General features: G+C 42.6%; 5 protein-coding genes across 7 annotated transcripts; 1 reads left to right on the top strand and 4 right to left on the bottom strand.

The window, feature by feature from the left end:
- Positions 1–8242: 8242 nt before the first annotated feature.
- Positions 8243–26372, bottom strand: cUnh5orf15 (chromosome Un C5orf15 homolog). Its single transcript, XM_084170962.1, has 3 exons — positions 26233–26372; positions 14362–15263; positions 8243–9868 (listed from the first exon to the last, which is right to left on the bottom strand). The coding sequence occupies exons 1-3, from the start codon at positions 26348–26350 to the stop codon at positions 9734–9736; spliced, it is 1155 nt and encodes a 384-aa protein (XP_084027088.1). The 5' UTR covers positions 26351–26372; the 3' UTR covers positions 8243–9733.
- Positions 26373–26974: 602 nt separating this feature from the next.
- LOC311136411 (non-selective voltage-gated ion channel VDAC1-like) lies at positions 26975–38261 on the bottom strand. The gene is made up of 9 exons (XM_084170528.1): positions 38166–38261; positions 34546–34615; positions 32019–32068; positions 30805–30957; positions 30404–30456; positions 29946–30173; positions 28485–28635; positions 28252–28309; positions 26975–28027 (listed from the first exon to the last, which is right to left on the bottom strand). Exons 2-9 carry the CDS (start codon positions 34610–34612, stop codon positions 27936–27938), a joined length of 852 nt encoding a protein of 283 aa, XP_084026654.1. The 5' UTR covers positions 34613–34615; positions 38166–38261; the 3' UTR covers positions 26975–27935.
- Positions 38262–57915: 19654 nt separating this feature from the next.
- On the top strand, positions 57916–116393 carry tcf7 (transcription factor 7). 2 transcript variants are annotated; one of them, XM_084170243.1, is made up of 11 exons: positions 57916–58346; positions 58504–58573; positions 59376–59479; positions 93945–94068; positions 99791–99878; positions 106255–106374; positions 106821–106983; positions 108803–108910; positions 109666–109713; positions 112671–112719; positions 114524–116393. In XM_084170243.1, exons 1-11 carry the CDS (start codon positions 58164–58166, stop codon positions 114544–114546), a joined length of 1080 nt encoding a protein of 359 aa, XP_084026369.1. In that variant the 5' UTR covers positions 57916–58163; the 3' UTR covers positions 114547–116393. The 2 variants fall into 2 exon arrangements, with proteins under 2 accessions (XP_084026369.1, XP_084026370.1); XM_084170244.1 differs by lacking the exon at positions 109666–109713 and having other exon boundaries at positions 114524–116391.
- Positions 116394–116452: 59 nt separating this feature from the next.
- Positions 116453–123489, bottom strand: LOC311136596 (S-phase kinase-associated protein 1). The gene is made up of 6 exons (XM_084170784.1): positions 122949–123489; positions 122027–122123; positions 119651–119724; positions 118279–118422; positions 117373–117513; positions 116453–117144 (listed from the first exon to the last, which is right to left on the bottom strand). Exons 2-6 carry the CDS (start codon positions 122121–122123, stop codon positions 117109–117111), a joined length of 492 nt encoding a protein of 163 aa, XP_084026910.1. The 5' UTR covers positions 122949–123489; the 3' UTR covers positions 116453–117108.
- Positions 123490–124232: 743 nt separating this feature from the next.
- On the bottom strand, positions 124233–143296 carry LOC311136559 (serine/threonine-protein phosphatase 2A catalytic subunit alpha isoform-like). 2 transcript variants are annotated; one of them, XR_014613880.1, is made up of 7 exons: positions 142757–143059; positions 131791–132000; positions 131278–131451; positions 127917–128006; positions 127482–127686; positions 127201–127319; positions 124233–124973 (listed from the first exon to the last, which is right to left on the bottom strand). XR_014613880.1 is itself a non-coding variant. In XM_084170742.1 (7 exons), the coding sequence occupies exons 1-7, from the start codon at positions 142856–142858 to the stop codon at positions 124901–124903; spliced, it is 930 nt and encodes a 309-aa protein (XP_084026868.1). In that variant the 5' UTR covers positions 142859–143296; the 3' UTR covers positions 124233–124900. The 2 variants fall into 2 exon arrangements, 1 of the variants encoding a protein (XP_084026868.1); XM_084170742.1 differs by having other exon boundaries at positions 127525–127686; positions 142757–143296.
- Positions 143297–144179: the final 883 nt, after the last annotated feature.

Raw genomic sequence — 144179 nt, 5'->3', positions numbered from 1 at the left:
CAGACATGTGGTCCTCTGTAGCTCAGCTGGTAGAGCACGGCGCTTGTAACGCCAAGGTAGTGGGTTCAATCCCCGGGACCACCCATACACAAAAATGTATGCACGCATGACTGTAAGTCGCTTTGGATAAAAGCGTCTGCTAAATGGCATATTATTATTATTATTATTACATTGGTAGAGAGAGTAGCACAGATTTTGAATAGCCCATACAGAGTTGACAGATAGCGTAGACAAACTTACTCCTACAAGAGAGAAAGAGAAGAGGATATATAAGACAAACAACAAGAGCTAATACACTATTCTGAGAGGACGGAAGGAGAAAAGTAAATCGGGGAGATGCTGACAATGAAGTTAAGGCATGAATCATGAAGCAGCTAACATAGTAGGTCTGACAGAACCAAGCAGCCAGACACTGTATGGATTAGCATGGGATAGTAGGTGGAGGCAAGGGAGAAGCACACACACACACACACACACACACAAACACACACACAGATATGTATTCGATTCTGGCCATTACAATGAGCCCGTCCTCCTATAGCTACTCCTACCAGCCTCCTCTGGCCTCCACCAACCATCCCAAGCTAAGCCATACATCAGGGATCATCAACTAGTTTCAGCCACAGGCCGATTTTTTCTTGAGTGGGGAGAAGCACACACACACACACAATGGATGCTTAACAGCAATCAGCTGAGAGCAGAACTGGAGGCAGCCGGACCAACATGCTAATTGTGACTACGAAGGGGGAGTTACTGAAGAGTTACTGAAGAAGACAGGAGGTTACATGTGACAGGTTTTTAACAGATGATAACCATTTCATAATCTTAAATCAACAAACCAATGACAGCCTCTGAGCTAACAGTTTGTTAGAGAAGGAGGAGGAGGGTTTTAAGGAAGGGAGGTGCTTTGATGGTGAGTGAGTAATGAAGGGGAGGATGACAACATAATGAGACGCGAGGGAGGCCCCAGAGGAACGGGCCCCTCAGAGAAGACGGTAGGCAGTCTTCATTACAGCAAAGAAGACATGGTGTGGTGTTTATAAACAAGAGGTAATGCAAGAGTCAACAGTGTACACTCTGTAGGCTTTCCCCAGACAGAAACTCAAGACAGTAAAGCTATAGTCAATATTAAAATAACCCACCCAGATAAAACAGGGCAAACAGGACTAGACAGTCTAGACCAGGGATCATCAACTAGATACCGCCGCAGGCTGATTCTTTCATGAGTGGATGGTCAGGGGGCCGGAACATAATTACAAATAATTTGTAGACTGCAAATTGACCGCAAGAAGCCCAAACAGATATAATATTTGACTAAAACATAATCATTTCAAACCTTGCTTACATTTATACAACGGGTGGGTCTAATCCTGAATGCTGATTGGTTAAAACCGCATTCCAGCAGGTGTCTATTCCACAAGTCACAACCGGCTAAATATATGACGTTAAAATACCTATTCACTCTGTTCCATCTGCCTGCGCAATCCACTGTCACATCAGCCCAGCCAAACAATTAATAAACTTGATCTCCACTATAAAAAGCGTCTAGACATTATCTCACATTTCTTTTAGACTAACATTTCGTTTTCAACAGCGGAGATTTGTATAAACCTTGTTTCAATATTCAAATTTGATCTCCAGCTGACCCATAGTAACGGGAATTGGGACGAGACAGACAGGCAGGCAACGTTTCTCAACCAGTCGAAATCCTGAATCAGTTGGAATAATTTTTATGGATACACAGTACCAGTCAACAGTTTGGACACCTACTCATTCCAGGGTTTTTCTTTATTTTTACTATTTTCTACATTGTAAAATAAGAGTGAAGACATCAAAACTATTAAATAACACATATGGAATCATGTAGTAACCAAAAAAGTGTTAAACAAATCAAAATATATTTTATAATTGAGGTTCTTCAAATAGCCACCCTTTGCCTTGATGACGAAATGAAGTGCAGCTAGTTTTCCCTCTTTCCAGCTTCAGTTTGAAGTGATTGTGTTAGCTGTGTTGTTGTCTAGCTCCTCTGAACAACAGTGCCCTGACGAGTGAGCACATTTGCTATGCCAGGCGAAATCGCGCCTCATTAGCTCATTGTTATGATATATCCAAATAAATGTCTCTATAAATCAGCTTAAACAAATGCAAATGCAGCTACTTTGCTGTTATTCTGACGTGACTGTAAGTTAGCCGTAGTTGGCTAGCTAGCAAGCAAGGGATAAGAACGTTGCTTGGGTAACAACCCTAGATTTGTGTCGGGACTATATCTTGTGGAAGGATGAAATAGTGTGAATAGATTTATCAAAATAATTTTTTATGAAAATATGTTGAATATGTTGGTAACCCATTGTATAAAAGGGATAATGCCCTCGAAGCCGGTGTTTGGAGGATATATTGGTATGGTTTGCCGGCCATAATGACAAAGCAAAAAACATGTATTCAGACCCATTACTCAGTACTTTGTTGAAGCACCTTAGGCAGCGCTTACAGCCTCGAGTCTTCTTGGGTATGACGCAACAAGTTTCTCCCATTCTTCTCTGCAGATCCTCTCAGGCTCGGTCAGGTTGGATGGGGAGCCTCGCTGCACAGCTATTTTCAGGTCTCTCCAGAAATGTTAAATCAGGTTCAAGTCCGGGCTCTGGCTAGGCCACTCAAGGACTTCCAGAGACTTGTCCCAAATCCACTTTTGCGTTGTCTTGGCTGTGTGCTTAGGGTCGTTGTCCTGTTGGAAGGTGAACCTTCACCCCAGTCTGAGGTCCTGAGCGCTCTGGAGCAGGTTTTCATCAAGGATCTCTCTGTACTTTGCTCCGTTCATTTTTCCCTCGATGCTGACTAGTCTCCCAGTCCCTGCCGCTGAAAAACATCCATATAGCATGATGCTGCCACCACCATGCTTCACCGTAGGGATGGTGCCAGGTTTCCTCCAGACATGACGTATGGCAGTCAGGCCAAAGAGTTCAATCTTAGCTTCATCAGACCAGAGAATCTTGTTTCTCATGGTCTGAGAGTCCTTTAGCTGCCTTTTGGCAAACTCCAAGCGGGCTGTCATGTGCCTTTTACTGAGGAGTGGCTTCCGTCCGTCCACACTACCATAATGCCCTGATTGGTGGAGTGCAGCAGAGATGAATGTCCTTCTGGAAGGTTCTCCCATCTCCACAAAGGAACTCTGGAGCTCTGTCATAGTGACCATGTGATTCTTGGTCACCTCCCTGACCAAGGCCCTTCTCCCCCGATTGTTTAGTTTGGCCGGGCGGCCAGCTCCAGGAAGAGTCTTGGTGGTTCCAAACTTCTTCCATTTAAGAATGATGGAGGCCACTTTGGTCTTTGGGACCTTCAGTGCTGCAGAAATGTTTTGGTACCCTTCCCCAGATCTGTGCCTCGACACAATCCTGTCTCGGAGCTCTACGGACAATTCCTTCGACCTCATGGCTTGGTTTTTGTTCTGACATGCACTGTCAACTGTGGGACTTTATATAGACAGGTGTGTGCCTTTCCAAATCATGTCCAATCAATTACATTTAGCACAGGTGGACTTCAATCAAGTTGTAGAAACATCTCAAGGATGATCCATGGAAACAGGATGCAGCTGAGCTCAATTTCGAGTCTCATAGCAAAGGGTCTGAATACTTATGTAAATAAGGTATTTCTGTTTTAAATTTTTTATAAATTTGCTACAATTTCTAAAAACCTATTTTAATTTTGTCATTATGGGGTATTGTTTGTAGCTTGATGAGAAAAATCTATTTTAGAATAAGGCTGTAACGAAACAAAATGTGGAAAAACGGAAGGGGTCTGACTACTTTCCGAATGCACTGTATATGCCGTCCAGGTGATTTTTAGTTTGAAAGCAACAGGGACAGGAAATGTAAAGTCTCAGTGAAGTAATTAGAGAGGGTAGAGGAGATCAGAGATATTCATCTTACTGCATACTACTGACAATTGTCACATTTTGTGGTAGGGCTACTTGGTTAAATTTCTAAAATGGGGTAAGTTAATTTCTAAAATGAAGGTAAACGCCACTTCCTGTGGAGCATCAACCACGTTTACATTTCACATTTTAGTCATTTAGCAGAAGCTCTTATCCAGAGTGACTTACCGTAGTGAGTGCATAAATGTTCATACGTTTTTTCGTACTGGTCCCCCGTCGGACACTGTCTCATACAATATGAAAATCCATTAATGAAGAATTTTTATAAAAAATAAGAATCCATAGAGGACACGGAGCTCTGTGAACTAAAACAGCATTTTGAGGACATGAAGAAAGAGGACATTTTTCTGCATTAACACATTGCATTCACCCATTCATTCACACATTGGTCCACGAATGTCCTCTTTGAAACATACAGCACCTATGAAAATACCATAAATCCCAACTAAATTATTTCCGTCAACAGCAACCTTTCTCCAACAGGCCCCGACACAGAGCTAGCTTGTCAATGAGCACATCTTGACCTCCCTGTGAAAATAAAGCAACAGCCAGAACATATCAGATATATATGCTTTGATAAGTATTGGCTTTATTCCAGGTGTTTTATCTGCGAAGGAATGCTTGCCCCCCAGTTTTTTTTATGTGGAGTCCCTCCCGACCCGAGTGCAGCTGGGATATGTGTACTATCCTGTCAGAGCTTTTGTCTCCAGGCCTTTGCAATGTCAAAATGTTTGGACCTGTAGAACGTGTCTGCAGACGGAAGAAGCCAAGATGTGGGATGTGTGGGAAAGATCACTTTGACGGTGATTCCGAATGTGTAGCAGAAGAGAATGGCCAGTTGCTAAGGAGCAAAGTGTTGTAACTGTGGTGGAGACCATGGGGCGAAATCCTTGGAATGCCTGAGTAGGGTGAAAGAGACTGAGGTTGCCAAAATCAGGGCAGTTCAGAGTCTCCAATGCAGAGGCTGTCAAAAGGGTAGAGAGATTGAGTATCTCTGAAGGTCCAGTGGTAGTGAATCACCAGCAGGACCCAGAAAATCTTCATGTGAAGAAAGTGGACTTTCGACGATGGTAAACAACACTGCACAAGTTGAAAAGAAGTCAAGAAAGATCGACATCATTGTTTATGCAGCTGAAATATTTCTGTCATTAAAATATTTCACATCTGAGCTAGAGTGGGGAGAACAAGTATTTGATACACTGCCGATTTTGCAGGTTTTCCTACTTACAAAGCATGTAGAGGTCTGTAATTTTTATCATAGGTACACTTCAACTGTGAGAGACGGAATCTAAAACAAAAATCCAGAAAATCACATTGTATGATTTTTAAGTAATTAATTTGCATTTTATTGCATGACATAAGTATTTGATCACCTACCAACCAGTAAGAATTCCGGCTCTCACAGACCTGTTAGTTTTTCTTTAAGAAGCCCTCCTGTTCTCCACTCATTACCTGTATTAACTGCACCTGTTTGAACTCGTTACCTGTATAAAAGACACCTGTCCACACATTCAATCAAACAGACTCCAACCTCTCCACAATGGCCAAGACCAGAGAGCTGTGTAAGGACATCAGGGATACAATTGTAGACCTGCACAAGGCTGGGATGGGCTACAGGACAATAGGCAAGCAATAGGCAAGATCTCACCTCATGGGGCATCAATGATCACGAGGAAGGTGAGGGATCAGCCCAGAACTACACGGCAGGACTTGGTCAATGACCTGAAGAGAGCTGGGACCACAGTCTCAAAGAAAACCATTAGTAACACACCACGCCGTCATGGATTAAAATCCTGCAGTGCACGCAAGTTCCCTCTGCTCAAGCCAGCGCATGTCCAGGCCCGTCTGAATGATCCAGAGGAGGAATGGGAGAAGGTCATGTGGTCTGATGAGACAAAAATAGAGCTTTTTGGTCTAAACTCCACTCGCCATGTTTGAAGGAAGAAGAAGGATGAGTACAACCCCAAGAACACCATCCCAACCGTGAAGCATGGAGGTGGAAACATCATTCTTTGGGGATGCTTTTCTGCAAAGGGGACAGGACGACTGCACCGTATTGAGGGGGGGATGGATGGGGCCATGTATCGCGAGATCTTGGCCAACAACCTCCTTCCCTCAGTAAGAGCATTGAAAATGGGTCGTGGCTGGGTCTTCCAGCATGACAACGACCCGAAACACACAGCCAGGGCAACTAAGGAGTGGCTCCGTAAGAAGCATCTCAAGGTCCTGGAGTGGCCTAGCCAGTCTCCAGACCTGAACCCAATAGAACATCTTTTGAGGGAGCTTAAAGTCCGTATTGCCCAGCGACAGCCCCGAAACCTGAAGGATCTGGAGAAGGTCTGTATGGAGGAGTGGGCCAAAATCCCTGCTGCAGTGTGTGCAAACCTGGTCAAGACCTACAGGAAACGTATGATCTCTGTAATTGCAAACAAAGGTTTCTGTACCAAATATTAAGTTCTGCTTTTCTGATGTATCAAATACTCATGTCATGCAATAAAATGCAAATTAATTACTTAAAAATCATACAATGTGATTTTCTGGATTTTTGTTTTAGATTCCGTCTCTCACAGTTGAAGTGTACCTATGATAAAAAGTATAGACCTCTACATGCTTTGTAAGTAGGAAAACCTGCAAAATCGGCAGTGTATCAAATACTCCCCACTGTATATGGAGTACTGTCTTGTGCAGTCCCACCCTATCAGGCCCTAGAGCCTGAGCAGGGGATTTGAGTAGAAATATTTTTTGGTAGGTTGTGTGGATATATATATTTTTACAAAAAAAATGGGGGGGGGGGGGGGGGGACTATTTGAGGCTGACTCCGAAATGGCTCATTGGCCAAAGCCTATGGGGAAATTAATGGGGATTTTGGATAAACATAAACGCCAAAAATAAGGTCTGTGGTAAACAGGCTTAGGAGATCTTATACGTTTTGTTCTATGAGAATCTTCATCAGCTAAAGTCCCTTTTTGTGAATTTTGAAGCATTTATGTAATTAAAATAAGCCCATAAAATAATAATAATAATATAATATGCCATTTAGCAGACGGTTTTATCCAAAGCATACATTTTTACGTATGGGTGGTCCCGGGGATCGAACCTACTACCCTGGCGTTACAAGCGCCGTGCTCTACCAGCTGAGCTACAGAGGACCACATACAGGCTTCATAACTCTTAAAGGTCATGTTAACTGACTGATATGTCATAGAACAATACATTTAAGATCTCCTAAGCCTGTGTTAACCGCATACATTATTTTCGGTATTTATCCCAAAACCCCATTCTAACCCCATTCTTTCCCCATTCATTTCCCCCATAAAAAAGGCTGAACGAACCAGTTTCATTTCCATTTTTTAGGACTACAAACTGGCGAGCTCTATATGCCCAATATCAGCCTGCATCAACCATCCTGCATAACCTTGACATCCCATTTGTTTTCAATATCACAGATTTGTTAGTCATTTACATTCATATTTACATCATTTAGCAGACGCTCTTATCCAGAGTGACTTACATTTACCAACTATCTTGTGCATTCATGTAGCAATAGAATATTTGGTTTCAATTCAATTGACAGTGCTGGGGGTTCATGAAATCAACCATGTAAATACATAAGTACGTTCTACTTGCTTACACGGTTAATAATTTGCCTACCCTGTGCATGCCAAGTTTTAGGATGATGGAATAACCATTCAAGCTAAAACAGTCTTGTATCTAGCTGGAAGTGCCTTCCTGAATGTTCTCAAGTGTGGTTGAGCTGCTGTTCACTTGTCTGATCACCGCTGACTTGTAGGTCTCTACTGCCATCCAAGGGTGATATGACTAACTGCAGCCTTACCTGTAATCCAGGCCCTTTGGTATGTGCCTCCTTCAAGAACACCCCACAAGACCCATCTCATATCAACCTCTCTTAAGAATACCATCATCAACAGACAGCTTATAATGCAGAACCACCATGCACGTTCAAAATGCTATTGACACTGCTTAGGATTCAGGATTACTCACTGGGGTGCTTGGATGGACCCATGAACAAGGATATGACTTAGAGCTAAGTGTATTGCTGTCATCATCCAAAACAACATTAGCAATGGAATGATTGAGTGGTTAGAGTAGATTCATGTGGTCACGACAGAATCATTTCCAAGGACATGCATTCATAAAAAGCATTCAATACTCATGATGAACAGTTGTTTGATGACTCTTAAAACCTGGTGTGGACGTTATATTAATTTACACTAAACAGACTAAACAGATTTTTCCAAATGTATTTCTTAGAAAATGAAGCATTAGCAAGAGACTAAAAAAAGGGTCCCCAAATACAATTGTACTTTATTGTCAAACGATTGTACAATCTCTACAGTTGATTGCAAAAGCAGTGTCCATCCACCAAAGGCTATATGAAAGCTACACAATATACTTCCTTTTCCATGCATGACAAAACTTCCCTGCCATGCTTTAGCTATTGTCGTGACACCAGAGTGCTCACAACTCCTACCACCTATTTACAATGCTTGAGCCTGGTCCCAGATCTATTTGTGCTCTTGCCAACTCCATTGCTCATTGTCAAGCCAAACATGACAATGAGTGACAAGGAAGTTGCATGATACACAACAGACTGGCACTCAGGTTACAATGCTTTTCCTCTGTCCTGAAAAGACAGCTGGAAAAGTATTGGGGATCGATAAGTGCATGAGAAATGATTGATTCTGGATTCTCGTCACAGGATATGGCATTAGAATTGAAGGCTCGTTAAGGTAATGATGAGTGAGTGACGGTGGTCATCATCGTTTCCTCTAGACTGAGGTGGCATCCCAAATGTTACCATATATATATATATATATATAGTGCACTACTTAATGAATACGCATTCGTCGCCAGATAGAGACCTGTGTTGAAGTAGTGCTTTACATCCACATTAGGCTGAAGAGTGCAAACGTCCTACAGAAAGAGAGTGCTCTGATTCGAAGTCATTGAGAAACTAATTGAGAAATCTCAGTGAGGAATCTTTACCTTCCATCTGTGAGACGTCATCGAAGTCATAAAAACAAATACCAAAAAATGGCCCAGCGCTGGGATTACTGCATAGCACAATCTGGGCAACGTGTTAATAAGAAGAACAGTCAGGGGAATTACTGCCGCCATATCACAATGTGGTGGGCCCTATCGTGTCAAAAGTCCTGACTTGTCTAATGGATTTAGGGTAAGAAATAACCACAAGTTCTGAACATAAATCTATATTGTGTAGTACGCTACATACGTACAATATTAACTTTTACAACTGCAAATGCTTTGTACTGCAAATGCTTTGTGGATTGAGGGCTTTGAGGCTAACCACTACAAATATCCTTCATTCATTGCAGGGCAGATTAGTGACTAGCAAGTAAAGTACAGTATCATTGGATATATTCATCTTGGTATTGATTGACAATATTTACATTCCAATTTTCTGAGTGTGTAATCTGCAATCAGCACAAACAATATTTTAAGTGTAGGACAGTAAGGCTTAAACATGGTGAAAACTTATTTCATATAGACCAGTATAGGCCACCCAAATAAATCAAATACTAAATCATAATAATTCAAAACTAGGACTATGGTTAACAAAACAGAAAATACTATTTCCAGCATACGTGGGCAAACATTGAAAACGTGTATCGATTACAGAGTGGTAGTACCATCAAACTCCCTCTTACCCAGGTTTGTCCTGAAGCAAGAAAAAGTGAGGCAAGCTTGTGGGCAAGTGAGCGTTTCAACAATGCAGCTGGAAACAGGTTTGTTTAGTTCAGTCCTTTTAACTTCCTTCTCTGCTCAGAAGATGTAATCTTGAGTCATCTTGAGGGAAGGCATGGCCTCGTTGACATTTTGGTCCAGCCGATGGTACTCCACATTGTTGCGAGAGCACAGGCCGTCTCTCCAGCGCCGACTCTGGGCTAGGAGGAGGATCTGGAGAGAGGGGACAGTGGATATTCAAGTTGACCTTTACCCTTTTTATTGGTGACCCGAGCCGTCCAGACCCAGTATTCATAAAGCGTCTCAGAGTAGTAGTGCTGATCTAGGATCAGGTCCACACTGTCCATGTAATTCTATTAATCAAGATCTAAAAGGCAAAGCTGATTCTAAATCAGCATTCTTACTCAGACGCTTGATACATACGGACCCAAAAGTAACTAAAATAAGCGTAATCAGGATGATATTCAAAGGAACACAAAAAGGGCAATGAATGGGGATTGCCCACGCTAACAATGTAGCTAGATTACCTATCAGGGAAGTAAATGGTCTCTCAATAGCCTAACTGCAAAAGTTACCCCCAACTCAATATGTATTTCTGTGTATTTAATCAGAATATTTAAGATTACTAAAGTTCATATTTAAGTTAGAGCAGGGATGGGCAACTGTGATGGGGGTGGGGCTCACAAAGATTCTGGCTCGCAGGTCTGTGTACCCACATATTCAGTTAGAGCGGCCCTAGCCTTTTGGGGGCCCTAAGTGAAATGTTGTTTTAAAGTAAGTTTGCTGCAATTACACACATTTTGCCATGGGTGGAGAGAAGATTTTGCAATTTTATAACTAATTTCATGTAATTGTACTAATTTTGCCATGGGGCGGAGATAATTTTTTTCAGTTTTACAGCTAATTTCCTGCAATTGTACACATTTTGCCATAGGGTGGATAGAGAAATGTTTGCAGTTTTTAATATGATATCTGAATGAGTGTGACTAACAAAATCAATGGGGGCCCCCTGGTCTGTAATTTAACCATGCTTACGCTTAAGTGTAGATAGCAGGCTAGACTAACTTAAAAATAAAAATAAATGTTAGCTGGCATGGGCTAATTCAGTGACTGTCAGTGGCTGACATAAGAGAAAAAAATTCAACAAATTTCTAAATTGCACCTTGTGTATTGTCCTATTCTCTCTCTCAACAGTAAGTTGAGACCTTGACCAAGTCCCTCCCACCCCAAAGTATCATTATTTTTGTTGTAAATTGATCTGCGGGCCTACAAAAGGGGGGCCCTGACAGTTGCCCATCCCTGATTTAGTGATCAAAACTATATTTAGCATATTTTGAGTTTCTGTAATACACAAAATGTTCAGTGTTCCATTTGTAACACTCAAGGTGCCGGTTGATGGTCACTAGACTTGTTATGGACTATTCTCATATCTGTTGATAGTGGTTGACGCCAGACTGGATATATAAGGACCAAGGACACACTGATTATTCACTGTTGTATTGATGACATTCTATGAAAACTGTGATTCTGTAGCAGCTGACAAAGACACTGCCTTTTGTTTGGACTTCCTACTAGCCTCTCGGACTGGTGTTTGGAGAACATGTGGTGCAGTCTGATTAGTAGGATATAAAAGGACCTGTCTACAAGAGGCCAGTTAGACATTTTCTCTGCTTCAGTACTGGATGGTGTCTCCCTGTTGCAACTTGTAATAAACCGGATTGATTTCTGATTGACTTTATCTGCGACTGCTCTTCTCTTTTGTTCACCAGGAAATTCCTATTACAGTGTGTGTATACACTGAGTGTACAAAACATTAGGAACACCTGCTCTTTCCATGACAGCCTGACCAGGTGAAAGCTATGAGCCCTTATTGATGTCACCTGTTAAATCCACTTAAATTAGATTAGATGAAGGGGAGGAGACAGGTTAAAGAAGGATTTTTAAGCGTTGAGACAATTGAAACATGGATTGTGCATACATTTTTTGTGTATGGGTGGTCCCGGGGATCGAACCCACTACCCTGGCGTTACAAGCGCCGTGCTCTACCAGCTGAGCTACAGCGGACCACTATTGATGTCACTTGTTAAATCCACTTCAATCAATGTAGATGAAGGGGAGGAGACAGGTTAAAGAGTGATTTTTAAGCCTTGAGACATGGATTGTGTATGTGTGCCATTCAGAGGGTGAATGGGAAAGGCAAAAGATTTAAGTGCCTTTTAACGGGGTATGGTAGTAGGTGCCAGGCGCACCGGTTTGTGTCAAGAACTGCAACGCTGCTGGGTCTTTCACGCTCAACAGTTTCCGTGTGTATCAAGAATGGTCCACCACCCAAAGGACATCCAGCCAACTTGACAACTGTGGGAAGCATTGGAGTCAACATGGGCCAGCATCCCTGTGGAACACTTTCGACACCTTGTAGTCCATGCCTCAATGAATTGAGGCTGTTCTGAGGGCAAAAGGGGGTGCAACAAATTAGTTGTTCTACAAACATTGGGCTATATGTTTTGATTCTTCATACATTGTAAGGCTGCATGATGCGACTAATGATGATTTGAAAAACGTCGCTTGAAAGACATGAGCTCTGCTTTGTTTTTTACGCAGGCTGTACACACTTCATCAGTCTCTCATTCACAATTTGACAAGCACTTGATAATGCCTCGAATTTCACAGTGGCATCCCCTTTGTGTGGCCGTTATACACCCTAAATAAATCCATGCCTTTTGCGGCCAGTGGCCGTTGTGCCCTTGGCCCGGAGTGCTGCGTTGTGCCCTTCTCCCTGAGTGCTGCGCGCTCCGAAGCACCTCTCACTCACATGGCTCTCCATCACGTGATCGGGTCTTTCTCACAGGCTACAAGTGAAGACAGACACATCGTGGAAGCAACTGTGCGCGTCCTTGTCCAATTCCGAGGTGCATATTAAAGATATTGGAAAAAAACTGTCCACATTTTATTTTCGTCAGCCAACAAGACGAGTGGGCCAAACTAATAGCAAAAGCACTAGCCTATGTCAATCTACTATCCCCCATGGTACAAAAGTTGACCTACTCTATTCTGTACGAGAAATAAATATTCCAAACATAGTCTGGGACAGTTGTTGGATGCGACAGATCCCAAATTAATACAACCACTAGCATAAAAAAAACTTTTTTTACACAATGTGGCTGACGCAACAGATCAGAATGTTTAGCTTTAAATGTTGATAAACTATTAGGCTATTTCTTCACATTATAAGCACAGCAATGCGCACATGGCAGTAGGCTATAAGCACGAATGATGCATTAGCGAGAAAACACCATTATCAAAAGTCACCGCAAATGCAATTATGAATGTAATGCTTTTATTATAAAGGTGCATCTTTATGGTGAAAATTATCTTCCCCAAACTTGAAACTCACGTGCTGCTTATGTATGCCAGTTAGGCTCTACACCCCTTGTAAAGCAGATTAATGTGCTTCATTTTAACAAGTTATTTGGCCACTTTAGTTGTGATACAAACCTTATCAAAACATATAGGCCTATGGGCTAGGCTACATGAGGTGTGCGACTATGATTAGAAAAAGTAGCAAAAAAAGGCATTGTTTCTTGCCTTATGCTGGGCATCATTCACAAGTGATAATATATAATTCACAAGTGATAAGCTAATATTGTCACCATCAGACTATTCTTGATTTAATCTTGGCTTTACATATACTAAATAATATATGTGTGAAATTTGTTTTGATTTAGAATGGACCATTATCATGCACCTGTCTCGAAACGGGCAGCGGGAAAAAATACATGTCATCTATGCACTTAAATACCGAATGGAGGACGCTTTTCCTGTGGTTCATTTTCATGCCAGCCAGGTAGGCTATGCTCCTGTTGTAAAGATAAGCAATGTGCTTAATATTAGGAAAGTTGAGAAATAAATATAGTAGGCCTAGCCTATAGAAAGCTGATGGGATCCTCCTCTTTTTAATAGAGGCCATCACTCGGTTTTCTCACCCAATTGCATAGCCTATAGAAATGTTGTGCAACATGAGCTCATGGGCTCTCATGAAGTGTTTGATTAGATTTTCGACGTCATTTGCATTGATGTCAGAGTGATTAGAGGGACAATAGAGTGCTGAGTACCAGGTAGTTAGCAAGTTTGGAGAAGCATCAGAGGTTGGAGAAGCCTAATTACCGTGACTAAACGGCCACGTCACGTGGAATTTGACTGCCTTCATGAACACCGGTATGGGGGCAATACGGTCACCGCAACAGTCCTAGGTGCAACTCAATATTATAGGAACGTGTTCCTAATGTTTTGTACACTCTGTGTATAACCTATGCCTCTAGTTTAAGAGCTAGCGAGAGGGGGAAGAGATCGGTGAGTTGTCAGGGGAGATGCATGAATTACAGTGAAATATCCACCAGAGTTTAGGCTACCCTTTTTCAATAAGTGGTTGCACAGATTTAGATAAAACACTCACATTAAAATGTAGGCCTAGTGTCATCATAACCACCCTTTGCTTCACTAAAATGTATTAACGACTGATAGGCTATAGACAGGTTGCATATATGTTTCTATTTAATGGTTGTAAATTTTATAGCCTAGGCCAGAGTTTCCCAACTCCTCGAGTACCCACAACAGTACACATTGTGTGTGTATATTGAAGGGGTTCGGTACAGCAGAAATCAAAGACTGTCTCGTATGGATTAATAAAGTATTCTTCCTCTGCTTACCTTCCTCTTGTTGTGGTAGGTGATGTATACAATGGCCACCAGGAAGGCCAGGATGACCAGGTGGAAGAAGAAGTGGGAGTCCTCGTCCTGGGTGGTGTAGATGTTGGTGTCCTTCATACGTACGTCTATCTTCCCAACAATCTTTGCGTCCACCATGTCGTCGTCCTTCTCCTCCTTTAATTCTTTGCCGCCAAAGTTCTGGTTCTGGTCCAGAGGGGCCTTAAAAGCTTGCCCCAGGACATAGTCGTCATCATCATCATCAACGTCTTCCTCCTTTTTTCTGTCGTACAGGTCTGTCTGTGTCTGGGCCTCCTGGGTGTTGACAGGCCCTAGATTGTCCTCTTGCTCATCCTCTGTAGGGTCCATGGGGCCGACAAGCTTGGTGTTGGAGGCAGGGCTTGGTTTCTCCAGGGTGGGCTTGGCAGGCTCTGGGACTTTGACTGTGGTGGTGGTGGTGGTGGCTGGAGCTGCAGCCATGGTAGGGGCAGCATCAGCATCTGAATCAGCGGGTTTGGGAGGTAGTTCTTCAGGAGTCAGTCCTGCTTCATTATTCAATTTGGTTTTGTTCTTGTCTGCAGTTATTGCGTACTTACCAACAGTTGTTTCAGTAATAATGGCAGTGGATTCAGCTATAACCTCCACTTTGGTGTCTGGTGCATCATCATGTGCTGTTACAGCATCGATAGGTGTATCCTTGATAGGTGTGGTAGCGCCCTCATAGGATGTAGCAGCAGCGTCCTTTGCGTCTTCTGTTACAGCCTTAATGACTGTTGTATCAGGTGTTGTAGCTTTGTCACTGGTTACGGTGTCTGCTTTGCCGTCTGTTGTACCATTGCTGATGGCTGTTTCTGCATCCTTGCTGGGTGGTGGCAAAGGCAAGGAGGGTTCTGAACCAACAACGTCTGAAAATTAGAGAAGTAGGAATTGAAAACAAACAGTCACCACATTCATTTGAACATATGTTCACATTCCACACTTTGCAAAACAAGCCATGGGGTTTAACCGTTTTGTAGTCTACAGGGGATTTGAAAATAAGCGTGGTGAAATCTTTAGTGGAAAAATTTAGCCAAGTGATATAGCCTAGGCCTAATCATCAAATTGTACATGATACACACATCTTATTCTACATCTGACCTATAAAATCACTTTGAATTTTTTTGTGTTCTATAAAAATTAAATAGTAGGTTCTCTTTGCCCTCTGAATAGGGTGTCCAATCAAAAATGCATATAAATAATATGTTAATTGTGTACCATTAGTCCAAACCTCATGTCTATCATAATCCGTTAACAAGTTACTGGAGTTTTTACCCTTGTAAGATGGCCCAAATTATGGCCAGAGAAAAAAAGTGGTAAAAAAATTAATAAAGATTCCAGAAATGTGCATCCCGTCAGCTAGGCGGGATTCTGTGCAAGAATTAAGGTTACTTGCTACCTGACAGGCTCACTTTCCCGTTGAACTCATCTTTCTTCTCCAATCCGCAGGACATAAAACAATATAGAGGTATGATGGGATATTGATTTTGAGACATGACATGTAGTATTTTCATATTTTAGTATACACTTTTCATATTAAATTGAAATTCCTGTTCTTTTTAGAAGATTTCTCAAAAACAAGCGTATCTCTCTGAAATGTCAACTGAGCATATACCAAGCTTTTTATTTTCAAAGCCTATTGCATTCAATTCAGCTCGTGTCATGCTAATTTAGCTTTTGCGATCCGCAGAAACAACTTTGAAGACGACGAACACAAAATGTAAAAACCTAAAAAGTTGTTATGAGAAACCTACACCGCTATGTCAACAGAGCTCGGTGCTTATTATCGGATGTATTAGGTTACGAAATCGGACTTTTTGGATATAATGTTAATGATATGTTAGAAAAAGACCCCACTGAACGATTCAGAACATGAATAATCATATTTGTCTTAGTAAAATTTATTTTATAACATAAGGAAGTGAAATTTCATCACCAAAGCGCGTTTTCACCCACTCTGGGCAGAGTGGGTGGACACCCTACTCTGAGTTTATCAGCATACACTTCTCACTGTAGAAATGTGCAGTGTACTGTACAGTCAATATCAGCTTAAGTCATATGCATTCTGTAACTGTACAAAATGTTCAGTCAGGCATCCAATGAGAGGGATGTTTGTTCTAGCTCCTTCCATCTCATGCTTTTGGCCGGTCCTCTTAAATCAATGACACGATTCAACCAGAGAGTCAACATGATTTTATACTCATGGGACTTATAGGCGTCGGCCAAGCTGTGGGTTAATATGGGCGGGGAAACTCTGAGGAATTGAGGCCAAGTTAGCAGTCGCCACAAAGAATTGGAGAATTCCTTCCTGGAAGCTACTGCCAGAATCAACATTGAATAAAAAGAGGCATGGCCGTCAGAAGATGTTTACATGTCTGGGCTGCATCATTATCGTGGGTGAAAAGAGCCAATAACATGTTGTGATACCAACGCCTGACTCACGTCTGCGTGAGATGTTTACATGTCTGGGCTGCATCATTATCGTGGGTGAAAAGAGCCAATAACATGTTGTGATACCAACGCCTGACTCACGTCTGCGTGACACCTGCGTCTTAAAAAAATAGAATAGCTATACTGTTAATCTGCAGGCTATTATAATACAGTAAGCCTCTCAACTGCAGGAGGGTGTACTCATACAATTTTGATTAGATTAGATTTATTTTAGGTTCAAAAGAAGCATGTCTTCCTCTTATATGGTAGGCCTACTGCGGGCAACTGTATCTTATATTCCGCAGTTTGTTAAATTTTTGGCACCATTGCGTTTGATGTAAAGACCATGGCAATTACGCACTCCAATAGTAATTATATGCAACATGCATCAATCCACTCTAGGCCTAACAATGCATGTATCATCATCATCATCATCATTCTAGCCTATATATAGTGGGGGAAAAAAGTATTTAGTCAGCCACCAATTGTGCAAGTTCTCCCACTTAAAAAGATGAGAGGCCTGTAATTTTCACCATAGGTACACGTCAACTATGACAGACAAATTGAGAATTTCTTTTCCAGAAAATCACATTGTAGGATTTTTTATGAATTTATTTGCAAATTATGGTGGAAAATAAGTATTTGGTCACCTACAAACAAGCAAGATTTCTGGCTCTCACAGACCTGTAACTTCTTCTTTAAGAGGCTCCTCTGTCCTCCACTCAATACCTGTATTAATGGCACCTGTTTGAACTTGTTATCAGTATAAAAGACAAACAATCATAAATACATTCATTTATATTGACATCCTAAAAAATGGCACTATTCACTGCACTTTTCCCTAACCTTAAAAATCTACCATATTCATTTCACATTAAAACAATCTATTCATTGCACATCATACCTATCATTCAAATAAATACACCTGCCCAGCAGTAGGGGGCACAAAGGGCAGTGGAGTGGTTTCTCTTACTAAGACAACCTTGTCCAAATGAAAACCTTTGCCTGCTTTTTAAAGCTATTTCTACTTTTTCTTTGCTTGATCGCCAAGGGGAGGCTATTCAATAGACAAATGCCTGTATAGAAAAATGTGCTCCTCACAATACTGTTTACGCTTGGGATTTAAAAGGCATAACACTAGCTCTGGTATTGTAACTGTGTTGGTTATAGACCATATCAATGTGTTTTTTCATATAACCTGGGGCACGATCATTTAAGATGTCAAACATATGATTAAGTTTAAGTTGGTCCACTCTGGACTCCAAAGCCAACAAGCCCACCTCCCAGAACTCCTGTACCCCTATGTGGGTCCTAGGGGGGACATTCAGCATATACCTGATAACATTATTTTGCATGACCTGCATTCTCTTTTTCAGCTTTTTTGATAGTCCACTATACCAAGAAGAACAGGCATAATCAAAATGACACTGAATTAAGGTTGAGATAAGCAGTTTCTTAACTTTGATGCTAAAATATCTAGTGTTACAATATAAACATTTCAATTTGTTCACCATTTTAGAAATAATTTTAGCAGCAATCAGGTCTCCAGTAAGGGATTGATCTAGGGACACACCAAGATAAGTTACTTGTTTTAGATTCAATCTCCTTGCCTGCACGGTTTACCTTTATCTTGTCCTAATCAATCTACGTTTTGTTCCAAACAAAATCGATTTTGTTTTTCCCAAATGTAGTGACAATTTGTTGTCAGTCAACCAATCTCTAACTAAATGCAATTCCTTACTCAGGGTCTCCTCTATGTAAACTGTATCCTTCCCTGATCCCAGTATGGCTGAGTCAGCAGCATAAAGCAGGAGTTTGCACTTTACTGTATCTGGCATATCATTAACATGTATAAGAAATAAAAGGCCCTGAAATCTCACTTTCCTGCTTGATGTGGTCAAAAAGGTGGATAAGGCAAGTATCAGTGGAATGAGCTGTTCTAAAGCCAGATTGGAGTTCATAAAGAAGTTTGTGCTTGAGAAGGTATCCTTCAAGCTGATTAAAAACAAATCTCTTAACAACTTTGGATGAGGTGCTGAGGATCGACACAGGCCTGTAGTTTCCCACATTTGTTTTACTGCTCTTCTTGTGGAGCGGAACCACCCGGGCTGTTTTGAGATCATTGGGAAATGTACCACTACTAATAGAAAGGTTTACAATATGCATTATCATTTTAGCAGTGACACAAGCACTATCCTTTATGAATCTTGCAGGAAGGTTATCCAGCCCAGTTGTTGTTTCTGCTCATTAAGCACAGTAGATTGGAAACTTTGTCCTCTGTTACCATGCACAGCTCAAACAAATAATTTGTGATACCTTTGCTATGGTAAAAGTTCGTAATGAAAGACTGGCCATAGTGTCCAGAGCAGGTTGGTAACTTCTTAACCAGAGATGATCTTGGAAGTGATCCATTTCCCTGACCGCTGTTTGATTCGAATTTGTTTAAAAATCGGAACCAGAGAGTCGAGTGCACACAGAAACAGATCTTTAAAAAGATACCAAGCTTGATCAACATCATCACAGTTTAGTACGAGACCAATCCAAAACTCCAAGTACTTCTACAAAACGTTCCTTTGAATATTGTTTCAGACCGTACGTTCATGTAGTTATTACCTGGCTCAAGTAGCATTTTGGATTTCTTACAGGTACAGTAGGTTACCATATGATCACTAAAACCAATACTTAAGACTCCTGACAGACGTTCTCTTGGTCTGATACAATAATCATTTTCAAAGTTGATTTACTGTCAATACACACCCGGGTTGGCTCAACAATCAGTTCTTTAAGTCCAAATAACTGATTAAAGTTATACAGGGCATTTTCTAGTGTACTTTTCTTGGGTGATAACTGCACATTTGTATTATAATCGCCAAGCAGAATATATTCCCTATCAGCAAATACATTGTGATCACAGCAATTCGATTCAAGTAAATCATAGCAATTATTCTGCTTAGGAGGCCAATAGCACACACAAACAAGTACAGGACGACATTTAGTAAGAAGTATATCTACCCATGCAGCCTCAAGACCATCCATTTTCAGATCTGAACGTGGGTTAAAATGCACATAATTCCTAGTAAAAACACACACACGGCCACCGTTTCGGTTTCGGTTGCTATAACCCGGTAGCTCAACCTCATGGTCCTCAATTGACCCATTGGAATATAAGGTATGGGGAATGATAAAGAGCCTGTAGGATTATAGAAAAAGCAGTTGGGAAATGAATGTTTGAGTTTCAAATACTAAATGTTCAGTGAATGTGAGTATATTTAGGTGGTTTAAATTATTAACTTTCCTAATAACCTAAAATTTAACGGTGCCAAAATCTTACAAATCAATTCATTATTTTACTAACTATGAGTGTGAGTCATGTTTTCCATAATGTGCGTTTCATGCACATACAGTACCAGTCAAACGTTTGGACACACCTACTCATTCCAGGGTTTTTCTTTATTTTTACTATTTTCTGCATTGTATAATAATAGTGAAGACATCAAAACTATGAAATAACACATATGGAATCATGTAGTAATCCCAAAAAAATATTTTATACTTGAGATGCCTTGATGACCGCTTTGCACACTCTTGGCATTCTTGTTGGCTGCTTTTCCTTCACTCTGCCGTCCGACTCATCCCAAGCCATCTCAATTGGGTTGAGGTCAGGGGATTGTGGAGGCCAGGTCATCTGTCGCAGCACTCCATCACTCTCCTTCTTGGTAAAATAGCCCTTACACAGCCTGGAGGTGTGTTGGGTCATTGTCTTGTTGAAAAACAAATGATAGTCCCACTAAGCCCAAACCAGACGGGATGGCGTATCGTTGCAGAATGCTGTGGTAGCCATGCTGGTTAAGTGTGCCTTGAATTCTAAATAAATCACAGACAGCGTCACTAGCAAAGCACCCCCACACCATAACACCTCCTCCTCCATGCTTTACGGTGGGAACTACACATGCGGAAATCATCCGTTCACCCACACCACGTCTCACAAAGACACGGCGGTTGGAACCAAAAATCTCATATTTCCACCGGTCTAATGTCCATTGTTCGTGTTTCTTGGCCCAAGCAGGTCTCTTCTTCTTATTGGTGTCCTTTAGTAGTGGTTTCTTTGCAGCAATTCGACCATGAAGGCCTGATTCACACAGTCCCCTCTGAACAGTTGATGTTGAGATGTATCTGTTACTTGAACTCTGTGAAGCATTTATTTGGGCTGCAATTTCTGAGGCTGGTAACTCTAATGAACGTATTCTCTGCAGCAGAGTTAACTCTGGGTCTTCCTTTCCTGTGGCGGTCCTCATGAGAGCCAGTTTCATCATAGCGCTTGATGGTTTTTGCGACTGCATTTGAAGAAACTTTCAAAGTTCTTGAACTTTTCCGGATTGACTGACCTTCATGTCTTAAAGTAATGATGGAATGTCATTTCGCTTTGCTTATTTGAGCTGTTCTTGCCATAATATGGACTTGGTCTTTTACCAAATAGGGCTATCTTCTGTATACCCCCCCTAACTTGTCACAACACAACGGATTGGCTCAAAAGCATTAAGAAGGAAAGAAATTCCACAAATTAACTTTTAAGAAGGCACACCTGTTAATTGAAATGCATTCCAGGTGACTACCTCATGAAGCTGGTTGAGAGAATGCCAAGAGTGTGCAAAGCTGTCATCAAGGCAAAGGCTGGCTATTTGAAGAATCTCAAATATAAAATATATTTTGATTTGTTTAACACTTTTTGGTTACTACATGATTCCATAAGTGTTAATTCATAGTTTTGATTTCTTCACTATTATTCAACAATGTAAAAAATAGTAAAAATAAATAAAAACCCTTGAATGAGTAGGTGTGTCCAAACTTTTGACTGGTACAGTATATATAATGTATCTTTCGTCTCTCTGCGTTTCGTAATTTTCCTGCAATTCGCAAGAGGCTGAATGCATCTCACATGAGAAAGCATCCGAGCAAGCGAAACAGCGCCCCTCTGTCTCTCTACGTGTAGGCCATTATCTGATGCTGTCTGGTCCAAATGAGTATGACATTGTTGCCGCCCGTAGCGTTGAAGGCAAGGGAAGCCAGCGAGCATCTGGCCTCCCTTGACAAGATAAGTATACAAACATTAGCCAATCAGCATTGAGCTAAACTGAGTGAGCTCAACTGTGAATGGTCCTGGCATACCAAAAAAAAGTGTCAAGGGAAGCCAGTTTGGATTTGGCGTCACTCCTATCTAATCCCATTGACAGCATACGTCATTGACATAAAAACTTGAATTGTTGCATCTCGTTGTGTTGTTGTCCTCAGGTGGCTAGCTAGCTAGCTAGCTAGCTAAAGTTGGTCCTTTCCTAAATTAGCCATGGATGGAGATAGGGATTTGGACTTGTGGTTTTACTTAATTCTCCGTACTGGCCAACGATTATAACGGCGATTCTGATCCAACCATAAATTCATACATTGTTGTGGCCCTGGCCTGAGAGGATGGAAGTTCAATATGTAGCTAGATGTAGAAGGCTAATGTTAAGTAGCTAACGTTGCCCATGAATGGAAGTTAGGTTAGTGAGCAAGCATTTTAGCCAGGTAGCCTAGGACAACAAAAAATAAAAGCGTGTACTGTATGACAGAGTGATACACCGTTTCGTCAACATGAAAGAGAGGAGGATGGCATTGGCATTTCTCTACAAGTAGGGTGAGTCAACATGTTTTTCTACTTGCACGAACGCATGCACACGCACGCACACATAAATCAGAGCCATGGACAGCCACATCATATTTAGCTTATGTTGATTGAACTAAATGGTTTTTGATATATTTTAGTTGTCACTGTATTAGACTAAGCAGAGGTGATTTGATGATGTTGAAATGTTGAAGTTGAAATGGTGCTGGAATAGTGGCAGCAGCTCCTGTTTTCTTTGCGACTCGCGGTAACTCTCTGTGGTTCTAAATCAATACTTGTTTAGTGGTCCAAAAATGTCGGAAACATTAACTTACATGACCATTTATCCTGCCACTGTGTCTTCTTATTGTCTCAGCCGTTAGGCCTATATATCACAGTCGCAAGGCATATGAATTAACAGGTTATAGAGCAAACAATGCAATTATCACAACACATAGGTTGTAATATGGGAGGGGGTTTGCTTCCCCAGTGATTTTACCCACGCACCGCTACTGATAATAATGTGGCCAGTCGCTTCACTTTTAAAATGTATTTCCTTTTATGTGTGGCATAAACACAACCAGTCACAAAGTTTTAATCTGATTAGGCTAGTTCAAAAGTCTCCTGTAGGCTACCTGCGCACGTTCTTCCAAAATATACTGAACAAAAATATAAAACGCAACATGTAAAGTGCTGGTCCCATGTTTCATGAGCTGAAATAAAATATCCTAGAAATTTGCCATACGCACAAAAAGCGTATTTCTCTACAATTTTGTGCACAAATGTTTATATCCCTCTTAGTGCGCATTTCTCCTTTGCCAAGATAATCCATCCACCTGACAAGTGTGGCATATCAAGAAGCTGATTAAACAGCATGATCATTACACAGATGCACCTTGTGCTGGGGAAAATAAAAGGCCACTCTAAGATGTGCAGTTGTGTCACACAACACAATGCCACAGATGTCTCAAGTTGAGGGAGCGTGCAATTGGCGTGCTGACTGCAGGAATGTCCACCAGAACTGTTGCCAAAGAACTGAATGTTCAATTCTCTACCATAAGCCGTTTCCAACGTCTTTATAGAGAATTTGACAGTACGTCCAACTGGCCTCACAACCTTAGACCACGTGTAACCACGCAAGCGCAGGATCTCCACATCCGGCTTCTTCACCTGTAGGATCGTCTGAGACCAGCCACCCGGACAGCTGATGAAACTGAGGAGTATTTATGTCTTTAATAAAGCCCTTTTGTGGGGAAAAACTCATTCTGATTGGCTGGGCCTGGCCCCCTAGCGGGTGGGCCTATGCCCTCCCAGGCCGACCCCATGGCTGCGCCCCTGCCCAGTCATGTGAAATCCATAGATTAGGGGCTAATTTATTTATTTCAATTAACTGATTTCCTTATATGAACTGTAACTCAGTAAAATCGTTGAAATTGTTGAATGTTGCGTTTATATTTTTGTTCAGTATATCATTCCAGCATCCAAACTGTGTAGATTGTGCTGTTGAAAACGCAAACCATGTTGAAGCGCCCGAAGTCTGTATGCTTTGCTTATTGGTTATGGTGCATTTGTACAGAAACCTGTTGGTGGAAAATTCGTTGCATATATTTCATATAACTATAAATATTGCATCAAAATGTTGAAAATCAGATTTCCACCTAGCAAGTAATTGTCTGCAGCCGGCTCTTTCGTATTATAGGTCTAATGAAACAGGCAGGGAGAGTTAGCTCATCCGTGGTGGTCTGCGAACCCTCAACCTTCTGGCCCGTAGCCCTGTGTGGCATCGACAGTGCCACAAAAGCATGCTGAAGTGAAAAAGTCAATATCCACGTTTATAAACATAGGGTCACTACAGTTATTGTTATTTGTGGTCTAAAAATGTTGAACTGTCCCTTAGGTGACTTGGTGAGAGGTATCAGTAGTTTCATTAGTTTAAACTTAATTACTGTTCGCAAAACAATGTTCATACAGGCTAGAACACTTTACAATGCAAGAAGATACAAGTAGATTGCAGCTTTGTAGGCTAACTTTCCTTGCTCTGCTAGCTGACAGCTAAAGCAAACATCAATTTGCAAATGTCAGAGAAACAGATTTTCATCCGTAGCCCCACGAAATCAGCCAAAACAAGCTCAATAACTCAATGCATGCACACACTCCTACTGAATATGCATTCACCTGTATTGTGAATAGGCCTAGGCTACATCTTGATTTACCCAGTTTATCAATAGAGCTTTACCATTCAAATAAATTCTTACCGTTATGTCGTTAGATTGGTAAAAACAAAGCGAAATTGATTGTATGATTGATTCATTAATACTAAACATTGCTGTCTCTGAAAGATATTGACGTAAACATTTTCTAATGTAATGATATTGAACTCAAAAGATGCCCAACGATTGAACAGAGCAGTAGCTGAGTTTTTATGTCTGGATCAAGTGTCATTCTGTGCCTTTGGCTAATACGCCTTATTTTGCCGTGGTATCATTTTGGTATCGAGTATTGTGATACTTAACCTGGTATCGAAATACAAATTCTGGTATCGTGGTTCTGGTAACACTAGTACCTACATTGCAAACACTGCTCTCCAAACAGGTTAAACGCAGTAGGATGACACGTCGACAGATGGCCTCTTTCCGTAACTCAAGAAACTATGTGGGCAATCTCAGCAGCCGGCACACAGAAACAGTGAATGGGCTACTGTTGTGGCATCATGCAATGCTCCTAAAAGAGGAACAATGATCCTAAAAGAGGAACTCATAACAGTTCGGCTATAGCACAAAATGGACATGACTGGCATGAGACGATAACGGTAGAGTTGTAGTGTTGTAAAACAAAAATCTGCTCTGGTCTCGAAATATGATCCTTTTCCTCTTGTACTCAAGTCATTTTCAGAAGGCGATAAGGACATTGGAAAAGTATTCCCATGAAGACAAGCTTTATATCAATATCATATACAGCATTGTCAAGTAAAAAATGTTGATATTAAAATCATATACAGGCAGAAACATGTTTTTTATATATGTAGGCTTGTAATAAGGAAATAATTTTGTTGACATTTCCTTAGTTGGCCTCTGCTTAGAGAACAGCGTGTCCATTTCATTGACAGAATGCTTATTATTTCCGATACTTGGTGAGGGACACATGGCCTGACAGTCCCTTTCTCTCAGTCAAACCTGGAATTAGAGTCCAAGACCCCCACATAACTCGCTAACTGTAGTTGGCTTACTACCACCAAAGAGTTAGTATCTATAAAGTAGGTATTCTAACCATAGAGATCCTATTAAATTCCTATTCTAATAAGTAATTATATGATTATAAGACTAAATAATGTGCTACTAGTAAGCTAACGACCAAATTAATATTTTACTTTCACTTTGAAGACAAGCTAGCGAACCCTCTGTGTCTGGGATTGGAAACTGTAACGTTAGTTAGGTGATGATCAATGGGTCACTGATGACAGATTAGACGTTTAGGTCTGTAAAAGCCTAACCCTGACTTCTATTTCTGACAGAGATGGCTGCCATGCTCCCCATGCTCCCCATCTGACACCTTGGCAAGTCATTAGGCGGCAGCAATATACCTCAGTGGGCGGCACAGGAGGAGCTGGTCATTAGCTAGCTAGCTACCGTAACTAGGTGAAAGCTGAACGCAGAGATACTGGTTCAGGTGAAGGCGGGCTAACGTTCTAAACTACGTTAGCTCATCTAGCTGGCACTCAACATAAAACTAACCATAATTAATGGTAACTTCTTGGCGAATATTAAACATACCGTCTTTGCGTCCCAACGAAGCTGAAAAACAGTTGAGAGGAAACAGTTGTAACAAGATAAACACGGAAAATGCAGAGTGAATTTTCCAGCTACGTCTCATCTTCCTGCAAGTCGCCATCTTGTTTGTGAGTGATTATTGAGGGGCGTGGTGAAAAGCTGACGTGGAACAGATGACAACAGAAACTGAATGGTCCTTTGTATTTGACACCTGGGTGGGGACTGTCTGATCAGTTGGAAAGATAGCTTTATGTATACTGAACAAAAATATAAACGCAACATACAACAATTTCAACGATTTTACTGAGTTACAGTTCATATAAGGAAATCAGTCAATTGAAAGAAATTCATTAGGCCCTAATCTATGTCTTTCACGACTGTGCAGGGGGGCAGCCACTGGTGAGCCAGGCCCAGCCAATCAGAATGAGCTTTTCCCCACGAAAGGGCATTATTACAGACAGAAATACTCCTATTTCATCAGCTGTCTGGTCTCAGACCATCCCCCAGGTGAAGAAACCGGATGTGGGTGTCCTTGGCTGACATGGTTACACGTGGTCTGCGGATGTGAGGTCGGTTGGACATACTGCCAAATTCTCTAAAACGACGTTGGAGGCGGCTTATGGTAGAGAAATTAACAGTTATAATCTATGGTATATATGAATATAGGCCTACAGCAAAACCAAGGTCTTTATTTACATTATCATTGCATTAAGATTATGGGTGAAAAAAAAGCACAGAGGCATACTCAAGATGTTGTTCTTTATTTAACAGGGAGTAACAACACTGTCAGGTACACAGTTTGTCTGTTCCAACACCATCATCGGAAGACTACCATTCATTGTAAAAGCATTTGTATTAAGAGGGATGTTGAATAGTGTGCACGACAGGTTACCTTTCTCTTTAGGAACAATTGACAAAGGTTTGCCTTAAACTTCACAGGCGGGTTAAGTATTCAAGAACATTGTTAAAATAATATTTTTGCTATATGTAATAAATGATAATTCACACCAAATGCACAGACAAGTGAGCCAAAAACACTGAGGTTTTATCCCAAATGGCACCCTATTCCCAAAAGGTAGTGCCCTATGTAGTGCCTCAGAGCTAATGCTGCTTAAGTGAAGGACCACTTACCCATCCCATAATAATCTAATATCTTAGACACTTCCCTTCTTTGTCAAAGGGTTTACAATGAGAGAACTCTCCAGTACAGAGGAATATTTCACCTTGGCCAAGGAATGTTGTGTTGTGATCCAGTCCCAGTGATCTGTTTTGTGCAACAGCCCCACCATGTGGACCAAAAGTAAACTGTATGTTTACCAAATCCTGCAAATGCCTGTTGTTGTTTTTTACCTACAATATCTTATTTTCTCTTATCTGCTTTGAAACAAAGATAAATACATTAAAGTGTTTACATGATTGTAGTGAAATACAAATTCATAAGACCTTAACAGACCTTTTCATTTTTACGTTTTGCAGACCTTTAAAACTTCTGTTATAGTTTTATTCTAAACTGGGCCCTGTACCCAAAATATTTTATCTGAAATGGTCCTGTAAAAGTGCCATATCAACTGTAGTGTGATTTGACCACATGTGCCTCCTCACCCTCAACCAAAGCACATCTACTGTAAGGGAAACACGGTTGCGAGGATAGCTATTTTAAAAAATATATTTGGAGGTTTGGGGTTGTTGCTGTGTTCCTTTCCTTCTTATGCCTCAAACTCGAGGCCGAGACCGAGCTTGTGCCCACCGCTGTTAATGTTCTTCCCATCCAGGAGAGCAGAAAGGGTCAGCTTAATGCCTGTAGACAGAGAGACAGAGACAAGACATCAACAAGCGGGAGTGACAAGATCAGGGCTCATTGACTGGCTGAGGAGGTCAAAGACCAAGTGCCAGCTGCTGTTCTGTCATTTCTGCCGTAAATACAGTAGAAAGGTATTTCAACTGCACATTTCATCTACACTGGCATGGAGAAAAATAATATTTCACAGAACATTTTAAATAACACTATTGAACATTACTAACCAGGCTTCAGAGTCTGAGTGTATCCCAGGCCCACAAGGCTAGAGTTGTTCACATTGGCCTGTTGGAGAAATGATGGGATTAAACAAAATAGGACTCAAATGTACTCAACAATAATTCAAGAGATCATATTTTACATATTAGCCTAGTAAGTCCCTCTACTCGTGCCCTGAATGTGACCCCAGGCAGAGGTCACGTCTCAGCCAGTAAGAGGACTAGCTAGAGTGGCCCCTTACCGAGAAAGATGCGTCGGCATCGATCTGGTACTTTGCTGCAATGCCAAAGTGGGTGTTGCTGTTGCCAGCGGTCCAGGCCAGGTTGACTGCTGTCTCCAGCTGGTCGTTCACCTTCTGGTAGATGGAGCCCTTGAACTCGGTGCCGTCATTTCTGTCATGGAAAAAATGGTTGGTCATTACTATGAGAATTATACTTTGAATACACAAGGCTGTGGGAACTAACATGTGTGCAAGTATATTGCAACATTACTATCCATTCCAGTATTCATGTTCATTAAAAAACAAAAACATGAATTGTTACAACTACCTAATATCACATGAATTGCAATCAGATGATCAATATTCACTGTTTAAACTATCAAACTATCAGACCTATACACTGAGTGTACCAAACATTAGGAACACCTTCCTAATATTGAGTTACACCCCTTTTGCCCTTAGAACAGCCTCAATTCGTCGGGGCATGGACTCTACAAGGTGTCGAAAGAGTTCCACAGGGATGCTGGCCCATGTTGACTCCAATGCTTCCCACAGTTTTGTCAAGTTGGCTGGATGTCTTTTGGGTGGTGGACCATTCTTGATACACACGGGAAACTGTTGAGCGTGAAAAACCCAGCAGCGTTGCAGTTCTTGACACCGGTGCGCCTGGCACCTACTACCATACCCCGTTCAAAGGCACTTAAATATTTTGTCTTCCCATTCAACCTCTGAATGGCACACATACACAATCCATGTCTCAAGGCTTAAAAATCCTTCTTTAACCTGTCTCCTCCCCTTCATCTACACTGATTGAAGTGGATTTAACAGGTGACATCAATAAGGGATCATAGCTTTCACCTGGTCAGTCTATGTCATGGAAAGAGTAGCTGTTCCTAATGTTTTGTACACTCAGTGTATATCAAGGATGAGCTGTCAAAGGATTAAATAGCCATGTCTCAGAGCTAATTGACCTCATCAAAACAAGTGATCATGAATGGAAGGCCAGGTCGCAGCAGGAGGCTAGCTTACTATCCTATACTATCCTACCGACAAAGCCCTTTGACAAATCCCATCACTGTGGGATACATTGGTACTAAAATAACTGCCAGTCTGCATCTGAGGGAACCAGAAAGACAGCAAGTGCTTAGAGCTGCTAGTGTCCAGACAACGTCAGCTCTCATAGTTCAGAGCTGGACACAAAATGTTACTGACTAGTGGTTCAAAAGGCTCAGTTGGTTGGAGTATGGCGCTTGCAACAGAGTTGGGGGTATGCCACATTTACAAAATACTGGATAAGTGTCTTAAAGACCATATTTATGGTCCCTATGCCCTATCACTGTATTACTATCATTGTTGTTAAGCCCCATCACTGGCTTACTGTCAGTGTTGTTGAGCACCCTTCTTACGTCCATTGTTTGCTGAAGCGTGGAGCCCAACCTGAACCATATTTATGTATCTATTCATTAAATTCCATCTACTTACACATTTGTGTGGAGCTGGAACTCGTCGGTCTTGTAGCCCACGGCGAAGTTGCTCTGGGTGACCCTGTTCTTCCCGGCCTCGAAAGTCACCTGGTAGCCGGCCAGCCAGCCCTCGTAGCCCACCACCGCCACGCCGTGCACAGCCGTCCCGTTGATGTCATAGTCCACATCACAGCCCAGGTTGATGTGCTCCCTCTTGTAGCCAGTCTTGATCTTACCACTCTTCTTGCTGGAGGTGAGGATAGTGAGGAATGGAAGGAAGGAAAAACGTGTGAGTGTGAGGTAATATAGGAATCACAGTGACAGGATGGCAAATACATCCAATAATCTACATTGAGCTGAGCAGGAAAAATATTTTTCAACATGTATTGTGTGATGACATCATTCATTGCAATGAATTAACATTGAGAAACAATTAAATGCTATCTTCACGGAATGAATTGGATAGCCACTTCTTACCCAGTGTTTGGCGAGAAGGAGGACTCAAACGTCAGTTTAAGCCCTTTGGCCAACTGAAGGGAGAAGATGACAGAAAGATGGAGAGGTTAAGAAAGCATGAATGATTCATTAGTAAAGGAATTTCCGAGACAGATGAGATGCTATGAGCATTTCACCACTTAATAGGGTGGGGGGCCCGTAAGGAACTGAGACTCCCACACGAGGAAGACTAAACATGTAAAGTTATTGAAATATATTGTCTTAAAATATATAATAAATAAATGAAACAAGTCAGTGAGTGCTGGTCTTTTTTATATTTACACTAAGGGATTACTCCTTGGCTTAAAGCACCCTTCTAACAATTGCAGATTGAAGAAAATGGAGTGGAGTACACCCTGATCTAAAGAACACATAGTCCTGACCTGGTCCTCCACAGTGATCGCAGTGCCGAGAGTGTTGTCAGTGTTCCACTTTTCAGTGAAGGTCAGTCCGTGCTCGGCCCACTTGTACTTGGTCTCCAGGGTGCCGGCCACTTTGCTTGTCTCCGTGTTGGCAGAGCCCGTGCTGGTGAACTCCTGGGATTGGGGTCAAAAAGAGGTCAGTGAAGAGATCATGTTATATAGCATCAGACATTATTAGTGAGGATTTGGATGGTTGTGGACCACATTGGCATTTGACACAAGTGACGCGGACAATCCGAGAGGTCTTTCACAGGTGTCAATGAGTCAGATAACTACATTGAAGAAAAATATAAACGCAACATGTTAAGTGTTGGTCCCATGTTTCATGAGCTGAAATAAAAGATCCCAGAAATTTTCCATACGCAAAAAAAGCGTATTTCTCTCAAATGTTGTGCACAAATTTGTTTACATCCCTGTTAGTGAGCATTTCTCATTTGCCAAGATAATCCATCCACCTGACAGGTGTGGCATATCAAGAAGCTGACTAAACAGCATGATCATTACACAGGTGCACCTTGTTCTGGGGACAATAAAAGGCTACTCTAAAATGTGCAGTTTTGTCACTCAACACAATACCACAGATGTCTCAAGTTGAGGGAGCGTGCAATTGGCATGCTGACTGCAGGAATGTCCACCAGAGCTGTTGCCAGATAATTGAATGTTCGTTTCTCTACCATAAGCCGCCTCCAATGTTATTTTAGAGAATCTGGCAGTACATCCAACGGGCCTCACAACCACAGACCATGTTGTGAACAGAGTGCCCCATGGTGGCGGTGGGGTTATGGTATGAGCAGGCATAAGCTACGGACAACAAACACAATTGCATTTTATCGATGGCAATTTGAATGCACAGAGATACCATGACGAGACCCTGAAGCCCATTTGGAGGCCCATTTTTTGTAAGGTATCTTTGACCAACAGATGCATATCTGTATTTCCAGTCATGTGAAATCCATAGATTAGGGCCTAATGAATTTATTTCAATAGACTGATTTCCTCATATCAACTGTAACAGTAAAATCGTTGAAATTGTTACATTTTGCGTTTATATTTTTGTTCTGTATAAGTTTTATGGTGACAGAGGGCTAGATAACTACCTAAATTATTAGTCATATAGCACTCAGTCAAGTGCCTCTTTTGGCTCCAAGGGGTAAACGGACTGCAGTGGAACTTACCAGTCCATTCTCTGACTTTGTTTTCAAGTCCAGCTTGATGAGACCAAAACCTGAGATGCATGGAAGAAAATTAAATCAAACTGTTGTAATTACAATATATTCTAACAGTGCTTTTAAACTGATGATATATTCCTGTTCAGTTCATTATTTTCACTAACATTCCTAGCAATCCATTAATGCGTGGCTTTATCGTTTTCAAAATAAGCATGCGGACTCTTGCAGACTTATTTTATCACCACATAAACACATTACTTTTTCCATATTGTTACATTACAGCCTTATTCTAAAATGGATGAAATTGTTTTTTCCCCCTTATCAAATCTACACACAATACCCCATCACGACAAAGCAAAAACAAGTTTTTAGAAATGTTTGCTAATTTATTTAAAAAAATAAATATATAACATTTACATATTCTGACCGTTTACTCAGTACTTTGTTGAAGCACCTTTGGCAGCAATTACAGCTTAGAGAGTCTTCTTGGGTATAACGCTACAAGTTTGGCACACCTGTATTTGGGGAGTTTCTCACATTCTTCTCTGCAGATCCTCTCAAGCTCTGTCAGGTTGGATGGGGAGCATCGCTGCACAGATATTTTCAGGTCTCACCGGAGATGTTCGATCGGGTTCATGTCCAGGCTCTGGCTGGGCCATTCAAGGACATTCAGAGACTTGTCCCGAAGCCACTCTTGCGTTGTCTTGGCTGTGTGCTTAGGGTCGTTGTCCTGTTGGAAGGTGAACCTTCGCCCCAGTCTGAGGTCCTGAGCACTCTGGAGCAAGTTTTCATCAAGGATCTCTCTCTACTTTGCTCTGTTCATCTTTCCCTCGATCCTGACTAGTCTCCCTGTCCCTGCCGCTGAAAAACATTCCCACAGCATGATGCTTCCACCACCATGCTTCACCGTAGGGATGGTGCCAGGTTTCCTCCAGACGTGACGCTTGGCATTCAGGCCAAAGTGTTCAATCTTGGTTTCATCAGACCAGAGAATATGTTTCTAATGGTCTGAAATCCTTTAGGTGCCTTTTGGCAAACTCCAATCAGGCTGTCATGTGCCTTTTACTGAGGAATGGCTTCCGTCTGGCCAGTCTACCATAAAGGCCTGATTGGTGGAGTGCTGCAGAGATGGTTGTCCTTCTGGAAGGTTCTCCCATCTCCACAGAGGAACTCTGGAGCTCTATCAGAATGACCATCGGCTTCTTGGTCACCTCCCTGACAAAGGCCCTTCTCCCCCGATTGCTCAGTTTGGTCGGGCGGTCAACTCTAGGAAGATTCTTTGTGGTTCCAAACTTCTTCCATTTATGAATGATGGAGGCCACTGTGTTCTTGGGGATCTTCAATGCTGCAGACATTTTTTGGTAACCTACCCCAGATCTATGCCTCAACACAATCCTGTATCGGAGCTCTACGGACAATTCCTTCGAACTCATGGCTTGGTTTTTGCTCTGACATGCACTGTCAACAGATGGACCTTATATAGACAGGTGTGTGCCTTTCCAAATCATGTCCAATCAATTGAATTTACCACAGGTGGACTCCAATGAAGTTGTAGAAACATCAAGGATGATCAATGGAAACAGGATGCACCTGAGCTCAATTTCGAGTCTCATAGCAAAGGGTCTGAATACTTATGTAAATAAGGTATTTCTGTTTTATATGCAAAAACCTGTTTTCGCTTTGTCATTATGGGGTCTTGTGTGTTGATTGATGAGGAAAATGTTTTATTTAATCAATTTTAGAATAAGGCTGTAACGTAACAAAATGCGGAAAAAGTCAAGGGGTCTGAATACTTTCCCAATGCACTGTAAACCACTGTTCAATAAATCCCTCTCTGAGAAATACCAGTCTAGCCTATCACACATCCATTATAACTATTACATAACACTGATAGATTGAGTGAGTTTATTGATTTGATGTGGTTTCTACTAGGGCTGTGACCAGTATCGCAATATTTTTCAATGGCAAAAATGAAAACACAAAGCATGTCAAACTTTTTAAAAACCTGTAAAATAGTGTGCTATTGCTTGGAAAATAAATAAATGTGACTCTGGATGACATAATGATGTTTGTTTCCAACATTAGGGCTGTTTTCCTAAAGTTAAATCTGCTTCGTGTTTTGTTTCCTTCCCATGATACTACGAGTATTGCGATACTGGTATCTTCACGGCCCTAGTTTCCATGCTAGAGTACATCGTCATGTCAGGCATGGTTCACTGCCCCAGATTCCTTCCCATCCCCCTCTGAGAGACTGTGTGCTGGTCCGCTGGTCGTACCACCCTCGCCTGGGGAATTTACCTGGGAATCCCCATAGTAAGGCCTAGGCCTCAATAGCTCTGTGCAGCTGTGTGCCTCGCAGTCAATAAACTGCCCAAGGACAGCCAGTCTAAACTAGAGAGTTCACCAAATGGCTATAACACTAGGCTAGTACGACTAAAGTCCACTCCGGATTCTCTGCAGGACAGGAGCAAAGGCTGAGTTGAAGAATGATCTAGAAAATAGTGGGTAGTAAGTAGTACTGCTCAGTGCTCACCGTATCCCTTGGTAAAGACATCCTTGGCGGACTTGCCAAGGTCAACATAGGTAGGAGGAACGGCCATTATCTGTAAGAAATGTATTAAAAAAAAAAAGAGGAGACAGCCTTGTGTTAGGCTACTGCTTAGCACAAACCTCTGTGAGATAAACCATTGGCAGTGTGCTAGGCCTTCACTAACACACCAACTGAGGAGAGAACATTGCTTGTGGGGGAGGAGGTGGGAGAGGAGAGGAGAGGATTGAGGTCATTGATGGATGGGGTGGGCCGGTGGGGGGAGGGGCAGGCAGACATGCCTCACACATCTGCCTGGACGGACTAACCCGTTTGCTCTGACTCATCAGAAAAAGAGTGATGTGCTTGCCTTGACGGGCTAGAGATTTCACAACAGCAGCCAAACCTGATACACTGGACTGACAGCCAAATTAAAATGCAAAACATAGAAGGGCCAGCTTATGAATCAATAAGTGATTTCTAAATTGAAGGTTAGATGTGTTTTATTATTTGTTAGATGACCTCCACTACTGCTATGAGAGAATGTGTGGGCAGAGATCTAAATGTTGAGTAACATGAAAAAAAACCTGCTTGTTCCAGATTCCAAAAAGGATGCCGGCATTGATCTTGCTTTTAAGTCCAAGACTAGGCTTAAACTGGAACACTTGCCCTCTACCCATGTGTGCACAATGCTAATTCACAAATAGAATAGCCTACAGCCCAAATGCCATATTTTGTACATCAGTGCATGCCACATAGCCTACAGCCTCAATCACCTACTTCAAACACCATTTAATAGAATATTAATGATAATTACTACACCTTTCTCCCTGTAGTACACTGAACAAAAATATAAATGCAACAATTTCAAAGATTTTACTGAGTTATAGTTCATTTAAGGAAATCAGTCAATTGAAATAAATTCATTAGGCCCTAATCTATGGATTTCACATGACTGGGAATAAAGACATGCATCTGTTCGTCACAGATACCTTAAAAGAAAAGGGTAGGGGTGTGGATCAGAAAACCAGTCAGTATCTGGTGTGACCAGCATTTGCCTCATGCAGCGTGACACATCTCCTTTGCATAGAGTTGATCAGGCTGTTGATTGTGCCCTGTGGAATGTTGTCCCATTCCTATTCAACGGCTGTGCGAAGTTGTTGGATATTGGCGGGAACTGGAACACGCTGTCGTACACATCGATCTAGAACATCCCAAACATGCTCAATGGGTGACATGTCTGGGGAGTATGCAAGCCATGGAAGAACTGGGACATTTTCAGCTTCCAGGAATTGTGTACAGATCCTTGCGAAATGGGGCCGTGTATTATAATGCTGAAACATGAGATGATGGCAGCGGATGAATGGCACGACAATGGGCCTCAGGATCTCATCACGGTCTCTCTGTGCATTCAAATTGCCATTGATACAATAATAATAATAATAATAATAATAATAATAATAATATGCCATTTAGCAGACGCTTTTATCCAAAGCGACTTACAGTCATGCGTGCATACATTTTGTGTTTGTTGACCGTAGCTTATGCCTGCCCATACCATAACCCCACCGCCCAACGGCCACTCTGTTCACATTGATATCAGCAAACTGCTCGCCCACACGACGCCATCTGCCCGGTACATTTGAAACCGGGATTCATCCGTGAAGAGTACACTTCTCCAGCGTGCCAGTGGCCATTGAAGGTGAGCATTTGCCCACTGAAGTTGGTTACAACGCCGAACTGCAGTCAGGTCAAGACCCTGGTGAGGATGACAAGCATGCAGATGAGCTCCCCTGAGACACTTTCTGACAGTTTGTGCAGAAATCCCTTGGTTGTGCAAACCTACAGTTTCATGAGCTGTCCGGGTGGCTGGTCTCAGACGATCCCGCAGGTGACGAAGTCGGATGTGGAGGTCCTGGGCTGGCGTGATTACACGTGGCCTGCGGTTGAGGCCGGTTGGACGTACTGCCAAATTCTCTAAAACGACGTTGGAGGTGGCATATGGTAGAGAAATGAACATTTAATTATCTGGCAATAGTATGCTCCCTCAAAACTTGAGACTAACTTACAGTTAGTGAGTGCATACATTTTTTATACTGGCCCCCCGTGGGAAACGAACCCACAACCCTGGCGTTGCAAGCGCCATGCTCTACCAACTGAGCTACAGGGGACCTGTGGCATTGTGTTGTTACAAAACTGCACATTTTAGCGTGCCCTTTTAATGTCCCCTGCACAAGGTGCACCTGTGTAATGATCATGCTGTTAAATCAGCTTCTTGATATGTAACACCTGTCAGGTGGATGGAATATCTTGGCAAAGGAGAAATGCTGATGTAAACAAATTTGTGCACAAAATGAGAAAAATAAATAAAAAAATATATTTTACTTTATATGTTGCGTTTATATTTTTGTTCAGTGTAAATGCATGGTTTAGTGACACCCAAAACCAATTATTACACATCTATAATTTCTACACGCTTTGAAGTTCAGTAATACGAGCCATCTTCAGTGACCAACAGGCACTCGCTCGTAGCTCGAAGGGGACCATGGAGGGGACAGGAAGTGTTAAGCATCAGGCATTCCAGAATACACACACACACATCCCGCTCACACACAGAGCAAACACACACATTACACAAATACACACACAGGAAGGAGCACTGAACCTTTGAGGATCATTATTGGTGGGAAAGGTTAGAATATTAGGCCATACAGAGAATAATGTCAGTGGGGCCTTGAGGAATGTACTAGCTAGTCTACATAACAGGGTCCTCAAGGAAAGTCACGCAAGATGTCCTTCTGGTCCCTCTAGAGATAGAAATACTCTATTGCACAAAGTCAATGCAATTTCATCAGACTATAGCTTTTACTATAGCTAGATTTTTGCGGTATTTAATTTTCAAATAAGCATATCTGAACATAAATATCAAGGGAACACTGACTGATAGGACCTTGGGATAGATTGATCAAGCAGTTAGCCAAATTGAGAACGTTAGCATTGTTGCATCAGACATCAGATCCGTATCAGGCAGGTGGTTTCACTGTCCACATGCACTGGAGATGGAAATTTGATGTCAATGTTTCCCAGATAGTTGTCACAGAATCTGCAACCTGCTGCCTGGTACGAGCAGTTCTTCTGCCTGGCTACCTGATGATGTCCAAGGGGTTATGAAACAAGGTGGCAGAAGCGTCACTGCTTGTGCTTGAACATCTTTTGCTTACTTGCTAACTAAGTAGCAAACTAGCTAGCTGCTGAGGTTAGCAAGTAATTGGTGGACAGCGGGACAAGCGCATACCCTGCACATTATCGCTGGCTATAGCTAGTAATTTAAATCAAATTTGCAGAGAATAGTACCTAAACTCATTAAATCCAAATAATAATGCGTGCAGTCAACTCCAGACGACTGCACACAGGGTATTAACTAGTTACTCGAGAGCATGATGGCTAGCTAGCTGCATGCTGATCAGCATCTCTCCCCCTGGGCTGCTTCTAACGTAACGTTACTGATTGCGTGGTGGATGCGCGTGCCATCTCTTCCCACTCAAGCCAAGAGGTCAATGTCCATCACAAAAGGGATACAATAGTGCCCCATAATAGGCAACAATATTAGCTACATTTCAACATACCTCTGTCAGTGCCTTCCAATCCTGCCTGAGGAGATTCCTGTCAACTGGACAAAAGGGAGGGGTAAGAGGAGGTGCCACAGCGTCACACACTCTAGAAGTCACGCAATTGTTTGAAAAAAGAGCCACGACTCTTGCGTTAACTTTGTGGCGCACGCGCTGTTGATCATTTTACGTCCGCATAGTGCATCATCAGTAGGCTTAAAACCCGCCGCCGTTAACAACCGATCTAGAATCAGGTCGTCCCACCTAATCACAACTCCCCACCATTATGTGCTTATAACAAAACCGTCCCTGGTCAAGGAGTAGCCTAATCGCAGGAATGCAGGAATGTCGCATCAGTGTTGCACAGGAGAAGAGCCAGGATGTGACATTGAGCACTCATCACAGTCGACCTCTGAAGGGCATTATCTGGATCCCCAGCAAATCCTGGCTGTTTGACACAGTTTATATATTCAAAATGTGCATATTGTGAAGGCATTTTTCTATGTAAGCCTATCATGCAGTTGCTATTTTGAACTTTTTTGTCATATACAAATCACCTCAGTGCCAGTTTTCATAATCTGTCCTGTGCTCTTGTGACACCTATGAGTGCAGTGTATGGCATGAGTGCATGGATGCAAAGCTTTTTGTGAAATTGTGTGTAACTTGTTTTCATAGAATAGTGTGGTTGTGTGGAACCCTGCCAAACCCCATGACTTCCTCTGTCATAGTTAGGGTGCAGCTGGCAGCAAAAACCTCCAGGTATTATCTAGTGAAAATAACTACAATGTGATACAATCTATACCAGTTCACTTTCGACGTCAGATTAGTTATATTATGCTCAAAATAACATATTTATATATTTTTTAAATAGAAATTCAATCATAAACTCTATTTATGGGTCATGGGTCACTGGTTGCAGTATGTGTCTTTAGGCACACAGGTGACCCAGGAAGTAGAAATGCACAGCTAGGCCTATGGAGAGCATACAGTACCATGCTCATCTTTGGAACTATGATATGCACCTACGGTAATTATGTCTACCTTTATCGAATTATGTTTTTATCTTTGCTGCTACGAAATAGGCAAAATACCCTACAAATAAAGACGTTTGGAAAGCCGTTTATGAACATTTGCACTCCCACTTGTGCTAGAGTGGCTTCTAGGAAGGTTAGCAGCACTACGATATCTTGAGAGGACAAGGGGACCATGAAACTGCCTAATCAAAGAACCAAAGGATCCGCATACTGAAAGAGGACATGGGAGAAGCTTTGAGCTGTTTTGGCCAGTAGGTGGCAGTGTAAGCAATGTAATGTGACTCCTCTCTGTTTCCAGAAAGCACAGTGAAACAAGTCTCCTCAAATCACAAAAAAAGGCAACTGAGAACTTCACATTTATTTTGTTCTCTGGTGTAAGTTGTCCATCATGACAGAAGTACTAGGCCTACAATTAGTTTTTCACATATTTTGATATCTGAAAATTTGAGGCAATGCTGCTTATGCTATGAAGAATTCGTCCATGTTTGATTCCCTAATAATTTTATATGTTGTGGTATTCAGACACTCTCAAAATCTTCATATAGTATTTTCTTGAAGTTATTTGTTTGATTAGTTACTGTATGAGCTAAAACAATTTGTATTTCTAATTTTTTTCTCTCCAATTTAGTTTAAATGTTAATCATAAGATGAATATACTGATTAAAATAACATATACTGTTGGGTTTTAGCTCAGTTGAAAAGAGTAAGGAACATGTTGTATTTCTCAGACTAATAAACACATTCATATCACATAAAATAGCAACACCTCGAAATTAAATAAAAAGCCTCAGCATTTTGAAATAATTTATGTTAACATTCTCATACTGTAGTCCAGAAAATAACTACTACTATGAAAATGATTGAAGTCTTATTTACCTACATAACTATCTGATGGATTCTTTTAATTTGCCTTAATCTTAATAGCAACATTTCAATTATTATTTTAATTGAAAGTACTTTAAGTGGCATTTATGTTGTTTCATTTGAGCTAATTTTTCAAAGTAAATAGGAGCTGTTTTTGTCATTGAATTTCTGTTATAATTGATTAATTCCAAGATAATATCATGCAGTGTTTATGAGGCAGTGTTTTTGTGATTTTATTTTCCTTAAGATGGCTTAAAGTAAGTCATGTCAGAAAACAATAATTCATTATATTAACAGCAGAGCAGTTACAAGTGAGGGAAAAAAGTATTTGATCCCCTGCTGATTTTGTACGTTTGCCCACTGACAAAGACATGATTAGTCTATAATTTTTATGGTAGGTTTATTTGAACAGTGAGAGACAGAATAACAACAAAAAAATCCAGAAAAACGCATGTCAAAAATGTTATAAATTGATTTGCATTTTAATGAGGGAAATAAGTATTTGACCCCTCTGCAAAACATGACTTAGTACTTGGTGGCAAAACCCTTGTTGGCAATCACAGAGGTCAGACGTTTCTTGTAGTTGGCCACCAGGTTTGCACACATCTCAGGAGGGATTTTGTTCCACTCCTCTTTGCAGATCTTCTCCAAGTCATTAAGGTTTCGAGGCTGACGTTTGGCAACTCGAACCTTCAGCTCCGTCCACAGATTTTCTATGGGATTAAGGTCTGGAGACTGGCTAGGCCACTCCAGGACCTTAATGTGCTTCTTCTTGAGCCACTCCTTTGTTGCCTTGGCCGTGTGTTTTGGGTCATTGTCATGCTGGAATACCCATCCACGACCCATTTTCAATGCCCTGGCTGAGGGAAGGAGGTTCTCACCCAAGATTTGACGGTACATGGCCCCGTCCATCGTCCCTTTGATGCGGTGAAGTTGTCCTGTCCCCTTAGCAGAAAAACACCCCCAAAGCATAATGTTTCCACCTCCATGTTTGACGGTAGGGATGGTGTTCTTGGGGTCATAGGCAGCATTCCTCCTCCTCCAAACACGGCGAGTTGAGTTGATGCCAAAGAGCTCCATTTTGGTCTCATCTGACCACAACACTTTCACCCAGTTCTCCTCTGAATCATTCAGATGTTCATTGGCAAACTTCAGACGGCCCTGTATATGTGCTTTCTTGAGCAGGGGAACCTTGCGTGCGCTGCAGGATTTCAGTCCTTCACGGCGTAGTGTGTTACCAATTGTTTTCTTGGTGACTATGGTCCCAGCTGCCTTGAGATCATTGACAAGATCCTCCCGTGTAGTTCTGGGCTGATTCCTCACCGTTCTCATGATCATTGCAACTCTACAAGGTGAGATCTTGCATGGAGCCCCAGGCCGAGAGAGATTGACAGTTCTTTTGTGTTTCTTCCATTTGCGAATAATCGCACCAACTGTTGTCACCTTCTCACCAAGCTGCTTGGCGATGGTCTTGTAGCCCATTCCAGCCTTGTGTAGGTCTACAATCTTGTCCCTGACATCCTTGGAGAGCTCTTTGGTCTTGGCCATGGTGGAGAGTTTGGAATCTGATTGATTGATTGCTTCTGTGGACAGGTGTCTTTTATACAGGTAACAAGCTGAGATTAGGAGCACTCCCTTTAAGAGTGTGCTCCTAATCTCAGCTCGTTACCTGTATAAAAGTAATCTGGGAGCCAGAAATCTTTCGGATTGAGAGGGGGTCAAATACTTATTTCCCTAATTAAAATGCTAATCAATTTATAACATTTTTGACATGCGTTTTTCTGGATTTCTTTGTTGTTATTCTGTCTCTCAATGTTCAAATGAACCTACCATTAAAATTATAGACTGATAATTTCTTTGTCAGTGGGCAAACGTACAAAATCAGCAGGGGATCAAATACTTTTTTCCCTCACTGTATAAACATCACGATTCATAACTAACAAACAGTCTGTCATAGACGCAGATACACTTATATTTATTTGTTTACCAACAGTGACTGATTGTTTTAATCAATTAAAGTTAAAGCTACAATCCTTAGTTGCTACATCCATTTTTGGACTTCTAAATGAATGATATATACAGTGGGGAGAACAAGTATTTGATACACTGCCGATTTTGCAGGTTTTCCTACTTACAAAGCATGTAGGGGTCTGTAATTTTTATCATAGGTACACTTCAACTGTGAGAGACGGAATCTAAAACAAAAATCCAGAAAATCACATTGTATGATTTTTAAGTAATTAATTTGCATTTTATTGCATGACATAAGTATTTGATCACCTACCAACCAGTAAGAATTCCGGCTCTCACAGACCTGATAGTTTTTCTTTAAGAAGCCTTCCTGTTCTCCACTCATTACCTGTATTAACTGCACCTGTTTGAACTTGTTACCTGTATAAAAGACACCTGTCCACCTCCATACCCAGCGACAGCCCCGAAACCTGAAGGATCTGGAGAAGGTCTGTATGGAGGAGTGGGCCAAAATCCCTGCTGCAGTGTGTGCAAACCTGGTCAAGACCTACAAACAAAGGTTTCTGTACCAAATATTAAGTTCTGCTTTTCTGATGTATCAAATACTTATGTCATGCAATAAAATGCAAATTAATTACTTAAAAATCATACAATGTGATTTTCTGGATTTTTGTTTTAGATTCCGTCTCTCACAGTTGAAGTGTACCTATGATAAAAATTACAGACCTCTACATGCTTTGTAAGTAGGAAAACCTGCAAAATCGGCAGTGTATCAAATACTTGTTCTCCCCACTGTATATATATAACTTATTAATGCCTCATGAACTTAGTTCAACTGTCGTACCACATCAGAACCCAAAATATAATATTGTTTTACTGAAATATTTGTAAACAATGTACATTTAAACAAACACTGTATAGCCTCAAAACATGGTTTAAACTCTAATGTTGATATCATGGATAGTTAGTCCTTGTATCCATAGCTCTGTCTATGAATTTAAGAGTGGTTGCATTTCTCAGTTTTTTTCCAAAACAGAAGCGGGGAGTGGCTTTGTTATTGTTTCAATTAAGGATTCTAGCTTTAAGGTATTTCCTTAAATTCTTGAACTGCTCTTTTGTCTTGAACATGCAAAATTGCATTTTGTTGTTCTTGTGTCATTGTATCCTGAATCACATTTTACCAACAATTTCTCATTTGTCGCCTTTCAGTCGCCTGCAGATGAAGCCAAATTCATTTTTAAATGATCCTCAAGTAATATCTGAATGCTCCTTTCATCCTCACGCATCAAAGCCAACCAATGCACACTTCAAACAGCCATCACCAACTGCCAGTCACGTTTCTAAAGATGACAAACACAACAGAAAATGCTAATCAACCCAGGGCCTGCATCTACAAAGTAAATAAAGAAATTATAAACAGATGCCATAATTTACAACATATGGATAAATAAAGCACTATGTCATCTTTTTCAAAACAGCGGTTCAAGTGAGGTCCAAAACCCTCCAATCCAACCAAGCCTCTCATGAGTCAATGACTTCACTGGAGCCTGATGTATGTTGCCGCTTTTTCCATTCAGCACTGAATGGAAGTCCGCAACCCAGACTCTGGTCATGGTTGTATAAATCATTTTCTTTCCCCCAAGTTCCTACTCAAACAGCCGCTCTCCAAAGACCTTCTACCTTCCATAAACTATGGGCAATGATTGAATATGGTAACTGACGTTTTTGAAGATGGGATGGTTTATTGTCTCCACTTTTCTGAGTAAAACATAATTTATATCAATGATTGGAAATGTTTTTTAGAGAGGGGGTGACACATAATACAAGAAGTAGTTGGTAGGAGATTCACTCAACCTTTTCTGTACTTCTTGACTTTTTGAAATCCCCATCGTCCACTGTTGGCTGCCCTGCCCTGGCACATAAAGTTAGTGATGCCAAAGATGAGCTAAAACAATGTGAAAGGGGTACTTTGAAAGGCTTTGTTTTTTTTCTTCAGTTCAACGTCACAGAAGTTGTTAACGTTATAGGGAAAAAAATATATGTGTGTTTCCTGTCTGAACTTTGGTAGAAGGTACGAGAAATGTCAAGGCTTGACTGTGGTCAAAGCTGTTCTTGCATATGTACACACACACACACACACACACACACACACACACACACGGTTGAGCCTTGAGTCACTCTCGCTATGCCTGCTTGTATTCTTTTGTTTTGTTCTAAGTGTGAGAGACTGAGATCTTTATCCAGCTACCATGCACTGTAGTCCAAGGAATGTAGTAAGATGGGTAACAGACAGTTTCACAGTAGTGGAGAGATCTGTGCTGATAATCGTGTATGCTCAGATGCACTTTTTGCCAGTATAGAACAAGCTTTGTTGTGGGAACTGAAGTATTGCTGCAATCACTCACTTTCTATTTCCCAAATCACCTCGCAGTGTAACACTGTGGTAATAATTCCATAGATATGTTATCAATCTTTCTGGTATACTAAATATGAACATATGAAGGGCCAATGTGTCTAGATTAATATTTTCAACACTAAACTGTGCTTGATCAGTAACAACTGATCATTCAAACAATTATGATATTTTTGCCATTGATAATCACAACACAGGTTTGGCTCAGAGAAGTGAGAGATGTTCAGCATTGAAGCTATTGAACAACCACTATAAAGTTTATCAGAGAGCCCAACACCTCACTGCACCCAACATCAACATGTGTACTGAATATGGGATAATCTAATCAACACATTCTCCATATTCTCCCCCCCCAGGTGTCTGCACATCAAAGGGGCAAAGGATGGAATGGTATCTCTATGCCTGCACTTACTGCTGTGAACAAGCCTGGTTTTAACCCCATAGACATGGCCAAGAAGAAACCTAGGAAATTGAATTTCATTACTCTACCGCTGCCTGGTTGATGTGTTGGGGCCATTTGTAACCTTTAGGTAAGGTTGGACCACAAACGAAACAAAGAACTAAAGCCTTGACAAGATGTAGCACAGAGAAAGGACAATTTAATAAATCACACTCAACCCTTTTTAAATGAACATATTTTCAAACACAGCAAACAGCAACTGAGAGGCCATAATGGATGATAACTTCCAGACTGTTATGCAGTGGAAACAAGCTTTTGGCTTGTTGTGTAACACCTTACTGAGAAATGTGCAGCTCCTTGATCTAAAGTGTAAAGAAATCAGACAACAAAAGGAGATGTCTACTCCAAGGCTTGGCATATGTGCTAGCTTTGAGGAGATAGACAGGAAACCTTAAATGCCAGGCTTGCGTCTCTGAATAACGAACATACAGTACATCCTCAGACCGTCTTGTCACATCCAAGCAACCCTAAATAAAAATACTTCTTATAAACGTACAGCATTGCTTTTCCCCTCAGCATGAGAAATATCAGTCTCAGTCCATCATCTTTTATAGTTCTGAGGAGGAGACGTAGTGTTCCCCAAAGGCCCCAATAGTTCCCCTTTATTAATTCTGGTCCTGGATAACGAATTATATACATTTTTTAACATGATGTATTTTTGTCTTAGTAGTTCTAGTCACTATGGACTGTAAAGCCAACTTTAGTTATGGTGCATCTTTGGCTTGCTCAGTGTGAGAATAACACATTTCCAAAACTCTACATAGTTATCTCTTCCCCCAAAACCGTAGCTGCTCAGCCCTGACAAAAGATTTTAAAAAACTGCAGTATGGAGCAAATACGTGAAAACCAAGAGCCCATAACACCATGCAACAACAATGGTTATTATATCAACCACTGCTCCACCAACCACCATTCAAGACCAATACATCATATCAGTAGTAAAGATAAGAGGTCTATCTAGCCTCAATGAATGTTTTCAGTTGTTCCATTTTAGAAAATCAAGAGAAATAACAACAGTTGATATATGTGTGGTGAATCTTTTGCTGCCATTGCCAGAGCAACCCTGTAATCTAGCCCATCATAAAACCAGAACAGATTTGGTTGTGTAGCGCTTCCAGGGTGCCATCACTTTAAATTGCAGTGAGCCAATCAGAAGGCCTGGGAGAATAATGTTTGTTCCCAAGATTGATTCACAACTAGATGATATACTGTGAGAAGCAGCCCATTCACATCTATTTCTCACACATATGCAGACAAACTCTCACCAAACTCTCACTCTCCCAAATATACAAGTATGGTTTAGGGTTGGGTTTCCCCTGTCATTACAGGGACAAGGTTAGTTGACTATGAATCACACTCTTCAAGGGTCATTGTTTTTTTTCTGCAAGGATATAACTACCACACTATTATCACAACATCATTCTCCAGCTTCCTGTGTAACACAGTCATATATTTGCCTCCTGATATTAGTTCCATGTAATAACATTACCTAGGATTAAAGAAAATCTCAGCTACATGAACCCAACGTCATAAAAATTCAAATAAAGTGTGAGCATTTTAATTTTAGTGAATTAATGAAAGATATATACATTTTTCAGTAGGCATCAGTCTACATTATTTTTTAAATCCCTGTTTGGGTTTAAAAAAAGGCTAAACAGTTCAGCACCAGTTGGGACATCCAATCTCTGTTCTCAGTCTCTGAATCAAGTCAAAACCATCAAAGCCTAAAGTTTAGGACTCTAAAGTCGGTTCAGTCTCAGAACATTTCCCACAGCCTTTCATGGGTTGCCAAACGTTTATTTGTTTTGGATTAGTTTAATTAACCCCGCCTTTCCCAGTGTCACACAGAATAACCCCAGTCACGGCGAAAAGATTACAAGGCCCTCCCTCATAAATCCAGCTCAACAACCGTATTGTACCGTACACAGTGGCAAAATATTTGATATCACTGGATAATATTTTGTTTTTGTTTGACAAGTAAATGGCCCTCTGAGCTGACAGTTCTCATGAGCACAAACCTGTACCCTTGGTGTCACCGTAGCAAAATGTTCATGATATCTTGACTTTACTGTACTTAAAACAATATAATATAAAGTGTAAGGGCACCAAAGAAACTGTTTAGTATTTTTTGTCCCAAAGCATTGAGTAGATTGGGCTGTTCTCGTTGAATGTAAAATAAATTAGAAATTATGAAATTATGAATTATATATATATGTTTTTAGGGGGAAATTTGGAGATGATTCCTATAAGTGTCTTGGTAATAAACATATAATCAACCACCTCAAACGGTTGTCATTACATTATTGTATTGGAAAGTGGTTCACTATTGACGAAAAAGGGAAGACTCATCGACTTGAGGCATAATTCTTCTGGCGTCAATATGTTTTCACATGACAGAAGTCATGATAAAAATGATGTGTGAGTATGTAATATATTAGTGTTCCAACCATAGCTAAATGTCCAATAAATCTAATGGTTTTTCTATTTCAAACTATATCTCCTTCCATGGGTAAAAAATATATATATATCTGTTGCAGGGATCAATCCCAGATGGGACCAAATCATTTTTCAAAATGTGGTAAAATGAATGCTGTGGCTTCTAATATAGCACTATAGCACATGCAAGTTCAGTTTCAGAGAACTTTCCTTAGAATGCTCATGCAGAGACACAGACAAGAACAATAATTAAGACTTTAAAGCACTGATCCTAAGTAATCATATCACACCAAAAAAAGAACAAATCGCATATTTTCTTTGTTGAAAGTTGAAAGTTGGCATTGTGGTCTCTGAGCCTGAGCTGTGTATTTACAGTCATACAAAGGGGCAAAAATCAAGTATTTGTCCATCGATAGACAAGACCAGGTTCGTAATGTAGGCTACTGTACAACCAGTTTCCACTAATTCCCATCTTGTTCCTCAAGGGGTCAGCCTTATTCACTTTGCTGAGTCCTTGGTCCTATCTCACTGACCAGTTCCACACAGTACATTGGTACAATAAAAGTGTTCTGCAGTTCTAAAAGAAGCACTAGAATATTGCTCGTATAAACACATCAATTGGTCGACATGTTGACTACTTTGTGAAATGGTGTAATCCATGTAATTACTCTGTAAATAATATGGAACACAAAATAGCTCTTGTTAGCCTACATGGATTAGCACCATTGATACAGCCATGTACAGTATATGTAGCTACGGTGGTTTAGTTTCATTACACATCTCACCGTCATTTACTTAGCCTTCACACCACTAACTCTGTCCCTGAGTGAGAAGTAAGTCTGATCCTTGGCTTTCACCACTCCTCAGGCAGCCAATTAGCAACAGCTCTCTTAGTATTTTCCCTGTATTTCCATGGCTTTTGCCAGCTTGTTAAAAAATCTGGGATGTTTTCTTTCTTTCTTTTCTGTGCAACGCTCCCCACTTTTGACCTTGGCTTCAGAGAGGATGTTTGGAGCCCAGGCTCTCATAATGCTTGGAAATTAACAAGATCACACAGAGGAGTTTTCACTGTGTTCTTTATGATTCTGTGCTTGTAATAATCTCCCCACACTTTCAATCCATTCACTTGTAAAAAAAAATATCCACCCCTTTATTAATCTTCCTGCTATTGCTCTTTTGTGAATGGCTCGTATCCATTGCTTCTTGTGTTAGACAAAAACTGTGCACAGGGGCCATGTAAAAAGATGTTCTCTATTCCCTTTCATGTTGATTGATACTCATGTATGATCTTTGTAGATGTCTTGTCTTAAAGCAAGACCCTGTGGACAGGAGTCTAATGGGGATGTCCCCCCTGAGGATGGGCATGTGGTCTGCCAAGTCATCTCATTAGCCTAAAGCCGGAATAACAGCACTCAGAACACATGAACAATTGCTTTCTTGCCTCTTGGTATCTTGGCAGGTATCAATTTGTGGCTTCTCTATAGGTCTTGTGAAACATTGGTACCCAGATCATTGGTGTGTGCGCGCATGCCTACATGCATGTGCGTGTGTGAGACTAAGCATGTATCCCCTTGATAGATGTATACATCCTCTACTTAGCCACATCAGTCCACTAACAGCGGAAAAAGTGATCCCGGAATCTGCTGTTAACTGTCAACTCAAAAGTCCAACCCGCCCACTCACCACTAGAAAGCGACCACCGTGAACGCTGAACGCACACATTTAATAGCTGTGCCATAAGTCCTGGTAAAGGACACTCTGATCTTTTTCTATATATGACATTCATTTATTTCACTCTACAAACCAAGAAAAATAAACAATGCAATTGCGGAATTGTAACTGTAATTGTTTTATTCATTGTGATGTATGATGTTGTAGTGAGGTGGCTTATTTAGGTGGCTTTCTAAAGGACGTCATGTTCATCTCTATGCAGTGTCACGCCCTGGCTCTGGGGACTCTTATATGTTGAGCCAGGGTGTGTAGGGTCTATGTTTTGTGTTCTATGTTCAGTTTCTAGTTCATGTGTTTTCTAGGTTGGCCGGGGTGGTTCTCAATCAGAGGCAACGAGAATCAGCTGTTGCTTGTTGTCTCTGATTGGGAACCATACTTAGGCAGCCTGTTGTGCACTTGTGTTTTGTGGGATCTTGTTCCGTGTAGGTTTGTGTTTTGTTAACCGAGGACTTCACGTATTCGTTTGTTGTTTTGTTATTGTATCGTGTTGGAAAAGTACACTATTAAAGAAGATGTACGCATATCACGCTGCGCCTTGGTCTACTCATTATGACGAACGTGACATGCAGTTTCATAAGCTGAAGTAATAACAAAAGTAAATCATCAGTGTGTGGGTGTGCGTGCGCGTGTGTGATTTGTACAATTATATAATAAGCCATTTAACTACATTGTAATAACTATATAGTATAAAAGTGGTCCCATATTTGCTTGTTAGTTGTTCTCACTGTACCGCTGCTGCCACTCCACTAACATGCTGAAGTACACTAATTCCTTTTGTGTTTCCTGACTCCCATTTATTGTCTGACTGGGGCAGGGAGTCAGGAGGGCCTCAGGCATCAGCCTTCAGCTGCCCGCCACTGTGGTCAGAGCCTGCTGCTGGCTCACTGGGGTTATCACGCTAGTCCTCTACCTCTAAAGGGGCGCAAGCCCCAGAGCCCTGGCCACACACACACACACACACAAAGTCATACACACAAGTTGATATATACTGTACATAAACACACACACACATATGACACATGGTCATACATACAGACACACACACACACATACAGATTAAAGTACACACAAATACACATGTAGGAGCTTATGCACACACAAGCATATACAGTTGAAGTCGGAAGTTTACATACACTTAGGTTGGAGTCATTAAAACTTGTTTTTCAACCACTCCACAAATTTCTTTTTAACAAACTATAGTTTTGGCAAGTCGGTTAGAACATCTACTTTGTGCATGACACAAGTCATTTTTCCAACAGTTGTTTACAGACAGATTATTTCACTTATAATTCACTGTATCACAATTCCAGTGGGTCAGAAGTTTACATACACTAAGTTGACTGTACCTTTAAACAGCTTGGAAAATTCCAGAAAATGATGTCATGGCTTTAGAAGCTTCTGATAGGCTAATTGACATCATTTGAGTCAATTGGAGGTGTACCTGTGGATGTATTTCAAGGCCTACCTTCAAACTCAGTGGCTCTTTGCTTGACATCATGGGAATATCAAAATAAATCAAGACCTCATTAAAAAAAGTGTAGACCTCCACAAGTCTGGTTCATCCTTGGGAGCAATTTCCAAATGCCTGAAGGTACCACGTTCATCTGTACAAACAGTAGTACTCAAGTATAAACACCATGGGACCACGCAGCCGTCATACCGCTCAGGAAGGAGATGCGTTCTGTCTCCTAGAGATGAACATACTTTGGTGCAAAACGTGCAAATCAATCCCAGAACAACAGCAAAGGACCTTGTGAAGATGCTGGAGGAAACAGGTACAAAAGTATCTATATCCACAGTAAAACAAGTCCTATATCGACATAACCTGAAAGGCCGCTCAGCAAGGAAGAAGCCACTGCTCCAAAACCGCCATAAAAAAGCCAGACTACGGTTTGCAACTGCACATGGGGACAAAGATCGTACTTTTTGGAGAAATGTCCTCTGGTCTGATGAAACAAACATAGAACTGTTTGGCCATAATGACCATCGTTATGTTTGGAGGAAAAGGGGGTAAGCTTGCAAGCCGAAGAACACCGTTCCCAACCGTGAAGCACGGGGGTGGCAGCATCATGCTGTGGGGTGCTTTGCTGCAGGAGGGACTGGTGCACTTCACAAAATAGATGGCATCATGACGAAGGAAAATTATGTGGATATATTGAAGCAACATCTCAAGAAATCAGTCAGGAAGTTAAAGCTTGGTCGCGAATGGGTCTTCCAAATGGACAATGACCCCAAGCATACTTCCAAAGTTGTAGCAAAATGGCTTAAGGACAACAAAGTCAAGGAATTGGAATGGCCATCACAAAGCCTTGACCTCAATCCTATAGAAAATGTGTGGGCAGAACTGAAAAAGTGTGTGCGAGCAAGGAGGCCTACAAACCTGACTCCGTTACACCAGCTCTGTCTGGAGGAATGGGCCAAAATTCACCCAACTTATTGTGGGAAGCTTGTGGAAGGCTACCCGAAACGTTTGACCCAAGTTAAACAATTTAAAGGCAATGCTATCAAATACTTATTGAGTGTATGTAAACTTCTGACCCACTGTGAATGTGATGAAATAAATAAAAGCTGAAATAAATCATTCTCTCTACTATTATTCTGACATTTCACATTCTTAAAATAAAGTGGTGATCCTAACAGACCCAAGACAGGGAATTTTTACTAGGATTAAATGTCAGGAATTGTGAAAAACTGAGTTTAAATGTATTTGGCTAAGGTGTATGTAAACTTCCGACTTCAACTGTAGAGCACACACACACATTTTCATACACTCATACACAACTGTTTCTTTTCAATGTAAAATGCAACCTAAATCCTGAGGGACAGACTGTAGAGAGAACATATCAAAACCAAATCAGATGTGACTTGATTAGCAATTGAATTACGCTCATCTGAGTCAATGACACTCAAGCAACAATCTGAAGTGTTTATTAGCAGAGACTGAGGAGGTTAAATTTGTGCTTTCATGGTATCTGTGAGAGAGAGACTGTGCCTGAGTAAAAACCTCATCAGAGAGAGAGAGTTATGTAACCACCCACAGCAGACCTTGCTGGACTGTGGTAATAACAAACCGTTAATATCAGTAAAACCGTTAATATCATGTTAGGTACAGAGGCAAGGCAGGGAAGGACTGACTCACACACTTTACCACAAATCCAAGCTACAACTTTGTTAATGAAAATATCTGAAATTGAAGCTCAGCTTTTGCATGTCAATGATCTTAGTGTACTATTGTGAAGTTGTGTGGTGGTGCCAAAAAAGCTGCACTTTTGTTTTAAATAATTGCAACATTGGCATGTCGGTATAAGATCAACAAGCAATGGAATAAATTCAGCGAGGGGAAAAGGTGCTGTAGAAAAAAATATATTTCCACTGAAGCAACATGCTGCTTGTGCCACATCTTTGTACAAACGTACATCGTTGTTTCAATCTAGTGAATCTTTAAATAGCAGTGTGTGCCAAGCGTGTGTGCGTGCGTACGTGTGTATGTGTGAGTGTGCACATATGTGTGTGTGTGTTTGTGAGTATGTGTGTATGTGTGTGTGTGCACGCACGCCTGTGTGTGTGGAAGGAGCGAGGAGTGAATGGCTTGGCTCCACATCAAAGGCCCCTGCAAGACTCTGCATTAACGAGGCCTTTTGTTTCCTGCCTCACAGATTACAACAGGTTTCTCCCTCCACTGCAATGGTTCAGGCTCTGCTAGGGAGGGCACAGTAACCTCAGGACCAAGGCCTTTTCCTCAGTAACAGCCAACTCTACAGCCCTGTAGAGTAGGGGAGGGCGAGGATAGAACAGTCATCACAATACCCCACTCATAGAAATTAATAAGGATCATTGTGATCCAACTACTATCCCAACATCTGGTCCATAGCAGATTCACCCGTCCATAAACTTCCCTATACCTCATTAACTCTATAACAGCAAATGGCTGCTCCTTCAGCAAGTCTTTTGTGATGTGAGACAGTTTGGTTGCATCCCAAGTGACACCCTATTCCCTATATAGCGTACTACTTTTGACCAAAGCCCTATGGGCCCTGGTCAAAGGTAGTGCACTATATAGGGAATATAATGCCATTTGGAATGTAGAGGTATGGTAGGTCCCATCAGAGCGCATTTTTAATGAGCCAGTCCAGCTCTTTTAACTATAACATCTTTAAAAGCACATGAGCCAAAGCAGTCGTGAGACAAGATGGAACCTCTCCAATAATGGTTTTCTGCTTTCTTCTCCTCAAAAAACTCCTTCCTTAACTCAAAACGAGGCAGAAGGTTAGCTTACCTTTTACTTAGCATTTTACCTGCCTTCTTAACCTTTTTGTGAAATTATTGGTCCTTGCAGCATTACAAGTAACATCACTTTATTTAGCCTTTATAGAAACAAGCGCACATTGCGTAATCACTATTACATTCCTTATGGCTCCTTTTATGTGTTAATTATCTTCAGTTTGGCTCGGCCTTACAACGTACTCACAGGGAACATATGAATAATGTAGACTTCGGAGATGTATTCAAATAGTGTTTGTGTAAAAGTCCTAGATATAACATCTAAAAACTGTCCTGCATTCTAGAGGAGATAAACAGACAGAAATGCCATTTTCATCAAACTCCAGTTTAGAAAGGAGAGAGAACTGACCAGGTCACAGAGACAATGTAGTAATCATGTGTGCATCCCAAATGACACCATATTCCCTATATAGTGCACTATATAGGGAATATGGTGTCATTTGGAATGCATACAATTTAAATGAACAATTCACTCATCCAATTCAATTATTGTCATTTACAGGGTTTCACATTCAAGGGTGCTTCATACTTCATACATACTTGTGTTGAAGGGTGGAATATTTCATGGGGGAAAACCTATATAAAATTAGGCTGTCGAAAAGATTTGCTAAGGTTCAGTAGTGCACATTGAATGTTGCTTGAGAGAACATGTTTCTGGTTGGAGGGAAACCAATAAAGCGAACACAAGTGGTTCCAGTTAAGAACTGCTTCCTTCGATGTGGCCTAACCTCAATGAAAGGATGTGATTTAATTAGTTTGCTGCTTTAATGTGCCTGAAGTTTATTTAGAAAGCAGAGTATATCATTTTTTTGTAGGAACTGCAATTTATCCATTGTGCCGTAAAAATCCATGCAAAAGATTATGGTTTCCCTTGCAAATGATTAAGAAATGGAAAAGGGATTACTAAAATCTAAGTTTTCACTTGAAATCATTCCATGATTCCAAATTGTTAGCTTAGCAATATCCGAGAAGGGAAAATGGAAGAACTTTGGATTTTTTGTTGGTATTCCTCTTCTTTGAGGAACCTTTAATTTTCATTATCTAATTTCCCTCTCTGGTCAATGGACTCTATCCATTTCAGCTGATGTTCAAAGCTTCATTCCGACTTAGACAAAAGTATTAAATGAGTGGTTTAAAACATGACTTAAGTTTACAGAAGACTGCTCACACGACCTTTGACTGGAGTGTAGGGTGGGAGGAGTTTGCACTTTTGGGACTATTCCATTGGTTCCATAGTACCAGTCAAGCTAAATCAAGCGCACCTGAAGTATTTGATAAATGTACACTACCGGACAAAAGTTTTAGAACACCTACTCATTCAAGGGTTTTTCTTTATTTTTATTATTTTCCACATTGTAGAATAATAGTGAAGACATCAAAACTATGAAATAGCACATATGGAATCATGTAGTAACCAAAAAAGTGTTAAACATATATTATATATATATTATATTTGAGATTCTTCAAATAGCCACCCTTTGCCTTGATGACAGCTTTGCACACTCTTGGCATTCTCTCAACCAGCTTCACCTGGAATGCTTTTCCAACCATCTTGAAGGAGTTCCCACATAAGCTGAGCACTTGTTGGCTGGTTTTCCTTCACTCTGTGTTCCGACTCATCCCAAACCATCTCAATTTGGTTGTCGGGGGATTGTGGAGGCCAGGTCATCTGATGCAGCACTCTCCTTCTTGGTAAAATAGCCCTTACACAGCCTGGAGGTGTTTTGGGTCATTGTCCTGTTGAAAAACAAATGATAGTCCCACTAAATCCAAACCAGATGGGATGGCGTATCGCTACAGAATGTTGTGGTAGCCATGCTGGTTAAGTGTGCCTTAAATTCTAAATAAATCACAGACAGTGTCACCAGCAAAGCACCCCCACACCGTAACACCTCCTCCTCCATGCTTTACGGTGGGAACTACACATGCGAAGGTCATCCGTTCACCCACACTGCGACTCACAAAGACATTGTGATTGGAACCAAAAATCTCAAATTTGGACACATTGCTCGTGTGTCTTGGCCCAAGCAAGTCTCTTCTTATTATTGGTGTCCTTTAGTAGTGGTTTCTTTGCAGCAATTCGACCATGAAGGCCTGATTCACACAGTCTCCTCTGAACAGTTGATGTTGAGATGTGTCTGTTACTTGAACTCTGTGAAGCATTTATTTGGGCTACAATTTCTGAGGCTGGTAACTCTAATGAACTTATCCTCTGCAGCAGAGTTAACTCTGGGTCTTCCATTCCTGTGGCGGTCCTCATGAGAGCCAGTTTCATCATAGTGCTTGATGGTGTTTGCGACTGCACTTGAAGAAACTTTCAAAGTTCTTGAAATGTTCCGTATTGACTGACATTCATGTCTTAAAGTAATGATGGACTTTTGTTTCTCTTTGCTTATTTGAGCTGTTCTTGCCATAATATGGACTTGGTATTTTACCAAATAGGGCTATCGTCTGTGAACCCCCCCTACCTTGTCACAACACAACTGATTGGCTCAAACGCATTAAGAAGGAAAGAAATTCCACAAATGAACTTTTAAGAAGTTACACCTGTTAATTGAAAGGCATTCCAGGTGACTACCTCATGAAGCTGGTTGAGAGAATGCCAAGAGTGTGCAAAGCTGTCATCAAGGCAAAGGGTGGCTATTTGAAGAATCTCAAATCTCAAATATATTTTGATTTGTTTAACACTTTTTTGGTTACTACACGATTCCATATGTGTTATTTCATAGTTTTGATGTCTTCACTATTATTCTACAATGTAGAAAATAGTAAAAATAAAGAAAAACCTTTGAATGAGTAGGTGTTCTAAAACTTATGACCGGTAGTGTATTTGACTCGTGTCTGTCCTGCTCAATGACTAAATGTAAATAAAATGTCACTTGATATGTCAGTGTTGTTCACAATAGACAACAGCGCACTAGGAGTGACATATAACAAACAGGTTTGACTTATGTGGAACTTGAGAAATGTACGTTGCAGGATTCCACATCATTGTAAAGCCACATAATTACGTTGCTTGTAAAGTGTACAACCTCACCACCACAGACATACTTCTGTCTTACAAACTTGCTCTAAATTTAACCCATAAACATTCAAGTGACTGATTAATATTTGCATTGAGTTTCCGTAAACTGTTGCCTGAAGCAATATTACCAATGGTACATATTTGTCTCTCGACATGAAGTGCTAGTGTCGGCAGCCTGAGATTTTTTTGTCTATTTTCTTTCCTTTTTTGGTGTTTCCTGCCCCTAAGGCAGAGCAGAGAGTAGAAGTTACTGACATCTGACGTCATGTCTGCAATTACCATAGAGGAGATAAGAGATGGGGATACAGAGACTGGTGTGTGAGTGAGTAATGCACACACAAAGACTGATAAGGAATGTTTTGGAGTCCGACAAAGATAGATCTATCATATTAATCAAATCCAAAACTCACACATAGTCAAGTCCAACAAAGGAACAAGCGCATACCCCACCTCAAGGATATGTGAAACCAATGTGAGCACATAGAGACACACACACAAAAAGTGCCAAAGAATCAAGAACTTAAAGTAAGTAAGCCACATAGTGAAACTGCTTCTGTGAAAAACAGCTGTCCATATTTAATCAGAGTGAATAAACAAGGAGTTTAAACAACTCATTTATAATTTAGATTTGCATACATTAAACAGCTCATTTTAATATTTTTATTCATATGCATGGCCGATATTGGATAAATATGCAGCTTTATGCAAATACTAGGCACATTTTCTGTTTGTATTTCATTCTATTTCCCAGTTGTGGTTCATCATTTTCATTCAAGGCAACAGATTAAACCAAATATTAAGTCACAGCATGGGAGCGTATAAATGTTTCTCAATTAAAACTCAGAAGACCATGCTACTGTATCAGTATCAAAAATGCATTGACGTGAAAAAATTGAAAAGACAGATACTTGTTTGACAAGACACCATATTCCTGGTCTACATCTTTGAACTACATTCCCTTTCCCCTCCAAATTGTGTTTTTCCATCAATCAAACAGTTTCATTCTAGACAGTTGCTGTTTTTGGAGATTACAACAAAATCCAAGCGCTGTAGAGACTAGCGAGACATGCCATGCCTCTTTTATTGATGAGCTTGAGTCTTTTTATGATGGTTTACAGGGGATGTCCTACATGTCTCTGATGTTCTCACTATGTCAATACAAATGTCAAATAAATATTTCTACAACTTCACAAATGCTGGGATAACATGGTTTTAGGTTTTGTATCTGTGTGTGTATGTGTGTGTGTGTGTGTGTGTGTGTGTGTGTGTGTATGTATATATAACAATGTATAACAATGTTATAACAATGTTACACATTAGATAACGTTGTGGGAATGATCTATCAATGCTCAATAATCTGAAAGATCGTTTGCTCATACAAAATGTCCCCTTTGTTAAAAACAAGTAACTTTATCCATGATGAAGTGTTAAAAGTCCTGAATGGGCTAATGCCCAGCAGGTTCTTAGGTGATGTCTCTTTAAGAACTGTACCCTCTGCGGAAACAATTGTACAACCCCCAACAAGTCATTGAATCTGTCAATCACCGGTCGGCGCTCTTTGATGTTGGGAGTCCTCGCCTTGTCTTGAGCTCAAATGCGCTATTTGTTGCTGCCTGGCTACATTACATTCAATTTGCAGGGCCGCTCCACAGCAGAGCAACTTTTGTTTAGTTTAATACTTTGGCCGTATCTGAGTGCAACAAACTTGGGTGGTTTAGATTAATAGAAAGTTTCGTTTCTTTTTTTCTGAGGAGTGCACCTCTAATTAGGCTAGGACAGGAATTTTTATTTTCAAAGCAACATGCCTCAGCTCAGTAGTGGCGGAGGAGATGATCTCGGAGCGAACGATGAAATGATATCCTTTAAGGATGAAGGCGATCAAGATGAGAAAATTCAAGAAAACGCTTTCACAGAAAGGGACTTAGCTGACCTCAAGTCGTCTCTGGTGAATGAATCGGAGACAAATCAAAGTCCGAACGCAGCGGTAGGTACAAGAGAGAGAGAGAGTTCTTATGCGCTGTTGGTAAGGTTGAAAGGGGTTGTTGAGGGGTCTTAGTATGAAACTTTTGTCGCCTGGCCTGTTCAAAGTTATTCTCAGGTTACTGATCTATGTTTACTGTCATTGCTTTGGACACTTTCAGGCGGTCAGACGGGGACAGCAAAACGAACACAGAGGTTATCAAGAGAAACACCGGGAGCATCTCGACTGCGGTAAGAACTAACAAACTCAGACAGTAGCTGAAGTAGGCAAATTGTATCGCAGTGAGTGAAATACGTTTCCTGAGATTTCTGACAATATTGTGTGAGGTTGCATTCCCTGGGCTACATAGGTTATGACATGGTAATAATGTTTAAAGTAACTTCATTCTGAAAGACCTAATGAAAACCAAAAGTATATAGTAGGCTTCAGCTTTACATTAGGTTTATTTCTTGCCCCTATATGGTGCCAATTCTGTCAAAAACACAAATTGATTTTTGCCTGTGCTGAACCTCACATTTAAAGGCAGCTAAACGTTATTTAAAATTTATAAATGTGCTCTAGTTCAGTATCAATGTTTGAATATGATAAATCACAAACATTTGTCCACTCATGCAATTACCTTAAAGGGAGTTGAAAACATCCATGTGGATCAATTACCCTCTTTTTGGACAGCCTGTAAAGATGCATCACACATTTTGTTACCATCACACTCTAGACTTTAGAGATCAGTGGCTAGCCCAATGTGGTGAGTAACAAACAACAACAACAACAACAAAAGCAACAACAAGGGATTGGGGTTTGGCTGTTTTTGTGATGCAATGCAAGGTTAGGGCTGTCACTTTGTCACACAAATATGTGACAGTAGTAAAACAAGTCTGTAACCTACAATTTGTCGAAGAACTCTCTATCATTATTTGTTGAAAATACTTTTGCTTATTATACCAGTTTTAACTACAGTAGGCTAAAAAGTTATTTGGAAGGTAAGTGAACAAGAGAAAACATATTATCTCACATCTTTGTCTCACTCCACAGTTTCCAAACATCAAGATGGAGGAATGCATAAAACACTGTATCCAGGGTACCCGTTTCTCATGCTGCCCGACCCATACATCCCCAGCGGATCAGTGTCACCATCTGTAAGTCCACAACACGTTACCTTCCACATCGCAATGTAGAGTTAATCACTCTGTTGGATTATTATAAGACTCAGAATGAATCAATTTGTGATAACGGGTGCATCATCAGTTAAACGTCTATACCTGAAAGTCAAATGCAAGGATAACAAACTGTAAGGAAATTAGAAAGTCTAAAACAACAATGAAAAGTCATGTGTACACCAGTAGATGTTTATTTCTGTACTGCCATGTATTACTCTCTGATATTAAGTATACATCCGCACCCTCATACAAGTTTGAGTATGGTCTGAATCAGTAGCACATCAAAAACAAAGCTTATTTTGAGGTGTGACTAACTGACACTGTGTTGATTCACTCCCTTTGCTCACACTTTTGTAGGTTTTCTGGGTATTGGTAGCTTATAACATAAAACATTAATAAGGAACTATGCATCTTTGATTAGGTGATGCACATTTTGTTAAATCTGTGAAAGCAGCAAACACTCTAATATTAAGCATGGTGTTTTAAAAAGTCTTTTCCAACAGTCTTTCTTTGAAGTGTTCTGAAAGAAACGCTAGCACAATCAGAAGCTCAGGTTAAAATGGGGTTGGATATGAGACCTAGTCATGTTGACACTCAAATGACCTAAAAGTGTCAAGTGTGTGTGTCTGTGTCTGTATGTGTGTGTATGTATGCGAGTGTGTGAGACACAAAAACAATCTTCTGTTTGTATTATTAGGCTCTATGCAGTGGCTACATTTGTCTCCAAATGCATCAGATCATAAAATAATTAACACATTTTATTGAGACATTATAAAGTTGTCATTACAAAGTAAACACAATACTATGAATTATATAATATATAATATTATTTCAGTGTTATGTCCAGAAATGAATGTGTCACTACCTCTTTCTTCTTATAAATGAATTCCCCCGTTTTATCCTTAATTGCCCCGCAGTGCGAAGCACGGAGGTTCTAAAGATTGTTTTGGGAATAAAGAGCACTTTCTTCCTTGTGTGTGTGTGTGTGTGTCTCCACAGTTCCATACAATGCTCACTTGTTGCGTCCCTTGTAATTACCCAGCAGCAATAGCAGTACTGTAGCTGTAGATCTATCTACCTGCCACTTGAAAGGAAGGGTGTAGATGGTGATTATAGCATGGGACATGGCAGTGGGACGCGAGGGGAAACAGGGCTGTGGATCCCCTCCTGTTTGGTGTTCCAGTTCTAATGTTTACATTGAACAAGGTGATGCCTGTCTTCACCTCTCCTCACCCAGAGGCGGGCGCTCTTCTGCTTCTATCTCAGCTCAGGCGCTCTATCACCTAATTGTTTTAGCTGGGTTCATTTGTCGGTTTTGACTTGGTCGATGCTTTTTTTTTGTTATTTGTTTTGGTAGCAATTAGTGAATTTACCTCCCAGAAACTATGAAATAAATATTCTCCTTTTTTATTTATTTTTGTCTGTTGAACTTTTGTTTAGGCATTTAAAATGTCCTTGTAAAAACTAGCCTTTTTAGAGTAGACTATCCACAGGGTAATAATTAATTTTGTTAGAATATATAAGACTATTATAAGACTAGTATTCGACTATTGAAAGGAGTATTTGAAACCATTTTGTTATAAAATATGTACATTTCTTCAATTAGTTGAAAGGCCTCAATAAACAGATTGTCTAATTAGCTGATTCTTCCCCCAGACAGTTGACTCACACTCCTTATTATTTTAGAATTAATGTTATTAACTCTTCAAAAGAATTTCACAAAAATGTATTCTCTTTACAAAAATCGTTTTACAATGTCTCAAAAGAAAACACATGAGGCTGGAAAGCGTGCTCCTTCTATGCCAAACACGTCCTAATACCCTTATTACAGCGATGTTTCATGGGACATGCCAGGGAATTATGTTCTGGCTGTAACATTAATGTAGATATCAGTTGTCCTTCCAGAGAGAGTGTCTAAAGAAGGCGATTTGAGACAATCCCAGATGCTGTACTAGATTTCCCTAGCTTTTCTTTGAACAAAGCTTCCTCCTGAGTGTGTAGCTGTGGAGCGAGAAGGGTTAGGGTGTGTGTAATGCTTTGGATTACCAGAAGACTTTGTTGAATTGGAGGGGATCAGTAGAAGAGGTTCATCTGAAGGAGTCAAACCCCTGCGGATGAAGGGTTCTAAATGAGAGCCACCAGAATACACTCCTCCTGATATATCTATTTCTCTCCTCTCTCTCTCTCCCTCTTCATGGTATCCTCACCATAATGCACTCTTCCTCACCTGCCCATCCATCTCTCTCCGCTCTCTGCCTCCTCATGGTGTCCTGCCCATCATGCCTCTCTTCTAATCTCCTTTGCAATCACCCCTCTCTTTCTCTTCCTTACCTTCTGTCTCGCCTCCATAAATACACTTGTTTTCTCTCCTCTCTCCTTCTTTCCTTCTCCTCTCCTCTTTTCTTTCTGTTCTCTCTATCCCCCTTCCTCTTTCTCTCCCCTCCTCTTTCCTCTCCTCCCTATCTCCTCTCTTTCTCTCCCTCTTCTCTCTGATGGCCTTGCATCCCAGTGGGTGATGTGGCCCCGGAGGAGGATGTTTGCGGTGTGCTGTGCTCATGGAGGGCTAGAATGTCAGGACAATCATCAGAGCCCAGAGAGCCTGTGATGTGGAAGATGTGGTTTTCACCGTGTGGATCACAGGCACTAACATGTCTAGCAGACAGACTGGGGCGGCTGTAAATCATATCCCACTTAACCTGTTCAATTCGAATGTAAAGAACAGTTAATCGCGGATGTGTTCACATTGTTTCTTCATTGTATTGAATCTTGAGCAAGTGAACATTTTAAAAGGCCAGCTAGTTGTTTCAAATATTTCGTAGTGAATTTTCATGAGTGGCGTAATACTCTTAACTGAGCTTTTTGGTGTTCCGCTTAAATTCTGTCAGTCAACTTTTTGAGTATCGTCATACAGGAAACAGGATACAATCTTTAAAAATGTTACTTTACCAGTTCAGCCCTCCCTCTCCGTATCTCTCCCTCTTTCTGTCTGTGGGTGTGTCTCTGCCTTGCTTCTGTGCTGAACTATCTGTGCCTTAAGTGTTTGTCCTTCCCCAGATCAAGGGATTCATTACAAGCAAAGCCCAGGATCGCACGTCCCCAGATCACACATCCTCGTCTGGCATTGTGAAGTGCTGTTTACACTGGCTTGTTCAACTAGCCCCCTAGTCCCTAGGTAACCAAAAGCAGGAACACTGACTTAGGCCCTGTAATCCCTGCATACAAGCCCAGGGGCTGGGGCTCTGTGCCTCTGACTGACAACGATAAGAAACAGTGGTGCTGGATTATGCTCCGCTAAAGAAAAGCAGCTTTGCGCCCGCTTGTGTGTGTGTGTGAACAAACTACTTGGAAACTTGGGACTGCTCCAAAACTGCTCCTTGTTGTAATTTAACATGTAAGCATGAGATTATTTAAATGAACAAGGATGATGGTGGAGGTGTGGCAGAGGAGCCTAATAGATGTATTGACCGTAGCAGAACATTCAGAGAAAGCCGTGTCAGTCAGAGAATGTATATCCTGTACATTATGTCCTGACCTTTGACTTTGAGACCAACTAAAAGCATCCTGGTAGGCAACTTGTGATGATGTTGCTGTGTTGTACAGTAAGGGTGGGACAGGGCAGGCTAGCAGTGGCAGCTGTATGTGTGCGGGAGTGACTGTGTCCCATATGTCAACCTAGGCCCTATTTAGTGCACTTCTTTTGACCAGGGCTATACAGGGAATAGGGTGCCAGGGGATGCAGGGGGTGAGACCACACACTCTCTCTCTCTCTCTCTTTCTCTGAGCCTCAGGTGAGAGTTAGCAAATGCTTTAAAGGTCCAATGCAGCCATTTTTATCTCAATATCAAATAATTTCTGGCGAACAATGAAGTACCTTACTGTGATTGTTTTTAATTAAAATGGTCAAAAAGAAACAAAAATAGCTTCTTAGCAAAGAGCAATTTCTCAAGGAATAATTTAGCTATGACTGTCTGGGAGTGGTCTAAGTGGGGAGGGGAAAACAGAAAATTTGCTGTTCTTTGCAGAGAGGTTTGGAACTCTCTTTCTTATTGGTCTATTAACTAATTTAGCGCCTGGTGAGGTCACCAGGCAGGCCAAACTCCATCCCACCAAAACAAGCTGAAATGTATTGCTGTCTTTTCAAACAGCTCTTACATTAAAAGGGCATTATCATCATTTTCACAATTTCACAGTATTATTCCAACCTCATAGTGTGGAAATATATATAAAACACAGGAAAATCAAGTTTTTGACTGCACTGGGCCTTTAATAAAGGAACAGCAGGAAATGACAGAGAAGCTGCAGATTTAAATACAAATGACGATAAGGGGCTCTCATCCTCAGCGCTTTGAAGTGGATGGCTATAAAGAAGCCTCAAGATAAAATATGTACAAGCCTATTTTAAGAGGCGGAAACATTTAGAAAATATCAGAAACCTGTTGAATCCCCTGAGGTGTTTATAGCTGTAATTATTCATGCACTTATTTCCTTGTTCCCCCCCACACCCCAATTTTGAGTATATTAAAGAGCTCTCCTGAAAGGTGGATGTTCCAGCATCTGCTGCACTTTTATAGTCTTCTACTCAAAATCACAGTTTCAATGACTAACATGTTTTATAACTCCACCGCTTTTTACAAGAGTGCTACTCACGAATCTGAGAGAGGCTCAGTCAGAGCGTCTCTAATAAACACTACTCTTTAGTCTACTTGTACAGGGTTTCCCAAACTCGGTCCTCGGGACCCCAAGGGGTGCACGTTTTGGTTTTTGCCCTAACACTACACAGCTGATTCAAATCATCAAAGCTTGATGATTAGTTGATGATTATTTCAGCTGTGTAGTGCTAGGGCAAAAACCAAAAACGTGCACCCCTTGGGGTCCCGAGGACCGAGTTTGGGAAACCCTGTACTAGAGGCTTCTGCCAGGAGCCACTCACAGCTTGGTCATCCTGGGCCCGTGTTTGTATTTGTCTGCGAGGTCTTTACAGGTGGGGTGGGGGGATGTTGCACCCAGGTGACCCATTGGCTGATGGGAGCAAACCAAACGGCGGCTCGATTGCTGTTGTTGACAGCCCAGATGCTCAGCTTCTCAGACTGCAGTTAATAAACTACAGGAAGATGATTATCACACAGGCAGGCACAGCACAGGGGGGTTTAAATAGAACGGCTTCCTTCCGAGTCTTCACCTTGCAAATATGACTAAATATAGGCCCCGGGAACATGCGGTAACCTGCTTTCTACCCCTTTGATGTGTAATTATCGAATCATTGACTTTTCCAAATTCCAATCTGGGGCTGAGGTACCTGTGTTACTAGGACACTGTAGTTTTAGACATGTTCATATTGCTTCCTGTTTACCTAACTGAAAATAAATTACAAGGGGGTTGGATAGGTGGCTCGTAGGTTAATGCCCATGTGACATATGGGAACCAGGTTTTGTATCATTTCTTGTTACTGTACTTCATAGTGCCGTCACATGGCACTTTCAAACAGCATCACCTTCCCCAGATGAATCATATTTTAAAGTATATACATACAGCATGTACTTTTTCATAAAAGGAAAGAGAAAAAAATCCCCCTGCTTATATAACCATAACTTTAGATTATTGATGTCAGAGGGTGGTATCACTTTCATGTTTTAGGATGATGTTTATGAAAAAAAGTGATTGCTGCGGAAGAAAAGCAAGAGGAAAGGAGATGAAGATGGCTGAACAAAACATGCGGGCACCTTTGAGTTCGCCGAGCTCTGTGCAATAGGGGACTGGAGATCAAAAATGAAGATAGATAGCTAGATAGGGAGGAGGCATTGTGGGTCTGTGATGGGGCTCGATGGAGCAGCAGTGTCTAGGCTGGGGACACTGTATCCTGGGTAGAGTGAGTGACAGTCTCCTGGGTCACTTGGCTGATTGACTCAGTTTTAATGGTTGTGAATGAAGCCGTGGTTCTTGGCCCGTCCATTGTGATGTCATCTCATCTATAGCATCTGGGCCTGGGTTAGGATAGGAAATCACTCTTCTGTTTTTCCACTATGAAATACAAGTGTGTTGGATGATGGGGTGTGTCCGTTCACAAAGTGTCACGACTTCCTCTGAAGCTGCCTCCCCTCCTTGTTCGGGCAGGCTTCGGCGTTCGTCGTCACCGGCCTTCTAGCCACTGCCGCTCCATATCTCATCATTCCATTTGTCTTGTCTTGTCAATTACACACACCTGGTTCATATTCCCCTCATTAGTCCATGTATAAGTGTTCCCTCTGCCCCCTTGTCCTTGTGGGTAATTGTTTCATGTGAGATGAGTGGAGCTCGGTGGAGCTACCTGTACTTTGTATTGCCGGGGTATATTTTCCCTGTGTGCCTGTATTTGTTCCAGTGCGCCTGTTTTGCACACTGGACTGTTGACGCTATCCAGCGTCAACAGTCTACGAAATAAACTCTGTATTCTGTGATTTACCCTCCTGCGCCTGACTCCTTCAAATCACACTCTCACACAAAGCCTGTTTGAGAGAGAGAGGGTTGTTATTGTGGGGTTTGTTGTCTTCTCTCAATCAATCAATCACATTTATTTATAAAGCCCTTTTTACATCAGCAGTACAGAAACCCAGCCTAAAACCCCAAAGATCAAGCAATGCAGATGTAGAAGCACTGTGGCTAGGGAAAAACTCCCTAGAAAGGCAGGAACCTAGGAAGAAACCTAGAGAGGAACCAGGCTCTGAGGGGTGGCCAGTCCTCTTCTCTCTTGTTGACAGGCGTTTTATATATGGGTGGCTGAATGGTGTGTGCATGGCCCTAGATGACAATTTGCCATGTGCTCTCTCTTTTATCTGGCTCTGTAAGGAACTTTACAACCTGTTTGCACTTGTGTGTCTTCTGTCTTCCCCGGCTCCGACGGGCCTTACCATGTGTGCTCAGAGCAGGGTGGAACTTTCATCTTGATGTGCTATGTTTGTGCAGGCCTGCTCGGGTGGAATTTTCCCTCATCACATGAAACTGTGTCCGTTATTACTGTTGCCCTAATCACTATCATTTCACAGGTAGCCATAGCATCACAGAGTGAAGCATGTGACTGGCTGCTGCGCGATGTTTCGTTTCAATAGGTTGGGATAAACAGTCCTACTGTAAGCCTTGTAACAGTGAGGAAAGTCTTAGTGTATTGAGCCGTGTTGGACACGCACATAATACTGTGTTGCTTGCTTCTACCCATCCAATGTGGATGAGGCGTGTTATAAAATGGTGTGTCATGGATGTCATTCACAGTATTACAATGATGTGTTTGGGTGTAGGGCCTATCTTATTCTAAATGGTTCTAGTAATAACAAATGACTACAAATGCATATATTACATAAACTAATTCTATAACATGATTATAAATCACTGTAAATTATTACAAGCTGTGCTGGTGCCTTTCAAGAGGCCACACATGAACACAGCCCTCCGTCACAGGTTGTTCTGCCCACTTCTGCTGTGGTCATGTGATGTTTGCCCCCTGCTGTGAGGGACAGGCCAAGCCGTGGCAGAGCAGAGCGGCAGAACCACACAACAGCAGCAGCAGGAGAGAACCAGACCAGAGCGGCGGTGGTGGGTGGGTGAGGCTGTGGGTGAGGGCTACTGGTAGATGGGTATCAGATGGGGCAGGATTAGGCCACTGTGATCACACCCATGTGTGTCTGCCCCATGCGGCTGGGGTGGCTCCACCGGGTCTAGGGCTGGGCACTGGCTCATTCAGGGTGCGGGGCCCGGCCTGGTGGATGGGTGGGGGAGGGTGAGCTGGGTAGTGGTGTTAGTGGGCTGTGGCTTGACCCCAGCAGAGGGAGGTTCAGCCCAAGGCCTTGTGGAACCACTCATTTGCTGCGTCCCAAATGGCACCCTATTCCCCTATATAGTTTCTACTTTTCACCAGGCTGTATAGGGAATAGGGTGGCCATTTGGGACACACTCCTTGTCCCAGAGCTGCACTGGGTAGCTGCACTGGCATTGTAAGTTGAAACATGGAATGGTCTACTTTCAAAGTTGCATGTTATAATATAATAATAAAATAATAATAATAATAATAATATGCCATTTAGCAGACGCTTTTATCCAAAGCGACTTACAGTCATGCGTGCATACATTTTTGTGTATGGGTGGTCCCGGGGATCGAACCCACTACCTTGGCGTTACAAGCGCCGTGCTCTACCAGCTGAGCTACAGAGGACCTATATTGTGTTGGGGAGGTGGGAAGTGAAATCTGTGGTGACATGCAAGGATGGTGGATTTCTTGGGTTCAGCCTAGCCATTCAAGAAAGAATAGGCATGTTAGGGTATGTATCTGTAGCATCTAATCAGATAAGGCCATATGTTTGTGCTTGGCTAAGTGTGGGTTCTGGTAGAGAGCAGGGCAGTCGGAGGGCTGGGGACAGTCGGCCCCATACTTACCAACATTAAAATAACTTTATTTGAAAGGTATTTTAGATTCATTTTCATTGAATTATGAAAAGTTTTCGTGTTTGGAAGAGCATGTGACTGAAGAATAGCCCTGTAAATCTTATGGAACAAAATCCCAAAGAGAGAGAAAGAGTAAAAGATCACACAGACAGGCAGAACGTTTCTGCCGTTTCCCAACTCCAATCACAACATGGAGTCCTGTTGTTCTTTCATGGATGGAATTAATTTGTTTGTTTATTTTTCCATCATTGACTCCAAAGGGGAACTCAGCCAGTCTTTGTTCAACATTAAGAGCAATGCCCCCTAACATTTTTTTCTCAAACGATCTGATATCCATTTCAAACCGTTTTTCTTTGTCATCACAATGTTTCTGAAACAATGTTTAGTCAGGGAAAGGATAATCAGGCACACATTGTGCACTTGATTCCACTGTGTGTAGAAGACAATGAAATTAGTGACTGGCTGGATTGTTTTCCAAGGTGGTTTGTTTGAAGTGTTGAGCTGTATCATTCCTGTAGGTCTCAGTCTCAGACATTCCATGAAAAGTAAGCTGATATGTTTTGTCAGAGCCGGTTCCTCGTGTGTGTGCTCATCCCTGAGACAGAGGCCCTGAGATAATGATGCACTGCCTACTGCAGGCAGGGAGGGCTCCCAGAGACACACAGCCGTATAAAAGCAGGTGTGTGAAAGAGAAAGAAAGAGAAACAGAGAGTGAGAAGTAAAGAGAGAAATTATGTAACCAAGTTCATTTCTACTTTTTCTTAGATGGGAAAGCACACATGGGTCTTTCCATAAATGATGGGGTCAATGTGTGACATTGGGATCAACATTTCAAAATGGTTTGAAACTAAATGAAAAGGGATGTGCACTTAGAGGAATAAAAGTGAATATATGCAAATTGTCCCATAACTCCATCTATACAACAACATAGGCTTAGGACAATACATCCTTTAAGCAGGGTTCATAAAGACATTGGCAAGTCAAATTCAAGGACTTTCAGGGACTTTTTCAAGCACTTCATTGTAATTTTCAAGGACGTCAATGTTATACAAGTGTATCATTTATATAATTGTACATATAGGGCCTAATATAGAAATCCCCTCCTCCAAAAATGCATGCAAAAAGTGTCAAAGAAAAGTAGGCCATCACCACTTTAAGAAAAATGATTTTATTTTAGGCCTTTGCCAATGCATTGATATTCAAATTACATTCTAAAATGTGTGAGAACAATGTGGACATTGCCTGACTAAATAGATTGGATGCATGGCGATTGTTATGTAGCCTATGTGGCCGAGGCAGGGACACATAATAAAGCCATGAATAGTGGTAGCATTCATCTCACCATTTGAATCTCACCATCACTGTTTTTCTAATGAGAAAGTGACCAAAAATCAGGTTCTTTTTTTAATGGAATGATTTGTATGGAAAGCCAAGTTGAAGCCAACAGATGTTGTCGTCCTCATAAAAGGCTCTGCATGGTCAATCCGACATCAGCATTTACTGCGATGCGGCCTATGCAGAAGTCAGATCATTCATACTTCTAGCGCTTCTGGGAGCTGTCATACGCATCCAATAAATTGGTCTGCTCCGCACCACTTGTAGTGATTCAGGGCTAATCTCTATACCAACCATGATAAAGGGTTAAACATAGGTTTTAAATCAACTCGTGAATTTTATTGAATATAGCTATGATCCCCTTATATCTTAATGTAATGACATTTTTAAAAATGGCAGATTATTATCAATGACTTAACAACAGCTGTAACAAGTTGTCCAGTGTAGGAAATCCTCACTGGTACCCTAGTTTATAGAAAGACCCACATAGTAGACTAACAGTGAAATGCTTACTTACGGGCCCTGCAGAGAGAGAGAAAAGATCAATAATAGAAAGGTAATAACAGGAGTGAGTGAGTAGGTGGGTGTGGTGGTAGTTACTGAGCCGATGCTGTACCCCAGCGTTGTGAGTGAGGATGTTAAAGCCATTTCATCTCAGAGCCCAAGCCTCAGTTGCTCCTCAGAACTCCACAAGTTAAACAAGAGGCAACCCAGTTCCGCCAAGCTACTTGCTGCTTTTCAAATGTTATGGAATGTGGTTTTCTCTGTGGTTTTCCCCCTATGATCGTCTGGAGCCAACTGGAAACCATTTCACGACTTAAAATAGAGCTTTACTTATGGGATAGAGCGCAAGGTCTTTGTAGATATCAAACAAGCTGAGGCGGGTAGAAGGAAAAAAAGAAAATCTTGCTTCAAAAAATAGCATCAAGATTTTTAATGGTGGACATGAAAGTTATTAACGTAACGCTCCCCCATTTCAGCTGGAACCGCAGAGCTCTGTGCCAACGGAGCTGTGCTTTAGTGCCTGAGCTTAAAGGGAGGTTGTAAGGGAACAACTGTGTGTAGTGGATACAGAAGGCCTGCATCCCAATTGGCACCCTATTCCCTACACAGTGCACTACTTTTGACCAGAATAAAGTGCACTATGTAGGGAATAGGGTGCCAATTGGGACGCAGACTGTGTGCTGTGGATACAGAGGGAGACCCTTTCTGCCTCAGATGTGATGACGCCTGTTTGAAGGCCCTCCCACCCACCTCTGTCACACCTCTGTTTGTTGCAGACAGAGTTAGAAACATTTTGGTTCACTGTTAGGCTGTCAGACCTAGTTCACATATCACTGTAGTTTGGGCCATTGATGTGCAGGTTTCATAGCATTGATGTGTGTGTGCACATGTTCACATGTGTATATGTGTGTGTGCATGTGTTTATTTGTGTGTGTGTGTGTGTGTGGGCGTGCATGAGTGTGTGCATAGGCATTGTGGTGGCTGGGTTTCTGACATACATCCTGTATATCAAGGCCAAGTCGAAGAGCTTGTGTGAATACAGTGATGGTGATGTGTAGTGTGGTTAGACGACTTGCCTTCTCTTCGTGTTAGTGTGTGTGTGCGTTAACGTATATGCATGTATGCGGGAAACACGCAACATAAACAGTGAGAGAGGTAGGATAGAGAGAGTGTAAAACAAGCTTCTTTCTATTTCTCCTCTCTCTCATAACCTTATCTGATTTATAGAGGGGGAGAGAGGGGGAGTAAATGGAGAGAGAGAGAGAGCGCTAGCGGAAGGGAGTTAGCAGTAAACAATGAGAAGCAGGTAACCGCGTATGCACCTGGTACACCTCACCGCAAACGACTTCAAACAGTCAAAGGCACCTTCGCAGCACCTTAACCATTTCACAGCCATCCACGGCAGGCAGCATTCAAGGAACAGCTCCAACAATGAATGCTTCGATGCCTTAATCAGTTAAAGCAGTGCCACAGCGAAACTTCCTTGTCAGACACACCCTAACTAACTATCCTACAGGCCTATACAGAGCCCTACACAGTCCAGCCCTACACAGTCCAGCCCTACACAGTCCAGCCCTACACAGTCCAGCCCTACACAGTCCAGCCCTACACAGTCCAGCCCTACACAGTCCAGCCCTACACAGTCCAGCCCTACACAGTCCAGCCCTACACAGTCCAGCCCTACACAGTCCAGCCCTACACAGTCCAGCCCTACACAGTCCAGCCCTGCACAGTCCAGCCCTACACAGTCCAGCCCTACACAGTCCAGCCCTGCACAGTCCAGCCCTACACAGTCCAGCCCTACACAGTCCAGCCCTACACAGTCCAGCCCTACACAGTCCAGCCCTACACAGTCCAGCCCTACACAGTCCAGCCCTACACAGTCCAGCCCTGCACAGTCCAGCCCTGCACAGTCCAGCCCTACACAGTCCAGCCCTACACAGTCCAGCCCTGCACAGTCCAGCCCTGCACAGTCCAGCCCTGCACAGTCCAGCCCTACACAGTCCAGCCCTTCACAGTCCAGCCCTACACAGTCCAGCCCTGCACAGTCCAGCCCTACACAGTCCAGCCCTACACAGTCCAGCCCTACACAGTCCAGCCCTACACAGTCCAGCCCTACACAGTCCAGCCCTACACAGTCCAGCCCTGCACAGTCCAGCCCTGCACAGTCCAGCCCTACACAGTCCAGCCCTGCACAGTCCAGCCCTGCACAGTCCAGCCCTGCACAGTCCAGCCCTGCACAGTCCAGCCCTGCACAGTCCAGCCTAACGCCTCTCTCTGGCCACTCACACGCTCTCATATATCAAACCTTTGATTCTGTGAGTCTCTGTGTCAGAACATTGTGTCCCCCTCTTATTCCTATCAAAAGATTAAATAAGAACGGTTAGTCCGTGCATTTAACTGATGTTAACTGAGGCTGCAGCAGAATGAGGGGACGAGAAAACAGCCCTTGCTTTAATTGTCTAAGAAAAGTGAGGAGAGAGGAAACCCAATTTAATTAGGTCTATAATCAATAGCCTAACTGTTAAATATGCCTGGCTTTATAAATCATCCATATACACTACATGGTCAAAAGTATGTGGACATCCCTTCAAATTAGGGGATTCGGCTATTTCAGCCACACCGTTGCTGACAGGTGTATCAAATCGAGCACACAGCCATGCAATCTCCATAGACAAACATTGGCAGTAGAATGGCCCGTACTGAAGAGCTCAATGACTTTCAACGTGGCACCGTCATAGGATGCCACCTTTCCAACAAGTTAGTTCATCAAATTTCTGCCCTGCTAGAGCTGCCCCGGTCAACTGTAAGTGCTGTTATGTGAAGTAGAAACGTCTAGGAGCAACAACGGCTCAGCCGCAAAGTGTTAGGCGACACAAGCTCACAGAACGAGACTGCCGAGTGCTGAAGAGCGTAGCACTTGCAACACTCACTACTGGTTGCAACACTCACTACCGAGTTCCAAACTGCCTCTGGAAGCAACGTTAGCACAATAACTGTTTGACGGGAGCTTCATGAAATGGGTTTCCATGGCCTAAGATCACCATGCGCAATACCAAGCGTTGGCTGGAGTGGTGTAAAGCTCACCGCCATTGGACCGCTTCAACATCTGGTGGCTAAATTACAAACATGTAAATTCATTATTTAACAGTGTGCTTAAAGCATCAGACAAGCTCAGTGAATATAGTTGATTTGATTAAAACACATTTTGATTGGTCGAAAGAACAGCCAACCCTTGGTCGACCAAGACAGCCCTAATATACATGGGGTACCAGTACCGAGTCGATGTGCAGGGGCCCCTCGGCCTCTACCTCTTCCTCTGCCTCTTTGGTTTCCACGTTTGCCACCATTTCCTCAATGTCCTCTTCCTCCTCCAGAGTAGTACATCAGCTGTACATCAGGTAATTGAGGTCGATATGTACATATAACTAGGAATAAAGAGACTCGGCAACAGGATACATAATAAACAGTAGCAGCAGCGTATGTGATGAGTCAAAAAAAGTTTGTGCAAAAAGGGTCAATGCAGATAGTCCGGGTAGCTATTTGGTTAACTATTTAACTAAGTATTTAGCAGTCATATGGCTTGGGAGTAGAAGCTCTTCAGGGTCCGGTTGGTTCCAGACTTTGTGCATCGGTACCGCTTGCCATGCGGAAGCAGAGAGAACAGTCTATGACTTGGTGGCTGGAGTCTTTGACAATTTTCTGTGCCTTCCTTTGACACCGCCTGGTATAGAGGTCCTGGATGACAGGGAACTCGGCCCCAGTGATGTACTGGGTGGTACGCACTAACCTCTGTAGCGCCTTGCAGTCGGATGCCACGCAGTTGCTATACCAAGCGGTGATGCAGCCAGTCAAGATGCTATCAATGGTGTAGCTGTAGAACTATTTGAGGATCTGAGGGCCCATGCCAAATCTTTTCAACCTCCTGAGGGGGAAGTGGCGTTGTCTTGCCCTCTTCACGACTGTGTTGGTGTGTGTGGACTAAGATAGATCCTTAGTGATGCGGACACAGAGGAACTTGAAGCTCTCGACCCGCTCCACTACAGCCCCGTCGATGTAAATGGGGGCATGTTCAGCCCTCTGTTTCCTGTAGTCCATGATTAGCAATTTTGTCTTGCTGAAGTTGAGGGAGAGGTTGTTGTCAAATCCAAATCAGCAGATGTCACAAAGTGCTTATACAGAAACCCAGCCTAAAACCCCAAATCAGCAAGCAATGCAGATGTAGAAGCACACTGCCAGGTCTCCTGACCTCCTCCCTGTAGGCTGTCTCATTGTCGTCGGTGAACAGGCCTACCACCGTTGTGTCGTCAGCAGACTTAATGATGGTGTTGGAGTCGTGCGCAGAAACGCAGTCCTGGATGAACAGGGAGTACAGGAGGGGACTAAGCACGCATCCCTGAGGGGCCCCTGTGTTGAGGGTCAGTGTGGCGGATGTGTTGTTGCCTACTCTTACCACCTGGGTGCAGCCCATCAGGAAGTCCAGGATCCAGTTGCAGAGGGAGGTGTTCAGTCCCAGGGTCCTTAGCTTAGTGATGAGCTTAGAGGGCACTATGGTGTTGAACGCTGAGCTGTAGTCCATGAACAGCATTCTCACATAAGTGTTCCTCTTGTCCAGGTAGGAGAGGGCAGTGTGGAATGCAATAGAGATTGCTTCATCTGTGGGTCTGTTGGGGTGGTATGCGAATTGGAGTGGATCCAGGATGTCTGGGATGATGGTGTTGATGTGAGCCATGACCAGCCTTTCAAAGCATTTCATGGCTACAGAAGTGAGTGCTATGGGGCGATAGTCATTTAGACAGGTTACCTTGGTTATCTTGGGCACAGGGACTATTGTGGTCTCCTTGAAACATGTTAAAGACATGACGGATGTTTAAAATGCATTGGGAGAGCATGTGTATATTAGGAGAAAGAAAACACTCATCACTCCCCCTAAGAGGAGCAGCAGATGCCCTGATGACTAAGAGTTGTGTTCCTGGAGGAATAGGCCACTCACTGCAGTTGGTTGTTTTTTCTGAATGGGAGACAGACAGTGGACGGTCTTTATCAAGTCAAACTGACTGGCAGCACAGAGGACATGTGCGTCCCAAATGGCACCCTATTCCCCACATAGGGCGCCATTTGGGATGCACGGACGACTCCCTGGCGTTTTATGGTCCGCTTGCTCCATCTCCTTTCCAGAACATGTCCAACCCGGGAGATTTACAGCAGCTAGTCGTATTAGAATGAGATCATTGTGACTGAGGACCCAGATCCCCTCTCCTCTCCTCTCTCTGCGGTCCAAGTCTCAAAGGGATGCCATCATCGTCCTCCTCCTCCCATCCATCCTGGGGGTTTTTTAGTAGAAAGAGGGCTCCAAGTTAATGTGCTGATTTAGACGTTGTCACTTTGTCTTCATTAAAAGCAGAGAGCTATCCCAGCTCAAGTAGATTTCCCTTCTCATTCATTCAAGCCAGCCCAGGGAATACTGTTTTCAATTATACATTCATTAACAAAACAGTAGGTCAATGTGATACATTTTTGATGAGGGGAAACAAGGGAGATGACTGTTGATGTTTGTTAGGTTAATTTTACCACAGGGAAGGAAGTCCCTGAAAGTCCCTTATGCTCATAGTACGCTCTGCTTCTAATGCAAAGTTTAGAAGTGGATATGATATCTATAGGGAGTGTAATGTTATTTAATAGGCCTAACTTAACTGATATGATAAACTAATGTTAATTATTAGTACTTAAACAGCCCGATAAACCTGTAGTGTTTGTTTCAGTACATATTTTCTTAGATTCTGGGTTAGTTCTTTAGTCACTTTACCAGAGAGAGCTGCCTTAGAGGGAATTGCATGGGCGACATGGAGGAGGACACAATCAAAGTCACGACGTCAAACACAGCACATTTTAAAACGGATTGAGATTCATGAGAAAAATATGCCTTGCAGACTCACTGTTCCATGGCTGCTGTGTGACAGTATTGTGCAGAATGTGCATGTAGCATAGGGCAGGTCCAAGAGGTTGACTGTGTCCCACATGGCTCCCTATTCCATATAGGGTGCACTGCTTTTGGCCAGGGCCCATAGGGTGCCATTTGGGACACAGACAATATCCTCACTACTAACTACCATGAGATGACATGCATGAAGGACTTTCCTCTATAAGACATGCTTTTATGTGATGTGATCTCTGGTCTTTGTATTACCCAGTGAATGTTACCTTTCGAATGTACAGAATACTGTGCTTGTTTAGGTGTTGTTGCTAGGACGTTGTGTTAAGATTCCATGTAGATGGTTTTGTCTGCAGCTTGTCTGTGTGTCTCGCTCGTTTCATTGTGTACAGTTGTGCGAGGTTAAACCTCTTGTGGTTTACCATGGAAAATAAAGCCCAGGTCTGTCAGTGTGTGTCACCTGAGCAACACAACACAGCAGTTCCTCCACCGGGCACAGTGCGACGGAAACCTTTCAACGGTCCGATCCACTCTCAGTCTCAACTGCACCTTCTCTTTCCTACTGCGGCTGTCACAAATGGAGCAAAATGTGCAAATACCTATTTTATTTAAAACCCAGTTGTCAGGTACTTTATTCTATCTTCAACCTTGCTCTTTGTTTTACGTCCATCCCAGCACCTGTGGCCCCTCAGCTCTGAATTAAGAACTTCATTAAATGCAGTGGATAACAAATTGGGGACAACACTAACTCCATGTATAAGAAGGCAACAATGTCAGATGTTAGCGTTGTGGCATTGTGTGCTTGGTCATGTTCGTTTTGCCGCAGTGGGGGGTCTTTAGTTGCGTAATGGATAATGTGATGTCAGCACCATCCCCACTCCCCAGCAGCCTCCCTCCCAGCATATCCCAAGTCCCAGACGCAGTAGCAGGGAGGGAAGCCTGCCTGGAAGGAGTGGGCTCGGCTGGTGCTGTAAAGGCAAACACACTCGTCTTTTCCATGTTTCTGTTGGAGCGCGATGAAACGAGGCCGGGGGACTTATCTCGGCTGCATCTGAGGACCACACTGTGGCCTTAAAGCTGAGAAGCTGCTCCTGGTTAGTGTCTTGGCTCCGCCGAGCCCCGCGCTGGAAGACGAGAGTCAGGGAGCAATTATGGGATGCAGCAGAGGCAGGGAGGCAGCTGCCGGGGAGCTCACTGGGGGGGAGCAGTGTTCACATGTGCAACCGCACAGTTACATGACAAATCATCGGCAAACAATTCACCCGACTGTAGGACAAATAAGGCCCATTGTTTCAGCGGGGATGGAGGGAGTGCACAGAGTCATGCGAGACCATGTTCAAACCGTGCAGTGCACTCCGGCCCTCTCAGCAACTTTTTTTAGGTTGAGATTGAGAGGGAGAGAGAGCGAGAGAAGGAGCCATGCATGGTACTTTATTTTGGGGTGAAAATTACACAGTGAGGAGGCTTACTATGTTATTTGTACAGATTATCGATTGCTCAATGCCACCCTTATGCTAGGCAGCTTGGCAGTGTCCCCAGTACCACTGGCAACCATGTTCTCTAGAGAACCCGGGCGGAGGGTAGCGTTCTAACCAAATGGCCCGGACCGGGAGGAGTGTAACCCAGTGATGACAGTGGTTCTCTGTGATGCTGGGCCACAGAGGGACCCCCTGGGGCTAGGAGTGCTGCTCTGTGGTTGTGCCCTCATTGGGTTGGCTCACTGCCGGCTCATTGCTGGCTCCCACAGAGCTCTGCCTACTCCTGGAAGACTGACTGCTGCTGGAGAAGCTGACTCTGCTTTTAGAAGTGGCCAGTCAGAAGGTCAAAAGTAGTACACTAAATAGGGAATAGGGTGCCATTTGGGACGCACCCAGTGTGAGTCACTCCTTCTACACAGAACTCCGGGGAGAAGCTTCCCTTTCTGCCTACACTCGCTGGACCAGGCTGAGGTTTCCACCATGCAGAGCAGTAATTAGCTTAGTTCCTCACCTGCTCAGAAGCAAAACATTGCCCATCTAACTCTGTCTTGTCTACAGTGTCTTAGCATCTGTCACTGATCCACTGACCTTAATCTGTGAATCCCCCCACTTTCTAAATCAGTGAGGATCATCAGTAGCATCTTTCTCTGAGGACGGAGGATAGATGGGATAGATGTAGGTTGTCCTCTAATGCAACATAGACAACCAGGAGAGGGTTAAAGCCCAACATGCTGGGGATGGGGGTGGGAGTGGCTCTCCTCTGTAGGTCTTTGCATTCCAGTGCCACTAGATAAAAGGGAGAGCTTGAACATCAAATCAATACTCCCATCAATGGGAACATCTCCTGAAGATTAAAGACACACAGAGACGGAGAGACAAGTGCTAATAGTGTACAAGGGCAGGCAAATGGAAAGGCTTTAATTGATGTTGGGGGGGGGGTGGTATAATGGTACATTGCACAGACACACACACTCACACATCCTCGTGACAAGCAGCGCACCCTCAAAATGAGCTGTGTGTCCGGTCGGTGTCTCAGTGCCATTGATCTCTTTAATCAATTGATCTGGCTCTCGCTCTCCACTCAAAATGCATTAAGGTGCCACTTAAAGGTGCCTGTTTTTATGCTATTATTTGGTATCAAATGATGAGGGTTTTCTGAGGGTTCGTAGAGTACCTGCAGTGTGTGGATTTTCTATTACAAATGAGATTTTATAATAAGAATGGTTGGTAATGAGACGTGGTGAAGAAAAACAATAGGCTACTTGGTTTTGAATCCTGCCTTCTTCATAGCCCAGGCCAGCTGTAGATGTTGACGACATCTTGTTTATTCATTTTCTGCTGTAACTAACTTTTATGGAGCGTCAAATACATTTGTAGATTTAGTAGCAAAGACCGGAGACGACATTCTTTATCTTGACTAAATTCTAAAGGATCTTCTCTGGCTTTGAATGCAATATGATTAGGGAAATTACCGGCTCATGTGCTAACTGGATAGAACAGAGACATCAAATTACACGTATGAACTAAAGAATGTATTATTTGGAAGTAGTGTCACCTCCACTTTGTGTGTGGTCTGGCTCTTCTCTGTGTTGCTCTGAAGTCTGCTCAATTTCATCACTGTTGTTGCTTTGTGTGAAACACTAAGAACAGAAAGGTCTTACCAAATCCCTTGATAATATGGGTTGTTTGATGCCGTGGTCCTGAATTTCAAGAGATAATATTTTGTTCACAATTAAGATCTCATATACTGAAGCCCTGGCTGTGTTATGTCATTCTCATACACTCTTTCTTTTCTTCTGTATTGTGCTGGATACAGCTTGTATTGTATTCCTGGAGGCGTGATTATCTAAAAGGCTTTGGCCTGTTTCTAATGTCTTCAATTCTGCCCCATGTCTTCACTTAACTGAATGCATGAAGGTGGTGATGCTCATTTGACAGAGCTCAAAGCTTTTTTTATGGTCCCCAATGCAATTGTTTAGGGGCCTTCCCTGCACTCAACATAGCTTCTAAACCCAAACCGACACTGGTTATCTTAGCACGAAAGACACTCTCCGGCCGGAGAGGGAAAACCGCACAAATACTGTATGCATCACTTTGACTAACTTGTCATAAATACTCACCAAACATTCCTCATCTGGAGTGATGTCAGGCAATGTTTTTTTAGTTGTTATATGAGAAGCCATTGGTAAAATGGGAACAGCATGTCGGTCCCAGCTAGGGGGAGTTCTGGTTAGCAAATACACAAGCGATTCCAAAATATTCTTTCATAGACGGAACCCACAGGACAAGGCTCCTTCGAGCCGGCTTCTTCTTGGTTGAGTTCCAATGATATCTGTGGCCACATCAGAGCGTTGTGCCCTGTGATATCTGAGCCTGGTGGCTTAAATTGGAATGGCTGGTGGATTTAAAGGCTACCAGGAGGTCCAGCTCTGGGAGACTCGTCAATGATAGTTCAATAACAAACCATTAGCCTTCCAGGCAGGCACACAACGTATTTTTTAACGGGAAAGGGCTCTTTCCTTTCTTTCTCTCTCTTTCTTTCCATCTCGCTCTCTGTCTCTCGACTCATCACTGTTCTCTCCTCACTTAAAGGCTTGAACAAACAAACAAACAGCGGGGGTTTGAGTCTCAAATCTATAATTCAAACCAGTCAACTACTGTGAGGAGGTAGGTTTCCTAGGAAACCGTGAAGATGCTTCTCAGGATTTGAGTTAAAAACAAGGAACGGCATGTTCAAAACGTTTCAAGGTTTCCCTGTAAGTTCTAAACCTTCAATCAATGTGTATGTAGTTTATCACGCATCTATAGGGTTTGATCATATTGGTGAGCAGTGGTTTAGGTGAGGGAGCACAAAGAAAAAAAATAGAATGATGTCATAATTTCTCAATCAAAGTTTGTACCGACAGACTATTGAATACCGTTATAGAATATGCATAAAATGCGTCCTCCAAAGTCTGACTGTGCCCACACATATTGTCTCAAGAAAAACTCTTATTCATAATAGGCCATCATCACTGTCAATAATTCTTCACATTTTACCAGTGAAATGTCCAAACTGCATGCCAATCATTTGATCTGAATCAGTTTCATGGGAATATGCATTTAGATCTTCTTGAATTACTGTTTTGTGAGTGATTTAAAGCCGATGGTGTTAACAAACTATAAGCCTTTCTTGTAGGCCTATTTTGTTTCAATCAGAGCATATATCCTGCCTAGTGGCGCTGTTGAGTTTTGGCCTCATGAGGAATTTCTGGGGACTATTCAGCTTCAGATAAGAAATGACTGAGGTGTTTTTGGTGTAACATCTTATAGACCTACTATGCGACAGTATATGCTATTATATTCAGCTCTGTTATGTAAAATACTAATGAATCATTATGTAATCTTGAGAGACTTTGATTCAGCTTTGATCAAATTTTACTAAATGAGCACCATTGTGAGAAGTGATAATCTTCTATTTGTAATAATAATAATAATAATAATAATAATAATAATAAATGTAAGTGATTAGTAGGACTATTAGGCGTAGGCAACAGATCTTGATGATGAGGGTTATTTATTTTGAGCGGCCTTCGAATCGTGGTGCTGAAAGGACAGCACCGTAACCAAGTGGTCACATATCGTTCTGGGTTCCACTGCGCAAGAGGGGGTCCGTGGAGTTTTATGAACATCAAGGCAGACGCGGTGAATTTGGATCCTAGATCTAGTTGGTGTGATGATACGGTTCATGTGGTGGATCAGTTTGTCTGCATAGAGGTGGTACGTTTCTGTAAGCTAAGCACTCGGACAGTAGGGCGAGTTCAAGTGAGTCATAGGCCTACATGAGCCCCAAGTCCATAACAAACTGTTTTGGCGACAGCCATTTTAGCAACCCCTGAAGTTTTCTGTCTGTGGCAGTTGTTGTTATATAAGATTTGGCCCGCTCAAGGTGGGCCTCTTCACACGCCTACAGTTATTCATCATTCACGCCACTGCCAGAGAGAGAAGACAGGGAAGAAACCACCATTTACCTACCTATAGGCTACTATAGCCTACAAATTTATTTAGTTTGTCATTCTATCGTTTTCATGGAATTTTTGTGGTAATTAAATATTATTTATTTAGAATTTATTCTAATACATTTTCCAGAAACATTTTTACCAGCTCTGTGCATTCTCAATGCCGCTCCCCACGCTACAGCAGCACTACATCCGTGTTGGTAGGGCCACTTAAAGATACGTCCAGGGTCTAACTTCAGGTGAATCAAGGGGCTTAGGATGTGTCTCAACAGGAGGTTCCTCACAGGCTTAAGTTGATGTTGAATTAAGTCACATTAAGCTACTTGATGATGTAGCAGCAGACACACAACCCATCTAAATGCTCCATCCGCATCTCATCTTCTCTGGCTGTCCGGCAGCAGCAGACCTGCCTCAGAGCAGTGCAGGGTGAAGGGGTTTGGCTCTCTCTCTCACACACACAGATAGGGCTGAGAGGAGTGAGTTGGCACAGATTTCCACAGAGCGGGCCTTGCAGCCTACCTGCGGACGGCAAACACAGTGCAGGGGCGGTAACCATGGGAACGGTATGCCTTGTTCCTAGTGCGGCCGGCGGGCGTAGAGAGGGCCCAGCCCAGCAAGTGGGCTCTGAGATAGGAGAGAGAGGAGAGGGCTCGGGGCTGTATGGAGAGGGGTAGGGGGTAGGAGGGAGGGAAGAGGAGGAAGGAGAAGGGGGGGGGGGGCATATCCACTGGAATCACTTCAGCCACAGGGGCAAAGGGAATTAATCAGACAGAATAAATGATGACATGAAAGAAGATCATCCACCCTCCCTCTCTATGCATGCATTAAGCAGCTATGTTCTCCTGATCTCCACTATTTACTACTGCATCTAACTCTGGACGGATATGGATGATGCATGCGGTTATGGATAGATAGAGGATTTGGGTGTGTATGGACTGTTTTTGCTGGTTTTGAATGGATTGATCCATTTCTCCTGTGTTGAGTTTACCGATAGCCATTGAACTGTGCAGATGGAAAGCAGAATCAGGCACTTAATATGTGTCGTGTCAGGGGTGATGGGTCTTGTTTCAATGGCTAATCAGCGCTAGTTTGTTGTGCTATGAAGAACAGGGAGTTCAGGGCCTAGTTAGACAGTCAGCGAGACAGAAAGTGTTCACCTTCATCAACAGTAGGTGCAGGGTGTGGAGCGCTACACTGTGATAAGTCAACGGAGTCTGTCGATAAGAAAGATCTCTCCGATATGTTTTGTATTGTTTATAAAATATGAAATCAAATCTAAAAAAGAAAGAAAGACGGATGCTGGAGGAATGTTCTGATTGATCAGTTGCCTCAGGCCTCTTTTGTCCACGAATGATTTGTTCATCTCACTTCACTGGGTAGAGGTCAGGCTGGGGAGAACCATCCCCTCCTCCCTTCTTTTGCTCTACCATCCTCCCCTCGGAAGGAAGAGGCTCATCTCTAAGGTCAAAGTAGAGGGATAGCGTTCTCAGACTAGATAGACAGATATCAAAGACATTATCTACGTCCCATATGGGAATCTATTCCCTATATAGTGCCATTTGGGTACACATTAACATTGCTTTGTTTGTGAACACGGGAAAGCTGAATTGACCATTGACACTTTATAGACTGATTCATGGCACGGGAACTTGGGGTGATGTTTACACAATTCGGTCATCATGACGTTCTTGGGGGAGGTGTTGAGATGTCTGAACTGAAAGTGACCTCTTGGACTGAAACAGTTACCATTTCCACACGGAACACAGGGCTACCGTTCTTATTTGCAACATATTCCATACACACACGTATGCACACACACACACTGTATACCCCATTAGTGGTCTACATGTGTAGTATACATGCATGTTTTCTATCCAAATGTAGTCCAAAGTTCAGAGTGTCTTTGAAGCACTCCTCCCATCAGAGACACTCCTCTCTTCTCCCAGTCCTTTGATGTTCCTACAATTTAACCCATAAGTGTCTAAGCCCTGTTTAATCCAGGGGAGGGGGGTTCTACTAAGCTATATGGAATTGTTTTAGAAAGGTCATACCATCCTTTTGCTGCTTGATTTTGAATTTTCAGACCGCTTGAAGTATAAAAAGTAGTATACTGCTATTAGCCCATACAAACACATTGAATAACAGATTCACTACATGGAACAACAGATAGTCCCCCACAAAAAACAAAAGGAAGTTTGTTCTGAAGTGTCTGTCCTATATCTGAGAGATACACTACATGACCAAAAGTATGTGGACACCTGCTCGTTGAACATCTAATTCCAAAATCATGGGCATTAACATGGAGTTGGTCCCTCCTTTGCTGCTATAACAGCCTCCACTCTTCTGGGAAGGCTTTCCACTAGATGTTGTAAGAATTGCTTCCATTTAGCCACAAGCATTAGTGAGGTCGGGCTCTGATGTTGGGCGATAATGCCTGGCTCGCAGTCGGCGTTCCAATTCATCACAAAGGTGTTCGATTGGGTTGAGGTCAGGGCTCTGTGCAGGATAGTCAAGTTCTTCCACACCGATCTCGAAAAACCATTTCTGTATGGACCTCGCTTTGAGCACAGGGGCATTGTCATGCTGAAACAGGAAAGGGCCTTCCCCAAACTGTTGCCACAAAGTTGGAAGCACAGAATCATCTAGAATGTCATTGTATGCTGTAGCGTTAAGATTTCCTTTGACTGGAACTAAGGGGCCTAGCCCGAACCATGAAAAACAGCCCCAGACCATTATTCTTCCTCCACCAAACTTTACAGTTGGCACTATGCATTGGGGCAGGTAGCGTCCATCGGACTGTCAGATGGTGAAGCGTGATTCATCACTCCAGAGAACGCGTTTCCACTGCTCCAGTCCAATGGCTGCGAGCTTTACACCACTCCAGCCGACGCTTGGCATTGCGCATGGTGATCTTAGGCTTGTGTGCGGCTGCTCGGCCATGGAAACCCATTTCATGAAGCTCAGACGGACATGTTATTGTGCTGACGTTGCTTCCAGAGGCAGATTGGAACTCGGTAGTGTGTTGCAACCGAGGACAGATAATTTTTACGTGCTAGCACTTCAGCACTCGGCGGTCCCGTTCTGTGAGCTTGCATGGCATACCACTTCGCGGCTGATCCGTTGTTGCTCCTAGACGTTTTCGTTTCACAATAACAGCACTTACAGTTGACCGGGGCAGCTCTAGCAGGGCAGAAATTTGACAAACTGACTTGTTGGAAAGGTGGCATCCTATGACGGTGCACTGTTAAAAGTCACTGAGCTCTTCAGTAAGGCCATTCTACTGCCAATGTTTATCTATGGAGATTGCATGGCTGTGTGCTCGATTGTATACACCTGTCAGCAACGGGTGTGACTGAAATAGCCGAATCCACTAATTTGAAGAGGTGTCCACATACTTTTGTATATATAGTGTATAAGAAAGATCAGGAAACTTTTTTTTTTTTTTTTACATGTATTTAGCCCCTTATTTTTTGCACTAAACAGTCTCCATATATACAGTACCAGTGAAAAGTTTGGACACACCTACTCATTCAAGGGTTTTTCTTTATTTTTACTATATTCTACACTGTAGAATAATAGTGAAGACATCAAAACTATAAAATAACATATATAGAATCATGTAGTAACCAAAAAAGTGTTAAAACAACCACCCTTTGCCTTGATGACAGCTTTGCACACGCTTGGCATTCTCTCAACCAGCTTCATGAGGTAGTCACCTGGAATGCATTTCAATTAACAGGTGTGCCTTCTTAAAAGTTAATTTGTGGAATTTCTTTCCTTCTTAATGTACTTCCATTCATTTTTTCAACTGGTACCGGGGGACCTTCAGACAAGTCTTGTGAGGCCTGTGGGCATGTACGTGTTCGTGAGAGTCACCTTTCCACAGAGAGGTCAAATTATGTGTAGCCCAAACTTTTCGGATGCTACAGACAGAAGTTGGCAGATCGGCTGTACCGACTTCAGACAAGTCCCAAGACACTTGTGGGGGTTGTAAAGCAAAACGGAGAACACCATCGTGTTTGCGAGAGTCTCATCTTTCCATAGAGGGGGTCATAATAGTTTGTAGGCCAAACCGTTCGGACGCTACAGACGATTTTGTGAGAAGACCAATTTTCGGGATGTCTCATGGTCTGACAAACACTTCTGTAGCTCTTGTCACCTTTCACCACAGATGCAGAAGTGTAACATGAATAGGCGGATGCGGTGGATTGAGATGCATTCAGTGCAAAAAAACAGCTTAAATTTACAGATTTTTATGGGGATTGTTTTATTATGCTAATGAGATGTTTGCAGGGACATCGATTTTAGGGGATTAACAGGGCAACAGTAAATATGTCGTCCCTAACAAATGATGCAGCGCCCCCCCTTGGGCCAATTGCGATATTGCGTGTGACTAACACATTTCAATTCATTACTATAGGTCCCGCCTTGGGCCAATCATTGTAATGTTATACATGCCAGACGCATCATTCACCCAAGTTTCGTCAAAATTGTCCCAGTGCTGTCTGAGATATCACGTGTGACTAACAAACCAACGGACGGCCGGAGACTGATCCACACTCCTCCCCGATTTCTTCGTGGGGGACATTAAAGAGGAGAGGACACACACTCCGGCAGTGCAGGGCCACACCCCACCCCTGGCTTGCAGTGCACTGGACCAACCCTCCCTGACAGACCCCCAACCCACCCACCCTGTGTGTGACCCACACACGCACACAAAACACACACACTTAGACTCCTGGAGACCCAGTAGCAGATCCCGCTAGTTCTTTTAATGTGAGGGGGAGCTGCGGAGCTGTCGTGTGACCCTGTAATTAGCATAGTAGCGGCTCACTGAGGGGTCGTGTCCCAAATAGCACCCTATTCCCTTTATAGTGTACTACTGGCTCTGGTCAAAAGTAGTGCACTATAAAGGGACTAGTAGCCATGCTGAGGGAAGGTCTGCCTGTCCTGATCAACCTAACTCTCATATATCAGGCATAGGACTAGTGCCTAAAGGCATCCTCATGCTTCCCAACCGAAATAGTTTGGAAGAGTTTGTGCACAAGGTGCATTCGGAAAGTATTCAGACTTCTTCCACATTTTGTTACGTTACAGCCTTATTCTAAAATGGATTCAATTGTTTTTTTTCTCATCAATCTATACACAGTATCCCATAATGACAAAGAAAAAACAGGTTTTTAGACATTTTTGCAAATCTATTAAAAATAATAAACTGAAATATCACATTTACATACACTACCGTTCAAAAGTTTGGGGTCACTTAGAAATGTCCTTGTTTTCGAAAGAAAAGCAATTTTTTGTCCATTCAAATAACATCAAATTGATCAAAAATACAGTATAGACATTGTTAATGTTGTAAATGGCTATTGTAGCTGGAAACAACTGATTTTTAATGGAATATCTACATAGGCGTACAGAGGCCCATTATCAGCAACCATCAGTCCTGTGTTCCAATGGCACGTTGTGTTTGCTAATCCAAGTTTATCATTTTAAAAGGCTAATTGATCATTAGAAAACAATTATGTTAGCACAGCTGAAAACTGTTGTGCTGATTAAAGAAGCAATAAAACTGGCCTTCTTGAGACTAGTTGAGTATCTGGAGCATCAGCAAGGTGATGAGCTTGATGCGCCTTTCCAATAAATATTGAGGGTCTTATTCTGTTGCCATGATCATCGATGCTTGGCTGTCGTTTGACAAATACAAAAATATGTCGCTCTTTTGTCTAAAATGATCTCATCATGTAGGCTATACCCGCACTGTATCTGCCAGCTGTTGGCTAGAGCGCAGGTGCCAAGACCAGAGTGGGCACACTTGCTATATAATTCCTTTTTTTTTTTGTGAGAAATCCATCAGTATTCGGTACATGGGAATTTATCCTCAAATTATATTTGTATGTGCACTACGTCATCACGCACTGCCTTTTATCCCCAACAAATCAATTTGATGGAAACACATCTCTGGTGGGGAAAATCTGCATATTGTTTATATGCAGATTTTAGAATATTCGCATGAAAATCTGTCGCCAACCTTGCTAGTGATACAGTATAGAGGGGGGTTTTCATTGACAAGGGAAGCTGTGATCAGTTTGGGAAATCAATAAGTCTAATGTGTCATCGACCACAACACAAAGCCTGATGGCAGGGTTTTTTGATGTGCTGTGGTATTTCCCAGGGGGGGTGCCAGGTCTGCTTTCAGAAACCACCTGTGAGTGAAAGCTGTCCCAGCCGCCGTAGAGGACAGGTTTCACTATGATTAGCACGGTGCTGAATGTATTGTCTGCTCAGCATCATTACTGTAAGACCATTCAACCACTGACTGAAGGGATTTGATTCAAGGGGATCTTTAAGAACATTTCGAGGGTGTCTTTTCCTGCAATGTACAGGGGGGATTCATAAAAGGTCATGTGTGTTGTAGGTGACGAGGATTCCCTACCACAGCACCCAACAAGGTCAGAGAGCACAGATGTAGGATCTTCATTTGATCATTATTTTGTTGCTGACTTGTAGTGTATTTTAGTTTTAAAGCTGCAATATGTAACTTTTTGGGCGACCCGACCAAATTCACATAGAAATGTGTGTTATAGATCTGTCATTCTCAATGAAAGCAAGTCTAAGAAGTGGTAGATAGATATTTTCTATGTGCGCTATTTCTATGCTTCCCATTCTTTAGTTTCGTTTTGTGTCTTTTACTTTCGGTTTTGTACACCAGCTTCAAACAGCTGAAAATACAATATTTTTGGTTATGGAAAATATATTTCACAGCGGTTTAGATGGTACAATGATTATCTACAATATACTTGCTTGTTTTGTCACATAAACTAAAATTAGGCAAACTATTAGAATTTTAGCAATCAGGAAATGGCAGCGCGATTTCTGCATAGTACATCTTTAAAAAGGCTTCTTAGTTTGTAATTTCCACTTTTACATTTCCGACTTGATTTGACCTAACTAAAAATGTATTAACCCGTACAAAAATGGCCATTAATTATAATCCACATAATAATTCACATTTCCTGTTGCTGCAGGTTTATTTTCCTGCTGTAGCGAACTGGCTCAAATTAAGATCCTACATCTGTATAAGTCTTGACATTTTAAACAAACAATGAACACCCAAGAATAACCACACACATCATACTTCTGACTTTTGAGCCGCTTTGACAATGCTCTTATTTCACAGTTTAATGTCTGGTTCTGTGTACAGAACTCCACTAGACAAACAAATATGTCTGGGTCTGTGTGTTAAACGGTTTATCTATTGTGTTGATAAACCATAAAGAGGAGGAAGTGACAATTTTCACCAGGATTTATGATTCTGTGGTCGTCTCATTTCCCTTAATTCTGCGTCAATATTTTGCATCAATAATTACGGATGACTCCTTTGATGACATAAACAAGAAGACCATTAATTAGGTTTTAAAGCATGATCATTAAAGACAATTTCAGTGGAGCTGAACACATCTTTATTGTTGTCGAACTGTGCTCATTTAGATGGAGATATAATTCCTCTGCAAGTCTGTATACTGGGTTGGCCTGGTCTGTCTGTCTGTCCCTCAGTCCCATATATTGTTCAGTTACAGACAGAATGGCTCAGCAATGGAGCATTCCCACTGTGCTGCTAGGTGGTAACACTCTAGATACAAGATCCCCTATGATCCTCCCTCCCCTACCCCACCAACACACCCCAGCATCTGCCCACCAGTATAGCATATACAGTTGAAGTTGGAAGTTTACATACACCTTAGCCAAATACATTTAAACTCAGTTTTTCACAATTCCTGACATTTAATCCTAGTAAAACTTCATGTCTTAGGTCAGTTAGGATCACCACTTTATTTTAAGAATGTGAAATGTCAGAATAATTGTAGAGAGAATTATTTATTTCAGCTTTTATTTCTTTCATCACATTCCCAGTGGGTCAGAAGTTTACATACACTCAATTAGTATTTGGTAGCATTGCCTTTAAATTGTTTAACTTGGGTCAACTTGGGTCAAGCTTCCCACAATAAGTTGGGTGAATTTTGGCCCATTCCTCCTGACAGAGCTGGTGTAACCAGGAGTCAGGTTTGTAGGCCTCCTTGCTCGCACGCGCTTTTTCAGTTCTGCCCACAAATGCTCTATAGGATTGAGGTCAGGGCTTTGTGATGGCCACTCCAATACCTTGACTTAGTTGTCCTTAAGCCATTTTGCCACAACTTTGGAAGTATGCTTGGGGTCATTGTCCATTTGGAAGACCCATTTGCGACCAAGCTTTAACTTCCTGACTGATGTCTTGAGATGTTGCTTCAATATATCCACATAATTTTCCTTCCTCATGATGCCATCTATTTTGTGAAGTGCACCAGTCCCTCCTGCAGCAAAGCACCCCCACAGCATGATGCTGCCACCCCTGTGCTTCAAGGTTGGGATGGTGTTCTTCGGCTTGCAAGCAACCCCCTTTTTCCTCCAAACATAACGATGGTCATTATGGCCAAACAGTTCTATTTGTGTTTCATCAGACCAGAGGACATTTCTCCACAAAGTACGATCTTTGTCCCCATGCGCAGTTGCAAACCGTAGTCTGTCTTTTTTATGGTGGTTTTGGAGCAGTTGCTTCTTCCTTGCTGAGCGGCCTTTCAGGTTATGTCGATATAGGACTAGTTTTACTGTGGATATAGATACTTTTGTACCTGTTTCCTCCAACATCTTCACAAGGTCCTTTGCTGTTGTTCTGGAATTGAACTGAGCGTTATGACGGCTGCGTTGTCCCATGGTGTTTATACTTCTGTACTATTGTTTGTACAGATGAAGGTGGTACCTTCAGGCGTTTGGAAATTGCTCCCGAGGATGAACCAGACTTGTGGAGGTCTACAATTTTGTTTCTGAGGTTTTGGTTGATTTCTTTTGATTTTCCCATGATGTCAAGCAAAGAAGCACTGAGTTTGAAGGTAGGCCTTGAAATACATCCACAGGTACACCTCCAATTGACTAAAATGATGTCAATTAGCCTATCAGAAGCTTCTAAAGCCATGACATAATGTTCTGGAATTTTCCAAGCTGTTTAAAGGCACAGTCAACTTAGTGTATGTAAACTTCTGACCCACTGGAATTGTGATACAGTGAATTATAAGTGAAATAATCTGTCTGTAAACAATTGTTGGAAAAATTACTTGTGTCATGCACAAAGTAGATGCCCAATCCGACTTGCCAAAACTATAGTTTGTTAACAAGAAATTTGTGGAGTGGTTGAAAAACGAGTTTTAATGACTCCAACCTAAGTGTATGTACACTTCCGATTTCAACTGTATGTCCACTGTGTTGTGCATTGGCTGTGTGTGTGTGTCTGTGTGTGTGCGTGTGGGTGCATGTGTGCGGAAGGGGGATTTAGTATTTTAAACATGGCTGCGTTGTTATGTCTGCCTGGGCTTTGATGTTCTCCAAACCTCCAACTAAGTGCTGCTCATTTTGGGTAACTCTGGAGAGGGAGAATCACTTCCAGATTAGGCTTCCTACTCTGTGTGATTGGGTGTTGGGTTATAATGGCAGGGAGTGGCAGTGACAGGGGGAAGGGACGCTAGGAGTACTTCTACCTGACTGTCAGCCACTGGACATGGGCCCTGGGCACTGGAAACACACACACACACACACACACACATGAAACTGGCTCAGTCTTTGTATAGAAACCTTAAACTTAGTCATCCAGAGCACTATTTAAATTATTTCCATTCCTGGCTTGGACCCATATATAGCACATGGCCAGTTCCGGGATCAAAAATAATGTGAAAGTTTCAGGTCTCATTTTGAAGACTTCCTGTGCCACCTCAGCCAACCCTTACACTCTCTCTGCACTGCAGTCAGGTGTGGGTTATTTCCCTACTCCTTTAGATTCAGGCTCTATACTCCTGCTCGCCCAAACCTCCAACCTGTCTCTCACCTTTCAGTCAATATGTGTTGGTGAGGGCGGGGGTTTTGCTGAAAAGATGTGTGTATGTGTGTGTATGGGGGGGTGTATGTGTGCGTTGGGGGGATGTGTGTGTGTGGGGGGGTGCGGATGGGGGTCTGTAGGTATTGTTGAAAATGTGTGTGTGTTTGGGTGTGTGGGTAGTGTTGAAAGCGTGTCTGTATGAGTAATGCCACAGCCTCACCACAGCGAGGCTCTGGCTCAGTGTGGCGGTGGGACAGTGGATTGGTTAACAGTCACAACTGTCTCCCCTCCTGCCTGTCTATGTCTGCAGCCCAGCGGCTTAACCTGGGATTTCACAGGGGCCACATATAGGCTACACTGTATACAGTGGGAACAGGCTCTCTATTGTAATAAATAGGACATGACATTACAACCATAGTTGTTTTCTGTACTTAACAGAATGGTAATTCATGGTAACTTGTGATTGATTGTCAGGGGAAGAGGGTGTTTTATTAGTGGTATTTTATGTCTTCTGCTCATTCATGTAATGACAATGTTACAAAAAGAAAACAACTGAGTTGAATTGGATCTCTTTGTGAAAGCTCACTTTACAAAATCGCTTTTTTCACCTACTTGAAAGCCCTAAACAAGACCATTCAATCCAAATGATTATACTTCATTCAGCCATGATATATAACAGAGGGTAGCCCTAGAGGATGAACAGAGAAGTGAGTGCGTTTAATCTATCAACGATGAAATAGAGAGATTAGAAAGGACCCTTCATTTCCGCTTCAAAAAACCCTACTTAGGTCTGTGAAAACCAAAGAATACATTATGGGCAAAGTGTTTCATCAGCATAGGGAATGAAGCTGCAGAGACAAGGGTCAAGGTGTAGCCTATTGGTCGTCGGGGGGAGGCCGTCATCCATCATTAATTCCCAGTGATGTCTCAAACACCATTACCTCTTTTATTTAACACCGGATTCCTGTTCAAACACAACCCCGCCAGATAAAAGGCTATATCAATATGCTAATAGATGTCCTTTTAAGTGAAATTATATTACTGCAGGAGGAGCACTGTGCGTTTGCCGTACTTTAAAATGTTTAATATCTAATTGGAATTTTGTCTTTGATGTTATCGGAGACCGAAGATTGTAGATTCGAGTTATAGATTGAAGTCTTTAGTTCATTCACCTCTCTTTAGGTGCATGCGTACGTTCGTGCGTACGTGCGTATTTGTTTGCACTCGCTCCTATGCGTGTACACACTAGTCCGTCACTGTTACAACACAGAATCATAATTATGTCTAAGTTGTGTGGGGGGGTTTTAAATAGAGGGAGGCTGATAATTATACGTTAAAGGAGTGCGCTCATTTGGTCTCTGCGAGTGTGTGTAAAAAAGGAACGCACATAGAGAACCACTTCAAGGACGGCTAATTGCCTTTAGGAAGGGAGAGACATCAAGAAACAGAAATATACAATTGTGTGGCGGCTCTAATGTTACGAGGAAATGGAACATCAGCCTCAGACCTTGAAACGGAACCAGTGGTCCTGGAGGGTCTTTCTGGTCTCCTACAGATGAGAGAGAGAGAAAGAGAGAGAGAGAGAGAGAGAAAGAGAGAGACAGAGATAAAGCCCTTTGAATTGATATTGAATTGAGAGAGAGAGAAGAGAGAGAGAGAGAGAGAGAGAGAGAGAGGTAGAGAGAGAGAGAGAGAGAGAGAGAGAGAGAGAGAGAGAGAGAGAGAGAGAGAGAGAGGTAGAGAGAGAGAGAGAGAGAGAGAGAGGTAGAGAGAGAGAGAGAGAGAGAGAGAGAGAGAGAGAGAGATAGAGAGGTAGAGAGAGAGAGAGAGAGAGAGAGAGAGAGAGAGAGAGAGAGAGAGAGGTAGAGAGAGAGAGAGAGCGATGCCCTGCTCCTGAATATACTGTAGACTACTATACTGCAGAAATCTCCCTCTCTCTCTCAGCTCTGATGTTGTGTTTTGTCTGCATGTGTGTGGAACATTAAAAGCAGTGGAAGTATATTGATCTAGCTCCTCTCCCACTGCATACACATGAGATCCTGTGTTAGGAGGTTTAAATTTGATGTAATCAGGTGGGATATAGGGCAATGTTGAAAGTGTGTTTTAATGTGTGTCGGCGAGCGTGGAAGAACTGCCTTAAAGTGATAAGGCATTCACTTTGTAAAGCAGCAGGGGGCAATGTGAAGCAGCAGGGCAAGCCTCAGCCCCTCTCAGTAGTACTGCTGCCGGAGTCTTCAGAGCAGTGGGAAAAAATAGAAAACTTTTTCATAAATATGTACATACACATGAAAATCAATGCCTCTGCCAAACCTTCAAACACACACACACACACACACACACACACACACACATTGAACAAATATGAAAGGCTCTGCTATTGCAACTGTGTCCAAGAACGGGTACCTCCAACATGGTAACCACTGTGACATATCATATGTCAAACAGCATGCTGTTAGCATTAGAAATAACTGGATTTCACGTAAGTTATTGAAAGCCATTTGTAAACAGGAACATGAAAGCAAACAAGCTCTCACGCAGCCTCCCTTGATCATCAAAGGCCTATCGATCAAATGTTCCCCCACACCCTCCACCCCTCCCCGAATCCCCAGCCAACCCAATGGGAGCAAATGTATTCAGCCTCCAAAGCACATCTGTTTGTTCCAAGCCATGCTTAAAATGACAACCGCCTCTCTCTCTCTCTCTCTCTCTCTCTCTCTCTCTCTCTCTCTCTCTCTCTCTCTCTCTCTCTCTCTCTCTCTCTCTCTCTCTCTCTCTCTCTCTCTCATTCTCTCTATCTCTTTCTCTCACACTCTCTCTCTCTTTCTTTCGTTCTCTCTTTCTCTCTCTCTCTCTCTCTCTCTCTCTCTCTCTCTCTCTGTTGCAGTCCAACAAAGTTTCGGTGGTCCAGCAGTCTCACGGGATGCACCCCCTGACGTCCCTGTTGCCGTACAGCAACGACCACTTCAACCCCAGCCCCCCTCACCTGCCCACAGACATGAGCCAGAAAGGTAGGTCACCCAATCATCTCCCTCATAACCATCTCCCTCATTACCATCTCCCTCATCATCGTCTCCCTCATAACCATCTCCCTCATCATCGTCTCCCTCATCACAGTCTCCCTCATCACCGTCTCCCTCATCACCGTCTCCCTCATCATCGTCTCCCTCATCACCGTCTCCCTCATCATCGTCTCCCTCATCACCGTCTCCCTCATCACCGTCTCCCTCATCATCGTCTCCCTCATCACCGTCTCCCTCATCATCGTCTCCCTCATCATCGTCTCCCTCATCACCGTCTCCCTCCTCACCGTCTCCCTCATCATCGTCTCCCTCATCACCGTCTCCCTCATCACCGTCTCCCTCATCACCGTCTCCCTCATCACCGTCTCCCTCATCATCGTCTCCCTCATCACCATCTCCCTCATCACCATCTCCCTCATTACCATCGCCCTCATCCTAACGCACACTAGCCAGATGAGTGGGAAGGCCTGACTTCTCCTGTCAGTCACCACAGCAGAATAATACAATAGTCCACGGTCCTTATCGATTCCCATTTTAAATGGTAATTATTTCACCTGAACCAAAAGGAATTGGTACTTCCAGCTGAATTGTAACATTACATTTACATTTACGTCATTTAGCAGACGCTCTTATCCAGAGCGAATTACAACAATCCTGAAAGAAGAATATGGTGCCCCTTCACCATCTACTTGGGCCGATGTCTCTGTGGAGTCTCTGACTGACTTCTCTTAAGTAAGACCTGCACTGTGCAACTGCTGTGACCTTGCCATGAAAAACTCTGAGCCCTTATTAATAGCATATTACTTGGGTCTGGAGTTTTTCCTGGTCAGTTCACGCAGTCATGGAAAGCTCCTGGCCCTGTGTTGTGCTGCTGCCGTCTTTCCCCCACCTCCACACACACACACACACACACACACCTCCACCCCTTGTTCCTGAGCTGCAGCAGTGGAGCCGTGTGGAGCCAAGCAGCAGCTGCAGCCCAGAGACAGGGACTGCATCCCAAATGACAACCTATTCCCTGTATAGTGTACTACTTTTGACCTTATGGGCCATGGTCTAAAGTAGTGCACTATGTGGGGAAAACGGTGCCTTTTGGGAGGCAGCCCAGAGACAGGCCCTTCTTTCCAGGGAGCCTCTGGCGGTCCCACCACCGCACTTGAAGTGGTCCCTTCCCCAAGAGGGGCTGCTTGCCACACAACCCCCCCTCAAACACACACACACATGCACACACACAGCTGGAAGCAATTAGGGTGACAATCACACAGGGCCATCTCGGCAGCACACAAGGTTCTGCTTAGCACGCTACTCTTACACAGTCGCTCGCACACTCAGCTTGCATAGTCACTCACAGACCCACACGCACCACACGTACTCCATCACTCTCCTAAACATCCCACACGAAGTTCCTACTCAAATACAGAGAGAGAGAGAGAGAGAGAGAGTATGGACAATGTCACGCCCTGGCTCTGGGGACACTGTTATGTTGAGCCAGGGTGTGTAGTTCTATGTTCTTTATTTCTATGTTGGCCTGAGTGACTCCCAATCAGAGGCAACGAGTGTCAGCTGTTTGCTGGTTGTCTCTGATTGGGAGCCATATTTAAACTGTCGGTTTTTCCTTTGTGTTTTGTGGGTTCTTGTTTCTAGTTGGTTGTGTTTAACCGTGTACTGTCACGTTACCGTCTTTTGTTGTTTTGATCACGTTTCGCTAATAAATGAGTATGTTCACCTTCAACGCTGCGCATTGGTCCTCCTCATTAGACGATCGTGACAGAAGAACCCACCAAGACAGGACCAAGCAGCGTGAAGAGGAGAGAGGATGGACCTGGGATCAGTGGAGTAGGAGTCTCGACTGGGCCAAGCCAAGTGAGGAGCAGAAAGGTTGGACTTTGAAGCAGTGGAGTGAGTGTCTGGCTAGAGACATGGAGACCTGGTCCACGGGTAGGAAAGAACCCCAGAAAATTTTTAGGGGGGGGCTCACGACGTCGGGGCAGCAGGAGGCCGCGATAGAGCGGTCCAACGGGTTGGCAGAGGAGGCCGCCAGGTTACGGGGGCCACTGGTCGAAGAGGGGATGGAAGGTGGAGAGGCACGGCGAGAGGTACTGGGGTGTGTTACCAGTCCGGTCCGGCCCGTTCCAGATCCCGGTGTAGGGCCAGTGGTGTGTGTCCCCAGTACGGTCCGGTCTGTTCCTGCTCCCCGCACCAAGTCTGTGGTGCGTTTCGTCAGCCCTGTCCGGCCCGTTCCTGCTCTACGCACCAAGTCTGTGGTGCGTTTCGTCAGCCCTGTCCGGCCCGTTCCTGCTCTACGCACCAAGTCTGTGGTGCGCGTCGCCAGCCCAGTCCGGCCCATTCCTGCCCCCCGCACCAAGTCTGTGGTGCGTTTCGTCAGCCCTGCCCGGCCCGCTCCTGCTCTCCACACCAGGCCAGTGGTGTGCGTCGTCAGTCCAGCACGGCCCGTGCCTGTTCCACGCACCAAGCCAGGGGTGCGTATCGTCAGCCCGGTCCGGCCAGTTGCTACTCCACGCACCAAGCCAGGGGTGCGCATCGTCAGCCCGGTCCGGTCCATTCCTGCTCCACGCACCAAGCCAGGGGTGTGTATCGTCAGCCCGGTCCGGCCAGTTGCTACTCCACGCACCAAGCCAGGGGTGCGCATCGTCAGCCCGGTCCGGTCCGTTCCTGTTCCACGCACCAAGCCAGGGGTGCGTGTCGTCAGTCCGGCTCCGGCCAGCGGGGCCAGACCGGACCAGGGGTACTTTGGGGGGTTGGAGAGGGAGTGGGGATCGGGCCCAGAGCCGGATCCGCCGCCAAGGCGGAGTGCCCACCCGGTCCCTCTCCTGTGGTATTTAGTTGGCGCGGTCGGAGTCCGCGCCTTTAAGGGGGGGTACTGTCACGCCCTGGCTCTGGGGACACTGTTATGTTGAGCCAGGGTGTGTAGTTCTATGTTCTTTATTTCTATGTTGGCCTGAGTGACTCCCAATCAGAGGCAACGAGTGTCAGCTGTTTGCTGGTTGTCTCTGATTGGGAGCCATATTTAAACTGTCGGTTTTTCCTTTGTATTTTGTGGGTTCTTGTTTCTAGTTGGTTGTGTTTAACCGTGTACTGTCACGTTACCGTCTTTTGTTGTTTTGATCACGTTTCGCTAATAAATGAGTATGTTCACCTTCAACGCTGCGCATTGGTCCTCCTCATTAGACGATCGTGACAGACAAACATGTTTGATTTCATCTTTATCAATTCAATAGATCTGATTCATTTTCAGTGGGAGGAAAATGCCATTTTAACCCAAACACAGTCACAGTTTAATTAACAAGCCGATGAAAATGTCATCCTGTATCACTCTGATGAAGACTGACACTGGCTGAATAGCAATACGTGTTGGAGTGTGGCTGTAGTTGGTCTGTGGCCAAGACTGTGTCTGTCTGTCAGTACTACTGCCTGCATCAGGGCCTATCTCTGTCCACGCTGAGAGACGGGCAGGCACAGAGAGACAAACCCCCTCTCACAGACAGAGGAGGGCAGCAGGCCCCAGCCCAGACAATCTCTCTCAGTCTCCAGCTGGAATTCCCCAGCTCTCCCATTCCTTTTCTAGACTGGGGCTGGGCGGTGTAGCAGCTAGGTAACATGACAATTCCCAGGGGTGAGGCGAGAGGCGAGAACCAGTGACTCACCCCATAATGAGAGGTCTGGCCCTACCTGTACACACCTGATACCTCCTTACCCCCTTCACACATCATCACACCTCACCCCTCGTACCTCACACATCATCACACCTCACCCCTCGTACCTCACACATCATCACACCTCACCCCATGTACCTCACACATCATCCATCACACCTTACCTCTCTTACCTCACACCTTGCACTACAGGCCTACCTCAGTAACCTCACATTGATTTCACATAATACCTCACATTGCAGTGTACAGAGACTACAGCTGACAATCAGTCTGAGTTTCCAGCAGCTTCTCTGACAATAGTCCCTACAAGTACTCTCCATCCATCTTCCATTACCCCACTCAGCCCGCCAGCCTGTCTGCATGTCAGTCAATCTGTCAGTCAGTGCATTCAGTATATTCACTACAGACATGTACTATTAGTCATTCACTGTGTCAACCATCATACCAAACGACCAAAGTCACACCATGTTGTCACATTTGTTTACGTGTGCAGTTGTCAGATATGACTGCTTTGCTGCACTAGGGTGAAGTACAGAGTGAAAAAGAGAAAAGTACAGTAGAAATGAAAGCTACTGTAATGCACTGTTCTGGACTCTACAGGTGTTCCTCTTTGGGTCTTTTTTCAGGCACAGCACAGGAGCTACTGTCCAGTCATTTTGGATTCCGATACAATAACAGTTTCTCTTTCTGTGGTTTTGTCTACAGTAAAAGGTTGTCAGTATTGAAATGCTATTATGAGCAGTGTATCTTGGGGGGTTATTTGACTAAATTGTTTTATCTTGCACCTGAAAGATACAGTTAACTGAACGATCTTGTGTCTGATATCATTTCAGAGATGTTTATTAAATGTATTTGATGTTTTTCTTTACCATTAGAATTGTAACAAAACAGTGCAATTACTACATTTGAACCAATAAATAAGTAAAAAGTGACATTTCATTTTGAATTTACCTGAATAGATTCAAGTTAAAGTTAAACGTAGGTATACATTTTTTATTTTTTTTAAAGGCTAAGAATTGAAGTTGAGTGCATCATAAACATTAAATATCAAGCGTGGATAAAGTTGTTTCTGGAGACCTCTTATTGTGATAACTGTGTTGGGAGAGTAGAGATTGAGACTGCACACTGGTCTGTACACGAGGGACAGGGGCTTTTTCAGGAGGGAGGGGAAGGGGTCTGGAGGGAGGGAGGGAGGGACAAGAGAGGTACATTCCAGTCCTTCAGATTTATAAATGGTCCCGTCCAGAAACAGGCCTGCAGCAACGGCAAATTATAGTCATCTGCAGCATTCTTCTGCAAATACAAATATAGGTTACCGTTGGATTGTGCTTAAGTGCTAGGTGCTCTCTGTTGACAAATGACTTCCTTTGAAAGGCACAGAGAGCCTTTTTGTTTTGTTTCAGGACGCTGCTCTTTTATGTGGGCCGACTCGATAATGGAAAACGTCACGTTTATTAAAACCATTTCGCTGCCTGGCCTGGCGAGTGTCAGTGGGGTGGGTGTCTGTGGAGTGGGGTGAAATAGTGAGTGGGGTCCTAACCTCACAGGCTTCTGACTGACTGACACATCATGGGAAGGAACTTGTAGCTTGGATCAAGATCCCTCTTTGCCATAAAACAATTGTTGGTGGTGCGATGCAAGCAGCAGGGACCAAACAGTAAAACTGCTTGCTCTAGGAGAAGATGACGTAAGCTCAGAATGTCAAAGTCATGTTCACAGGGGACTGGCTGTTACAAAGGAGTGGAAACAAAGAACAGAGTTCACAGCTTTGAGTTTCTTCATTTCACTTGGTAGTGGTTCAACAAGATTCTGGGAGCCTGACCTTAGGCCTTAGTTCTCGAACATCGTACATAAACACCCCCTTGACCCTCCCATGAGCTAGTGAGCGCACACACACAGTAGGGGTGTATGAGAATGGGGAGGTTGTGTGTGTGACCTGTGTGTGTAATGGTAGGTTCCCAGCCAGGTAATGAGGTCCTTGCTGAGTCAGGGGCCCTGAGTTAACAAGCCTGTCTTCTCCTGTGTGTCCTCTCCAGGCATTCACAGGCCCCAGTCCCAGGACATCTCAGGCTTCTACTCCCTACCTCAGAGCGGTGTGGGACAGATGCCCCCCTCCATGGGCTGGTAAGTCTCACGCACACATACACACACACACTCTCTCTCGTGCACACACACTCACATACTCTCTCGTACACACACACACACACATACTCTCTTGCACACGGACATGAGCGCGCCGCACACACACACACTGACCTGGACTACTGACCCCTACTACATCAACCAATCGAGTCTCACTTCAGCCACTCAAGCCTTTTTTTGCATGGCAACCACTTCATCCCACGCAGTTAGTAGCTCCTATAAAGTTGGTTTATCGTGACGAAATTGGCAAATGCAGTAGTGATTGAATAGTTAACTTCCTAAAATACGAATGCCCTGCCTTGGATTCATTGATCATATCTAGCCTAGAGTTCCTCTCTCAAAATGAAACTTTTGTCTTCCCTTGCCTTCCCAGCCGCTAAGGCACTATAACAGAAAGTGTATACGATGCCAAATCAGAGCATGTTTTAACACCCATAATCTCAGACAGGGATTGTTAGAACACACGCTCTGGCTAACAATCCATCCATTGACTTGAGCTCAACTTTACAAATCCATTTATTAAAAATCTGTAACTGGCAGAATAACTTTGTGCAAATCCCCCTGAACAATTGTGGGCTTATCTTAAATGTGATGGGGATTTGGTTCACCATAATGGAATGACAGCTAAGACTACTTCCATTCACATCCATGCTGTGTGTCTTTAAAGCTGGTGGAGGACATTGGCGCTCCCTAGACATGCTCCGTCCGCACGAGGCAGAGGTCTGCTATTTCTCTGGACTCTCTCACTGTCTTTTATTTCAAACAGTTAATGGTCACTGTGGAGTTTCTGTGGTACTGTCAACAAATCATGTTGTTTACAAACTCGTAATCTGCTTAGTGCAGATTATGCATTTGTTTGGTTTTCTTGTGTCCCTCTTTGTTTGGGGAAGAGAGAGCAAAGAAAGGAGATGACAAACAACTGGATGTGACTCACTGCGTGGTGTGGTGTGTCCCACTCCGGCCACCGTATGGCACGTGACTGGGGCCTGGGAGGATGTGTATTGTCTTCTTTCCCCATGAAGCTAGGCAGCCCACTGTAGGGACAGCCGACTGTAGCAGACAGCAGTAAGTTTCACAGTTAATTTGTTTCAAAGAAGTTCAGATACAGGGTTAAGCAAGAAATTGATCGAGATTTCTCTATATAGTTGGTACTCTTAAAGGGACATGAGAGGGACAAATCACAAATCTATCGGTATGCCAATACACAGGAAAACCCCATCCGTGCCACAACACAAACAGGAAATGTTCTCTCCCCAGCGGAGGACGGACAGGGCTGTGGAGAGAAGAGGTGTTAGGTCCTGGATGTGGATGTTGCTCCTAATGGGCCTGTTGGCTGGGATTAGCACGTGAATCCCTCCCTGAGAGAATCCTCTGGACCTGGGAGCCTCCCTGACACTGAGCCTCCTCTGCCTTCCTTGATCTCAGGGACCTCCTGGGGCTGAGGAGGGCTGGGGAGGCGGGAAGCATGGAGCTGGGGTACTGCTGCATATCAAAGACTCCTGTTCAACCCCCCCTGCAGCAACAGGAAATGTGAATGGAGTGGATTATAATTAATAGACATTTCTGTAGGGGTTGATACATTTTTTGTTAGGGCAAATCAAGTCTGAAATGTTAAATTGAACATTACAAACATTAGAAGCCTTTTTAAACCTTGAATACACTAAGATGGCGCCGATAGACATGGTCACCCTGTTCATGGCTCATAAGCAACTTTGCAGTATTTCGTTTTTTTGTGTGTTGTAAAATTTTACAAGTAATTTTCATCATAGGTACACGTCAACTATGACAGACAAATTGAGGAAAAAAAGTCCAGAAAATCACATTGTAGGATTTTTAATGAATTTTTTTGCAAATTATGGTGGAAAATAAGTATTTGGTCACCTACAAACAAGCAAGATTTCTGGCTCTCACAGACCTGTAACTTCTTCTTTAAGAGGCTCCTCTGTCCTCCACTCGTTACCTGTATTAATGGCTCCTGTTTGAACTTGTTATCAGTATAAAAGACACCTGTCCACAACCTCAAACAGTCACACTCCAAACTACACTATGGCCAAGACCAAAGAGCTGTCAAAGGACACCAGAAACAAAATTGTAGACCTGCACCAGGCTGGGAAGACTGAATCTGCAATAGGTAAGCATCTTGGTTTGAAGAAATCAACTGTGGGAGCAATTATTAGGAAATGGAAGACATACAAGACCACTGATAATCTCCCTCGATCTGGGGCTCCACGCAAGATCTCACCCCGTGGGGTCAAAATGATCACAAGAACGGTGAGCAAAAATCCCAGACCACACGGTGGGACCTAGTGAATGACCTGCAGAGAGCTGGGACCAAAGTAACAAAGCCTACCATCAGTAACACACTACACCGCCAGGGATTCAAATCCTGCAGTGCCAGACATGTCCCCCTGCTTAAGCCAGTACATGTCCAGGCCCGTCTGAAGTTTGCTAGAGGGCATTTGGATGATCCAGAAGAGGATTGGGAGAATGTCATATGGTCAGATGAAACCAAAATATAACTTTTTGGTAAAAACTCAACTCGTCGTGTTTGGAGGACAAAGAATGCTGAGTTGCATCCAAAGAACACCATACCTACTGTGAAGCATGGGGGTGGAAACATCATGCTTTGGGGCTGTTTTTCTGCAAAGGGACCAGGACGACTGATCCGTGTAAAGGAAAGAATGAATGGGGCCATGTATCATGAGATTTTGAGTGAAAACCTCCTTCCATCAGCAAGGGCATTGAAGATGAAACGTGGCTGGGTCTTTCAGCATGACAATGATCCCAAACACACCGCCCGGGCAACGAAGGAGTGGCTTCGTAAGAAGCATTTCAAGGTCCTGGAGTGGCCTAGCCAGTCTCCAGATCTCAACCCCATAGAAAATCTTTGGAGGGAGTTGAAAGTCCGTGTTGCCCAGCGACAGCCCCAAAACATCACTGCTCTAGAGGAGATCTGCATGGAGGAATGGGCCAAAATACCAGCAACAGTGTGTGTGAACCTTGTGAAGACTTACAGAAAACGTTTGACATGTGTCATTGCCAACAAAGGGTATATAACAAAGTATTGAGAAACTTTTGTTATTGACCAAATACTTATTTTCCACCATAATTTGCAAATAAATTCATTAAAAATCCTACAATGTGATTTTCTGGATTTCTTTTACTCATTTTGTCTGTCATAGTTGACTTGTACCTATGATGGAAATTACAGGCCTCTCTCATCTTTTTAAGTGGGAGAACATGCACAATTGGTGGCTAACTAAATACTTGTTTTCCCCACTGTAGTTATCTGGCTAGTTAGCTAGCTTTTCCATCACTGACATAAAAAGCTTGCCTAGCCTGTTTCAATTACCCTAAAGTTGTAGACATGCAGCCCCACAATTAAGAGGAACCGACTGTTATCAGAAATGAGTCTGTAGATCAGAATGTTTCTCCGCGATCGTTGGGTCAGCTGAGCACAGCAGCTGACTTGGGAGGCTACTGCAATGACTCGTGGCAGAAAGAACAGCTGCTTCATGAAAACTCATAATGATGGAAGCATTATCACTACTAGCTACAGTAGCTTACTAGCTAGCTTTTGTTGGAAGATTCAACATTGTGGGCGCGTTCGAGCGGATCACATATGTCAAGTCGGTGACCAAAGTGTGCTGCATTATGGGGTTAAAAATTGTTTGACTTGCGCCTACATGTCGACTGCTTGAACTTTACAAAAATCATATGATCAAAGGTCATGAAGTTTTGACTGCAGTCGCCTGCAGGTTTCTGCAGTTGCTCTTCACCAAATTCATCCTGAAGCCATCGCCTGCATTGTGGGAGGCTGTATTGTCAAGCAATCATTAGGGTGTTTTTGTTTGACCCACGCGAACGTGACCAAAGATGTGACTGAAACAGGAACCAACTTTGCCGCAATTCATGTATACAGTGGATATGTACAAATTAATGTGACATTTGAGGCTCTCTTTCACCAGTTGATTGTACAATGTACACACATATATTTTCAGTTTGTGAGGGTGTGGGGTTGGAGACATGTTTATTTTGACATTATAAAGAACAACTTTTATAAACAATGACAACACTGCCATGTTGCACTGAGACTTGCTGTTGGAAAACCACATCAGTGTCCGACGTTCGGCTGTCACAGATGCACCTCCCCCGACTTCACTCCTCGACTTTCGTCTCTCAATCGGTGATGTCACCCACCTTGAGACCTAGAAGTAGTTGTTTCCCTTGCTCTTCAAGGGCTGCAGCTTTTGTGGAGCGATAGGTAACGATGCTTCTTGGGTGGCAGTTGGCGATTTGTTCAGAGGGTCTCTGGCTCAAGCCCTGGTTGGGGCAAAGAGAGGGACAGAAACAATACTGTTACATTAGGATGGACTTAACTCCATAACCAGTCAAGCCCCTCATTAGCTAGCTGGTACACAGACTCAGAACCCAGACTGCCCGTATATACCTATAGCAGGGGTATTCAACCAGGGGTACTGCAGGGGGTCTGCGAAAAATATCGAAATAATTAAGTGTTGTTTTTCCCCCCAATGTTTTTATGAATATCGCTAGCAATAACAGAATAAACTAATTTTGAATTACATCCCTACAGTAGAAAATAGGAAAATATCTTCTAATGATGTCAACTTTATTTCTCAACTCCTAATATTGAGCAAATTACACTTATTGGAACCAATTACACTTACTGGATTATCTGACATAGGCTTTGAAATAGCACCTGCGAATAGGCTACCAGTGCCACTGGCTACTGGTAAGCTTTCTTGACTTGGACATAATTTTTTGTCAACACATGGCTAACCTTTGTTTAACCAGCTAAACAGCTGCTCTTAGTAAAAATGTGTTTGGAGTTACCTTTCTAGCTAATAGGCTATGTTAGAGTTTACACTTCCTCTTCCAATTATAATGTGGGGAGGTCAAAATAATGAAAAACGATTTATGTTGATTACTTCTCCTTGCCATGTTCATTCACCTGATGATAAGATAAGACGTGATTATTTTAATTTTTTGCTAACATAAGATGGGGGTCCCTGGAATGGTATCAAACACATGGTTCCTATGTGTTTGATGCCATTCCATTCGCTCCATTCCAGCCATTATTATGAGCCGTCCTCCTCTCAGCAGCCTCCACTGGTCTAAACATATTGTAGAAGTTAGGCAGTGAGGATTTGATCAGCAGCCTAGTTGAACTCTATTGCATCCCTATTTGTCCTCCCAACCACAGGCAAAGTCAGCCTGTCTATCCCCTGTCCTCATGTGGATTCAGACAGCCCTACTCCTCCAGTCTCCCCAACAGCTCTTCCTACCCCAGGTACAGTATTAGCTGAGCTGCTTCAGTCTGGGGAGGGAATCGCAAAATACATACCTACCCCTCTTCCAGACCAATGCTTCTACTCCTCCCACCTACCATGTGTCCTTCGCTATTGCCTTGTACAGGTGCCTCCGCAACGTGTGTGTCCTGGCTTTTTGTGTGCCAACTGCTATACCCTACCCTGCAACTGTGTGGGGACCCACACGAAGAGACAACCCCTCTGTTCTCCTGGACAGAAGAGTGAGTGCAGCAGTGTATCTCATGTTGCTGTGACAAAGAGAGATGCTATACACAAACCACTGCAAACTGTCTGCAGTTGACTGTTGTTATTGTAGGCAAAGGCTCTGTCATGAAATCTCTCCTCTGTCACTGTAACTGGCGAGCCAAACATGCTAACTCAGTTAGCTTCAGCAATAAATCCAACTGGAGACATTGTTCACATTTAAATGTCATCAAACATCTATGTCACACAGCTTTCTCTCAGTCCCATCAGTTCAGAGTGAGGCTTTATGATTTGAATGTTTATTTTACACTGGAAGAATTATGTCTTTGGAATTTTATAAATCAGAAAATACATTTAATGACTAAATATATAACATATTCATTTCAGGAAATCAAAAACACACATTTCCAACATTACAACTCACATTTTCAATAAAGTTTCAGTAAATGGCACTTTTCATTCCCAATAAAATAATGAATAAATAGATATCATCAACAATATGAATCTCAAAAAATAAGATACTGAAAAGAAGCATTTAATGAAACCCTAATGAAAAATAGAGCAAGTATATTCCTGTTATCTACAGCGCAGCCTAGCTTTTGTCTGCATGTGACTACAGCTCCCTCTGCTGGCGTTGGATGAGACTTTTCACAGTCTTAATGCTCTGAGAGGACTGTCAGAAAGCCCATTCTTACAGGGCCAACCAACAGCCCACGTGCTTCAGCGCTTCATGGTCACGCTGCCATATATAAAGACAAAACATATTTTCTGATGCTTTGGTCTCTGTCTCTCTTTGTCTCCTCCCTCTGTCTCTCCCCCACTAGGTTCTCTCACTCTCTGATGCTAGGACCAGGCATGCACCCCACAGGCATCCCCCACCCAGCCATCGTGCCACCTTCAGGCAAACAGGACCATCATGACCATTACGACAGGAACATGTACGCGTAAGTACCCCCATGGTGCAACCCCATCTCTACAATGAGTTAGACACACGTGTCTTTCAAAGGAGATGTGTGATCTGTGTGTGCTAGCCACATGGCATACAATACTGTAGTATCTCATTGATGCATTGAATGTGTATCAAAAGCTTAGATGGATGAATAGATGGATGAATAGCCCCTTCTTATTGTTTTGATGTTCTTGTGTACATATTCACCACGGGTGTCCTTGTTGATCTTGTTTGTCTTCCTCTGCTCGCTCTCTCTCTCTCTCTCTCTCTCTCTCTCTCTCTCTCTCTCTCTCTCTCTCTCTCTCTCTCTCTCTCTCTCTCTCTCTCTCTCTCTCTCGCTCTCTCTCTCTCTCTCTCCCTCCCTCCCTCCCTCCCTCCCACCCTCCCCCTCCCTCCCTCCCTCCCTCCCTCCCTCCCTCCCTCCCTCCCTCCCTCCCTCAGTAAGCCACACCAGGAGCCCAAGCGGGAGAAGGAGCCTAAGAAGCCAGTGATCAAGAAGCCTCTGAATGCTTTCATGCTGTACATGAAGGAGATGAGGGCCAAGGTGATTGCTGAGTGCACCCTGAAGGAGAGCGCTGCCATCAACCAGATACTAGGCAGAAGGGTGAGTAGCAAGCACACACACACACTAAAACACACACACATCCATGAATACTCATGCAGCAAAGAGACTCATTCCCAAATCCCTAATCTCAATCCCCCCCCCCCCCCCCCCCCCCCCCGCACGACTGACTGCTGCATATGATACCATTGACCAAAATGCAGAAATAACTCAATGGGATGAATATCATATATGATGCTGTCTGTCTCAAAACTTTGTACAGTGGCCCTTCCTCTATCCAATGTCACTATATCTTGTGAAAGGATGAAATAGTATGAATATATTCATCAAAATAACGTTTTTAATGAAAATATGTCAGTCATTATTTGATTATGTTGGTAACCCGTTGTATAAAAGCATGACTTCGTCTCGGGCCTAACAACACCCGTGCCAATATATCCACCGACTTATCGGGCATTATCACTTAATTAGAGACAATGCGTTCTATGGAAAATAATGAACGACATGGAAGGTGTTCCACGAGTTGCATTATTTTCCAGAGAACGCATAGAGCCCCGAGTTGATTATCCCTTTTATACCATGGCTATAATTTAACACTTTTGCCATTAGAAATGCGTTCATTTCCCGGTGGAAATGTGTTCAACGTCCACTGAAGTAGCTAGCAAGTTTACTAGATAGCTACAGTAGTTGCCTTGGTAACCAAGAAAACAGACTTGCTAGTTTAGCTAACCAAACCATCAGTCCTAGCTTGCTATTAAGAAAATCGAATTCAACAATACCAATACTGTTTTCAATTCGACTTTTTCTTTCAAAAGCAGCTCAAACAAAACATGTAAAAATGAACTATAGCCTTTGAATTCTACCGTGCAAATATACCATGCGTTATAAGGAAAATAATGCACGCTCTAGAATGCACTTCAAGCCAATCAGAAATGAGTATTCAGCAATGCCATGGTATGAAATAATATACAGTGCATTCGGAAAGTATTCAGACCCCTTCACTTTTTTCACATTTTGTTATGTTACAGCCTTCTTCTAAAATTGATTAAATACCTCATAATGACAAAGCAAAAACAGGTTTCTAGAAGCAAATGTATAAAAACATTTTTTTAGCTCAGGTGCATCCTGTTTCCATTGATCATCCTTGAGATGTTTCTACAACTTGATTGGAGTCCACCTGTGGTAAATTCAATTGATTGGACATGATTTGGAAAGGCACACACCTGTCTATATAAGGTCCCACAGTTGAAAGTGCATGTCAGAGCAAAAACCAAGCCATGAGGTCGAAGGAATTGTCGGTAGAGCTCCAAGACAGGATTGTGTCGAGGCACAGATCTGGGGAAGCGTACCAAAAAATGGAACATTGAAGGTCCCAAAGAACACAGTGCACTGTAATAAGATAAACCCATTCCCTCAGCCCTCCTAGCCTCAACAGTTGTCATTGTGCATGTCATTTTCTAGGCCACGTGTCAAACTCAAGGCCTCAATTTTTTTTATTTTTTTTTTTTCGGGGGAAAACAACATTGAACTGACTAAAACCAAATCAAACTGTATAGAAATGATAATGGACCTACATTTATAGTCTCTTCACTCTGTCCAGTTTGCTAATAGTCATCAAAATGAAAGCTATAAAGTCAGGGAGCATCAAAAATTAGAGGACTATTTTTTCTAATGTTGATGGCGAGAAAATATAATACATTTTAAGTGCGGCCCTCTGGACCTCGGTGAAGACCGAATGTGGCCCGTGAGGAAAACTAGTTTTACACCCCTGGTCTAGGCTAATGAACAAAACCTAAATGGTATCTTTGTTTTGTGTGTGTGTGTGTGTGCGGGTGCATGCTTGTGTGTGTCTTCCCTGCAGTGGCACGCCCTGACCCGGGAGGAGCAGGCCAAATACTATGAGCTGGCCAGAAAGGAACGGCAGCTACATATGCAGCTCTACCCCAGCTGGTCCGCCAGAGACAACTACGTAAGGCCCGCCTTTTCCTGCTTACACACACACAGCATGTTCACCCCACCCTGCCACCTGCCAATCAATGAGGCAAGTGGCTACACATAGAAATATCAACCTATTGTATCTAATCGTATTTATTTGACGCATTTCCAGAGTTGTTAATGTATCAGTGCAGACAATGTTAGAGAGACTAGTCTATGACCTTATTGTTATGACCAGTGTTATAACCTCTATGACTAGTGTTATAATCTCTTGGCATGCCATTCCTTTAGAGTGGGTTTTGAGAATGAGATAGAGCATACTGGACATTAGTTGGTCATTCATGGCTGTTCAGTGTTGTTCAGTGAGGTGATTTAATTGGCAGTTGAGTGCTTTGCTGTTAGGGATGCATGACGAGCTACGCATTTATTACACATAGCATTACACAATCAGCTGCAAACCTACCGCTCCCCTCTCATCTCTGTTTTACTTTAATAGGTTTTTATATTACGGGTAGTTATATGCATGGAGGGCATCTTTGTACTGTTGTAACTGGACCTTAGTATAAGTGCACTGACTATGACATCTGTAATTAGTAGTGGCTTGCTTGTAAACTGAGTTAAGAAGTAGTTTAGAGAATCCCTTGTTTCAAATACTGTGCAGATAAATATGATGTGTATTAGAGAGACATGTTTCTAAGAACGTCTCTATGTTATGTTTGTTAGCTTAATGCTGCTTAACTACCCTTCTGTGCTGTGCTCAATTGTGAAGTTGCTGTTGAATTCTTCCAGGAGGCGGGCCTTAGAGAGGGCGCGGGGGAAAAGAATAAAGCTGATTGGGTAGGGCACACATTTTACCCCACTTACCCGCTCTACTAACAGCAGGGTGGCTTTGGCTTGCTCTCCTCCTCAGGCGGTGGGGCGGTGGGGTTCGGACTGTAGAGAGGGAGAGGACAGCTGGGAGCTGGGCTGGAGAGGCTTTCTGGGCTTTGGGGGAACATTATTAGGCTATACCCTCCCTTAGGGCAGGCACAGAGGGGTGGAGGTGGCTTATGTTATGTTAGTTAGCTATGTATCTGGATGTGTTTCTATGGGAGGTGGTTTTCCTGGACTACATAATTGCCAGTGTTCGCTCACCCCATATGAAAACAGACAGAATGAGTCTCAAAGGGAGAGAGCTCACTTTCTTGCTTTCCTGGAGATCTTTTACACAGCCTATTTCCTTTCCTTGGCTTGATAAAGTTTGGGGTTTTGTATCATAACACACCATAGGGGCTTGGCTCTCTCATTTCTCTCTGTCTCTTGGCTGTGGATAGTTGTGAGATTAGCTGGTTAGGGTAAAGAGGGTTACGAGCTGGTTGAGGTGGTTGTCAATGAGGTGAAATGTGCATGAAGCTTTTACTACTGCATCTGATTTAGTATAAAATCGGATTAATATGATGCAATGTTTTTATGTGAACATAAATGTCACTCTTTAACACTTGAATGTATGTTTCCATGTATCTTTCTTCTTATTTCAAAGATGGAAAAATACAGCCCGAGACAATACTGTCCCAAACACATTAGAACTAATGGCAGCTCTATAATAATATAATATAATAAAATAGTAACACTTTATAGCAGTAGTATTCAAAGTCGGGGTCGTGACCCCTTGATAAGAGATGGAAATGCAATGAATTTAAGGTTATCTGTTGATGTAAAATATTTCAGTTGACCGATTTTAAGGTTGTGCCATTACATTTGGGGTGAGGTGGGGTCGCAAGAAATTCTTGGGGGAAAAATGGGATCCCCAGAAATTTTGGCTGAAAAAATGGGCTCGCCGCTGAAAAAGTTTGAATACCAATGTTTTATTGTGACCATATAGGTAACACTTTATTTGGATAGTCCCAAACAGATGGTTTGTAGATGTTCAGTAGATGCTACCAATAATAATAATAATAATAATAATAATAATACATTAATTTTATATAGAGCTTTTCATTACAAGTAGAATCTTAAAGTCGCTTTAAAAACAAAATAAACAAAAAACGATTTAACAAAACAAATATAGGGATTTGGCAGTTCTTGGGCAAAGGTCTTCCACATCTTTAGATGATAGGCAGTTCAGAAATGTAGTATCTTGAGAGGAGGGAGCATAGATGGTACAGCCAGGCAGGGAGGTAGAGACATCTGACTGACAGGCCACAGAGCTCTTCATCAGGCCCCTCGTCATCTTCGATAGTCACAGCTCTTCCTTCTCCGTAGGTTCACTCTTAGAAAAAAGGGTTCCAAAAGGGTTCTTCGGCTGTCCCCATAGGAAAACCCTTTTTTATTCCAGATAGAACCATTTTGGGTTCAATGTAGAACCCTCTGTGGAAAGGGTTCTACATGGAACCCAAAACGGTTATTCAAAGGGTTCTCCTATTGGGACACCGGAAGAACCCTTTTAGGTTCTAGATAGCACCTTTTTTCTAAGATTGTAGGCTGGATTGTCCTCTACTGAAATGTAGCACCCAACTGGGTGACGCTTCGGCACTGTAACAGCGGCAGTAAGACCCCCACACCTCAGCAGTGGTTCAGAAAAGCCCCCTACAAAGCAAGCCTCTAGGAACTGGGGCAGGGGGTCAAAAAGCATTTTAGCTAGCTAGCCAAGCCAAATATAAACTGACTTGCCATAATCAGTCCTGCAATTCCGTGGGTCAGCACCAGATATTTCAGTTAATTTATCAACAAGTTATCAAAAGCAAAAAAAGTTTGATTCCAATGAAAAACACTTAAAAACAATAAAATATGTACAATATTTACAGAGCTCTCTGCCTAGGCTACCCCACGGCGCCATGGCAACCACAGAACTCAATAACGTAATAAATATTACATTATTATTAATTAATAACATATGTTCAATAACTGTTAACAAAATTTCAACTAACTATCCACTAACAATAACCCTAAACCTAACCTGAGCAAACAGTTGCTTATCAACAGATAGTTTGTTAGCGTACGCTTTTATCCAAAGCGACTTACTGTCATGCGTGTATACATTTTACATATACATTTACATTTTAGTCATTTAGCAGACGCCTTTATCCAGAGCGACTTACAGTTAGCACATACATTATTTTATGGGTGGTCCCGGGAATCAAACCCACTACCCTGACGTTACAAGCGCCATGCTCTACCAACTGAGATACAAAGGACCACTAGCTATAGTCTGTCCCCTGCTACAGTCTACCCCTTCCCAGACACAAGCCAGAAAACCAGGGAAGTCATGTGATCTGTTAGCAAAACAGGAAGTGAAGGTCCACCTACGCAGTCGTGGGGTTTTCTTCCGCCAGCCGTAACCACACACACACACAATGCTTTAGGGAGCAGTCAGGGTAGACAAGTCTCTGCGTAGGCATCAAAGAGCTGTTCCCACATCCTCTCCCCAATATGAGACTTTAGACTTTATCACGCTCGTCATGATAACAACCCCAACCATGCTATTAAGGCCCCACTGTGTAGCCCATGGAGTTTACAGCAATATGGTGCTGCTGGGGAAATCCATTACTGTAGATAATTAGAGTTCTTTCCCTTCTCTTCCCCTCTACTGTCATAGTAACTTGTGACCTGAGTGATCATGAAGTGACCTCAGACCCCCATTCCACGACTTGTGAATTGGGACGTCTCTGGTACAGATAACTAAGTCTCATGATTATGGTGAATATCATGACATGGTTCTCCCATGTCTTCATCGAGATGTCACTGACAGACTGTCCTGGTGGTGTATAGGAACTCGTTCCCCTGCTGACTGTGTGTGTCTGGTCGTGTTCCAACAGGGCAAGAAGAAGAGAAGAAAAAGAGAGAAGCAGCAGGACTCCACCACAGGTAATGTCCAATGATCAACCTTCAACCTCTCTCTCCTACCAAACCCCAAGCTTCGATATAGTATACTAAAACGTCAAGCCCTATTCCATCGTTTGAAACAACTTCACTGGTTGACTATCCCCTAGCAGTACCCTCTTCCGTTATTGGTTTGTACTCTGACTGGGTCACTGCTACTCGAACTAACAGAGTGTGAAAGCATGGCAGACTTCCCATTTGAAGTGTTCCTCTCTTCCCTAATGGCCTGTGTCCTGAATGCCTGTTGTGAACGGAGCTCCTGCTCCCTCTACTCTGTTCTGGCTGCAGTTTGTAGGTTGTTGTTGTTAACTCCTACTCAGTAATTGGGCACTAACAGTCTGGTTTGATGGCTTTCTGATTGACCATCTCTGTCAATGCATCAACGTCTGCCCTGACCTCTTGATCTGATTTACTCTCTCTCTCTCTCTCGCTCTCTCTCACCCACTCTCCCTCTCTTTCCTTACTTCTTTCCTATGCGCATGTTGCCTTGTGCTCAGACCCTGGCTCTCCTAAGAAATGCAGAGCTCGCTTCGGCCTCAACCAACAAACGGACTGGTGTGGTCCCTGCAGGTGTGTACCTCTCGCTCTGCTACCCCTCTCTCCCTCCTCTGTGAGCGTGCCTCAGCCCACTGCTGTGCTCTGCTCTGCATGCACTCATCTCACTAACCCTGTGACTCCGTGACCCACGTCGCCCCCTACAGGTAGAGAACCCCAGCACACTGGGGGGTCAGGAGGCTGAATTGGAAACTAAAGCTGCTTTACTGGCTGGTGATGGGGTGTGTCCTCAGGGATTTGTGGGTGAAAAGGTGGGGATGATGATCAAAGGAAAGTGGGGGAGGGGTCCTGTAGGTCTGAGGGGAGAAAAGGGGTTCACACATAGGATGTTCTCTGCTTAAAACTGATATTTCATGGTTATCCTATTGGTAGAAATGACAAAGCAGGCATTTTTTATTTATTTCCAGTGGATGGATGATCAGTCATGCTCATCTTTAGTGCCTTTTTTTTACCAACTCAATCTCTTTTCCTTTATACATCTCCACACTCATAGTCACATCAGTGTAGAGATGTGAAGAAAGCCATGTACCTGCCCTGCCCACACCCCCACACCCCCACACCCCCACACCCCTTGCACTGTGCAGCACTTTAGCAACTCCATCCTGCCACAGTGTCTTCCCCACCATGCCGTCACATCATGGAAATCTCCTGACCACTGTGCGTGTTGTGCTGCAAGAGAACAAAGGGAGGTGAATGTGGTTAGAGCGAATTCTGATCACCGCAGTTGAACGCACACATACACACACACAATCTGGCACATGCACCGCTGCTCTGCACTTTGATGACATTTCTCATGCTCATCTGTCTTCAACTTTCTCCATTCATGCGGTCAGGCAATGCAGCTTTTGATGGTGAACTCTGACATTTAGAATCACTCTCTTCCTCCTCTATATCTCTAAATATGTCCTCACACCTTTTCTTGCGGTGGCACTAAGTGACTCATGTTGTGTTCTGGTAATTATCATGGGATTAGTAGTGCTACTTTGGTTTTAAAGAAGAGGCAAACAACCGTTGTTAGTTTTCAATTTAACTTAGAAAACAACATTTCTAATGATCATTACAACCACAAAAATCATTCATGATTTGAAGGAAATGGTGGTGGATGATCTATGAAAACGTATTCGATGGTATTCAGTGGATTTGCTATTTTTGGGTCTTAAAACTCAATTAAATCATGTTGAAAACAGTAAAAAGTTCATTTTGGTGACGCTTTGCATCCACGCTTTATTCACAGATAACTCTCTTGACTGTTCCTAGGAGGAAAAAGAAGTGCATTCGATACCTTCAAGGAGGATGGTGCGCCAGCCCCACTTCTTCCGATGGAAGCGCTATAGACTCGCCCCCCTCCCCCGTCGACGGCGTCCCCCCTCAGCACCCCTCCCTGCCCAGCTCGCCCTCGCCCGCTTCCCCCTCAGACATCCCCCTGCACCCCCAGCCCAGCAAACAACACACACCCCTTATCCTCTCAAAACCCAAGACCACAGAACTATCTCTCAAAGCTTTAATAGAATCATCCCAACAGCACGACAATCTCAATCATCATCATCATGACTGTACCCTGCCCAAGTCTCACTAGCCAGCCTCACCTGTCCTGCCCCCTCTCACACTTCCTCCCACCATCCCAACACAGACAGACACAACAACCCAACGTCATCAGGACCAAACCAGGAGTGGGGAGCAACACGCTGGAGATAGACCTTCACCACAAACATCCAAAAACAATGACGGAGCGTTATGTCTGGGAGAGGATGCCATTCACATCAATATAACTGACTGACTCCTGACTGATTTACTCAGTGCTCATGTCATTTTAATATTGCCGGAATGATAACTGCCTCTCTTTCGCACTGCCTAAAATCAAATTGATTCCATTTCCAAAGATTTTTACAGAGGAGTACTGTACTCCTTTTCAGAAGACTTTCAGACATGTCAAAGGAACCTTTTCCAGCATAGATAGTATTTATATTGATTCATGATGTGGTATAAGGTTGAAGCTTCAAGGTAGAAGTGAAAGTGTTTTTCACTGAGTAAACATGTTCTTGTCTCCCCTCGGAGAGACTCATCTATGTTATGTTAATGTGTTTTAGGCACTTCCTGTTTGTCAGTCAAATTCTTGCTAGATACATTATTTTGATGTAGGTCTCTCACAGAGAATTGAAACATCATGGGTGTTTGTTCATATGGATGCACAGTTTGGGAGATTAATTTGTTTCCTGGTGTCAAAAAGCCTCCATTATATAATCAAAAAAAATAATTCAGCAGTCTCTAGACTGCCTGTCTGACTGAACATTCTGTTATTCTGTAAACCGGGGTTTCTTAAACAATGGGTCGGGACCCAAAGTGGGCCCTGGGCATGTTAGAGGTGGGTCGCGAGTTAAGAGAATACATCTATAATCACACACTATTTCTTCTTAATTTGGATCAGTGGAGGATGATGAGTCACGGGAGGACGGTTCATTTCGCAATTGGGTCTCGAGCTGAAAAATATTAAAGAACCCTGCTGTAAACTAAAGACCAAATGAGTACTATATTTCATTGTGTTGTAAAGTTTTATAAATGTTGAATTCCCTATATAAAATTAAACTTTTATGTTATGTAAAAAAAAATGAACGTTTTTTCAAAGTTGTTTCTTTAGTCTCTGCTTTTAGTTTTCCACCATTTCTAAAAGCAATATAATTTTTTTTACACCCGTCTTCTCAGAGAAAACACATTTTGTGCAGAAGTTTTGCATTAGCTTTTCCTTTCATTGAAGTTACCACAGCTGTGTCAATCATTTTCAGTGTGTTCATGTTCCACCTAAATGTACCAAAAATACATGTGAAAAACAATGGCTTTAATTTACTGCTTGCAAGCGTCGAACCCCGCTTACTTTGGAGACACTGTAGGCTGATGTGTACAGCAAGGCTTTTCTGTTTGTTCAATTCATGTCTAGTCCATCAGAGGGTGCTCTAATGCTACCACACATCTTAGATTTGGGGACAACACTGCTCATATCAGAAGAAAGGTGTGTACTTAAGTCTGTCTTTTGTATTTTTTACACATTGAAAGATTTGCCTTTGATGTACTCATTTTTGTTTGATGTATTAAAGTATTTTGAAAATCTGGATCAGTTTCCTCACTATTTCACATTAGATGTACAATCACAAACCGCAGCAGACAGACATTATTTTAAGTAATTTATTAACTCCTGGAATTGAATGGTTGTTAATCCTAAATGTCATCTTCAGAGCAGAACTGAGAAAAGATTCCAATCCAATAGTAATAAGCAAGGTAAATACCCTAAGTTGAGTGACAAACAGACCGTACACATTTACTTATTCGACAAGCACTTCGAGTCCACAGGACATTTTGAACACGTTTACCCCCACTTCAAATCTCCTACGACAGCTTGTCTCCTTAAAGTAATGTTAAGAAGACAGCACAGAAGAGGCTGCCTTTACAAAATTCTGCACTGCACTATCATTTCAGTCAAAAAAGCAATTTATTCAGTTAAGTCAAAAAGGAAAAAAATTACATGTCCAGTAAAGAAAGACAAGTATAGCAATTCAAAAAAGGGAGAGAGAGGTACATCTACTCTTGAAATTGTAAAAGAAAGACCAGACTATGCATCTCATGTGAATATATGAAGTGAAGTAACATTTGTAAAAACAGGAAATAGCTTTTTTAATTATTTTGCACAAGCAATAGAAATGGTCATGCTTGGAGTACATGGGGGGGCGCTCTAATAGACTAAATGTAATATTAACAAGTATGAACAGCGCAGTGCAACCAGTTAATGGAACAATCCTTTCAGTGTGTTAGTGTTAGCAGGATCCTCCTTTATTTCTCTTCACACCACTGGTTCTCCTTGCGTACCTGAGGGGGGAGAATGGAAAAGCAGCACACTGTCACATTAGTCAAATGTATATTATCACGGCAGCTCCGCATTCAGGACTGCGGCTGTGTCCTAAATCGCACCCTTTCCTTTTATAAATGTCCTACTTTTGACCAGGGCCTATAGGGCTCTTCTCAAAAAAGGTAGTGCACTGTGACTGTATAGGGTGCCATTTGGGACATCCTGAGAACCACAGAAGGCTGTTTTACCTGGGCTTCCTCTTCCTCTGTGAAGTCATTTTTGATATTGAACGTCTTCCTGATCTCCTCTGGGGTCTTTCCTTTGATCATGTTGGCCACCGTCTTGCAGGTGACATCTAGCAGTCCTTTGATGTCCAAATAGTTTGCGGCCTAAACATTTAAAAATAATAGGAGGATGAGGATGAAATGAAAGCAACTGCTGCCTTTCAAGTGAACTACTGCAGCCCAGGGCTTAGGCCATGTAAACAGGTTTCAGGAGCTGGATAAAACCTACTGCTCAAATGACAGACTTGTGTTACAGTTCCTAGAAGCCCTGAGCACTACAAGAACGTATTGCACAATCACTGCAAAATAACCATGCAAGGCTGCTTGTTTAACTTCATATGCACATAGCTGATACTTCCTGAGCCGCTTCCACACAGGAAAATAAAACGCAGCCGCCTCCATGTGTTTCTATGCAAAGCCGGTGGCAGACTTGCCTCCCACCTCGGCGGCAGCAGCACAGGGAGAGGGAATTTCTCTGATGCACAAATTCAACAAATGTTTGCACCCGTGCCTCCCCTCATTGACCAATCAAATTACAGGGGGTTGGATCCCTTTTTCTGGGGTGTTTTATTGGATAATCCAGAGGTGTCATAGCAGCCGCTTTTTGTACCACCAGCAGTTAAGATTTTGTATAAACTGTAGGAAACTTCACCGCTTTATTGACTCTGTGTGTAAGGCCTTTTAGTAACTACTACTACCTCCAGTTATAACTTTATTACATTTTATTAAGCACCTACTAGATTAACTAGTGCTGTATGTTCAGCTAAGTCATTGCCTAAATTCAAGACCTGAGACTCTTCCTCTTTGTATGTGTGCAGGTGTCAAACTGTTTCTGTGAGTGAGTGGCAGGGGGGGGCGGTAGGTACACACCAGAATGAGTTCGAAGAGGGTCCCTTGGTCCACTTTGAGGAACTCCTGGTCCCAGACGGGGATGTCATCCGTCCTCTTCTCCTTGTTCTCGTCATCCTCAGGGGGAGGGGGATCGTCTTTATGGTGGGTGCACCACTGGATCACCTGGAGGGAGGAAACGGAAGACAGAGTGAGAAAGGAAAGAACATGAAAGGAACAACTATTCCAGGCACAGTCAGTGAATCAACAGTCAGACATGCCAGGCATCCATCTTCCATGGAGTCCAGTTTCAGAGGCCTAACTTGAGGGAGGACATCAGAGCACACAGGAAGGTTTCTTTTTGGAGCTGTATGCTTCTGGCAGAGAGATAGATATGCTATTCTACAGATGTAAGAAACATAGAATCAAGTAAAGAACCATGTTAATTAAGTCAGGCAGAAATGTATAATTGTCTGACCATGCAAACATTTCCCCAAACAAAATGTAATTAATTAGCTACATGGATACAGTTGCTTAACAAAGCAGCAGAAACAACATCAGCTTGTCCCACAAGACAGCATGGAACAATTTAGCTGGGAGAGGAAATAAAATCAGCTTTAATCCCACATCCCTTCACACAGTATAAATCCAACTAGCACCATCTACACCTTCTGTAGACAATCACACCATTTGATTTATAGTGATTCGGAGAGGCACAGATGACTAGAGTGGTCCTCTGTAGCTCAGCTGGTAGAGCACGGCGCTTGTAACGCCAAGGTAGTGGGTTCGATCCCCGGGACCACCCATACACAAAATGTATGCACGCATGACTGTAAGTCGCTTTGGATAAAAGCGTCTGCTAAATGGCATATTATTATTATTATTATTATTACTAGATGCATGTTATTTTATACTCCTCAAATCATCCATTGACCACATGAACATTGTGGACTGAACCCCTAAGGCCAACTTTCCCAACCATCTGTCCTTGAGCAAGGCTGCTCCTTTAAGTCGCTCTGGATAAGAGCGTCTGCTAAATAATGTAATGATCCAGCACGGACCCTCACAGTGCCTCCCACATAGGTACGGATCCCTGTTACAGGTTTGGGACAGTCATTCTGCCTACAAGTTTGGCTTTTAATTAGTTTAAATTGTGCCCAAATGTTCCACCTCTTGGAAAATAATCTAGGAGAAAGGCTAAGAATGGTTTGGGTTCAATTGAACTGTGACGCTATGGATAGAATTGATGTGCAATTAAACTGATAAAAGTGGAGATAGAGATAAGATAACCCCAGCTCTGGTTGGGAGGAGGCACTTTACCTAAGGTTATCAATGTCCAACTCCCAACAGTTTGCCTGTCCCTCAGTCCATTGCACCAGATATGGGATAACTGTCAGACAGTGAGTCCACTTGCCTTCTTGAGGATGGCTGCATTCACATTCGGGAGGGGGACTGGATCATCATCTCCTTCATCATCCATACCCAAATCTGTCAAAGACAACCATTAAACAAGTGCACACCGATGCTGCCAGACAGTTTTGATAGCTGCACTTTACCATTTCGATGTAGCGTGTCCACCCACTCTGGCCAGAGTTGGTGAAAACACGTTTGGTGATGAAATTGTACTTCCTTGTTATAAAATAAATATTAGCAAGACAAATATGATTCTTCATGTTCTGAAACAATTTAAAATATCATTAAATTTAAAAAAAGTCAGATTTCATAACCTAATACATCCGATAAAAATAATAATAATACATCCGATAAGAGCTCGGTTGACAGAACAGCAAGCTTTCTCCCAGCGACCTTTGACAATGGGTTTTGACCAGAGGCGGCGCTTCCACTTGAAAACGCTCCGCTCGAAATTTGCATAAAGTAGAGCTCAACTTTTTCTACCGCTCCGCTAGCAGGGTTATCGCCGCTCACCTTCCCACAATCCCCCGCACATTTCTCTGCGTGCCCTCATTGAAAATGAATGAGGGCGAATTTCTCCTGCTGAATTCGTTGTTGGTGAAAACTCTACTTTAGGATTTTACATGTTGTGGTGGTAGTGTGCAAAGTTCTTTCCGCGGGTCGCAAAAAGCTAAATTAGCATGACACGAGCTGGATTAAATGTAAAATGTTTTGAAAATAAAACGCTTGGTATACGCTCAGTGCTCCTTTAACATTTCACAGAGAGATGCTTGTTTTTGTGAGAAATCTTCCAAAAAGAACAGGAATTTCACATTAATATAGAGTGTCTAATCAAATACACAACTTAATTTTGAAGATAATCCTCTAAGAAAACCAATGGTCCAAACCTCATGTCTATATCAGATCAGATCACATTTTATTGGTCACATGCGCCGAAATACAACAGGTGTAAACTTTACAGTGAAATGCTTACTTACGAGCCCAATCCCAACAATACAGAGTTAAAAAGACAAATATTTGCTAAATAAAAAAAGGAAATAGTAACACAAAAAGAATAACGAGGCTATATACAAGGAGTACCAGTACCGAGTCAATGTGCAGGTGTACGATGTAGTTCAGGTAATACAGTATTGTACAGTGACTAGGCATCAGGATATATAATAATCAGAGTAGCAGCAGCGTATGTGAAGTGTGAAAGTGTGTCTATGTGTGAGTGGCGTCAATATGCATGTGTATGTTTTGTGTGTGTGAGCATATGTAGTGTATGTGTGTTGGAGTGTCAGTGTAGTATGTGTGAGTAGTCTAGACTCCTGAGTGGCGCAGTGGCTAACTGTGCCACTAGAGATCCTGGTTCGAATCCAGGCTCTGTCGCAGCCGGCCGCGACCGGGAGACTCATGGGCGGCGCACAATTGGCCCAGCGTCGTCCAGGGTAGGGGAGGGAATGGCCGGCAGGGATGTAGCTCAGTTGATAGGTTGTGGGTTCGATTCCCACGGGGGGCCAGTATAAAAAAAAAAATGTATTCACTAACTGTAAGTCGCTCTGGATAAGAGCGTCTGCTAAATGACTAAAATGTAAAAATGTAAAGTAGTCTAGTGAGTGTGCATAGAGCCAGTGCAAGGGAGTCAGTGCAAAACAACTACGATAAATAAATAATAAAAGGGGTCAATGTAAATTGTCCGGGTAGCCATTTGATTAACTGTTCTTATGGCTTGGGGGTAGAAGCTGTTCAGGTACCTTTAGGTCCCAGACTTGGCACGCCGGTACCACTTGCCATGCGGTAGCAGAGAGAACAGTCTAGGACATGGGTGGCTGGAGTCTGACAATTTTTAGGGCGTTCCTCGGACACCACCTGGTATAGAAGTCCTGGATGGCAGGGAGTTCGGCCCCAGTGATGTACTGGGCCATACGCACTACCCTCTGTAGAGCCTTGCGGTCGGATGACGAGCAGTTGCCATACCAAGCGGTGATGTAGCCAGTCAAGATGCTCTCAATGGTGCATCTGTATAACTTTTTGAGGATCTGAAGGCCCATGCCAAATATTTTCAGCCTCCGTTCAAAACTTCTTGGGAGTTTTTACCCTTGTTGGATGGTCAAAATTTGCACGACTAAATCAATGGAGGCCAGAGTAAAAACTGGTCAAAAATCTGAAAAATTGCATCGCGCCAGCTAGGCTGGATGCTGTGCGACAATTAAGGCTACCTGACTGTTGAACTCATCTTTCTTCTCAAAAAACAACAGAGGTTTGGACCGTTGGTTTTCTTAGAGGAGTATCTACATAATTAAAATTATTTTACCCACTTGTCAAAAGATGCGTTGATTGGACACCCTACACAGGTTACAACCACATGATCACAACAGAGAACATAGCTACATACCTTCCAGCATTGTCTTTATTGTAACAGACTGCTTTGCTATTTCCACATCCACCTCAAAGATCTCTCCATCTGAGCTTTGCAGTTTAATTGTGGGCATCTGTAAAACAGGAAAACGTTTGTCAGCTTCAGGCATAGCTAGTAGAGTAATGATTGACATATGGGGCCATAAATGACATTTTATATAGGGTGACAGAGCCCTATATTTGGCTAACTGACAAGGTAACGGTTACGCTAACTTAGCTACCTTGGCTAACGTTAACGTGGCTAGTTAGCAAGCCATTTCCAATCCTAGTTAGATAACGTTAGATAAGTAACGCCAGTTAGTTAGCTACCCAAACACTTGCCAGCCAAGTTCAGCTTTCAAACAGTTGAAGAAATCACGTATTGGTAGAAGGCAAGTTAGTTACCAGTTCACGCAACTGACTGTATAACGTTAGCCATATAGTTAGCTAGCGTCACACGCTAACTCAACATTAGTTATCTAACTACCTAGCATCGATTCCAGTCTGTTTCATGAACTAGGTAGTTACTTTGCTAACGTTAGGTAGCTACACAGTAACTTGCTTAGTTACTACCTACATACATACGGTCTGGGCAACTGTAAACAAAACAGGATATCTGAAACAGGCCTATGGGTTGAAATAAGATGTTGGATTCAATACTAGCGTTACACTTAAAATGTACCAATCATTTCAGGTAACAGTAACTAGTTTGCTACGTTAACCTTAGCCTGCAGTGCTAGCTAACAACGACAGCCAGAAAACGACTTTAACGGCTAGCTAGCTTCGTCAGCAAGGCCTCGTCTTAGCAGCCATATTCAAGTAATTTATATTTTCATTTAGACATAAGGATAATACATTTAAAAACCCCATTATTTCACCAAGACATGCAACTACATCGTATGTAAATGGTCGTTACTTACTGTGAATGTTTTAAAGCAAATCTAGAGATAAAATGTTAAACGTCAACAGGGCCAGACCGAAGCACAGGCAATCACTAGAAAGCTACGCTTTGTCAAATGGAGCAGGTGGTCTTGACTTGTGATATGCCTGTGAGTGATTTTCCCCATTGACGTTAAGACATAATTTCACCCAATATTTATTAACAGGAGTGGCTTCTACTACTATTATTGTAATATTTTGTACATTCTGTTCATTTTTGCGTCCAAAATACATACAATTATATTATTATCTACGCATGTTTTTATTTCATGATGCAGTACTGCTCAGGCTCTGTCAATTTTTCCCAGGACAAAAACAAATTACTGGAATTGTTTTACTCTCTTTGTGCCGTCATATTGTTGGCCAAGATGTTAGTATTTTTTAAAATCCCATGACAGTAATTGATGAATGTAAATAGGCCTACACTTTGTTGCTGCCTTACTTGAATAGTAGGCCTATAAAGTACTACATATAACATGTACGCTAGCTATAAATATTATGCAAAATATTATTCACGACAATGAGCACTGCTTCACAATCACACCTTTACCTTGACACACATTCCGAGTTGTAATTTCGAGTCCTGCCGTGAGATGGCACTCTTTCCCCTTATTTGTATATTTCCATGTATCTTCTTCACTTATAATATTTAGGTGGGTGCTTAATGTTTGTCGTATTTCACACATGTACAAGTGTGTAAAAATATTCATGTTTGAAATGGAAATGTATTTTTTGCATATACTAACTCCCCCTAAGACACCATCTGAGAGTTGGATCACGGCCAAGATCTAGCCCCTGGAGTAATTAGGGTTAAGTGCCTTTCTCAAGGGCACATGGACAGATTTTTCACCTTGCCGGCTCGGGAATTTGAACTAGCAAACCTTCAGTTACTGGCCCAACGCTCTAACCGCTAGGTTACCTGCCATCCTTTGTAAACAGTAACACATTTTTACGACAAATAAGCAGTGGGTGAACAGGTTGGATCATCAGAAGTATTTATCACTACATATGATACAAATAATTATCAGTGCAGGTATTACTTAGCTATGTAAAATTAGAATAAGTGAAGCAGCAAGAAAAATATATCTTCAGCATCCATGGAAGCTTTATTCTTCACCCTTTCTCCAAAAATCAATCATGGTTTTGGTCATTTTAGGTAGGCATATTGTGCCATCACTTACATACATAACCGTAAGCCATGGTTAAAAGTCCATCAGCAGTGTCAGACGAAGCAGTCAAGTGAATAAACCAACACATCTCACAAGTCAAGGAGCAACTTTCATCTTTATTATTCAACTGGAACCTTCAATACAGAAACTAAATCATCATGAGTAGTGAGTGTGTGACCATTTTCACAATGGTTTTTCAATCGGTCTGCCATACACAATTGGATGGGCGCCTGTTTAAGCAAGTTTGTCCTCAAATGTATACCCGAGAGTTTAACCCAGCAAAAAGCTGCTGACAGAATCTAAAAGAAAACATTCTGTAGAATGAAATGTCCATCTTCTGACTTATGTTAAAATGTTATTTGAATGTAAAATCATTTTTTGATTTTTTTAAAATCTGAAAATGTTGGGACTCACAAAATAAGCCATGGTACATTGGATTGAAAACGTTTCAATTTACAAAACTTGGTTGCCACGCTCACCTTGAGATTAGAGACAGAGTAGCGCTAGAGGAGTAAGGAATTGGGGTTGTGATCTTGGACATCATACTCTTCAGCATTTCGTAATGAATATATGGCACACACCTTTTGGTCCATGTACACAGATGTTTTCTGAATGCTTAAATAGCGTTTTGTGTGAATACAATTATGTACATTGATGTTTTGCCGTGTTGCCCCCCCTCCGCCCCGCCCCCTCTCCCATGGTGTTGGATGCTAAAGGTACTTTCATAAATCATGGCAATACTGGACAGTACAATGGGTGAGGTTTTACAGGAAGTAGTCTGGGGTGCGACGGGTGACATGGGGTTCCCCTCTACGAGGCGCCGGGTCAAACTGCAGGCTGGAAAAGAGAAACACATTACAGCACACATCTTGTTTTTAATCAAAAATCCTGTTGAGAGTTTATGGAACATCATCATCATCATCATTACATATACATTAAGGTAATTTAGCAGATGCTCTTCTTCTCCATCATCTCTCCCTCCATTTGGCAAATCTGACCATAACTCTATCCTCCTGATTCCTGCTTACAAGCAAAAACAAAAAAACAGGAAGTACCAGTGACGCGCTCAATACGGAAGTGTTCTGATGAAGCGGATGCTAAGCTACAGGACTGTTTCGCTTGCACAGACTGGAATATGTTACGGGATTCATCCGATTGGCATTAAGGACATTAACCACATCAGTCACTGGCTTCATTAATAAGTGCATCAACGATGTCGTGCCCACAGTGACCGTACGCACATATCCCAACCAGAAGACATGGATTACAGGCAACATCCACACTGAGCTAAAGGCTAGAGCTGCCACTTTCAAGGAGCGGGACACTAATCCGGACGCTTATAAGAAATCCCGCTACGCTCTCTGATAAACCATCAAACAGGAAAAGTGTCAATACAGGACTAAGATCGATTCCTACCAAACCAGCCAGATGGATGACCAGAACACGTACTCAGAGCACGCGCTGACCAGCAGGCAAGTGTCGTCACTGACATGTTCAACCTCTCCCTGACCCAGTCTGTAATACCTACATGTTTCAAGCAGACCACCATAGTCCCTGTGCCCAAGAACACCAAGGTAACCTGTCTAAATGACTATCACCCCATAGCACTCGTATCTGTAGCCATGAAATGCTTTGAAAGCCTGGTCATGGCTCACATCAACACCATCATCCCAGACATCCTGGATCCACTCCAATTCGCATACCGCCCCAACAGATCCACAGATGATGCAATCTCTATTGCACTCCACACTGCCCTTTCCCACCTAGACAAGAGGAACACCTATGTGAGAATGCTGTTCATTGACTACAGCTCAGTGTTCAACACCATCACTAATCTAAGGACCCTGGGACTGAACACCTCCCTCTGCAACTGGATCCTGGACTCCCTGTTCACCCACGACTGCGTGGCCGCCCACGACACCAACACCATCATTAAGTTTGCCGATGACACGATGGTGGTAGGCCTGATTCCTGAGGACGAGACAGGCTATAGAGAAGTCAGGAGACCTCCTGGCATTGTGGTGCCAGGACAATAAACTCTCCCTCAAAGTCAGCAAGACAAAGGTGCTGATTGTGGACTACAGGAAACTGAGGTCCAAGCACACCCCCATTCACATCGACAGGGCTGTAGTGGAGCGGGTCGAGAGCTTCAAGTTCCTCGGTGTCCACATTACTAAGGATCTATCATGGTCCACACACACCAACACAGTCGTGAAGAGCGCACGACAAAGCCTCTTCCCCCTCAGGAGGCTGAAAAGACTTGGTATGGGCCCTCAGATCCTCAAAAACTTCTACAGCTGCACCATTGATAGCATCTTGACTGGCTGCATCACTGCTTGGTATAGCAACTGCTTGGCATCCGGCCGCAAGGCGCTACAGAGGGTAGTGCGTACAGCCCAGTACATCATTGGGCCGAGCTCCCTGCCATCCAGGACCTCTATACCAGGAGGTGTCAGAGGAAGGCCCTAAAAATTGTCAAAGACTCCAGCCACCCAAGTCAGACTGTTCTCTCTGCTACCGCAAGCAAGCGATACCGATGAACCAAGCCTGGAACCAACAGGACCCTGAACAGCTTCTACCACCAAGCCATAAGACTGCTGAACAGTTCATGGCTACCTGGACTATCTGCATTGACCCTTTTTGCACTACCTTTTTTGACTCATCACATACGCTGCTGCTACTGTTTATTATCTGTCACTTTATTCAAAGTTATATGTTCATATCTACCTCAATTACCTTGTACATTGACTCGTTACTGGTACCCTGTGTATATATCGCTACTCATTGTGTATTTATTATTACGCGTTTTACTTTTCTATTATTTCTCTATTTTCTTTCTCTCTGCATTGTTGGGAAGGGCCCGTAAGTAAGCATTTCACTGTTAGTCTACACCTGTTGTTTACGAAGCATGTGACAATTTGATTTCATTCATCATCCTCATCCTCCAGAAATAATGGAGGCCCTTGCTGGTAATTCACCAAACTGAGGAGGAAACACTTCTAAGGGTTGGTCATGTATGGAATGGTAATCGATAGGCTTACAAGGATTCAATCAATATGCTTACAAGGAGTATTTCAGGGTGTCGTCGAGTTCCATGATAGCTGCCTGGTTACCACAACGGTAACAGTAATTTGGTGCACTGAATATTGTTACCACGTTTCGCTCGTGGCACCAGTTGTAACCCTGTAGAAGAAAACAGGAGAGCAGCGAATTAGTAGTGAATGCAGAAATCTGAGACATGCATACAGACATAACATTATACATATTAACCAACTTGAATGAGGGAGCTAACAAGAAATGCATTCCAATATGGTTTCACACTCATACAGTTCACATTATGGTCACCTTTGAGATTTCAAGCATGGAGAATCAGCGACAGACAGTTTACCTCCATAACCAGCTGATGAGCTCTGGACACCAGAGTAAGGCGGTTGGCATGATTGAATGTCTCAGATATGTCCTGGCCAAAGGTGTAGCCAGCCCCCCTGGGGGAGATGCCCCAGCCCCCACGGTCATCTGGGTCTGACCACAGCAGGTCACACATGGGGCCCTGGAGAGGAGGAGACATGTGTAAGCAGAATAGTGATAAAGATAAGGATCCAATAAGATGGAGTAGGATGGAAAGTTGCCTCAATAAGCTTTTGTGTTTTTCCACCTAATGGTTGAGGTTAGGATTAGGGGCAGATAAACTGATCCTAGACCTATGCCTAAAAGCTATTTCTGCCTAGCACCGATGAGACAGCAGAGCATGCTCAGAAGCAGGGTTGTTGAGCTTTGTACCTCGTGTGGAACTTCCTGCAAACGGTCCAGCGCTCGGATGTGATCCAACGTGTCTATGGACGGTGACAGGCCCCCGTGAAGACAGAATATCTTAGAAGGGAAAGAAAACAGAAATGTTACTTGAGGATTTCAATATTGGTTTTGACTCCGAGTAACATTTTGACAGAGACATAAGACATGAGTGAACATGTATTTACAGCAGCAGGTAAAGCATTGATAATTTCCATGTAAAAGGACCCATGAGCACCAACATGAAGTTCATAGTATATCAAACTGGGTGTCAAATGAAAGCTAAGCATCTAAATTTTTGGGAAATGCAAGCAGAAAGTTTTTTTTTACAATTTTCCATCTAAAGAATTAGGCATAAGTAATGGCTTTGATTTCTGCTCCAACTGATATAAAATGGGTCTTAGAAAACATCTACCAGAAAAAGTATTAAAAAAGGTATTAGAAATACATCAAAACACAATAATGTTGAAGACCCCTACCAACTAACATCAACACATATTTGGCTTTGGAGAGATGATTTGCCTTCTTTAAACAACATTGCCTTGAGGCTTGTAATTCTGTTACCAAAAACCCACATCTTTAAGATATTTTATTTATTTATCTCCCTCATGATAATGAAAGTTCACAGAAGTAACAAGGTAGACCTACCAATTAGTGTTTTTACTGATATACATTTTGTTTATGAATTATTAAGTGATTAAAACTCGTAATTCTGTTACCAAATCGGAAACGGAATTACAATAATTGAATACAATGGGAAATCATAGTAGTCACAAACCAAAGATGGGTCACCTGCTAGTGTCCTCCCTTTGCTGGTGACACTGTTGGTGATATATTTAGAATTCAAGGCACACTTAACCAGCTTCGTTTCACAGCATTCTGCAGCGATATGCCATCCAATCTGGTTTGCGCTTAGTGGGACTATCATTTTTTTTCCAACAGGACAATGACCCAAAACACACCTCCAGGCTGTGTAAGGGCTATTTGACCAAGGAGAGTGATGGAGTGCTGCATCAGATGACCTGGCCTCCACAATCACCCGACCTCAACCCAATTGAGATGGTTTGTGATGAGTTGGACCGCAGAGTGAAGGAAAAGCAGCCAACAAGTGCTCAGCATATGTGGGAACTCCTTCAAGACTGTTGGAAAAGCATTCCTCATGAAGCTGGTTGAGAGAATGCCAAGAGTGTGCAAAGCTGTCATCAAGGCATTAGGGTGGCTACTTGGAAGAACCTAAAATATATTTTGATTTGTTTAACACTTTTGGTTACTACATGATTTCATAGTTTTGATGTCTTCACTATTATTCTACAATGTAGAAAATAGTAAAAATAAACAAAAACCCTGGAATGAGTAGGTATGTCCAAACTTTTGACTGGTACTGTATATATCTATTTGTATTTTTTATTTGAGTACTCAAACAGTCCAAAAATGTCAAATGCCCATCCCTAACCTACGTCCATGGACGTGATTTCAACGTCCACAGACGTTGTTTTTTGGGCCGGTCCGGCCTTGATTTGCCCCAAACAAAGGTGTCCATGATTGGTGACCGGACCAAATCTGAACCAATCATAGACGTCTATGTTTCAGAAGTTTGGACAGCACAGTAGAGTACAGTGAACCACAGTAAAGAAAAGAAGAGTGGAGTATAGTACAGTAGAGCACACTAGAGTAGAGAACAGTATAATGTACTCTTATCCAGAGCGACTTACAGTTAGTGAGTGCATACATTTTCATACTGTACTATACTAGTACTCTACTGTAATGAACTCTACTGTGATGTGCTGTGCTTTACTCTACTGGCCTGCCCAAACTTGTGAAATACAGACGTCTATGATTGGTTCAGATTTGGTCCGGACCAACCAAATTTGGTCTTGTTTGGGGGCGGAGCTCATTAGAATAATAGCCAGTGTGTAGAATAATACCCATATACAGGGCTCAAAATTTATATTTTTCACTAGTAGCACTTTTAAAAGTACCACATGAAATTTAGGAGCACCAAAAAATTAGATTTTTTTAATTGATTGAGACACAGCCTATATTGGGCCTATATGAATTCTAGCTACTTTTGAAGCACATGTTGCGCCCTAGAAACTAATATTTAACACTGTAAATACATTAGTTTATTATAAAATGTTACGAATACCGGTCATTGAAATTACAAAGTCATTTATGGAATATTAGATTTTACATTGTGTAAAAGCACTATTTTCCTATTGAGATGCATTCCATTGAAAATTGTACTTTGTATTTAAAAACGTCAAGTTTGTGATGACGCATGCAAGAGATCTGTCATTGCCAGAGATATGATCATAGCTATCCCTTTTCCATTCTTTCTGTGCCTCCAAATGTTTGGATATACTGGTAAAGTTACCGGGTTGTTAGCTAGCTAGCCAATGAGGTAACATGACTGAACAAAGTGTAAACAAATGGTTATCGACATCGACACGCAAGTAGTTTTAGAACAGCGCACGACATGGTTTATGAATGTAAAATGCGATCCCTGCGAACCGTTTTAGGAAGATAAAATGTTGTGCTGGTAATATAGGTCAGATCTTTTGACCTGGATGGGCTAGAATCAAGCTGTGTTTGCTGTAGTAATGGTGCAACCATGACGCTAACAAATCTGCAGCACTCGGAAACAACGGTACAGCGAAGCCTTATCATTACAACAATTATCTGGGAGAGCTTTTTTCATAGTCGCACAGTGCTCCCAAAATAAAACTCCTGGTCGCACAGCAAAATGTTTTGTCACACTTTAGAGCCCTGTCCATATATGCAAAAGATGATATTGCATATTTCTACCTTTGTGTACCTATTCAGGATACATCATCATGAAGCGAATGACATTCCTATCCATAATTATGCTATGCATTTCTGTGTAGTACAGAACAGGGACCCATGATGTAATTCCGTTACCAGGTGTAAATCCACTTCACTTACTGTAGTTCAATCACCAAAATATATATTTTTTTTTTTACTCAAGGTGTCATGTCATAGCTGACATCCCATTCTTTCTGCAGACATCTTTGAATCTTAATTCAGAGTAGATATTTAACAAAGTTCTTGGAAAACGTGGTCGCATAAAAAAAACGGCGATTACACCGTAATTCTGTTACTAAACTTAGCATCTGCACAGTTCTTCCAGTAAATGTGTTCGTGAACTTTTGTGTAAATTGTTCAAAGTAATCCTTGTAAAGTTGTATGGTTTGTTAAACTTTGAAAGCAATGGTTTTTGTCTGGCATACATTTTTAAAGTGAAACATTTTAGTCTCAGCGTAATTTCCATTACTGTGGAATTGCACCATAGAAGATTAAACTTAATATCTAATAAATGTGCGAAACCTCTTACCTGAGTATCTACCAAGGCAGTGAGGGGAAGGTAATCGAAGAGGTCTGTGAAGAATTTCCATACGTTTGCATTGCCGTATTTCCTTAGGCACTCGTCATAGAAGCCGTACACTTGTGTGATCTGTCTGCTTTCGTGGTTCCCCCGAAGGATTGTGATGCGTTCACGGTACCTAACCTGTGATCAATGTTAAAAATACAGGGAATTACAAAACAGCACTGTTCAATGGAGACTAGGGCATTCTGTGAATGAGAGTGTGTTTTAGCATTACACTGCTTTTACATCACAAGGCCCCTGTGTGTATAACTAATCATTGAGCACTCTCATTAGTCAAGTTAAAAAGGGAATGGTCATTCAAAAAACTTTCAGGGGCGGTTTCCCTGACACAGATTAAGCCTAGTCCTGAACTGAAAAACATTTTCAATGGAGATTCTTCATTGAGTTTGCTTTTAATTCCAGGACTAGGCTTCATCTGTGTCCGGGAAACTGCCCCCAGTGTACAATAACAACACTTGCCTTAAGTGCTACAAGTAGTGTGACGGTTTCTACAGAGTAGTAGCCTCGGTCCACATAGTCTCCCATGAACAGGTAGTTTGTGTCTGGAGACTTCCCTCCGATTCTGAAGAGCTCCATTAGGTCGTGGAACTGGCCGTGGACATCTCCACACACTGTGACTGGACATCGGACCTCCTGCACATTGGACTCCTTGGTCAGAATCTCCTTAGCCTGGACAAAACACACAACAACATTAGGTTGTTTCTCCTTCGCCTGGACAAAACATACATTGCAGTACGTTTCAGTCCCTCCCTTCCGAACCGTCATCTCCCCATGAAATAAATAGACTAATGACATTTGGCAAGCTAGTTCAATACCAAAGCAGTTCCTAGAAACCATTGGACTGTGTAGGGCAGCTCTAAGAACCGTGCTGCCTGCTGGGGGCGAAGCCGGTGGTATTATAGAGGAAAACAGTCCACTACTGTTCTCTAATGCACGTGATTGCATGCAAGGCTATATTTGTTGTCAAGGCAATCTCTCCCCCTATCTCAAAAAGCATCAGTGTTAGTCTTTGATACAATTTCTAGGCTAAACAAAGTTGCAACACACACATAGGTCTCCAGACCATTCCATACGCACTTGTTGACACAATGTTGTGAAACACCTCTCAACCTTAACAAAAGGAAGGGCTTAAAATCAGGAGAGGTGCTCCTTGAGGTGTGTGGCTGGGATGATAAATGTTGGCAGTACTACACTAGGGGTTTAAGTGGTTGTAAGGAGCTTTTAGAGCATAAATCCCATGTTGAGAGCAGCAGGCATAGAGTAGAGCAGGGATGTGTCACTGTGTGTTTGCCTATAGGTCAGATGAGAGCGAAAGAGAGAGAGAAAGAGAGGAAGAGAGCTTTTGATCTCTGCTCCAGGCAGCACCCCGAGGGAGAGAGAGAGAGCGCGAGGGAGAGAGCCACACTGGCAGATGGAGGCCAGGGAGAAACAGAGTGACCAGGCCAGGGCGAAAGAGGACTGTGGTTAGTGTTGACCTAAATACCCACAAAACAATCTGGCACCACGTGCCCTCACAACCATGCCGCATAAGGCCTTTCAATTAACTGCTGGCTGGGGTTTCTATAAAGCCATTCAATCGCTCAGCCAAAAGGCTAATTCTAGATGCGTATTAAACAAACCTGATATTATTTCGAATTAATTTGAGTGGGAATTAAAAATAAAAAGAGTCAGATAGGGCCAACACTGAAATTGTAGGTCAATGGGACTCTAATCTTGGTTAACCCAGAAGTAAAATCCTGCGTAGAGTTAATACATCCTACAAAATATGGTATGACCTCAGAATATATACCCTCTTAAATCAGAAACCTGAACTAACTGATCTAGGTATGTCTATATACACTGAGTATACCAAACATAAGGAACACCTTCCTGATATTCAACTGCCCCTCCCCCACACCCCTTTTGCCCTAAGAACAGCCTCAATTCGTCGGGGCATGGACTCTACAAGGTGTTGAAGCGTTCCACAGGGACCTGTCTCCTCCCCTTCATCTACACTGATTGAAGTGGATTTAACAAGTGACATCAATAAGGGATAAAAAAAATTTCACCTGGTCTGCAATGTTCCCTCTAAACTGTGCGCATGAGCGCAGTAGCCCGAGACTGCCGCGCAGCTCCCCGACTGAGAGAAGCACGAGATTGAACTCTAGAGCAGTGGTCACTAGTCGATCGCCAAATATTTCTGTAAAAAACCCAACGATAAAGCCGTGTGTTCCTTTTTTAAATTTGTATTAGTCTCTGGCTGTTGGCGGTAGGTGCACCCGAATCAGCTGCCCTGTGGGCCGGGTTGGTGAAATGTTGCCATTTTGAACCATTTCATGTGTCTGAAGGTACAAACTCTGCCTTCCCGGTGGGCCCGGAGATCAAATCAAGTGCACTATAGGCCTAACGCTGGCCAATCGGATGGCTCAGATTACAGTGTCTGCAGTAACGTAGCAGGCATAAGCGAAAGCTACAGCAAAGTTGATACTGTGAGATTTCAAAATGTTTAAAACCATGACTAGAGACAGACTCAACGAATACAGCAAAGAGCTGCTGTTTTTATGAGTGAGTTCATGTTTAAGTTCTTACTCAGCACTATCGAGACTTTGTATACAATGCACGTTCTTCCTATTTCCACTCAGTGCTACAACAAGTACTGCAGCAGTAATGAATGAGTAGGAAAGTGTATTTATAGGCTTGCATTGTTGCTATTATTAGCGGCTTGGGTCTTTTAATATCGAGGAATATTTAACTTTCCCTGTTCATAGGAGTAACATGAATTTGTGCATGAGGCAGAAATAATGTGGTGCGACTCGAGTTTCGCCATCAGCTGGAAGACGGTGTCCCTTTTTGGTCAGTGCCAGTGGAGGAAAGGGAGAGCGGAGGGATGTTGAGAGGCGGACCCTGAGTCTGCTGCTCTCTCCCTTCGCTGAGACTGACCATCAGAGGCAGGCACCATCAACCCAGTAAAATAAAAAGCAAGTTATTTAAATGTATGCTCACTCAGCTGTGCTTCACAAGTAATACAACAACGGATAGCCTACCTAAAAAAAATGGCCCAAACAACAATGCATTGGCAGGGCAATTCAAGTTAAGCCAATATGCAGTAATAATGTATTGGGCCTATAGCCTACTGCACAAACTTCATTGCTACAGTACTGTTTTAAATTGGTTAATGTTGTATAGGCCTATTTTCTAAGTCATGTTAAAAACAAAGTCTGAGCGGTAGATCTCGGCTTGCATTTTGACTCAGAAGGTACTCGACTTGAAAAGGTTGGTGACCACTGTTCTAGAGTTTTCCCTGTTAACACTATCAACGTTTCCCTTTACTGTGGCAATTGTGATCAATTCAGTGCAATATTAGCCACTTTCAATGCAACAGACCGAAACAAAACGAACTATAAAATAGATTTTGTTGTAGGCAGAACGCATCGGAGTAGGATTCTATTGCATTGACACTCATGACTCAACCCGTACTCTACACAGATCGGTGCAGCATAACCAATCAGAGCTGCAGTAGGCCTACATGCAAATATACCATTGGCATATATGGATATGTGTTGACTTTGAACTGGACTGTGTTTACAGCATGAGCAGATGTGCTTGTTTTGAGATCAAAGCGAGAGCTGCATGTAGCCACGTGTGCGCATTTTGTTCATATCCTTTGCTACTTAGGGAGTTATTAGCCCACTTATAGATAATTTGTAGTCAGCAATAGGGGAGTGATTGCTTCCTATAAGAGCACACACACACATATATATATATATATATATATATATATATATATATATATATATATATATATATATATATATATATATATATATATATAGTGAGCTTTTGTGAAAGAGCACAGTTAGAAAGATATGGAATATAGAAGCATACCAGATGGACATCATGAAAATGATCAGAGGAAGTTCAGGAGTAAAAACAAAAAATATAATTAGTGACTGTGTCCATAAAATGTATATAGTATGTATAAGCATGAAGTAGAGGCCTAAGCATTGTTGTTCAGTAGTTTACTCCAATTAGGGAGGGGATGGTGGGGTTGGAAAGTAATAAAGGGAAATATATATTTTTTTAAAGGATATGTATGTATGTATGTATGTATGTATGTATGTATGTATGTATGTATGTATGTATGTATGTATGTATGTATGTATGTATGTATGTATGTATGTATGTATGTATGTATGTATATATATATATATATATATATATATATATATATATATATATATATATATATATATATATATATGAGAAGAAAAAATATATATGGGGGATTGGAAGTGATGTAAACAATTACATTGATGGAAGTTACAATCTATCTGCAATATTAAAGCTGATCTACCCTCAGAAAAAAGAAAAAAAAAGAAAAAAAAAAAGAAAAGAAGAGCACAAAACGTGTACATTTCTAGACATCTTTGAAAAGAGAGTGAGGTAAATATTTTTTTTTGTCTTAAAAGGGGCAGTGTTGTATTTTGAGACAGGCTTGAATAAGCTAAGTAGCCAATAGGCAGAGATTGATTGACCATCGGGTTCTTGGTCACCTCCCTCTCTGTAATAAATGGTATGGAAATAATAATGCATTTTATTTTGTAAAGTGGTTTCTTGCATCAAACAACACCATTTTCAGTCACCTCCGTGTCTGAAGGCCAAGCAGATAAACAGGTTAATGTCAAGCCCTGTATGTTTTTTTTTTAAGTCTCTTGGAATATAGGCCTACATTGAACACCACACATTGGCTGCTACTGTAGGCTGAATGACAGAACAGCTATTTCCATGTTAAAATATTATGGGATGCATTTTCTCCATTGTTTTGATGGTAGGCCACTCTGGTAAACCTACCTTATGATCAAACAGCCACAGTAACCTACTTGGCCACTGTAAAAACTAACAAAGCGGGTACAGCCTCAGTGTTCACAGTAAACGCGCGCTGGAAGTTGCACAGAATTTTCACAATGTTCAAGTTTGCGCTCAGCAGACCTGAAATTTGCTCAGTGCTGAAAAAATGTTGAGGGAACATTGCTGGTAAGTCTACGTCATGGAAAGAGCAGATGTTCTTAATGTTTTGTATACTCCGTGTTAATTGAATGGATGACTTAGCAGGTTACATAAAATGGGTCACCCCTCATAACCGCACCTACTCCAGAAATGCTTGTCCAGCGTCAGCTAGAAACCTTTGGCTTACAATGTTCATTCTGTGAAATCAAACTACTTTATGACATGGTGTGAAGTGAAGTCACCATCTTTGCAACAGTAGATTACATTTAACCAACTGACCCTACTTTTATCCTTCCAAGACCTAGAAAGTGTACTCTAGGTTAAACAACCACATGACCAAGTATGACATCACTCAGAACACAAAACAATGTTCTCAGCACAAAACACATTAACCATCACATGGGGGCAATCACTAATTCAGAATCCAGTGATCTGAGTTTGATTCTCTTGTTGACCCCTCTGAGTAATAAACAAGCAAACGTCTACCTGAAAGTCTTTGAATCAAAACTTAACATGCAAACCAGACTCACGAGCTCCTGCTTCTCTGGGATCATCACACTGAAATCTCCTGGTGTAAGATTATGTTTTAAATACAAGAAAACTGCTTTTCAATATGTTATGAGTGGGCTGCTGAGATGTAACAGCTTGCTTTTCCTCTCCCCCATTCTTTAATTTGTATCCCAATACAGAGGCCATTCCACCAGTGTTATATTGTGTCACAGAGCCCAGCAACAATGTGGTGGCAACTCAGAATCATTCACATCCAAGTCTATTTTTTACTCTCGCTGCGCATTCTGCTGAACACATTAGCAAAATTCACAGGGGGTGGATGCATCAGACATCTCTGAGCAAATGTGTGCTCTCGAACTACACACCACTACTATTATTCTGCTTAGGCCTACCGTTTTGGAGCTGTGAGGGACCTGCTCGAATATGTGCTCAGGAGTTTGTGAGACCACTGATTAAGCATTTGACAACTCAGAGTTTGACTTGAGTAAGTGGCAAAACCCCTCTACTTTAAAACAAATGAGACTGAATTCCTTCTAACAACCAGATGACTGACACTGAACGCCACAGGCTATTAGAATGTGATCGCCAACACCTTATAGCCTAGTATTACATATTTGGCAATGATGGGATATTCTAGCCAAGTACCATTTCCATCCGTACCGTAATCCCGGCCTCTAACCTATAAGGCATCTCAAGACAATAACCACCTGTTTGTAAACAAGACAAACAAGTACATGAGTAGATGGACTGTTGTAGAACAGACTGTATTTAAGCAACCAACTGAAAAGGGCATCAAGGAAGATTGAGGTTAAATCCCTGCTTAGACCCTTGGTGGTGTACTGATGGTGTGATAAAGGGAAACTTCTAACTGACCAAGACACACCTCACATAATTCTGCCCCAAAAACAATGAAAACTTCTCACCTAGTGGCATATGGGCTATTAAGGTGAACGCTAATGCCGCCCCATGACAAGCAGTGCCTATTTGCTAAAGGCAAGGGGCGCAAAATCTGTATCTTGTCAATGCCCAGCGCATCTCTCCATGGTGCTGGAGGAGCGCTGCGGCACTCCACTAATGCACCGTCAAATCATGTAACCTACAGTGCATTCGGAAAGTATTCAGACCCCTTCCCTTTTTCCACATTTTGCTACGTTACAGCCTTATTCTAAAAATGGATTAAATAAAAAATGTTCCTCAATCTACACACAATGGCCCATAATGACAAAGTGAATACAGGTTTTTAGAAATTTTTGCAAATGTATTAAAAATAAAAAACAGAAATACCTTATTTACATATGTATTCAGACCCTTTGCTATGAGTCTCGAAATTGAGCTCAGGTGCATCTCCTGTTTCCATTGATCATCCTTGAGATGTTTCTACAACTTGATTGGAGTCCACCTGTGGTCAATTCAATTGATTGAACATAATTTGGAAAGGCATACACCTGTCTATATAAGGTCCCACAGTTGACAGTGCATGTCAGAGCAAAAACCAAGCCATGAGTTTAAAGGAATTATCCGTAGAGCTCCGAGACAGGATTGTGTCGAGGCACAGATCTGGGCAAGGGTACCAAAACCATTCTGCAGCATTGAAGGTCCCCAAGAACACAGTGGCCTCCATCATTCTTAAATGGAAGAAGTTTGGAACCACCACGACTCTTCCTAGAGCTGGCCTCCCGGCCAAACTGAGCAATCGGGGGAGAAGGGCCTTGGTCAGGGAGGTGACCAAGAACCCGATGGTCACTGACACAGCTCCAGAGTTCCTCTGTGGAGATGGGAGAAACTTCCAGAAGGACAACCATCTCTGCAGCACTCCACCAATCAGGCCTTTATAGTAGACTGGCCAGATGGAAGCCACTCCTCAGTAAAAGGCACATGACAGCCCGCTTGGAGTTGGCACCTAAAGGACTCTCAGACCATAAGAAACAAGATTCTCTGGTCTGATGAAACCAAGATTGAACTTTATAGCCTGAATGCCAAACGTCACGTCTGGAGGAAACCTGGCACCATCCCTATGGTGAAGCATGGTGGTTGCAGCATCATGCTGTGGGGATGTTTTTCAGCGGCAGGGACTGGAAGACTAGTCAGGATTGAGGGAAAGATGAACGGAGCAAAGTACAGAGAGATCCTTGATGAAAACCTGCTCAGGACCTCAGATTGGGGCGAAGGTTCACCTTTCAACAGGACAACGCAGGAGTGGCTTCGGGACAAGTCTCTGAATGTCATTGAGTGGCCCAGCCAGAGCCTGGACTTGAACCCGATCGAACTCATTCAACGCAGTTTTTTTCTACCTGGAAATTGAGACCAGACATGTCATTCCTTGCGAAGACTGAGGGGCGGTATTGAGTGAGTTTTGCAACGGAAGTCCCCCGCACCTGTCTACATCACGTCTTTTCCAGGATCCCTTGTGGTATAAACATGGAAGAGATGGCTAGATGTTCTGCTACTTGCAAGCTTCCTTTTGTACTTTTATTGAGATTTTCTACGTGCAATTATGTCTGTCTTTTTGAGAAGCGTCTGTGCAAACTGGTGAGACATAGGAGAACCGTTACAACCCTTCGATACGGTTGTATTCACACAAGCACGCAAAAGACAACAGCTGGAGGGAGATACCACGAACTTTGAACACCGATACTGATATCAAAGAAACATGGAGAAAGATTTGGGACCGGTATGTTCGCAATCTGAAAAGGGTGAAGGAGACGCGGAGTGGGGCTGCCGCTGGTGTGTCCCCCACCGTTTGTCCAACAACTAGATTGGTTTCATGTTCACGTTTAACATTGTCAGACAGACACCAATAATATGCCAGATATGGTATGTACTCTTGTCATGCAGCAGAGTTCTTTTGTACAGTGTGTGTGTGTGTGTGTGTGTGTGTGTTTGAGATCCTATGTTTAAAGACGTAGTTAACGTGAAATTTGCTATTTTCTGGATGGGAGAAATTGTGAATGGGAAATATTCAGTGCCTGTGTTATCATACTGATTATATTTACTAATTCACATTACTGGTGTTTATTTCCCCTTTCATCACACTTTTCCCCTGTGTTTTACATTAAACTATTTTCCTAAAATAACTATCTAAAAAGGTCTGCAGATGTAATTGTCTGGTTATTTATACTTGTGGCATAAAATATTACTGTTCTGAATCAGACACTCAGTAAACTTGTACTGCTTTGTACCGGAGCTATGTAGATGAGGTTAATATCTTGGAGGTCTGTCCTTATGGTCTACAGCTGACAACTCATTCTCACCCATGTACCCAAGCAGGAAAGTCCTCATTGAAAGGCCACTACACAAAACAAGGTTAGGTAAATGTCTTGAGGGTCTAGCTTCCAAAGAATATGACAAACTAAAACAAGGATGAAGTGACTGTCATTATGGTAGTCTTTGTGATTTGTAAAGTGTGAATAAGAAAAACAGCAAAACCAAGTGTCGCTCACAACATGATAAACAGTCATCAACCAGAGGAAGATAACATCCTGTATGTGTGTACATTTTCCAAACCACATTCACTGAAGGGTGCCACGCATGGTAGCAGCATCCTGGAAAGACACTTGACCAGCTTGTGTGAAGTAGACCTTGAGGTTGTTGCGCTTGTCCATAGCAACTCTGGTTGCCCTGTATGCTGACATGTTTCTTGGGTCCAGGAAGCTGGTGTCCCCTTGTACCAGCTGTCTCCATCTCCTGGACGCAAGTCCCCAGTGGGTGTGGAGTGGTCAACAAACGTGGGGTGGATGTACCGTGTTGATGACTGTGTTGTCAGTGTCTGTAGTGCAAAGGTCATTGTGGAGGGCCATGCAGGCCTTCACAAAAACCGAAGGGTCAAAGACAGCCTTCCTGCAGCAATTACGGGCAAGCTGTGAGTTCTCTCGTGCGAGATGTGAGGGGCAAGCTGCTGAAACAAGTCATCAAATCTGGCAAGACATCCAAAAGTATTGAAAATGTATTTCCTCGTCAATGCTTCGCATAGGTTGGACAAGAGACGTGTATTCTCCATCATCCCCTCTTGTAGTGTTCAGTGGATTAACCATTTTATCTTCTCCTCGAGTAGTAAGACAGTCCAAGCTCTTGCTGTTCAAACTCTAGCAATTGCAATTCATAGAGAGACATGTTCGCTTCTGTGGCAAAAAAAAGTAGCGTTGTAAAGAATAGAACACCAGACTAGCCTGATATGTAGCTAGCTAGCATTTGTAAACAGACATATAACACCGTATACAGAAGTTCAAATGTCATCGCTAAACTAGAGTCAAAAAGAGCGCCTCGGCCCCTCTTGCTTGGTAAGCTATTCTGGCTCCCCAAGCCCCCTAGTGGATATACACTATACAATGCAGACTTCCTCTCTGGGTGTAACGCAACGAAAAGAGTCCGCTGCCCCCAAAAAACGACTCTACACAGGTAAACCATGTAGCCGCCTTTAGGCATGCACATTCCCTCAACATTAACAGGACAGAAAGAAACCAGACACATGCTCATTGCTCACATTGCGCGCTCCAAACATAAGAATGCCATTTTTTTTTAAATGGTGGTATGAAATAAACCAAAACTTGTTTCTCACAAGTGTGAACTCTGCGAACAACATTTCCACTCCGAGAATTAGAACGGTAAATTACTAATTAATACATGCATTAACAGAAATGTATGTAACCAAATGCCGGGGATTAAAGGTAAATGTACTACTGGTGACATGTAATGGGGAATTAATACAAATAAATAATCAAAGGGCAAACAATTCACACAATGAAACAATTAATGCACAAGAATTGTCGGGAGACAGCTGAGCACATTCTGGAGAGCGATGTGCCTAGATCCTCACCACCCACCCCTCCCCTTCTTCTTGTCTCAACATTACAAATTATACTCAAGACACATTATCTTCACACATATTTGAGATGCTTTTCACTGACAGCCACCACTTAATAATCAGCTAGGCCTATTGCCACTCGTGCTGCCCAAATTGCGGACTTTCCAACTAGGCATAGGCCTACTCGCTTGTGATTTGAAACAATCCACAGCTATTTTTTAAAGAAGCTAATGATCATCTGTGGCTAAGTCATGCTCTCTGGTGAAGTATTTTGAATTATTGTATTTATTTCTGTGAAGACATGAGTAATTATATAATTTAGGTACATTTATTTCAATTTACCTTGTAATGCTCCGCCTATGGCATCTGATATTCAGAGCTTGAATAGCCAAAATGATTAGTCTTAAGTCTTTGTCAGTTATCAGGACTATAAAGCCAATGCAACTGCCTATTTTACAAACGGCACTCTACCACATGGATAGGCATTCATTAAAGTGCATTGTGGGCGGTATAGCCTAGGCGACTATTCTACTTTACGGGGATATGAGGGCTGCAATATTTTTTGGATTCGCCTAGGGCAGCATATCGTCGAAGACCGGGCCTGGTAATTTTTGACTGTATATCCAACACATTTGTCCACTACAATACTGACATGTTATGGTTTGTCATTTAGATTTTCCGGACAAAGCATGTTTATGAATTAATGAATGAATACAACCGTTTGGCGTCTCCAAAATAAACAACACATTGCTGCAGTAAAATGCTAAACCGGTTTTACAGCTCAGAATGAGAAGTGCAATGTGATGTACAAAATCGGCGCCATTTTAAGGATGTATGGGAGGGGTGTAAGGGTGAAAAAGCCACATTCGAATAGTTCTAATGTGCCAGCCATGTGTGTTCCTATTTCTGAAAGGTTGACAAGAACTTTAGATACTGTAGGCTACATGAGAAAGTAGGCTATGGAAAAATAAAATGTCCACTTTTGAAACTAGACAGGATTATTATGTATTCTGCTTGGCAAGTAGAAAGTGCTGACAGACAAGCTCCGCAACATGTATCACCCCCCTGAATGTTACTGTACACTGAAACATTTTGAGATGGAAAGTTAGTTATTTCTGTATACCATACCTTTTCGCACAGAGTTTTGACTTGGCTCTCCGACAGCTGTTTGCATTCGGTGATTTGTTCGATCCATAGGTCGATCTCTTTCGTAAAACACTTCTCATCCATTTCTGATTGTTATTTCGGATAATTCAGTGGCACAGAAATTGGACCTATTTGCCCAAATACTCGTAGTCCTCCGCAAAATTGTCAACCCGGTTCCAATTGCCAGATATTGCTGAAAGTATGAGAGGGGGAGCGGACTAGGAAATGTGTAGTCGCCAGTTGCTCGTGTCCCACCCCACCCTAGGCCGTGATCCACTCCGACACAAATATCAAAGTCAGTTTTGACTAGAACGGATACAGATTTTGTCAAGATTGGACTTTTCGTAGCAGGTTAGTCGGTGTTGACTAGACAGTATGCAGCTTTTGTCAGATTTTACTTTTCGTAGCAGGTTAGGAGAATTGGGTTAGGTTTAGCTAAAATGCAACAAAATAAACCCTACTTTTTACGTTAATTTGACAAAAGCTGTAGCCCTTCTAGCCATGACCATGAAAGTCCCGCCTACTTGCTGGTGCAATGTTGCGTTCATCTGCTATCGAAGTTATAGGAATTTCCTATAGTTCCGACTGGGAAGTTTCACTTGAACTACCCTTCAAATCGGAATTACAATGGGAAACTCGGAGAACATTTTGTTGCCGAGTTGTGACGTTTCACCGATGACCTTTTACCTTTCAAATAAAAGATGACAACAAATCCGTTTTTGACAACTACATTATGGCCATGTTCTGTTGTCTGTGCCCAATAATGTTTGTACCATGTTTTGTGCTGCTGCCATGTTGTGTTGTCATGTTGCTGCCATGCTATGTTGTTGTCTTAGGTCTCTCTTTATGTAGTGTTGTGGTGTCTCTTGTCGTGATGGATAAGAGCGTCTGCTAAATGACTAAAATGTAAATGTAAATGTGTGTTTTGTCCTATATATATTTTTTTTATCCCAGCCCCCGTCCCCACAGGAGGCTTTTTGCCAGGCCTTCATTGTAAATAAGAATTTGTTCTTAACTGACTTGCCTAGTTAAATAAAAGTTCAATTAAATTAAAATTAAATAAAGAATATCTCTCAAAATTGTGATTGTGGTTTTCAGAATCAAACATGGTCTTCTTTAGAATATACTTCTCTGATCTGATATATTTTTCAGTAAGCAGAAAGGATTGTTTAGGAGGTTAACAGATATGGCTATCTTCTAAGTATTAAACCTAGAAGAAACAGAATTCATTTGAACGTTATCTCTATTTCTCCGTACAGGCTACTCCTCTCCCCCCGGTGTGTGTGTGTGTGCCAGCACTGTCTGTTTTGCCCAGCTGGAGCACTATCCATGACAAAAACATAACCCTTGTCCTCAATCACTACCGCCATCTCCCTCATGTTCCCTCCACACTGAATTTCCATAA

The sequence above is a fragment of the Coregonus lavaretus genome (genome assembly GCF_964263955.1).
Source record: "Coregonus lavaretus genome assembly, chromosome: 10".
NCBI lineage: Eukaryota > Metazoa > Chordata > Actinopteri > Salmoniformes > Salmonidae > Coregonus > Coregonus lavaretus.
This window is presented reverse-complemented; position numbering and strand designations above follow the sequence as displayed.

What these genes read in the sequence shown, in the direction of transcription:
- cUnh5orf15 (XM_084170962.1), bottom strand. Translation starts at nt 26,350, where the DNA reads ATGGCGACTTGCAGGAAGATGAGACGTAGCTGGAAAATTCACTCTGCA. An exon ending in TTCGTTGGGACGCAAAGACG is followed by an intron (nt 15,264 to 26,232) that starts GTATGTTTAATA and finishes TCTAATTTTCAG; the next exon opens with ACGTTGTTGGTTCAGAACCC. An exon ending in CCTACCACAACAAGAGGAAG is followed by an intron (nt 9,869 to 14,361) that starts GTAAGCAGAGGA and finishes CCCTCTCTCCAG; the next exon opens with ATCCTCCTCCTAGCCCAGAG.
- LOC311136411 (XM_084170528.1), bottom strand. Translation starts at nt 34,612, where the DNA reads ATGGCCGTTCCTCCTACCTATGTTGACCTTGGCAAGTCCGCCAAGGAT. An exon ending in TGTCTTTACCAAGGGATACG is followed by an intron (nt 32,069 to 34,545) that starts GTGAGCACTGAG and finishes CATGCATCTCAG; the next exon opens with GTTTTGGTCTCATCAAGCTG. An exon ending in CAAAGTCAGAGAATGGACTG is followed by an intron (nt 30,958 to 32,018) that starts GTAAGTTCCACT and finishes CCCCAATCCCAG; the next exon opens with GAGTTCACCAGCACGGGCTC.
- tcf7 (XM_084170243.1), top strand. Translation starts at nt 58,164, where the DNA reads ATGCCTCAGCTCAGTAGTGGCGGAGGAGATGATCTCGGAGCGAACGAT. An exon ending in ATCAAAGTCCGAACGCAGCG is followed by an intron (nt 58,347 to 58,503) that starts GTAGGTACAAGA and finishes GGACACTTTCAG; the next exon opens with GCGGTCAGACGGGGACAGCA. An exon ending in TACGACAGGAACATGTACGC is followed by an intron (nt 106,375 to 106,820) that starts GTAAGTACCCCC and finishes TCCCTCCCTCAG; the next exon opens with TAAGCCACACCAGGAGCCCA.
- LOC311136596 (XM_084170784.1), bottom strand. Translation starts at nt 122,123, where the DNA reads ATGCCCACAATTAAACTGCAAAGCTCAGATGGAGAGATCTTTGAGGTG. An exon ending in ATGCAGCCATCCTCAAGAAG is followed by an intron (nt 118,423 to 119,650) that starts GCAAGTGGACTC and finishes TCCTCCCTCCAG; the next exon opens with GTGATCCAGTGGTGCACCCA. An exon ending in CCCTCTTCGAACTCATTCTG is followed by an intron (nt 117,514 to 118,278) that starts GTGTGTACCTAC and finishes TTAAATGTTTAG; the next exon opens with GCCGCAAACTATTTGGACAT.
- LOC311136559 (XM_084170742.1), bottom strand. Translation starts at nt 142,858, where the DNA reads ATGGATGAGAAGTGTTTTACGAAAGAGATCGACCTATGGATCGAACAA. An exon ending in CTCATCAGCTGGTTATGGAG is followed by an intron (nt 127,320 to 127,524) that starts GTAAACTGTCTG and finishes TTTCTTCTACAG; the next exon opens with GGTTACAACTGGTGCCACGA. An exon ending in GACACCCTGAAATACTCCTT is followed by an intron (nt 124,974 to 127,200) that starts GTAAGCATATTG and finishes TCTCTTTTCCAG; the next exon opens with CCTGCAGTTTGACCCGGCGC.